This window comes from Chelonus insularis, unplaced genomic scaffold, assembly GCF_013357705.1.
Source record: "Chelonus insularis isolate UGA/USDA-ARS -01 unplaced genomic scaffold, ASM1335770v1 contig_208_pilon, whole genome shotgun sequence".
NCBI lineage: Eukaryota > Metazoa > Arthropoda > Insecta > Hymenoptera > Braconidae > Chelonus > Chelonus insularis.
In genome coordinates this window covers 1-139,023 of record NW_023276428.1, presented here as the reverse complement: position 1 = coordinate 139,023, position 139,023 = coordinate 1, and the positions used below count along the sequence as shown (strand labels likewise).

Sequence of the window (139,023 nt, the reverse complement as noted above, 5' to 3'; positions counted from 1 at the left end):
ATTTTAATTACAACTTGACTAAGCTTTTACAATACTAAAATAAATTATATTTGACTATATATCCCTTGATTATTCATTTTCTAATTACTTCAATTATCGGTTATGAATTACAATCAATTGAATTATTAATAATATTCAAACCCTATCCTCTATTAATTGAACTTTCTTTTCAATGAAAAAAAAAAATAGCAATTTAAAATAATGCAAAAAATAATTTTAATTATTGACATACACAGTGCCTTTATTTTAGAGAGAACATTGAAGAAATAACTTGATAGAAAATAAAAAAGAAATCTTGTTTCTAACATCTCCGGGGAAATCGAGCGGTCAAATTAGGCTGGCAGCCTCTTGGCAAAGGTGAATTAGATGGTTAAAGAGAAAATTAAAAAAAAAACCCTTTGTAAAAATGCATGCACATTGGTTTGTTCTTACGCAATAGTTTTTTAATTGAATCTTTTATCGAATATCGGAAATGGTTGTTTCAAAAGAGAGGCCTTTTAAATTATCGATATTTTTATATACTTATTTGGTTAAATAACATTTACTGTCATTATTTGTTTTATTGAGCTTGTCGTACATTGAAATTAATAGCATGTCTGATGCGACAAACGATTCTTGTAAAACGAAGACACATTGGCGATGACCTTCATGTACATTGTGTCATGATAGTCAAGTACCAAACTTGTCAAGTCGAATGTTTTAAATATTTATATCAAGTATCTGTGAATCACAAAGCCATTTATTTTTTTGAAAATAAATAGACATTTTAGCTTGAATCTTATTGATAATATCACAATCAATTATCACAATGTTATAATTTAAATAATGAATTGGATGTCAACATGTGATGATGATATTAATTTTAGGCCATTTCATATTTCTTACTTTGAAGAACGAGAGCAAGAAATTTTGCCATTCCACTTAGTTACGTAAAGCTGAACTAAAAATAATCTAGCGAATGAGTGACAGGTTTCACCTTAACTGACAAGAGACACATAATGCCAAGTAAGTTATAGGAGTTCCATTCGTCAAAAGGTACCGAGGTATTTATTGGGAAAAATTTCTCGTCTCGATACAACGTATGTACATAAGCTATTTCCTACACAGGAGTAATATTTATAGTAATTTTTAATTTCTGAGTGAAATAAATGCTTGAGAAAATTGAATTGAATAGTCGATTACTAATATTAATTTATAGACTTCAATACATAACTTGGTCTATAATATTACCAATTCACAATACTACGGCAATTTATGCTTCATAATAGCCTTCATATAGTACAAAAGAAGCCTTAAGAAAAAAATATTTCAACCATTACTAAAATATGAGGACGAATCTAGACAACTTGAGCATTAAGGCGTGATTTTGCGTTGAGATTTCTTGACCGGAAATTTAAGACTGTAGAAGGGAGGAATTTCTTGGAGCATGGGAGAGAAGTTTACATGCTAGTTGTCTTGGTACAGATTTTCATCGTTGAAAGTCATTGCACTTTATGCTGAATGGGCAACGAGTCAACAACCTGAATCGTCTTATGTGTATTCGAACCTGCGTGTGTTAGCTTCTTCCTTTCGAGTATATATTCCTTATAGCGTTTTATATACAGAAAACCAAGTGCAACGAGACAGGAATAAACTAGAGAAAGATGAGGGAGTGAAAAAAATGACTTTATGCACTGCTGAACACGAGCCACGAAGAAATAATGCGATCACAGGACTTATCCTTTTATATTTTACCTACGTAACCCCAGTTTAATTGTGTAAAATAATTTTCCATTTTTTTTTTTACAAATGTCTTGTTTTCTAGATAATATATGTTATGTATGTGAATACCAATAATATCGAACAAAGTAATTTTTTTAGACCGTGAACAATTATTCGTAAACATTCATTATATAAATATGTATAATTCATTTTTTTCTATCTTTCATTCATCAACAAAACTTATTAAAAAGTAACAAATGTAAATAATTATTCAACATCTATTAAAAATGGTCTATGTTATACAAATAAAAATTTCATAAAGAAAAGCTTTAATACTGGTTTAATTTCATTAATATTGAACTTGTCCCTAATTATATTTTCCAAATTTATAATGTATTAGGTGAAAATGAAGTTGTCCGAAGTAATGCTTTTACACACAGTTTCGTAGCTGGTCTTTTGAATTAACAATAACTTAATCATCATCCTTCACCATGCATTAATAACTGAGTTGACTTTAAGACCGTTGATAGCCAAACTGAATTCAAAATTTTCATTCGACATAGAATTTAGGATAAATACATAACTTATAATTCAATCAATTCAATAATTAAAATTGAAAACGTAAAGTTTTTGAATTTTAGTGTAATCGTTTACAGTACATTGTGCATTTTTAGCTCGGATTTATTTTACGTCGAACATTGAAAGTGGGTAGCAGACTGTCAGTAAATGATTTATGTACATCTGCCAACGGTCAGACATGTTAAAACTATCGCATCGTTAGTGTTTAAAACCGTCCAATATATAACGAGAGTTCAAACATATGATTCACAGAATAAAAATATTGAGAAAGTATTAAATTTAACTTTATGAGTATTTTGTAGGTTTTTTTTTCATTGCTAAAGAATAAAGTGTTCATTATTTCAAAAACAAATTCTTGACTTACTTGAACATCAAAATGAGTTGTTGTATCTTGTGGTTGAGGAGGACCCTGTTGTTGTTGCTGTTGAGTAGGGGGAGGACCCTGTGGTGGTAACGGTCCTTGTGCTCCAAATAATTGAGCTGCATGTGAATGTGGATGTTGCAAATGATGAGTTGGTGGATGATGCTGAAGGTGATGTGGTGCTGGAGCAAATGCTGCCATAAAATGCTCTTCGTTTCCAACAACATCAACTCCTGGTTTCAATAATACTACTCCACCGCCAGTACTAACTGCCAAAGTAGCAGCAGCATTTTTTTGAAATTCTTCTTCTCCAGGAGAAGGTTGTCTACTTCCAGGAGTGCGACTAAAGAAATTGAAATGTCATTATTATTAAAAACAAACGAAATTATTTAATAGAAAATTGTATTTATCCGTTGATGTTAGTTGATAGATTTCAAAACCCACAGCGACATCTTGTGTTCGATCGTCGATAAATAAAGGGAACTATCTTATAGACTTGAGAAAATATGTTTACCCCACTAATGTTATCTACTATAGAGTTTCATTTTTGAGTTATTGAATTTGTATTTTTATAATAACTTAATATAACTGAATAAACTATTATTTATTGACATTTTATGCAAAGCAGTAGTCCAATATTGATAACTTACTTAAATCCTTTATCATCATCAAGACCATTTTGGGAAACCAGACCGTTGCCTTGAGGGCCAGTATCATCCTTCGAATTATCAAAAGGGCTTGTTGACCCTTTATCCTTTTCTTTTTTATCACTGTCTGCATTCTAAAATATGAAAATTTTTATTAACATTACGTTTGAAAAAACAGTTTCTTTAAATAAAAAGAAAAAAAAAAAGAAAAAAAAAACATTTCCTTACCAATCTGAGAGCACTCATACGAGGTTCCAGATCTTTTGGAGTGGTTGGACTGGAACCAAGTACATATTCAACCATTTTGACACCAAGGCCACCAGTTTCACTGTAATAGAATAATCGTTTATTCATAGCTGTATAATAAATCATCTTTTTGGGTATAAAATTTTTTTTTTTTCATCAATTATAACCTGCTACGAGGACTTAGTACTGCTCCAACTTCAGAAGTCTGATGGTAACCGGTTCCAACACTAACTCTTCTCCCGGTGGCCATTGAAATTGGTTGTGATACTGCATGATCTAGAAATAATTAAATAAAATTAAAAATTACTTTATATTAATTAAAAATAAATTAATAATTTAAGGGAATTCATTTATTAATGGGTGTTTTAATAGGTGATATTTAATTTTCATTTGTCGTGTTTTCTTTTTCATTTTATGCTAAAATGACTCTCAAAGAATTTTTTGCTTTACATGCATAATTATGGAGTAATTAAAGGAGGTAGTTCAAAATGAGTACACCCAAGGGTTGATGAGTAGATACGATCCTGGACATTGGGACGTTGCTCCCACCAGTCCACCGATGCCAGGCGTCTGTCGCCATAGCAACAGCCGCTTTGCACCCATCATATTATACATATAAAAATTATTTCAATGTCTGTGTATGACGTTTATTTATTTATTTCTCTCTATTGCTATTTTATTTTTTTAGCTAATTATTTAAGACAAATATTTCTTTATTTGTCATTATAAAACGTATATTTTTGTTGGTAATTATAATTAATTTGCATTTGCCCCTCAAGGTGTGTGAAAGTACACACGTATTGTTCTGAACTAAGATTAATTTCGAATAATTTTATACCTGGAGTACTCCAAGTGGAATCGCGCCACATTTGATGATCACCAAGGTGAAGTATCCCACCACCTTTAACACCACCATCATCCTTGGAGCCACCTTCGTCAACGCCCCAAAGCTTTTTTGCCGAGGGTGCGATCTGTAACAAGAATTACATGAATTTTTTAATACATCAAAAAATATGCTTAAGTGATTTAAAAATTGATCAGTAAAATCTATTTTAATTAATCCTGGATATTGATTGAAATATAAACTGCGCACAGGTATCAAATAACATCCAATTATAAGGGAATTCTATTAATCAACATTTGTCAGTAAAAATAATAGTATAATGAAATAATACTACTTTTAAAAAACCTGATAAATATCTTTATTTATATATTTTATCCAATTTATATAATTAATTAAACGACTTATCAAATAATTAATTATTTGATTATATTTATTTATATAAATAGTATTTCAATTCAGAATTCTTCGATTTAAAATGAAATATTTACGAAGAAGTTTATTTCAATTTTTGTCTAAACATAAAATAAATAGATCCTTTCAAAAAGTATATGACATGAATTAAGGATCGTCAATAGACAGAGAGAGTTAATGAATTTTGTTGATAATGGCATTGTATTTTTGAATGTACATTGACATCGCAAAGATCTTGTCTTTTAGAAACCTCGAACTTTCAACCCTCCAACCTATTGCTACCACCATCTACCCTACTGTCGTTATTTCCTTCACTAGTTCAACGAACTTTTAATCTACGTCTGCGCGTACTTCACCAATAGCTACAATTTATTTTCTGTTTATCAAACTACATTTGTTGATAAACAAATTTTTTATCTCCAAAATAAAAAAGATGTTAACAAAACATTATATCTATACCAAAAAATATAATAGGTTTAATTTCAAGACTCGCGATTTTAACTTTCATGTTTTGTATTGAAAAAAGTCAATCTTAGAAGATGAAAAATATGTTCCACGTGATCTAAGGTCATCAAGAAGAGAAGGGAGTTGATTCTGTTAGTAAGGTATAGGATCGTTACAACGAGAAGAAGGTTAAATAAGAAGGGGAAAAAGGAAAATTCGAGAAAATTCGGATACGATTATTGGATCTTCGTGAAAGACACCTTCAATAATTTGAAGAAGTTATTGCATAACAACAAAAAATCAAAATGAAGTATATCAACATATTGATCTCATGAAAAAATTTAAAATACAAATAAATCTATTGATTAATTATTCTAGATTGAATAATTCAATATCGTATAAGTCAATATATTAATATTTTATGAACTATATTATTATGAATACTGAAAGTATGGCATCGTATTGTTATCATAATGACTATTATAAGTTAAAAATAAGTATATATAAAATATTAAAGGTAGATTTAGGATAGTGGACACACTTATCGACCGTGTCAAAAGCATTTATAAGCATTGGTGTGCCACTTAGTCTCAGATAACGATGGTAGTGTATGAGAGTAAGACAAAATGAGAGAAATGAGAGTACTATACACATTTGAAAGTGTTGTATGAAGTCACCGTGCTGCGGTAGCTATTACCCCACACGGAGTTATAGGGAGAGCCGAGAGGATACGATTCTCCTACCATTCACTTACGAACATTACCGAACAACTATTATCTATCTCTCTTTATTTTTTTTCCTCTGCTCTTTCTCACCGGCCGTTCTATTCGCGAAACTGTCGCTCTTGCTACATGGGGCCACCGACCCCTTCTCCTCGACGAGCCCCACGTACAGGTCACGGCCACTGTCCTCACAACTTGTGATTCCCAATCATTTTTGAGACCGGAACAAAGTTAGATGGCAATATGATGGTGAAAAGACATTAAAATTGGAAACGATAAAAATATCGATTAATTTCGCACGGAAATGCAAATCATTTGTTTTCCTTCTTCTCCTCCGAACCTTTATTGTGTTATTGACTCATTTCTTTCAAATGTACATACAATATATCGATTTTCTATTAAATACTCATTGTTATTTTTCTTTAAAAGAAATAATGGAATTTTTCGATTAACAATTGTGCAATGAATCTTGGAAGATTGACATTAATGTGAATAAAATAATCAATAATTATTTCATAGAAAAAATAATAAAAAATCAACTGAAGGAGAATTATTTCACGCACAATTTTCATCACATGCGCATTAGAATTAGAAATAATTCAATTATAACCTGATAGATGTGACAAGAGACCATAGTAGAAAATAAATAAAAAAAGAGGTGAAAAAAAGAACAATCAAATTTAGTGAATTTTGTTTAACAAAGTTTTCGGTTGTCTTGACAACGTAAATACGTTATCAATAAAATCTAAATGTAATGGATAAAATACAACAATTGCGTACATATTTACTAATAAATATGGTATAATAATCAATTGCATTAAATCTACAAGTTTTAAAGCTTGAAAATTGGGATTTGTTTTTATCTAAAATTGATCATTTTTTTAATAAATATAAACTATAATTAATCTTCTGTTATAATTATCAATTCTGGATAAAATACTTTTCCATGTAGCTATGATTATTGTCCAATGCATTATGATAATAAATTATGTGACTTGTTGCACGTACGTAACCAATGATAATAATTTTTTGTACGACTACAATGTAAACTATCTATATACATATATAATAAAAAAAGAAATAAGCACTCATTCTTTTATTATGTATTTCATAACATTTGAAAGTGCCTTAATTAGATGTTCATTAGTTTTAGAAACAATAATATCATGAATATTCTTTTAAAATACTTTTAACGATTGTAATTAGTAAACGTAATATCAATTAATTAATTTTTTTAAAAGAAATTTTACCAAATAAAACGAAAATAAAAATTAATTTTTATTCAATGTGGTAGATGATTGTAGCCAAGAACCTCTTCAAAGTTCTAACAAACTCGTTTACAAGTGCAAGATTATACCCACCAGGTGAACGCACCCCTTCAAGGCAACATTATAAATATTTTACTAATATTTTATCCTTTTAATTATATAATGATATTATTAATCATTAAAATGTACTGTACTCTTTGAATTTTATTTTATTAAATAATAATTCCATCACATTTCATGGATGAGAAAAAAAAATATCAACCATTAGAATCATTCGTTAAATAAAAATTGATATCGACTGAATAAACTTGGGTTTTTTTTATGTATTAAATGTATTCAATTTATTCTAAAAAGCTATAATTATTACTATCTGTACAACATTAGATCCTTTTGCGATTATCTAGTGAAAGAATGCTTTCTTCGTTGTTTATTTTTGAACCCCAGTAAGGGTTTTATTACACTCATAGCAAAGGAAATGTTGGGAAAGACAAACATCGTCATAAAAGATCAACTATTCATCAAGAATTATATTAACTTTTATTACTGAAAAATCACTTGAGTAAAGCCATTTTTTTTAAATCAAGGGTAGAAACATGATAAAATAAGTCAAACCAGATGGTAAATAATAGATTTTTAGTGCATATACATATGGAAGTTTTTTTTTCATATGTTGTTTTGAATGTAGAAACTTGAATCTTTCAATCTGTATGAATGGATCATGTTAAAATTTCCCAAGATTTAAAGAGCTTAAAAGCCCCATTTTTTTTTGTAAAATCTTCTGCAAAACGTTCGTTTGGATTTTAGTTTTTAACTTCATTTTGGTATTACGTTTTAGATTTCAACTAAAAAAAATTTTTTCATATTGCAAACAAGCAAAGTTTACTGACATATCAAATAACTTTTATATTTTTTTATCATAATACTATTTGTCTAAGAAGTTTTCTTTCTAAATGAAAGAATTTTAGTGTATCAGTAATCTCTTTTATCATAATAAATTTTTATAAATATAAATATAATAAATTATATTCATAAAAGTTATTAGATAAACATTGATTATAAATGGTTGTACGCAGAAGAAAACGGCAGTAGGGTAAATAAATAACTTATCCAACAAATAAGAACTCAATAATTTAACATAGTAAATCGATATTCGACATAATCAATAGAGATATTTCTGAACTTGAGTGGAATTTATCATTTATGGATGCACACGCACGTTAGCTCACTGGCAAGGAAAAATGAAATCACATCAGATTATGTAATTAGATAAAGTAGAAAATAAATAAATAAAATAAAATGATTTGACAATTATAGTTTAAAAGGGCATACCAGTAATGTAATGGCTTTTATTTTGTTTCAATATGTCTAAGAATAAGACGAATAAATTCATGGTCATTTACTACCGAGTAAGGTCAGTCCTCTACTCATAGGGAGAGATGTCGAATGAGTCATTTTGATCGATATTTTCGTCCCACATCATTTACTGTCATGTGAATCATACATGTTGATAACATGTATCTCACCTGTTTCTATTTGATATAAAATCCTAGATTACATCAGGATATTCATTAGCAAATTTTACATTCAAATATAAAAGCTAACAATCTTGATAATTTCTACTATATTTAAATGAATGAAAATTGTCAGATGCTTCTCAAACATTAATTTGTATCATAAAATAATGAAGAAATTAAATGTTTATGTATGACTATAAATAAAACAAAAATTTTAATTTTCTTTTAGTAGAATGATGAAATGTTTTAAAGTTATATGAAGAGTAGGATGATACAAATGTATATAGCCTTGCCGAAATCCTTCTAATCGTTATTAGAAAGTTATAGAAGAATGAAGAGTACATATAAAATCGCAATATGTCTCTAGCTAAATACTATAAATTTTTCTATCCCTGAGGATCAATAACGATGTGAAGAGATAATAAATAAATAGTTAGAAATAAATAAAAATTTACATATGTTGATACATATAAATATATATGTAGATAAATGTGCACAATTGTAAATGGAGAATGTTTTAATACACAAGAAGAAGTGAATATAAGCAAGCATATAACGAAAACGAATCCGAACGTGCGTTGGATGGTTGCGGCATCAAAATGATATTCCTTTTCCCCACCAAAATATTTTTTGTGACGTTACAAAAAAAAGACTGACAAATACTGAAATTCTCTAGAAATTCAATCAACCAAGTTCGAAGTAAAATTCGGATATAAATAAACGCATAGAATAGAAAATTTTAATAAACTACCATATCAGCACCCAGGTCCTTCATGTCGCAATAAAGAAACAAATCCCCCGGTGGTTTCATCCAGTCGTCAATATTGTCACTTTGGTTATATCCAACACTAAAACTCTCCACCGTCTCCAAATTTAACGTCACTTTGATATCACAAACACGCTCAACTAAGAAATTTTCAAGCAATGAGTGTCAATAGTTTAAATATATTAAAATGAAAGAATTGTGAAGGGCGCACGGATATCGGTATTTCGGCCCTGGACTCCCGCTACTGCTGGAATAAACGAGTCGTAACTTCTGATTATTCTTTATTCCTCTTTTTCACGTCCGATATTCTTATCTTTACACTTTTGACAGAAACTTTGATGGGGTTTATTCGTACTTGCTGTCAAAATAATAGTTAAGTATACTAACTACTCGGTCAACGTCACGCCTTATAAGTATATGTACACCAATATCTACACACATAAACACCAAAACGTATTTCTTAGTTACCCTATTGTTTCTAATAAATAACCTTTTCTTTTAATATGCTTGTGTTCTTTTACACTATTTGACACAAAATATCTCACTGATTCAACCTTAACTTTTCTTTCTTTGTCTAATCGACTGTTTCACCCACACACCTATTACCGTTCCAAGCTATTTACAACTATGTATCAGATCACGTTCAAACACGTTCACGTTTAAGTAAATTCACCGGTCGTTTAGTCATCGCGACGCGGTGTTTATCGTTCCTCTGACGCTCACAAGAACGTCCTGAACACTTAGTGAAAACAATTTCACCTAAACCGGCCTGTTGGTTGGAGACTACCCGTCAAACGAAACAAAGAACGACGCGGTGATACTAGCGACGCTTTACGGACGCCATATAAACTATTTATCCCCACCTTCCTGATCTCCCTTTGGTCTTCGTCAATGCCAACCTTTTTTTTTTAGTGACATGCACTATATATACACATAAATATACATACGTATATATAAACAAACTGATAGTTTGATTAAATTATATTTTTTTTCATCTATTTCGGAGGATATTTTTGTTAAAGTGCTTTTTTTTTTGGTTTTAAAAACGATTCAATTTCTCTGAGTATATGTATATCTCTATATATCTATAACTATCAAAATGAAGTCGTTTACAAACTATATGAAAAGATGCTGAATCTATTGTGTATCAAATTATCCATACTTTGGTATATAATTAAATAATTTAAATATACAGCTGAAGGGTTTCATCGTAATAATAACTAATATGAAAATAAATTTTCAATTGACGTATTATACGATGATCCAAAATGAAACATTTTTTGATAGATAAAAAGTTTTGCAAATACCTAAATACTTTTTGTTTTATAAAAATTATAGAAATTGCTCTTTCAATTACCTGGCCATTTCTAAACTGCTGCTGTTGTTGTTGTTGCTGCTGCTGTTGCTGTTGTTGTTGTTGATGATGAAACAACGCAACTTGTTGTTGGGTTGTCATTTGATTATTTAAATAGATCAAATGTTCAGTTCCAGGTGCTGCGCTCTATAATAATAAATAATAAAAATGAATCGTTGAATAAATGATCAGTTACCGTAATAATAATTCATCAACACATACTTTAAGTTGCATAGGATGCAATTCATAAGGTAGATGAACATTATTTATAGCCTGGAGACCTAGCTGTTGTGGTTGACTTTGTTGTACATTTAATTTTGTCATTGGGTATTTCCATTTTTCATGATTCTATAATGTAAATTTTCTTATAAATTTTTCTGGCATGGTTTGATGAATATACTTATCTTTGATAAGTAACAATTCATCAAAGTTAATAGTAACAACTTGTTATAAATGTACAATGTACATACGTTGTCAATAATGGCATCGTCAGCAAGGGCCCATGCTCGAGGAGGCTGTTTAGTTTGAAAAGTTGAAGCTTGAGCATTGAATTCAACTTCATTCGGTCTTTGGAATACATAACCGACCATAGCATCATCTTGAGTGCGACTTACACCAATTTGATTAGTCTGTCCAGCTTGGAGTCTCATCGCATCTCCACTTGCCATCACTTGTGTACACTGTTCCATATCCTATAATATTGGTTATTAATTAAATGTTTGTCTTATTTAGAGAAATACAATATTTACATAAAAATTAATAAATAATATCTATATTTAACAATGAATCCGGTTATGGCAATAAATAATGCTACTAGAAAATAAAGAACTGATAAAAGTTGAATTTTGAATATAAGAAAAGTAAATAGAAGTGTAATATAGATGATAAATAATGTAAGTAAAGATTCATTACGTACGGCAGATATGTGTCCATTTGCAGAAGGATGGTGTAACTGCATGGAGGGTGCCGGTTCACTACCACCACCACTTCCAGCACTAAGCCACTTCATTTTGTCAAGCACTAAATAATTTTTCGTTGATAGATGCAAGTATACAAGTCAAAGTCACAAAAAGAAGAACAAAAGAGTGAAGAAGAAAGAGAGTAGACGGAAAAAAGAAAAAAAACAAGTGAAAAATGTATATGTGAAAGAATTCTCTTAGTGAAGGTTATCTTGAAGGATTTCCAACCGGCGACTGTTGTCGGTAAAAGTTACTACGTCCAACTCATATTCGATCCCCAAAAGATAGATATTTTTTAATGCCTTAATTTACTGTTATTTCCAATTCACAAACTATTTTATCAATATAAATTATACCAGGAAATTCAGCAATAATGGCAGCTACATACCAGAGCGCACACTGTCGGATTTTTGACAACACATATACACATGAACTTGGAGCAACACAAAGGGCTTATTATTTCACCGGTTTCTGATGATTTATCCAGTCAAAAGTGACTTTTCACGTTAAAAAAGCTCTTTCGATGTTACGATACCAATAATTACATATAATTCTTTGTTAAAGATTGCAGGTGTAAATAATACCCTTAGATCTCAGTATATATGCAAAAAAAGGTTGTAATTTTTTTAGTTGATAGGTCGTTGCGGTTTTGCGATTTCCGCACACCTTTAGCTTGAAAATTTGGTAAAAGAGGGAGTCAGCAGTAAGTCTATTACTAACTAATCCAAAATAGTTAGATTCAGAAAATTAATTGTAACATCAATAAAAATTGCTTCTCTCAGTATATATTTTTGTAATCAGCTTGGTATACGTATTGGCTGGTCGTCTCACTGTACTTGCTACAGCTAAAGATGTTTGATTTGCAACGCCACCACAAATGTCTCCGTGTTCACCGCGTTTTATTAACACTATTTATTAAATATACTATTCACAAATATTTACAAACGGACACGGATATGTAATACGCGTCCACTGGCATTCGCGAGGTTCGCGTGCTAGGATGCACCGCGATTTCGGTGACTCTCAGATGCCTCACACTCTTTCTTCTCTAGAGACAGCGGCTACCAATTGACGACATCTTTTCTAATCACGACGCATGCGCAGAACTATAGCAAATTCGCCCTTCTACTAATGTTAAAGACCTATAGGAAGGATTTGTTTTGGCACAATTTTCGCGCTTTCAATAACCGCGAATATTTGAAAAACTATAAAAAAAACATCAAGGGTTTGACATGAAATCACGTAGTAATAAACGAATGTTAGGTATATAACTAAAGAAAACTTTATTTTTATTACACAAAGTTTATATTTTTATTATTATCTTTTTGTCAGTAAGGATTGATTGAAATTTTCTGAATCATTTGGTAAAAATCGTATATATTTCACCTGGACTTAATCCTGTAAAGTTGTTTTTAGTTTTATAATAATAATTTTTACACTTTCATTTTACATTTTTTCATTCTTTCTGCATATTCTTTTTTTCAACATTGCACAATGAATTTCAACAGTCTCTTAAATAATTTTTATTCTAAAATAATTTCTGATCTTTGTGTTTACATTTAAGAAACTTCTTATTTAATAATAATAATAATAATTTATATAATTTTTATTTTAAAAAAATATAGAAAATTTTGCATAGTAGTAAAATGAATATAATATTTATACATTCGACTGTTGAAATACGATTTGTGGCCTAATATTTAAGAAAAAAATTATCTATAAAAGATATTCATGCAAACATCGTTTCTTCATAATATTATACTCACGATTTATATTTTACGATTAAGTAAAAAATATTTTACAAGATTTTTTATAAGGATTATTAATTGCGAATTAATGAAAACGTATGTAACATATTTTTTTTAATTTAACGATATTACTAATAAAAAATTTAACACGGTTAATTGTGTAAAAGACAAATAACATAATGAAATTTTAAATAATAGGTATTCCTATCTAACAATTTCAATAAAAAAAGATGTGAATTCATCGCTCATTCAAAATGCTGGAGTTTCCTCAGTAAAGAATATTATTTACGAATAATGTATCTTTCTGTACAAATGCAAAACAATTTGTCAACTTTTGCATTCATTGCATGACTCGAAATATAAGTGCAAACATATATATATTTATATACATGTATATATAGAACTATATAAACTAACAGTTTTCCAATAATGGAAATCAATAATAGTTAATTAAAAAAATTATATATACATATATAATTATATATAGATTAATAATATACAATTATATTTATATATATAATACGATGGCCATAAACCAAGTCAGCATCGTCTTTTTTATATTCGTTTTGACATTGTATGCTTTTTTTTTACGTATTAATTTATATTTAATATTTACAAGTGCAAAAAGTGTCTTTATAATAGTGTAGGCACTATGGCTTTGACGTACACGAAGATTGTAGAGATATTAAAGTTAATTTCGAAAGGATTTCTGAAGACAAGAAAATTGTTTTACCAACTAAAATATCAATTAAAAACTCTTACAATTTTTGGCCTCCTATCAAAATAATTACTTCAGAAACCTTGTATTCAATCAGGTCAAAAATTTATTTTTAAATCCTGATTTTATATTTGTTAGACAATTATTAGGATTCTTTTTGAATATTATAATCATGTTATTTGTGATAACAGATTTTCAGTTACCTGTTTTCTACTTTAGTTCTTGTTCACGTCTATAAATTTTATTTGTACGACTGTCGAGTTCGTTCCCATTTGTGATATATGTTTCTAAGGCAGAGTGTTAGAAAATAAAATTGCACACTTAAATAAAATTAATAAATATACAATGCGTTTAGTGTAGTAATTACTACTCGCTTTCGTACTTCAAATGCAATCGTAACACTCAAACGATAATTCTTTTCAAATAAGTGAACAATTATGAAATTAAGTGAACAATATAAAAATTGAATGAACTAAAATTTACGGCAGAATCTCATAAATTTTTTTTTTTCCAATCAAAAATCAATTATTTAAATATATAACATAATACATTAAGCGTACATTTTTAATGATGAAAATAATTTACAATGAATCATAATTATGTAATATAAATATACAATCAAAGGGTGCTTTTTTTTAACATTAATTAATTTTCTCATTACATACTTATATTTCTTCATTATTATGTTACATACTTTGATACATTGCACGGAAAAGTTTAATAACTTTACCACATTATAAATAGAAAATTTTTTAAGTGCATCAATTCACATATATGTGATATGTTTTTCTGTGCATTCTCATTTTCATTGCCTAATTTGTAAAAATTATAATAAACTTAACAAATAATTTAAATTCATTATTGAATAATCATCATACAACTGATGACATTTTGAAAGTCGAAAGCGAGATCGACCGTTTCGATTGTTAGCATCCACTGGTTTTTAATTTTCTTTTTAAATTTTCATCTCGACTATGTTTTTATTTCCTACAGCTGAATTCATATCAGTCATTTGTTAATGAAGTAGGGAAACGAACTCAGATTTACGATAAAAAGATACACGATTGATTTTCTCAAGATTCTATGATCTTTTTGAGGAAATCATTCAGAAAGGAAAATCGAAGAGATCTGAGAGACCTTCACCTGAGGCCAAAGAAAACGAATAGTCACTCTCTGAGAGCGGTGGTTCCAAAGACAGTAAGGATTCACCAAAGTCGAGAATATTCATATCTAAAACAGATTGTAAAGAAATAGGTTATTGATTATCGTTATTAATAATTGTTTAAGATATCGATTTCTTTCTTCAAGGCGTTGGCTAAAGACAGTTACCTAACTAGAACTCTGCCTGTGATGTGATTTTGTTTTTACACACAAGTCACAGCCAGAGCTCCAACAGGGAACGGTCATACAATCACACATTCCTAATATTTAGAGAGAAGATTAAAAACCAATTGATATTTAGTTAGGAATAGATTAAAAGATCGTTTACCTGTTGTATTTTGATCTTCAGTCTGCAGTTGGAACCTGCCACCTCCCATTGGTTCAAAATCATCAGATTCACTTAAAAGTGCATCTCTTAATCCTGGTAAGGTTGTCAATGACTTTGTATTGGAAACATTTGTACCACTTTTTGCAGAGAAATACTCGGACTTGGCGTTAGTTGATGTAAGATTTGTTTGCTCGTGATTCACTAGTAGTTCTGAAGGTAATCGAGGTAAATCGTTACATTTTATAGGTGATATCGAATGATGCGAAGGTATTAATGAAGGACTTGAAGTTTTTGCCGTAGAATCATCAGGACATAGAAATACTTCAATTTCACCATGTGTTGATCGCATATGGATTTGTAGCTGTCAATTAGAAATTATCGACATGATAAATTTTGTTCTTTAAACGAAAAACTAAGTTTAAAAATAATTCGTTTTTATTAATACCTTAGGTTGTCCACAGTAATTTACAGGTTGTGGTACATGAAGAGTGGCTTCTGGAGGTGCTTTAACTGCCATAATGGCTTGGTCTCGATACGCTGCAACTGAACGTAAGTCGTGGTAAGTAACATAAGCGTATCGTCTATCATCGGAGCACAATTCTCTCAAGCTTTCTTCTGCATCAAGGATTAAACTATCTAAAGCATTTTCTTTTGCTTCCAAATCAGCTAATTCTCGTCTTAATTCTAAAATATTATTTCTCTCGCCTGGTAGTTCACCACCTCTGTAATTGCAAATGAATTTCAATATAAGCAAATGAACTACTGCTTAACTAATATACAATATTAAACGACAACTTACTTCCATTGTATATTATTTTTACTTTTTTTCTCTAGTATGCCTATTCCTTCTAAGACATTTGTGATATCATATATCCTTCGTTTTTGTACTCCTAGTTTTTCAGAAGCAACATTTAAATCTACTACACCATCTTTACTGCTTTCTACTAAATTTATAAATTTTTTTGTTAATAAACTTAATGAAGTATCATATCTCGTTCTTTCTAAATTTTTACCTGCAATAAAAAGAAATAAAATATTACAAATATTATAAATAATAATTACAAAAATGAAAGAAAAAAAAATTATTACTTTTTGTAGGAGTATGATTAGAAAATGAATTAGAGCCTGATCTTCGTCGTTTAACTCTTGGTGCTTTAAAAGCCGATTGATTATTTGCAGTTGATGCTACTTCCAAATTAAGTCTTCTTTTTACAGCCTGAACTGATATTTGCTGGAAAAAGTTTTGCAAGTGACAAGGTTTCGTTAATGACAAGTTATGATATATAATGTATAGGCAAAGCATTTAGCATTACTTAACAACTTACTTCTGGTCTAGGTAATGGTTGGGCAGGTTTTCTTGTTACTTGATAGCAAGGTGTTTGCCCATATTGATGATCTTGTAAATGAGGACTAGGAGTTTCCTCAGCAACTTTCTGTGTTTCAAGTTCATCCAATGAATTTCCATCAAGGAATTCTGATTTTACTTGAGTAAAAGTAATTGATTAGATTCAGTTGATTTTGAACTTTCATGGCGAAGAGAGTCAACTTACTTAATTTTGTTTGTGTCATATCAGGTGTGACTGGCCTGGAAGGATCTTCCAGGATTACTTGTCTTCTTACACGTGGCATCTTGAATCGAGACCTGTTCAAGACATAAAAGAAAAGCAATTGACAATTTCATTTCTTAAATTCTGAATAGGGTCATCAATTTTCACCATTTTAAAATAGTTAACAAATCGTATCAGCTGGAAAAGAGCTACCATATTATAATGATTACTGATTATTGAAATAGAAGATGGAGAGTGAATTTTTGCAGATGGACACATGGAATGTCGGCGCGACGATCGCGTGGCGCCTCGATCTCGTCCAAAGAACAACCGGAAACTGGCCCAACAAAAGTTTAGAAAAGTCATTGAAGGGTAGATATGAAGAAAAAAACATATACTCTTCTATGACTGCTCTAAGATATTCTATAGAAATCTGTTATAGATTATACTTCCAAGTCTCACATTGGCGAATAATTATTTATAATCATTTATTGTAAGTTCATCGAATAAAGATAAAACTATGTTACATATTCATTAATGACACTGATTTTTTTTTAATAGGTCTAATCACTAAATCATAATAAATCAAATATTATCCTAGAATTTAAACTATGAAGAATTTTTCAAGTACCAAGTTACCTGCTTATATGAATGACATTAGAAAGAATAATTTTTGTAATCGTCAAAGTAAAAATTGTCAAAAGAAAAAATATTCATACTCTACATGTTTTAATGTAGCGTCCATGCTTCATGATGCCGGGACGCCACCATACAGAATATACACACAATTATATATATCTTAAAAAGAAGGAACTTCTTATTCGTAGGTATTGAAAGTACAGTCTTTTATTTTAAGACAATATTTAGTATGATTTTAAATCGATATATTTATATAGAAATACGAGAGGCCTTGAAATATTCGTCTTATCGGATTACTTCATCAGCTGTTTAACTATTTCAAGTGTTATCGACCGTACCTAATGAAACAATGCTAATTTTTATCCCTGGACAAGTCTTGTATACCTGTATTAATATATACCAAATGTCATACGATTCAGCTACTTACTTCTCAAACTCTCAATTATCAAATCTCAATTAAACAAAACATGTGACGAGCAGAGTTGAGTACACTTATACTTGATAATTGTTTTTCTGAGATATAAATAAAAAAAGATAAGTAAATGAACAAATTATACGACCATTTAATTGTGGGTTTAGAATAAATTTGTGGTAATTTAAATAAGTAATTTAACTTGAAAAATCAAGTAAACATGAACGATCCTAGAATTTGATAATCGACAACGATAACAATTTGAAGTAACATAATGTGTAAATTCATTAATGTGCAAATACATACTTTACGTTCCCGTGGGTCAGAAGGAATTTAGAGTAATGACGACGTACGTGATGCGATAGTCGTTGGTTACGTTCGAAAAGCGAGAATGCCACTCGTCTCGGAGAGCGCCTCATTCGCAAGGAGAGAACCGAACGCACGCGTTAGCTGTATCTTTAGGCTTAGAAAATTCACCGACTTATTCTCTGCACTAATCATTTTTTCTTTGATGATGTTAGGAAAATCGTTGTTATTATTCCTAATGAAGAAAAACAATGATATAAATAAATAAGTAAATGATGTTAAAATGTAAATACATCCACAACTTGATGAACGAGGCGGGGTCATAAGTTAACCAAGTATTGGTTACATTTGAAAAATAATAAAAGAAAAATAAAAGTATCTGTATATTATTATTTAAGCTTACTTGGTTTAGAGAATGTGTTATATTTTGAGATGTTAGTCCACACTCTTCCGGGGGTATGTCGCCTGGTACGACAGCGTGTTATACTTTCGTAATGTGAGCCATTGCCATCCAAGGAAACTGTTCAAGATTTAACACACTAATATAACGTATGCCATAGTTACGGGTTAAGTTGTAAAGACACAATAAACAAGTATTTTTACGCTTAACGCCATAGCCTTTCTTTTAAGATCCAAGTTTTTTTTACTCACCGTCTCCCTCTTACAGAAAGCAACTCCTATCGTGCTCCAATGGTGTCCATTTTCTGTGTCGACGGAAACACACAACTACCTCCTCTTTTCGTCGTATAACGCCGACAACGCACCATCCACAATAACGATTTTATCAATTTAAAGCCCCACTGGCAATTTCTATATCGTTAAAATTTGTTGCGGATGGTCATTGTGACAAACACGAACTCGTGTCCATTATTTTCGTGGAAATAGTCAGATTTTGTTGAGATCAGTGGACACGAGGCCGGCTCGTGTGATTGATTGGTGTAGATGGTAATAGTGGACAGCTAGCGCGCTAGCACTGTTTCAAGCACACAGACCAGATAGCTACTACTTCGTATTTATGCATCAGTATTAGTACGATATGTGACAATGTTAGTTCATGGATGTATACATATACCGGTAGTTGCCATCTGCCGGCTATTAAGTAACTAGAAAACGCGCGCCAAAATGTCTGCTTATATTTCCCGCAATGTTAGTTACCAACGTAATTCTTTACAAAGTCACTATTTTGTCAAGTACAACCCTTTACAGTCTATATTTTTCATATTGTATCCAGTTTACTAATTAATTATTTTATTTCACATTAACTATATTTTGTGCTTTATTTATGAATTTTTCAGGACAAACAAATCATGGACAAATTTTCATTTACTGACGCCACGTACAAGATCAACTAATCGCGTTGAAAGTTATTTTCACTGATTTAGAAATCTTTATCACTTTAAATTGAAATGTGCTTGAAGTACGAATAATTTTGATTCGTTATATTATTGTTAGATCCGCATAATTATACTAATATGATGACGAATGGATAGCTGACGCTCCAACCATCACCTCTTTCCATTTACTTGGCAGACACTACGGTCGAAACTGCCAGTGAACGATTGCAGTTCATTTCTTCAGGGAAGTAGGGATGTTGACGATTCAGGAGCGTATTTATTATGAGGTGTCAATTTACAACTTTTTACATTTGATTAGAGAAAGAATTGTCTCAAATTACATATTGATAAATTTTTAATAATTTATGTAATTAGTTGACACGAACTATTTTTCTATCTGATTATTGAATGCATTTTATCAGTAACTAAAAAAATTATCTCTTAAATAACATGTTGAAAAATAAATTAAAGAAATAAAATTGCATTTAAAGTTGATGTAAAATTTATTAAGGTGAAAATAATGATATTAGACTAGGATGTAGTTGTTAAAAAATTTATTATAAAATATATACAATATAAATTATAATTATGATTTTGTTGTATTGTCATTACATAGATAGTCAGTGGAGATTAAAGATATTTTATCAGTGTTGAATAGATGAAAAAAATTAAATTTCCAATAGTCGGGTTCCAATCTTGATAATGACGAGGTTGATGTGGGTCAGTAAGATGGAGGGAAAAAGGGGCCCGGTGTTCTTTTTATAACGTATTTATTCAAAACTCCATACGACTACAAAAGGGACGAAGACTACAGAGACGTAAGGCCTATATTATTCTTGTTCCATTCGCCATGAAATTCTTTCCCCTCTTGGGCATTTAAAGTGTGCCCTTCCCAGTTGCTTAAAACCCAAGGGTGATCCAAAAAGATTGTAGAGTAAAAAAATATGTCTTATATTGCAAAAATTTCTCAAAATTATTATATATCAATAATGACAAACAGTTCAGGGCGTTCAACTTCTGGTCTATCTAGTATTTGCATCGCCGAATAAGTTATCGCTTTTACTTCTGTACCTTGAGGATGCTTACCAAGTGTGAATTCTTCACCGTAAGCTTTTGCTTTTATTTTAAATTCATCACGATTAAATTCTGTTATTTCAACTTTCTAAAAGAGAAATAAAATAAAATGTTTTGCCAATAATAATTAATTGTTAAGCAATGAGTTAATGAAGGTATACCTTAGCAATCAGAAATGGTTCTGCATTGAATAAAAATAATAATTCATCAAGAAAGTGAAATAATAGGCTTTGTAGATCATGTCCGTTGGCTTCTATTTCGTGCACCTGCTTTATCTCGACTGTCTCAAGCTCTGTCATATAACCAAACATGGCCATTGCACACTGTTCAAATGCTTCTTCCATTGTTTCACCCCATGCATGTAATCTATAATTATTATGAGTAATTGTTATGATTCATTAGTAAGTAGACTTAGTCATTTTTTTCATATAAAAATGAGCACGTGTTGATTTTAGAGGTTAAGATGCATATTATATACAAAAAAAAAATCTTTTTTACCTCAAGCATCATATACTTACTGAACATCAGCTGTATGATCTAAATCTGCAATGGAAAGTTATAAATAATTGATTGTTATCTTTTTATATAAACATTTAAACGTGATTATTATACATTTACATGAGTTAAATAAATTTCCCGCCACATATCTGATAGATTTACATGTGTAATGTTGATCATTATTATAAGGGGACTTTAAATTTAAAAAACAATAAAATTTTACTTACACTCATATTTACGCGGTGGAATTTTCAAGGTCTCATCTGTCAATTCGTTCATGATGATGATAATCAGCTGATTACTCCTACACGAAATAAACCGAACAGCTGATTCACTGACATTCACTTCAATGAACAGGAATTTACCACGTGGTCATTGTTTACTGTACAGATGGCAGCAGTATACAAGCCTTCTACTCTCGGTCGGTAAATTTATTCTACCCCCGCGCATATCTTAAATATTCATTGAGCCGTTCATTATTGTATGTCCTTTTACAGCAACTACAACATTAAAAAAACTGAAAGGCATGAAATCATTCGTTGCATTAACTAAATCATTTAGTCACAATCTTAGTTAGATTTGAATGATTATAAATAATGATATCATATATGTATTTAACTAGAATAATAGTAATTATGTGTATGAAGAAAATTTGGATTTATTATTTATTATATTAAAAAAAAAGATACTGTTTCAAATGAATAAATTAAAATTTGTATGTTTATGTTTTAGGTCAACATCGGTTTGGGTTTAATGACAATTTAACATTGTTATTATTGTCATCATGATGACGTTTGTAGAAGAAACTTGTTTTCTGTTGTATAGGGCGTCCAAGGGCATCCACTTTGGCAAGCAATGTACTCATTACATAAAGTTAAACATCTTGATGAAGAACGACTACTTAATCGTGACTGATTTTATATCATACATTTTAAGGGTGCGACTATTATAATTATTTCTTCTGAGTTCTTTTGTTTACTTACATAATCATATTTCTTATTATGTTTATTATAAATATGTTAATTGAATACAAGAAAATACATTTTAACTGTGTTCTTTTTTCAGATGTAAATTATTGACTAAGTAATTTAGTTATTTTAATAAATTAATAATAACTATTTTATAAAAAATATTAGAAGCAGAAAGTAAATATTTTATTCAAAATCTAAAAATACTATATAATTATCTCTCAAGACATTTGGAGAATTTATAATGAGTAGAATGAAAAAAAAACATCACAAAGAAGAAAAACAAGTGTAAATCAATATCGTAAATCATCTTCTTTTGGAATAATTTTAATAAGACCTTCAATTCAATAGTAATTATTATTACCGTAGTTAGGTGACAATGAGTATTGATCGAGAATCTCCTAGGACAATGGTAAATAGTTATTTAGACCACCTTGGATTTTATTTTCACCTCTCTCTCTTTCTAAGTTTTATTGCTATCCGTATTCGACTTTTCATTCCCTCTTAACATCATTCTCTTGCGCGTATTCCTGACTAATGACATGCAATTTTGCAACGCAGCGACGTCGAGTCCTTGACTGCACTAACTATATAAAGTGAAACCGTCGACTAGTAAGACTTGATACTCATTCATTTTTGTTAGAGTCAAGATGATGCTCAAACTTTTTATCTTCATCGCACTATGCGTGTCACTTACTATAACTCAAGATATTAGTTTACGTAAGTATCATTTTTTTATCATTTTTACCCAATCATTGCCAGTGAAGTTGAAATTTATTAATTTACTAATTAAATTAATTATAGCTACCTCAGTGAAAACGTGTAAACGAAATTCAGATGACTATTCGTCGTGTCTTAGGCTGGCAATTCAAGAGTCATGGCCACTCTTTGTGCAAGGTATGTCTTTGTTTACAAAAAAAATATATCAATAATATAGAAATATATGATATTATATGATGACTAGGTATTCCTGCTTTAAATATGCCTCCATTGGATCCTCTTTCAACGGATTTCATGATGAACGATTTCAATTTTGATGGAGTATCTGGAAAGTTTGTAGTGCGCAATGCTAAATCTTACGGATTAGCAAGGACCCGTTTCTTGTCAGTACGACCAGCACATGCTGGTGCTCGTTTTAAGCTTGAAATTGACATGGAAATTCCTACAATTTTCGTGGAAGGAGGTTTCAAGTCTGATGGAAAAGTTGGATCCTTCAATGTTGTTGCAACCAAAGGTACAATTAATGCCAAATTTTACTTCATTTTTATCCTGCTATCAACGAAGATCATTGTTTTTAATTATTTTATTAATACTTTAGGACATTTCAACATCAGTATGGAAGATCTCCGTGCTACTTTGAAGTTGGAAGGTCCAGTAGTGAATGATAGATGGGAAGTTCAAACATTCTCATTTATGCCAGAGGTTGGCAAGATGAAAATTTGGGCTAGTGATTTGTTCAATGGCAATGAAGAACTTAGTAAGTATTATTATACATTGTTGTACAATTTGCTTCTCAGAAATGCATTCTAATTTTTTATATTATTTTTTACTTTAGATAAAGCCGCACTTACCTTCATAAATGAATTCTGGAAAGTCCTGTATGAAGGAATGTTACCTACTGTTTCAAAAACTTGGAACAATTACTGGAGAGATTTTGTTAACGAATATATTTTCTCAAAAATTTCATTTTCGAAAACTTTTCCTTGAACAAATGTTATTTTTTTGATTTTATATACATTTAATTTGTAAAAAATAAATATACTGTTATTATATTATGACCCAGTTGGAGAATTTTTATTTTTAGTTAATGATTATTTACCGAATGTAAATTCATAGATTGTTGTAAATATTTCTATATGTACTATATTTTTAAAAAAAAATAAAGTTTTTAATAAAAACTATTTATTACGACATAAAAATGTTTTTTTTTTTCGTTAATTAAATGTTTAAAATTCCATCTATCTTTGAATCAGAATATTTATTCATAAATCTAGAAATGAACAATAAAAATTTCAATTAGTTTTCCTTTTCATATGACTTAATTATTCAATATTGAAGTTGGCCAAGTTTGCCACCAACATCTTGTAGCTTATCAGTTTTAGAAAGTTAGAATTAATAATATTTATAGTATTCCAGGTATATAGTTGTGATAAAAACTGATTTATTTTCTCATTTTATGAAATAAAAATTGAAAACATAAATAAATAAACTGTTTTGATTGACATTCAACATATACTTTTTTTTTATAGAATTCAATTTTTTTGTTTGAATGGAACGTTGATTATTAATGTATAAATTTATTTCTAACACATAAATAGAACAAGAAGAAACATGACGATTTTGAAGGTAAACTTGTTCTTCTTAAGCATGGAAACATTGATATATGGAATCATTAAAATAAAATTGCTAAAATACAAAGACGATAACAATACATAATTATCAAACAAAACTAATAACAACAACAAATAATGATTACTATAATATCGACAACATTACTATTAGATTAAATTATGGTAATAAAAATGTTTCAACCGGTACATGAAGTAATAATTGATTGACAATTCCGGCAAAAAGAGTCGAGAGTTTTTTCTTGAGCTGTGGCTCCATAGCTTTTAACACTTCCTGCCCATTATCACGAAGGAATAAATTTGTAGCTTCATCTATACATTTTGAAAATGACATGTCATTACTATGAAGGATAATCATAATTTTTTTACAACTTACTTATTATGCGATTGAAGCTTGTACTTTTGCGTACTCGCATTGAAACCTTTTTCACGCCAAGTTGAACATCCAGGGTATCAACATGGAGATAAGTCTTTTCATCTCTGATAGAGGTCGACACAGATCCTCGTACATTAGCTTCAGCATCTTCAAATTTAGCAAAAAAAGTACCATTGCTGCTAGCAGGTAAAATGAACAGAACACCTGCACTGAAGAAATATTTCATATTTGTCAATTCATCTTATTGGAATTGTTTGAAAAGAAGCTTCTAACAAACTAGACATAAAATGCAATGTACAAATACCTTGAGTACTGAGCATTCAGGAACAAAACAGGCATTTTGATAACAGCTCGAAATGATGAACCAAGTTGGATATCTTCAACCGTATAATTACTTGCACCCCTCACAAATAGCTCGGTCAGACGTACTCTATATCCGTTCGTGCCACCTGTTAGAGAGAGCATAAGTTCGTCCATCTGTTGACAGAAATATAATAAGTTTTTTCCCTAAAACTAACAACATAATTGTTATGAGGATAATTTTTAAACATACTCGAAAAGGCTCTACAGCAGGTAGTTTTATTTCTGGTATGCCATTTTTAAGGTAGGGTCGAAGGTGATGCAAAGCATTAATAAGACATGCTTTTAAGTGAGGATCACTCCTTGAACATTGTTTCACATATTCAGCTACAATATTATTTATAGATTATTACAAAAGTATTGTACACATTTTCAATATATCTGTGTGTGTGTCATTTCCAATAACAAGAACAAATTGGCTGTGTCAATTTTGATGTTTAAAAGATTAGCAATAAAAAAAGACTTACATAAAATGTTGTGTTTGAACTTTGAAACTAAATAATTTAATTTATTTATACTTATAAATATTGGATTTTTTTCTACATAATGTATCTACAAGTGCATTGATAACTTAAGTAAAAAAAAAATTAATAAATTCAATGAACGATTAATGAATTATAATAGATCACTTCTTTAAAAAAACGAAATTTAATGATTTTTATTAATGTATTTTTCAAGATATCCACGAGAATAGTAGACTTGTCATCGCTAAACTTTGAGACGTTGTCTTTTTTATTGTACTCACGAGGAGATTGTGATAAAACTGCTAAAATGTTGATGAGTAATCCTAATAAAATGATTAACATGGTTCTGTTAACTGAGTGATTAAAATTTTATGAAAAAAAAAATAATCAATCACTAAAATAATGACTGAAGTGCAGCGTGTATTAAATGCAGTTTGAAACTGATAGTAAATATACATATTTTCTTCTACTGAAGATACTTTCACTAGAACGCCAACGAACTTTAACGAGACTTTATGAACAATTATAGTATTTTTTTTCTTTTCTTGTAATTATTATTCACTTTCAAGTTTACTGAATGATTCTAATAATTAAAATTTACAAGCAAAAAATGTTTTTGTTATGATAATAAAAATATAATGATAGTCTTAAGAAATTTATATTTGATTATGATGGAAAAATAATTGCAAAGTATATTTTATTTTTCATCATCATAGAAATTATAATTTATTAATAAATTCCATTCTACTATCAGTCATCTGAATATTCTAAGAGATTTTTTGTTCTGATTAAATAGAAATAAAGATTGTTGCAGAAACGGACTTCCGATCAATTGCAGCAACAAAGTATTTTTTTTTTTTCTTCTGTGTACTTATGTTGAATTGACATAATATAACTACCCATATCTCTGAGACATCTTACGTTATTTTATTTTCAATTACACGTATGTTACGTGAAAATCATTTAATTCTTATGTTATGTTATGTATTGCATCCCATTAAATAATATATTACATCGTAATTGCGTTGATAAAAATATATATCAAATAGTGATTGCAATTTCATGTTCACAGCAATGGTAATGAAATGTAATGCAAAAATTTAGCCATGTAGAAGTTACATCTTAATCCAATCAATGGAAATTCTGGGCAATCTTTCGGTGATAATTTCCACCATCTTTTTACCTTATTTTAAACAATAAATAATGTAATAAATTATGTATAATTTTAATCTAACAACATTATTTATAATAATGGAATATTACCACCAAAACTATCGTCATACCATTTACTTTATAATTTATTTCAAAATCAAAGCATAAATTTTATTTTAATTAAGCAGATACAACCACGTATTGGTGATTAGGCAAAAAAAAAAAAACTAGAAAGTAATTATTTTAAAAATTTAAATAATTAGACATGTATACAATAAGTCTAACAATTGATCATAAATTATTCACACACTCAAAGTAAAAAAAAAAAAAAAACATAATTCAAGGATTATTGAATATTTAAATGTTATTACTGTAGACGATCTAACATTCATTATAAATCATGTAATTGATAAATCTCGTTGATTTTTACCCGATTACTTTTTCTTTTCATTTGAAAGAATGTAGGTAAAGGTGGGATTCGAAGGATTATATAAGACGAATTCGAAAATTCAGAAGATTAAGTCTGAGTAGTTTCAGATGCATTGCAAAGAGTGAAAGCGCGAGCAACAGGATTCGTATGTATTTGTTGTATATACCAAACTTGGATCACGCAGTGTGTACTATCTTGGCTCATTGACCGCAAGGCCAGGAAGGCAGAACAACATTTCAAGAGAACACGTAAGGACCAAAAATTAGTGAAACCTAAAAATGTTTAAGTTTTCAGTGATTTTTTTTTGTTTATTCAGCTTATCATTCTGCGAATTTGGTACGTATTATTACAATAAATTGCATCGAAAGATTAATTAATATTAAATATAGGTCATGTTATATTTTTTATGCTTCTTTGTCAACAATTTTCATGATAATAATTGTTATCCTCTTTAATTAATAGTTGATCGCATACAATGATTAATTATTAATTCATATAGATACGATATGAATTTTTTTTGAAAAAAGATTAAATTGTAGAGTAATTTGTCTTAATCGGTGAAAGTGAAATCAAGCAAAGAACTTGCGTAATTTTTTATAATACTCAAAATTTTCCATTAATAATTTCAGTATAATTGTTAATTATTAACATGATTATTGACTTTGCAACACTGAGTAGAATTCAACTTAGGGGAAAAAAATAGTTGACAATTCAATAATTAGATATTTTAAAAAGTGTTTAAGTGAATTTTCAAAAGTTACTATCTATTATTACAATTATTATTAAATTAGAAAGTTAATCTTTCATTATAAACCATGTTATCTTACCCGATCTACAGAAGATGCTTTTAAAAATTGTCATCCCGATGTCAGTGGATTTGATGCTTGCATTAGAGAGGGATTAAATTCCATCAGACCATATTTTAAAACAGGTGTGCCAAAATATAATATTAAACCATTCGATCCATTTTTTGCGGATGAAATAGTAGTGAAACGAGGTCTCGCCAATCTTGGTTTTGTTTTGACACTGAGAAATGTAACAGAAAGTGGTTGGACAACTAGCAAAGTGACTAAATTTGTCAGTGACCTATCTAACTATAAGGTAAATTTATTATTCAATATCAATTAAATAATTACTTTTTTAAATAACATTCGTTAATTTATCTATTTTCACAGGTTGTTTATACACAAAGCTTTCCAGCGAAATTTTTATCAGGATATTACGAGTTCGAAGGTACTTTACTCGGTCCTAAAGTCGTTAATAAAGGAAAGTTTACATTAGATTTATGTATGTATTATTTATATTTTTCAAACTATTATTTTTAAGGCATTGTTTTATTGGTAATAAAAATGATTTTTATTAACAGATGACTTGGTTCAAACTACAACAATCACCAAGAATCCACTCGAGAAATTGAAAGTGCAAGTTGAAGTTCAAACTATTCGTGATCTGAAATTACACATTTCTAATCTGTTACGTGGAAGAAATATATTGGAAAATTTTCTTGATCGAATAATAAATGGTGCTTGGCAACCAGGTTTTGTTGTTACGCGTGGAATCATCAATGAAATTGTGTCTACTGCGTTTACTGAAATATTTGGTCAAGCATTTCAAAACTTTCCATTTGATAAAGTAATCAAGAAAAAAGCCAAATAATTTTTAAAAAGTGACAGTTTAATTTTTTTTTTAGTTAAAAGTAGACGTTGAATGATAAAATATTGACTAAAATCAATAGTTTATCATTCAGAACAATTCTTCGTGTGCCTTTCATATGATTTTTTGTAATTAATTTATCACTTGAGTAGATTTGTACATTTGTTAAGTAATGTGTATTGTAAAAAGAAGTGATCTCATTAAGTGATCAAATAATGTACATACATAAATTGATATTTTTGTGTAAATAAACATTTAAGATATTTGTTACATTTTTGAATAAACATTTATTTTAAATTCTGAAAGCCCCAACTGAATTAGTAATTATACTTTAAAGAATCACCATATTTGTCGGTTGATCTCAGTCGTTTACCTTGAAAACCTAAGACTATCAAAGGTCTTTGACCCTACATTTTTACTATCGATAACCAGTTACACTTCACTGAATACAAAAGTAGACCACGTATTTATGAAAAATTATTACAAGAAGAAAATAAAGACCTGACTCTGATTTTATTTTAACAATAACAACTTTTAATTACTAAATATAATTAGTATTAAAACAAAGACTAATTTTATCTAAAATCAATATTTAAAAAAATCACACTTGATATTATTATAATTTCAATTTTTTTTTAACATTAAATTTTCAATCTTTGTTTATTATATAAATATAATTAAATTCTGCATTGATTTAAATTGTAATAGCAATAATGATTTTATGCTAATTGTCGCTTTTATTTTTCATTAAAAATACATAAAGAAAGTACTTAGCTATCCATCTAATTTTTGGGTCATTGATCTCTGCGAAAGTTTAAATAAGTAATATAACTCTTCAATGGTAGAAATGAAATGCTGCTAATATTCATGTTTCAATTACTGTACAGCTTGATTGTATATAAAGAACACTATAAAATATACATGTACGTGAGTTTAAAGAAAGTTTGAAGAAGCTGACGGTCTAAACCCCACTCTTTCTCTTTTATGGTACCAGACCTTATTCTCCAGCGAGGGGCAATGTCAAGGTAGGTACTATAAGTCTCATCGCATCAACCACTGTCCGATCACTCGGGACGTAGAACTTCTGTCCGTTCGTTGAATCCGTTATTTATTTTCAATATTTATTCCTAAGATGAAGGTTAGAGGATTGTTGTGTTACAGTTTAGTAGTTTTTATTTCAATTAATTATCAAGTACAAGCACTAGGAAAATACAGAGGACTTGAATTTTTGGAGCCTTGTTCAAGACGTGATCCACAACTTGAAGCATGCCTTGCAAGATCTGCTAATGTATTAACGGAACATTTCCGACACGGTAAAATACATTTGAAACAACTTTTATTTCTTAAATCTCTTTATAATTAATTTATTTAAATTTTCTAGCTGACTTCATGATATTTTTAATATATTTTTTCAATTTCTACAAGACGCTTTGGCAAAATAATCAATAGTAATTTTAATTTTTGTTGTCATCAAATATATTTTTAAATTAAATAGTAATAATGTATGTGAAAATTAGGTTATAACGGTAATTTAAATATGAAATTTAAAGTCTCATATTATAAAGTACCTTTTGCTTTTCTTTTATAGAAAGAATACATCCTCTTCAAAGTTCTACTTTTTTACAGGTCTTCCTATATTGGATTATCCAGAAGTAGAGCCAATAGTATTAGACGAAGTCCACATTACTTTGGGTGGTGGAGCTGATGGTTACAAGGCACAATTCCGTGATGTCACTGCAAGGGGAGTGTCGTCATTGAGAATTACAGGTCTTAGAACACGAATCAGTGATGATGAAGTACAGTTACAATTGGCCCTTACTATTCCAAAAATTCGAGCTGTAGCCAAATACCAATCAAGTGGTACACTTATTCTTGTTCAAGCTAGTGGAGCTGGAGATTATTGGGGTGTTTATGGTAAGCTGTGATACTTTTTATGATGAGTTCGTTATTATATTTTAATTCTTTACTTTACTGTTTTCCAGATGGAGTTAAAGCGAAAGTATTTCTACGAGCTAAACCTTATATGAATGAAGGTCGTAAATTCCTGCAATTACAACAATTGAAAATGGACTTTAGCGTTCAAAGTATTAAAATGGGAGTTGAAAATGTTCATGATGGCAACACAATACTACGTATGTATTAATGATGATTAGTATATTTTACTGCTTATCAGAATAAATTCAATTCCCACTAATAATTAATTTTGTTTTCAAATATTTTAGAAGCTGCATTGAATCTTTTCATCAACACCAATAGTCAAGAGTTGTTGAAAGAAATGAAACCTGATTTAAGACGAAAACTTGTACAAGTTATGACTGTTTTTGTTGAAAAATTATTCGCCCAAGTTCCTTATGATGCTTGGATCACTGATTAATTATTTATTATAATATATTTTAGGCTGATTATTTTTTTATTGTTATTCACGACTGAATATAAAATATAGGAATGTAAATTTTAAAAATTATTTTTCATAATATTGACATTTATATGATTTTTATTCCAATGTATGATAGAAACAAATTTTACATACAGTTTGTTATTATAAAATCATTGAATATTTTATATATGTGATTTATAGTAGTCATTATTGACACAGCATTGAAATTCAATAAAAGATAATCAGCAAATGGATTAATAATGACAAAGGTGAAAATGAAGAATGATAAATGACGTTTGATACTACAAATTATAATAGAGAATTTTTTTAATTGATTAAAGTTTAGTGTAATGATATAATTTTATTTATATTTATTAAATAAGACTGTAATTTTAGTAAAAAAAAAAGAATGAAAATAATCTAATTTACGACCATTATTTTAGTACTGAGTTATATAGTTTTAACTCACATTTACAAATGTATGAAAGATAATTGGTTTTTTTAACATATGTAAAGTTGAGTTGTATATTAGAAGCATTAAGTTCAAAGTAAAAAATATAAAAAATACTATTAATCATCTTGTAGAGATCATGAAATGGAGTTAGATCCTTGGTAGACAACTTGTGAGCATGAAAAAAAATAGAGAATTATAAATTAGATGAAAATATTTTTTGAGAAATTTTTTAATAAAATTGACGATTGTTGATTATAACTATTTCATAAAAAGAATTGGTTCGATTTTAAAAACAATTACAATAAAACTAAAAATTGAACAAGAAAAATTTTAATGAAAATTGTATGAATAGAAGTAATAATTATTTTGACTTAGAATTTGATTTTTTTTGAAAAGTCATGACAATTTGTGGAATCGATTTAATAAAAAGCATTTTTTTAACCTTTAATAAATAGGATAACTATCAAAATGCATCTCTTTAAATGACTCATATACTTACACATTACATTGTACAATTCACGTGTCGAAATGCTGATTGTGGTAAGTTTTAACAATAAATCTACATTGTATCTATGAAGGAAAGTTATGTAATGAATTATGTCAAGCGAAATAACTCCTCTAATTTGTTTTTGTGACTGCAGTGCAATTCGTAATTGTATTAATTGTTATTGGAAAATAATTATTTACATTTTTTTGTAAATCTCTGATGATTCAACCGTAAACGATTTTATTGTTGAATGTTACCACCAAATCAAGAATTAATCAATGATTTATTGTCAATGAAACATTAAAAAAGAAATTTGATGAAATGATTTGTAACTGTTCAAGAAAAATTGCGTCAACAGGTTACTATGAATCAGACGAAAAAAGTCGATTATCATATCAAGAATGAAAATGAAGTTGTAATTATTTATACTCTGACATATCATAACAGTCAATTGTTTCACGTGATCTGTCATGTACATGAACGTCGAAAATACCAGATAAATCAAGACGAAACAATTACGTAGTGGAGGATTAGGGGGAAAATAACAATAAGTTTGACTACGTGAGCATCTCAGATACTTATTGTTGGAGGAGGTGGAAAAGAAGTGGGAGCACTTCCTCGTTGACGACTTTGAAACTGGCAATTTCCATTTGATACAAATCCCACTTAAGCTTTTTCGAATCCAATATATTGAAGCACAGATTGATGTTACTTTGTAGATCGAATTTAATTCCTCTTTCAAATACTTGTCTTCCTCCAAAACCTTTAGTACAATGTCGAAATTTGTTCTATCAATTATCGTTATATCATTTGTAGCAACAGTGCAATCAGTAGATCTGCGTAAATATTTATTTTTACAATTAGTTCCTTTTCCTTTATTATTATTTTAAATAAATAATTTATTAAAATTATTTTTTCATCAGCTGAATTTCTTCATGTTTGCAAACGAAATGATCCTGATATTGACAATTGTATCAAAAGTAGCGTTGAACATTTAAGGCCATATTTAGTCAAAGGTGTACCTGAATATAATCTTCCATCCCTGGAGCCTCTTTTATTGAAAGAAATAGTTATAGCTGAGGGCCAAGGAGGCATCAGAATAGCAGGAAAAAATATCAATGCTTTTGGTGCAAGTGATTTCACTGTTGCTAGTATGAAGTAAGTAGTTTATTTTTATTTTTCTCATACTGACTCATTTTTAAAACTTGATAAACAGTCAAACTCATTCCTCTATTTATTTGCAAATAAATTGCCATAAATAACAGTGTTATTTATTTGCCTTTTACGTATTTTACTTTTTTTCATTCTTTCATAGACATGTACATTTTAGTATTCACTAGATGTATTAGATACCCATGGTCAGCCCATAAAATATTTATGAAAAGCTACTGAGTAGAATTATACGGGTTTAATATTATTTTCTATTGTAAAATGATTTTTAAAAATATATTAATGTTTTATTTTTGTTTTTGTAAATGATTAAAGAGCAGATATGACCAACCTCATTTATAAACTGGACATCGTTTTACCTCATCTTTATGTAGACGGTGAATATGACGTTGATGGACGGATATTATTGCTTCCAGTGACTGGATCCGGTCGTATGACCGGTAACTTTACTGATTGTACAGGAGCAGTCAAGTTTACAGGAGAAATTTATAAAAATGATGCAGGTGTTGAATACTTACGTGTTAAAGATGATTTCAACCTAAAAATAACTGTTCATAAAGGATCTTTGAAACTTGATAATCTCTTTGGCGGTCAAAAAGCAATCGGTGAAGTTATTAATTCAGCAATAAATTCCAATTTTGATGCTATTCTACGTGAGTTAAAACCTTTGATAGAAAAGGCTTTAGCTGATGTTTTCTTAGAAGTTGGTAATAGTATAGTTAGTATTTTTACTTACGAACAATTATTCCCATTATAGTAAATCATGCGAAATTATCTAACTAAATATGCTATTGTTATTTGAGTGATGGTTAATTTGTATATACATGTTTTTATAATCTTTTTCTTTTTCAAATAATTCAGTCTGTACAAAAAATAAAAAAAATTTGTCGAACAAGATGATGTCGAAAATAACTTGTTATCATTATTAAATTATATTGTCAGCAAATAAATGGAAGCGTGTACAAATTTTTGAATAAATGTTGTATTTATTAATGATTATATTTTAATATTTAATTATGGCTTTAAATTAATAAAAGTACCTCATAGCATAATTTTTTCTTTGTTTTCTTCAATATGTAATTACATAATTAATTTTAAATTAAAAAAATATTTTATAGAATAATTAAAATTTACAAAAAATTCAATTTCACTATAATTGACAAGAAATAAATGATCTTATTAAATATTCCTCGGACATTGAACATTATAAATCAGTAAGTCAAGCGTTTATTTGATAATTTATTGTTTTCTGTAACAAAAAGAAGTTTCCGTAAATAATCTGATAATAAGCAAGCCGGGAAATGAAACTCATTTATATATAGTGCAGATGTTAATCATGATGAAATTGATAATATGTACTTATTGAAAGACAGTACAAAATTACGGAAGTTATTTAAGACTTGCTAGGACAATCAGTTGCCATGAATCACGCAAGAATAACGGATAGTAATAGTGAAGGTCATGTATTTATGTAAATAAGAAGTTTTTTCTTTTCTTTTGTGTTTTTTTCCACTCTTTTGCAACAATAGAAAAAAATTTTTTTTTTCATTACCGAATACGTTTATCAATTTGACATTTTGTATACTGGTTAAATGATTCCATCGAATTCCTTTTTCCTTTAAATCTAAAATTGATTATATCACAATCGAAATAAATTTAGTAATTAGTTGCTTTGGAATAAAAAAAAAGAGGAAAATAAATTAATGCTTGGACAGATATTTTTTAAAAAAAAAAGGACAATGAAATTTATCAAATAACAATATTTATTATAATTTCAAATTTTTTGTCAATTTATAAATTTGACTGATTGTCCTAGAACATGTTTTATTATATAAACTTATTTTTTCAAGGTAACATTAATATGATTTGAGTGTATTTGAGTATATCATTCATGATCTGGAAACAGTTCGTCGTAAGTAAAGTTTTTGCAAATTTTATTAGAAATTTCAAGTACTCTTGTTGAAATAGCTTTTTCAAGAATGGGAATAAAAGTTTCCAACACTTCTTGACGGTTAGAGTTGATGACAGTATTGATTGCATCAGCAAGAGTTGTACTTGATTTATCATATGGTGTAAAGTTACATTTATAATCAGCAATTTTCATTTTACAGGTCATTCCTGTAAAATACAATTGTTGTCCTTTCTTGGTACTTATTAATTTATATTGAAGCACAACATCTGCATTAATATCATCTATAATGATAGAAAAAACTTATTAATGAAATAGTTTTACTTAAAAAGAACAAAAAGTTGATAAAAACTTACATGAATCAATAGTAATATAACCATCTCCATGGATTGGAACTAGAATTTTGGCATCAACAACATAATCACCTTCTGTTTTTACTTGATCAAAATGTACCTTGAAGGTTATGGTTTTTTTATCAAGATCTGCATGAAAATTACTTGGTTCAAATGCTGAAAGATTTGATAGTTTAACATTTTTAGTAGACGCTGAAAAATCCTTGAGGTTGTAAAATGAAAGCCCTTCAGGTAGAAAAAGAGGTTCTATTGGAGGCACTTTCAGCTCTGGTATTCCTCGTACTAATAGTGGAGTTACTGTTTTGACACTATTTAAAATACATTCATCCAATTTTGGATTTCTTCTACCACAAACTGGTAAGTATGATGCTATAATCAATATTATTCAATTGTAAGAAAAATAATTTAATAAAAATTCGAATTTATAATAATCAAATTTTGAAGATATGTAGCTATTACTTACGAACTTCAGTGAAAACCGAAGGCAGTAAAAAAATAAAATTAAACCAAAACACAAATGATTTGATCATTTTCAGCAGCACAACGTATCACTTGTTCTATTAAATATCAACTAAGATTAATCAAAAGAAAAGATTAATTTATACCTTCGATAAACTTATAAATAGTATATTAGCTGATTCACTCCATAATTAATTCAGGGCCACGGTCAGAATCTATCAACAATAATCCCATCTCGTCTAAGAAATAAATGAAGTTTCCATCTAATGACTAGTTCTTTATAAGTGATGTTTTTCAAAATAATTAATATTGATAGTTAGAAATATGAATGCTATACCAGCAGTTTTTTCTTGTATTAACAATGTGTGTTGGTATGTGATGGTAAATTATTGACTTGTATTAGTATTCAATACAATATTAACTTGTTTTTCTTGTTGTATAAGGGGTCGAAATAATTTTGTCTTCTCCATCTCATACTTGACATCCAGATAAATTTACTGGTCTATCAGATTCGGTGATAAAATGATAAAGATAAATCACTGCATAGTTATACAATAAACTTGTTTTATTAGCAATGATCTGCCATATAAATACAAAAAATAGAATTTATTGTAACAAGATTTCGGTCGATCATTTAAATTAAAATTTTTAAAAGTCACAATTTTCTCGTCTTACTACTTTTTCATTGGATCTGAATTATTTTGAATAAAATTATCTAGAGTATTGATTTATCACATTTTTTTAATCAGATCTAATGTATTGCTCATTTTCAGATAAAGTCTATTCTAATATGGGGAAAAAAAAATTATCCATTAAGTTTAACAATTTCCCTAATAACCAGCCTTGACGTCAAAATTTTCGTCAGACTTATGCATGTTTGTTTATATTCTGTATCACACTGCCATTCATTGTCTGACGTTAAATTTTCTGACGACAATCTCAGGTCTATCTGCTTAAAAAAGATGAAAAATACATACGTAAGTCGAAACATCTAAATCTGCTGTCAGTCTTACGTTGATTTGATTGTTTGGGTCATTAAGTTAATCACTATTCATTAAGACCCATGATGTCTATAAAAATGAGGATTTTCTTAAATAATCAATCAAATATTTATATTTACACTCATCGTGGTATTGAACCAAGTGACAAGATAAATTTTTAAACCAAAATATAATTAAATTAAATAAAAAATTTTATCATGAATATTCAAAAATGTTTTTACTCAATTGAAAAACATTATTTCGACATAATTTCTACAAAATCTATTTTTATAATTTAGACAGACAATCAGAGTTTTTTAATAGATATGACTTTAACACAAGGTGGACGGTCAGGGATTTTGAATAGATAATCATCTTTTCTTCAATAAAGTTAGCTAATAAAAATAAATAAATACTAATTAGTGTAAGATACAACAAATTTTTTTTATTAACAATCAATATTTCAACATTTTTTGTATAAATTAAAAAAAATTCAACATTGAATTAACAATTAGATTTTCAACATTCAATAGAAGTTCTGATACCCTAGGAAAAAAAAATAAAAAAAAAAAGATGCAATTATCTTGAATTTATACTAGGGTAGATACAAAACAATTTATTCACGATCTGGAAACAGTTCATCGTAAGTAAAGTTTTTACAAATACTATTAGCAATTTCTAATACTTTTCTTGAGATTGCTTTCTCAAGTACCGGAATAATAGATTCTAAAATTTCTTGACGATTCGAATTGATGACAGAGTTGATGGCATCTGAAAGAGTTGCACTTGGTGTATCAACAGCTCTAAATTCACATTTGTAGTCACCGATTTTTATTTTGCAAGACATGGTTGTGAAATACAATTGTTGTCCTTTTTTAGTATTTATTAGTTTATATCCAAGAAAAATATCTGCATTGATATCAGCTAGAGGAATAAAATAACAATTAATTTGTGTGTACCTATAAAAATTATAATTACGACAGTAAAATTATGTGAAAGTAATTAAAAACTTACATGTATCAATGTCAATGAATCCAACTCCATGAATTGGGATAAGAACTTTGGCATCAATTTCATAATCACCTTCTACCTTCAATGAATCGAAATGAAGTTTATAAGAAAATTGTTTCTTTTCAAGATCTGCATGAAAATCTGATGCCGAAAACGTTGTTGCATTCCAAAGTTTAACATTTTTAGCTGAAGCTTTGAGATCTACAGCATTGGCAAGAGGTAGTCCTTCAGGTAATAAAAGAGGTTCTAAGGGAGGTACATCAAGTTCTGGTATTCCTTCAAGTAACTTAGCACGTACAGCATCAACACTCTTCAAGATACAATTGTCCAAGTCTGGATCTCTTCGACCACATACATGCAAGTATGATGCTGTTCAACAAAAATCATTTTGTCTTAATTCATTACATAAACTTGATACATTTTAAGTATTTTCAAATTTCTTTTCATTATCACAAATAATAATTTCATTCAGTTACTCACGAACTTCAGCCAAGACAAAAGATGTCAGGAAAATAATATTTATCAATAATCCCAAAGACTTGATCATCTTGAATAACAGAGCGTCTCAACTGTTGTACAAGAATATGACTGTGATTAATCAACAGAGAAGACTCATTTATACCTTCGTTAGATGCATAAAGACTACGTTAGCTGATTCATTCAATAATTAATTCAGGGCCATGGCCAGAATTTATCCTTTACAACATTGTCTCCTTCCCTCCAAAGTACACAAGTTTTCCTTCTATAATAACTGACTTACCGCAGAAAATTTTTCTAATTATTATCAGTAAGCACCAATATATTACACCTTTTTTCTAAACTCACTCACACATGTGCTGTTTGTGTATCTAAATTATTGATATTAGCTTTTTTTTTACACTTTAAGTCTTTTGTATTGACTTTATCATTTTATGTCGTACTGTATAATTGTGACTTTTGAGTTATAATTTGCAGTTATGAAATAATTGAACAATCTTTGAAAAACAGGCATAAAAATGAAATAGTCATTAAATATTTTATGAAATAACTCTTTTCATTTATTGAAAAAATTTCACTTAAAATAACGATTATAAATAACAATTAAAGTAAACATAAAAAACTTAGAATACACTTGAACTCTACTAACAACAAATTCTACAATGACATTAATTATTGATTATAATAAGATCACATTTGATTCTTAAAAAATTGATTAAATAAAATATCATAGTTTATTCTAAACTCTTTGAATATGTTAAATATTTTATTCATGATCAGGGAAAAGTTCATCATACGTGAAGTGTTTACATATTTTGTTAGCAAGTTCAAGAACTTTGTTTGATACTGATTTTTCAAGACTAGGAATAATTCCATCAATGATTTCTTGTTGACTGCTGTTCAGAACAGAATTAATAGCTTCTGAAAAAGTTGCATCCGGTCCTTCACGTGCGATGAAATTCGAATGATATGTTTCAATGGATAATTTGCAAGTCATTGAGGTAAAGAATAGCTGTTTTCCCTTTTTTGTGTTGATAAGACGATAGCGAAGAGTCGTTTTGACATTTACGTTTTCTAGGAAAATAAAAAGTCATTTTTAGTATCTAATGTTTTCTTAAATTCCAAGTAATTCTAATAAAATAACATCTTCCATTCTTACCCACATCAATTTCAATTGGTCCTTTGCCTGATACTGGAACTATAATCCTTGCTGTGACATCATAGTCACCATTTAATTTCAAATGTTTCAAAAAGAGATCTAATTCAATTGACTTTGATTCTAAATTAATATGGAGTTGATTTATTTGAAACAGAGTTAAATTGTGGAGCTTGACATCCTTGGCATGAGCTTTTAGCTCTTTAGTGTCAGCTAATGGTAATCCTTCATCCAATTCTAGGTAATCAAGAGAAGGTACTTGAAGTTCAGGAATTCCAGTACGAAGTACTTGACGTAGTGATTCAACACTATTTTTGATGCACGTGTCTAACTCAGGATTCCTTCGTCCACACACTTTTATGTATGAAGCTACATACAATTTAAAATTAACTTATAATAAATATAATCATTCTAAAAAAGAAAGATGCAATTGCATCTTCATCACACTATCTGATTTTTGAATAAAGCTGTAAAAAATACTCACGGACTTTAGCATAGCTAATAGTGTTGAAAAGACAAAAGAAACAAATTAGTAGTAACTTCATAATGGATAATTATTTGATGGAATAAAATAAAAATTAAAAAGTTCCAATCAGACAAAGGTGTGTGTTTTCAATGAAGATCTAACCAAAAACTGACTACATTTGGGCGATGGGCCAAATATATACCTGCGGTTGAGTTGGCAATGACCACAGAATCGTCCGAGTTGAATTATTTATTAATGTAAGTTAATTTCAGGGCCATGGTTGAGTTAACTAGTAGTGTAGCGTATGTAAAGCATCAAAGTCTCCATTCACTTTATTCATTTCTTCGTTTTTCATATATTCATATTTGTATATACGGATGTTTTTTCCGGTCTTCCTATCTCCTTGTTTTGTGAGTCCAGCAGCAAAATTATAAAACCTTGTATCGTAATTATATAATATTTTTTTTTTTTTTTCTAAAAAATAGAATATAATAAAAGACTAGTTTTTTAATAGCAGAAACAGGAATAATTATAAATATGGAAAAAATTTTAACGAAATGCTTATGGCCAAGAGATGATAATCAAATGTTCCCTTATTCGTAGAGGTCAGAACATCTGGTCAAGTATTCACTTGATTTCTTTCACTTATTATTACTTACGCTAATGACGCGTGATTGTGCAGCAGTGGCATATTTTGTTACGGATCGTAGGATTGGGGTTCTGCAGTTGCATTATTACTTTCGTTGCTTAAGAGATTGTTAATGTGATTAAAAGTTCAATATTTATTACTCCAATGGCAATTTTTTAAATATGTTCACTAAAATAGTAAAAATAATTCATCAAATATTTTTCATAGGTTAGAATTCTTAAATTAATACCATGGAGTATAAACAGAGTATACTATAATGTATACAATAAGAAATGAAAATTTTCATCATCCACAAGATATAGACAAGAATAGAGATAATGACTATAGTTGATTTACTACTCTCTTTTACTTTGGACATTAACCGAACGAAAGCGAGAGTCCGCAAAAGAGTTACTAAGGAAAAGAAAATATCTAACCGCCGGGTTGTCCTAACCATTAACCACACTTGTACATTCTCTATGTTATCTATGTTGCATTTAACGTGTTGTATTACCCCATTGCTGGTAGTGTCGGGGGCTACAACCAATGGCCGTCAAGTGGCACGAGGTAATCAACCTGGCCGAATGCAATAGTGCAATAAATTTCAGGTTTCAACTGGGTAACTTTTGCGAATTCCATCTCATCACTGTTACCTTTGCGAATACGGCGACATTTTATTCCAATCGTGTTTGTCTAATAGCAACGAACGGATCATGATCGTTCTCCCTTACCGCGTGTGGTACGATACTATTTTTTCTTTGCATATAACATTTTAAGTAATTTATAAATATAAATTTTTGTTTAAAAAAAATAATACATTCATTTAAATTGATAATCAAATGACACATGGACACTCGACCTTAAAATAATCTTGATTGTCCTCGGTTAACTGCGACTGCTTATTAATATTCTAAAGGTGATGGGACTGTTGTGACAAGAATCCATTTATTTGTTGTATGGTCATAACGGTAAAATTTTATAAATTAATCATCATTTATCAAAAATCCATTTTCCCTTTGTTTTTATTACCTGCAGTTGAATATAATATTATGATTTATTTGTTTATAACAACAAAGTTCTCTTTCATTCTTACTCATACATCAATTATATAGTCATTTGCCGTACTATTTTTTATTGGTATTGTTATTAGCAATAATCTTTATATAAATAATTTAATAATACAGACTCTAATGTTGAAGCGTATTAATTTGACACTATTTCATTGTGTTTCATGATGTAAATTAACTCAGTAATGTACACAATTAAATATTTCACAATGTTTATCATCTTTATTACTCCTTCTATTAATTTTTCAGCCTTCTAGCAACATTAGTAAATTCTGCATTAGCACTACTACGTAAGTACCGTGTGTTAATATTCATGTTATACCACTGAGGTAAAAAAAAAATCCTAGAAAGAAGATCTTTCTTTAAAAGTGTTTACTTTTCTTAGAGTAAAAAATGAATCTATTAATATTAATCAAATGAATTTTGTGTGTAGCATCTTACATAAAACCATGTAAAAAGTCAGACCCAAATATCAATCAATGTATCACAAATACTATTGAGGGGTTGAGGCATAGATTATCTACAGGGATACCTGAACTTGAAGCACCTGCTATTGAACCACTGGTGTTAGAACGCATACGGTTACTACGAGGACCAGAAGGTGCCAGATTAGATGTTAACCTTACTGACATTCAGGTGCATTCTATTTTTATCATTTATCATTAATCATTCTTTATGACTTTTTATTCAGTTAGTTGGAAACTCTGCAATTAAAGTTTATTCATCTACGTCAATTTAGTTTTAAAACCAAGAAAAAAAATTTTCTTGAATTATAATGACATTTATATGATACAAAAGTCAAATTTTATTATGTATTTACATAAGTAAATTAATTCCACTCAGAGGTCAATTAAAATTTATCACTAGATAAACAAATGAAAAAGAAAATAAAAATTTCATTCATCTTATTCAATATATTTGATGAAAAATTAAATAATTATATCTAGGTGAGAGGTCCATCGTCTTTCAAAATTCGAGACCTTAAAGCCAATCCAGATGATGTCGTCTTCAAGTTTAAAGTCTATTTTGGACAGTTACATTTCCAGGGTAAATACCAAATGGATGCAAGACTTTTATTATTAAGACTCAGTGGAACTGGTGACGTATCTGGAAATTTAAGTAAGTATCATATTTATTAATCTAGAAAAGAAGTTATTGATGTAATTGATGTAAACTTTTACTAAATTTTTAAATAATTATATGTATTTAAAAAATATTGACAACATTATTGCAGAGTAATAAGATAATGGCATATATAAACATACAGACATTAATATAAGAGTGTTGTAATGCAGTTACGTTAGATTTATTAAGTGCATTTTTTTTGTTACAGCCGGTTATGAATCTGATGTAATCTTAAAAGCAGAAAAAATCTTCAGAGGTAACGATATTTACCTGAACTTTGAGAAAATGAAACTAAGTATTAAAATTGGAAAGGCAACTGTGCACCTAAGTAATCTTTTCGGTGGTGATCCTATTCTTGGTAAGTACATTCATCAATAATTATTGCAAACACTTACTTCATGACATATGAGTCATATTATTATGGGTTATTAAATAGTAAATACTAATTGCACGTATTACCTGTTTTTTAATATAAATATTACTTCTACTGGTTATTTCACAGACTAATAATTATTTCATTATTGTAACGTAGCTTCTTATGAAAACTTCATTAATAAAAAAAACTTTTCTACATTCCTGCTGATCTATTTTTTACTTTAATGATGCATAATTGAACATTGGCGCCGAGGATTTTAGTCATAATCTAAAGGTCTGATTGTAGATTTTTTGAATAATTTAAATTTGCTTAAAGAAAAAATTATGTAAAAAAAGAAATATTTTTTTTTTTTTTTGAGAAGCTAATTAAGAATATTTTTATGACTTAATTATTTTATTTACTGACATCCATTATTTTTGATATTGAAAATTATTTTTAGATTTTTTAATTCAATTTCATTGATATTCATGAATACCAACTGGTCTGAATTGATTTAATTACATATTACCTTTGTAATAACGTTATTTTTTTGAATTATGTCCTTTATACATACAGATCAGATTGTTGTGAAATCATACATCGATTTTTTGCTTAATATGAACTATTTTCTTCTCCATTATCATAACTGATCATCATTATATATTAATTTAATATCTTTAATGAAACCCTAATAAAATTAGGTACAATATTTTTTCTTATTTTTATAAAATTAAAAAGTTGAAAAAATGAATAAATAAAACAGTAAGCAAATCTGTTGACTCATACTTCTCGGAAATGGCTCAGGATATATATGTTCAGTATATCTGAACATTTACAGGTTACAAGGTTATATATTTATTTCCTTTTATTAACTTTGTTCATTTATTTACTTTCAAGTTCATCAGGATTTGTCTCCTCATTTTAAGTTGAAACAAAACTAAATAAAAAAAATTTCTTATTTTTACTTATTTTTTTTCTTTAAATCATTTTTATTTTTTCACAAAAAAATTAATTATAAATGATAATGTTTATCAACACTCTCAGGTATTTAAACTATGGGCACTTATGTCAATTACATACGTTTTTACAAACATTAACAATAATAAATCATTACATAAAGAAAACATTCAATATAGACCAGTAATCACAAGAATATTACTTGTGTAATGTAACATAAAAACAGATATAAGTGAGAGAGAAGTAATTTGATGAGCCAATTCAACAAATTTATCATCTTAATATTTCACAAAAAGCATATATTAATTGTCAATGTGTATATATTACATACATGTGAATTAATTAAAGAAAAAAATGAAATTATACATAACACTACTGGTAATTTACAATTCTATTTTACAGGACCTGCCAGCAATCAAATACTTAATGCAAATAGTGATTTGCTGTTGGACGAAGTCCGACCTGTTCTGGAGAGTGCTCTAGCAGATTTATTCACGGAAGTTGCTAATAAAGTTACGAGATCTTTCACATACAAAGAATTATTCCCGGATGATTAAAAAATATTTCAAGTTATTGAGAAATGAAAAATATTGGAGCTCTTTGATGTTGAAACGACTTAGGCATTAATGGTCATTAGTTACCACGAATATGATCAAATGTTGAATTTTATCATGGTAAAATTTCGTCTTTGGTAAGTGCTCCAAGAGCTCTTGCTGCTAATGCTTTGCCAATTGTAGCTGCTGTATCTTCTACGATGGGATTCACAATATCCAATCCTAGTCTTGGATTCGAGTTGAAAAAGGCAACTGCCAATTCCGCTGTCAATCGAAATAGACAAAATCATATATCAACTGAATAATAATTGTAGATGATGTTCTTTTATATTCATAGATTTCTAAATAAATTCGAATAATATTTTCATAGTAATGAAAATTTTAGAATCTGTAAATATAATTGACATCTTAATGTATTACGTAATGTATTAAATAGTTATTTCACCTGTAGCACGAGCTCCTTGAAATCGTGATGTTTTAAATTTGATATTCCCATCACCAACACGAATTTTAGTCACTAATTTATCAAGTTCGACACGTCGAATATTGTTTTTATCGATAATTTCTTTTCCTTCTGCACTCACTCGAACTTGTGTATTTGCTAAATAAAAAAAAAACAAACCGTGTTGTCAAATATTCTCTTTTAGTATGATATCACTGTCTACATATACTAATATACTTACTGAAGTTACCCTTAAATGCTCCATTTTCATTGAAAGGTAGTAGCAAATAATTTCCTTTTATGTCACAGTTTCCCTTAATATGAATGTAAGGGAAATGAAGCACCATAAATACCGCGAGTGCTTTGGGATTTGCTTTTAGCTCTTCTATGCTGTAGTGACTAGCACCATATACTCTAATATTAGTGAAATTGGCTTTAATTTTAATGTCATTGAGATTTCGGTCAATAACAAGCCCAGATAAATTTAATGGATCAAGTTGTGGTAATTTTAATAAAGGTATTCCTTTGGCTAATTGTGGTGTTAATATTTTAAGTTGTTGAAGTACACATTGATTATAATCTTCTGTAGAACTTTCAGATGAACATGGTGTTATTTCTGGTGCTTTATAAATCAAAAATGATTAAAGTTAACTTTTTGAGAAAGATTGAGAAAAAAATTTTAATTTTCAAAAGAGACTTCTTAAGTATCTCTTAATGAATACTCAAAACATTTAATGTGATGGAAATATTTAAATATTCATAAGATATGTAGAAAATTTTAATAACCCTTCTGTAAACTTGTTGAAATATTTTTTATAATGTTAATAGAATCGAAATTTTTTGTTACGTAAATAAAAATACATAGGATTAAACTGTAGATTTTTTAAAGTATATATCATGTGTAATGGTGTCGTTGATTATGTAAAATTGGCATGTATGCTAATTCAAGTTATCGCATAAAAAGTTTATATCATATTCATATGATTTTTCATGTCAATATTTATTACGCAAAAGTTCAGATCGATACCTATTTACATAGGTACAATTGTAATTAATTATGACGAAAATTTATAATTCGTTTGAACGTCTCTATAATTAGTTCATTTTTATTTGTTTTAATGATAAATTTTCATATTATTTGTATTTATAAGTATTAAAAAAAATGTAAATGAAGTTAGTGATATATTTTTGTTACATGTAAATAAAAAACTTAAAAATGGATGAAAATTGATTAAAAATTTTCTAATATAAACTATTAAAAAGTGTTTGATTCAAACGAAAAGTGTATTATTTAGGATAAAATTAATAGTTAAATTTTCGTAAACGTTGTAAAAATTTTTTGTATATGTTATTATTAATTTTTAATTAAAATTAGTTTAAAGTTACTGTAAAATAATTGATTTACTTTAAGAAAATTAAATAAATAGATTTTTTATGTAACCTAAGGGATTAAAAATTACTTACGCAATTCTGAAAATACTGTTTTAGTCCAAGTGAATAATAAAATAAAAGAAACTATTTTGAATGACATTTTAAATATTCAGTAAAGTCAAAAATTTGGAAGAAAATTCGACGATTCAGATGAAATACTGAAACGATGATCGACGTGTCGGACGAGAAAGATTTTAATTATCGAGAGTGTTATTGAAAATGCGTCGATGTCTACAATGAGCGACTATATATAAAGTAAGTGAACTTTCTCCAGTATGTTATCCCTTCCTTTTTTGCAATAGCAAATTTATTACGGTAGAATGCACGCTTTTAACGCAGTCAGGGCCGTATAAAGCTTTATCCTTTTTTAATCATCATTTCTTCCGTCAATTATAATACCCTATGATAAGTTTTCTCATATTCAAGTGTGTCCTATTTTTTCGTATTTTACCTTCATCTTCTCCATCAATCGTATAATACTTTATTTTTAGTTTTTCTTCAATAGGTCAACAAATGATTATCTTAATCTCTTTGGATCTACGACCTTCCAGAGCTCATGATGCAGATCGTTATGTAATGATAGTCTTACGATTCATTTATTAACTTTTCTAAGCATATATTGAAATTAAAATAATACCAGTTTGAGAAATCATTTTATTAGTATATCAGTTATCTATAAAATTAAATACACCATTGATCAAAGAAAAAAATAAATGAATTCAATTATTTGGTAAGTCTTTATACATTTTAAAAATAATGGCATCATTAGTTGTCTCGTTAAGGACTTTTGTCGTCAGGTCATCGACCAACATCGCAGCCACTGCTTCTGCAGCCATTAAGCCTGAAATTGAAAGTTTGTTTTTAATCACAGAAAGACACATCTGAATAATTTTCGATGTCGTTTTTCACTATTTACATATTCTCGACATGCAAGTTAGCCCGAACATCATTGATCGACTACAGATTATAAATTTTTCATTTTAAAAGACGTTTAATTACAGTTTAAAATATCATTAATTACAATGTTTTTTTAAATTTATACTACTTACCGAAACCGGAAATAGACACACTGCAATATGTGTATTACAAATTACGTAAATAATAAATAAGTTTTAATGATATAATATAGTTGAACGATAAACTAAATATTTTATTTGTTTTGAGGATATAATTACTAATTGATGTTTGCAACTTAATTATATTGAAACAAATTATTGCTATAATTTTTGGACGTGGAATTCAAATTTTTAACGATTGAATATTAAAATAAAAATAGTAAGATGCTTCGCGGGTTGATTGTTAATCAAATATCTTAAGATGTCAATACTAGAATGTTATACAAAGGAGCTGACCGGTGACTTTCATTGAAAGAATTTCACTGGTCTCGATGTTGTATGTGCGACGACTTCTGCATCGACATATCAGTAAAACTAATATATATATATATATATACCTTGAGTTAAAATTTCTTTTACTGGTCCATTCTCGTTCATTCCCTGGAGATTGACATTCTTGCTCTCGGCAACGAGTTTTGCCCTAGTTGCCCGTACCATCAATGAAGAATCTCCAATTTTCCTCAATTCAACGGTAAAGTAGCCAATTAATTCCGCTAATTATTTGGATTTAACGAAATAAAATAAATATAAATCCAATTAATATTTATCAAAGGTATTAAAAAAAATTATCAATATAAATTCTTACTAAATTCTCCATTGAATTGACCATTGCCACGCAGAATTGTTTTTTCTACGGTTCCCATAAGATTGTAATCTGCTTTTACTTTCAATAAAGGAACACGAATCTTTGCCACTACATGAACAATGTCATCCTTATGGAAACGAAAAAGTATATTTTTTTAATTAATTGAATAATAATTTTTTTTTTTTTAATTATCATAATCAATAAAATTGTACCTCATTATCACGTTCGACATGTGCACGTTTTGTTCTTTTCACATCTAACATTTTCGAATTATTTTCATTACCATAATGATACTTAAGCTCCATCCCTTCTTCAAAATACCCATGCTTCTCTTGAAACTCTCGTGCATACCTAATTAAATCATGAATCCTTTTACTTTCTAATGCTGTACGCATTTGATCGTTTTTCTTCAGTAATAATTCTTCTTCAGTGAAATTATGAATTATAAATCTTTTATGATTATCTAAATCCTATTAAAAAATCAATAATTGTTTTGAAAATATATTTTTATTTAAAAAATGAATGAATAAATTCAAAATAAAACATACCCTCAAAACATCTTCAATACTATAAACAGTTTCATTTCCTTTTTTTTCAACAGTCAGCTTGCCAAAATGAGGTTCTTCTTGGTATTGTCTTCTGGTATAAACAATGTCTACAAATCCAGGTTGATTTTCCAGTCGTGATGACTGGTGATCATGATGTGAACATGATTCAGTACTACTTTCAGATGAATGTCTCATTGAATTTCCTCTATTATTATAACTTCGATAATTTTGATTATTTATAGAAACATCAATAGTTCCTTTTGGATTTTGTTGATTTGTAGATTGTTCACCATGAGATCTTGATCTATCCCGACTATTAATATTCATTTGTTGATGAGCATACACCAAGTGAACAGGACGATCTTCGTTCTCTCGATTATGAACATTTGGACGTGGGGTAGTAGAGTGGTAATTAGTGTATTTAGTAGTTTGATATTGATGATTATGATAATTGTGTTGTTGGTGCTGGTAGTCATGTGAATTAGAACGATCATTACTTTGTTCATTATATTGTCTATTATTACCAAATTGATTCCGTATCTCATCATCTTCTCGATTGCGATAACGTTCACTTCGATACTGTTGATATTGTTGATAACGAACTGGTTGTCTATTCTGATAATTATTCTTCTGCTCTTCATTTCGGTTAGAATGAGCTCTGAGTGATAATCCATCATCTTGATTTCTGCTACGACTACCATCTCCGAATTTTTCAATAGACTCGACTCCTAATTTTTCTGAAGTCTGATCAGGTTTATTTGATTCTTGATCTGCTGTGTGAAATCTGTATCTAATAGAATCAATGATATTCTGATCTGTGTAAGTAACATATCCAGCTTCTTTTTCACTAGAATTTGATTTAACACTTCCTCGTCCAATATGAATACTCTCTAATGTTGATGAATTGAGTCCAAAAATTTGAACGTTACTTAACATCAAACGATAACTTGTATGGCCATGGGATTGGTCGACTTTCACTTGAGGGATACGTAATGGATCTAATGATCCAATATTTGATAAGCCACCATTGAGAAACTTGGACCAAAGCGTCCGAGACATTTCCAAGAGATTAGCATTGCTGAGGCTTAATGTAATAAGGAAAAAACACAGAGTATACGACACCATTGTAAGGTGATTAATTTAATTATGATTAATTATAGTCTCTCCGGTATTCCAAGTTATAGTTGGCTGATATATAATTAAAAGAACTACTGCAAGAATGATGAGTACGGTTAATATGAATGAAATTAAAATACACATATACAAGTTCTAATGAAATTAATCATACTTTGACTTTTTTTAGTTGAATAAAATTCGTGTTGTTGCGTTGATAATGAAGTTTATCACTGTACGATAATAATGGACCATATGTAAGTTTTATAGAGATTTTATAGAGAAATGGACATATAGTAGGGTGTCAATCTGGGCCATGGACTATAATTAGCGTATGTTGTTGTGGTTTGAATCTCGATCATTTTTCCCCTCTTTTGTAGTGATATTTAACTTCTGAAGTAATAGAGGACAAGGTTTTCTGACAAACTCACCTCTACAATCACATTGATAGATGAACATCAAATAAATAGAAAATAAAATGTATCTCTTCTTCAATTTTTAATTGACTACATAGAAATCGAGCAATTCATCTATGCAATGATTACTGTTTAATTACATTAATTTTAATATAAAATAATGTTAACCAAAAACATTTTGAAAAATGTATCGAATTTTATCCTTCAATTTAATAGTGTGATATTAAATGGATTTATGAGTCAGAGTCCTCGAGCAAAAATCTAGGTAACTTGTATCTATTTTAAATCAACCTAAATGATGACATGTTTAAAATCGTAATCATGTGATTCAAAATCAAGTGATAACTTTTCTTCATTTGTATGAATTTTTTAAGACAATGTCATTGATTTTATGCTATTCAAATATTAAATATATTAGTTTTTTTATATTGATGCCACCTGTGCATTTAATTTTATATCAAAATGGAAAAAGTAGAATAAAATTACCAATAGTTGTATGACAATACATCATAGATTCTACTTTATCGATAATTTAAAAGTAAATTTAAATAGTGATTTTGTTTATTTTATTCTCCGTTTAATTCATAAATTAAAAAACTTTAATCAATCAATTAATTTATCGATGACATTATTGGTTGTTTTATTTTCGAAATTTTATTCAAAAATGACATTTGATATCACGGTGATTGTAGCGTCATCTGGACAAGAATTACCAACTTACCCGTATCAAAATTATTGGGTACAGTGTTGTGTTCGCTCATGGACCTTTAGAAACTTCCATACATTCGTATCCAGGCTTTATTTTGGAGTAATTTATTATATAATTAATCTAATCAACCTTGAGCTCAATTAATTTTTTTTATATGTATAGATGATCGCTTTAACAGTTGTTTTTATATTTTCAAAATAATAAATAATTGTTGTTATTTAATTATTTTTTAATGTGTTCGAGCCTTTGTAATCTTAATTGATTCATTAGTGATAATATCATTTAAATACCCTAATAATTAAAGAATCATGATTATTTATATGATGAGAAAATAGATATATTTGTGTATGAGTGATTGAATAATAAGCACCAATATATATATATACAATAAGCAATAAAATGTCTGGATTATTCAAGATATTGTTAAACAGTGCAACGTTATGGATATATCTGGAAGCAATTTGGTATTTTTTTATCAATATAGTGTACTATTTTTCAATTCCACGAATTATATGGGGTTCCCTTATTATTGTTGTTTTAATGTGGTTTATTAAGAATCCACCTCCTAATCCAAAAATTGTTAATCAAGTACTGGGTGTGGACCCTTTTACTTTACAAAAGGATGAACTAACCAGTGAAAGTTTCAGTAATGGTGAATCATTTTGCATGAAAGTAATTGCCCACCGAGGTGGGGGATACGATTATCCAGAAAACAGCCTTTCAGCCTTCGACAATGTAAAGTCTTATCTAGTATCTTCTTACAGTTCATTAATGTACAAGAAAAGTAGTCATTAGTTTAATAAATAATCATTTAATACTCAGTAAAATGATAATAGCTTTGTAAAGTTACACATAATTTGATTAAAACTTTTTTTTTTGATTTACAAAATTGTTTATTTACTCTATTTGTTTATAAATTATTGAATGTCATAATCTAAATAATAGTAGTAACTACTTTACATTATTAATTTTTTTTTTTTTTGTTAATAAAATGGATAATTAAGTATGCTACTAACATATTGGTAGTAAAGGAATATTTTTTAAAATAAAAGTAATTGTCTACAATATAAATCAAAAGTTGTTTTTATTATTTACAGAGTAAGAGAAGAGGTTGCAATACAGTGGAGTTTGATCTTTCACTTACAAAAGACAAAGTTCCCATTGTTTTTCATGATTCAACAATTGATCGACTTACTGGAAAGAGTGGAGTTGTTAAAGATATGACATGGGATGAATTAAAACAATTAGACATCAGCTATAATCATCCTTTAAAGTAAGCGTAACTAATTACTATTTAATTGTTTAAATAGTAACACTTCATAAAAGAATGTATTTTCTTTTTATAAAGCTCTAATATTACTATTTTTATTTCTAGGGAAAAATTCGAAAAGACTGAAACAATTTTACATTTTAATGAAGCAATTGAACAATGTTTAAATTTAAATCTTCATTTATTTATTGATATAAAAGATCCAAGTCTGGAAATAGCAAACATAATAATTGATGCTTATAAAAAAAATCCGAAACTATACGAAAAAGCTATTGTTACTAGCTTTCATCCATTTATAGTATATTTAGTAAGGATTAATTTTAATATTCGTTTCCTTATTTCGATCATATTTTATAATTACCTGGTGAATTACAGATCAGAAGGCGAGAGCCAAAAATTATAGCAAGTTTATCGTACAAACCAAACTGTTTTTCAACTTTTTTATATGAAACATTTGATAATATGTATGGGCCCATTATATCTAAAGTTCCATTTAAATACTCATTAGTAAAATTGTTTGATGTTTTTTATGAGTGGGCTTTATCTCGATTTACATATTTTATACTTGGAATTTCAGTTATTTTGCTACACAAAGATAATATTAGCACGTAAGTATATACAATAATATTTTAATAAACAATAACTTCATGAAATTTGATAAAATAAATAAATTTATTGTTACAGGAAAGTAGTAGAGAAATGGCACTCTCGAGGAGTTCGAGTAATTGCTTGGAGTGTTAACTTACCATCAGAAAAATTATATTTTTCAAAAACTTTAAAAGTCACATATCTTACAGACACTTTATTGAGTGAAAAAATTACATAATTATTTTTGACAGTAATTTTCTTATATTTTTGATTCATAAGCTTGAAACAATTGCTAACAAAATGACACAATTTCTTATTTCAGTATTAATAAGTACCTTAGTATGTATGCATGAAAAATTAATTTTATATTCATAATTTTATATTATATCTAGTCCAAACCAATTTTAATATAAAAAAATATCAAATAAATGAGCAAAATATTTATTCAATTATATTTTTCAACTAAGTTTATTTCATATTTTCATATTAATTGCATGATTTATTTATATATTTTTTGAAAAAAATAAAATGTGTATAATTTATAAAAGATGAATTACAATAAAAATAGTTAAATGATTCATAAATTGTTTTATAAATGAATTATTCACGCGTTGGTGGATTACTTAAATTCATGCACTACCCACGAGAATACATTATATTAAGAAAATATGTAGTCTACAAATGATGAAAACCATAACTTGTGACGTGTGGATTAGCTCTGCTTAGTACATAGCAGTGTCTTCAGCAGTCTTTAGTGTCTTACCGTCTCTCAAGAGGTTACGTTCACTTAGTCGCAAATGTACCAGTGTATTTTGATGTTTGATATTTCACCTAATACTATCAATTGGACTTTCTTAAAAATATTAAAGCAATATCTTTTGAAGGTTATGTTTTAAATCTTGAAGTATTTTTTGCATTTTTTGGTATTAAAACGTTATTTATTTATAATTAATGTTTTAAAACATTTTGTTAAGTGTTCGATTAAGTATAGCTATGTGTGATAAATATCTAAAATATGGACAAATAACCAATCATATGTAAAAACTGAGATTATGAGTATTTTTCATTTTTGGAGTAACTTTTTTTTGGAGTAAACATACATATATATGATCCATTTGTGTATGTGTAATATAATTGCGAGGATTGAAGGCCAAAGGTAAAAATGATTCCATTGTAATTTAGTACGTCTTAACAAATAGACACTTCTTATATATGTATATATAAATATCTATATTTTTGTATATTGTATAATATTAGGGCGCGGTTCTTGCTTTTTTTTTAATTTGACACAAATTTTCAATTATTCTATTTTTAACTCAAGCATCTATTTTTACAGGTAGAAATATACAAGAGGAATAAGTTTACGTTTGATATCAATAAGTCAATGGAACAGTGGAAATGCAATAGTAAAATCCAAGTACTGAACGATTCAGAATCTTCATTACGAAATTCAAAATTAAATTCCTTAACATTAGAAAGGAAAAAAGAGAAAAAATGGACGTTTGGGGGATTACTTAAACGTATCTCGAAAAATGAAGCCACTGAAAATTCTATTATTAGAGAGTCTGGTGAAAATCATCAGCAACAAGCAGTCTCAGATGTCATTAAACGAGAAAAGAATAATTATCAAGACAGAATTTATACCAAAAACAAAAAAAATAATTATCACAATTCTATACCATATTATGATATTAATATTAATTTAAATAATAAAAAAAATGTTTTGAATAGTTTTCAAAAAAATAAAAAAAATCGTATCAAAACTCGACTCAAAGCAAAGCGTGATCAGTATTGTGGGAGTAGCAGTTCTGATGAACAAACTGAATCGAGTAATAAAAAAAATAGTACATTGCTACGAGTCCAAAGTGAAGACAGTATTAATTTAAATAATTTTAAAAATGAAAATAACAAAAAAACACGAGCAGCCAGAACTGAAAGGTATATGAAACGTCTGTATCGAGAAGATATAAACGAAGGTAATAATCATGATTCAATTAAAAGTAGAATAACAACAGATATTCAGTTATGTAAAAATGGAAAAAAATCTTTATCTGATACTTTGCCATCAAGTTTATGGGCAAAAAATGATACTTTAAATCAACAGTCGTGTGTAAAATTACCAGCACGTTATTGTCCATCATATTACAGTGATCAAAATCTTGAAAATGTTTTTCCTAGAAAAGATACTGATGCTCCAATTGATTTACGTAATAATGAACTATTTTATAATGATAAATATACATGGCCTCAAAACAGAAAAAATAAGATTACTTCAATTAAACAATATAAATTCTTTCAATTGGATGATACGGGCAATCATGGAACGAATAAAGATCAACCTCCTACTCCTCCACCAAGATCTTCGAAATCACGGATTTTATTTTCTCCAACAAGATTTTCTCTACAGCAGTCAGATATAGAAAATAACGAAGAACAAAATAATCGATATCTTCAATCGTTTATTAGCAGTAATAGTAGTAATTATTGTAATTCTCTTGATAGAGTACCAAAAAGAAAGCACGCAAATTCTTATCGTAAAATAGAGAAATTAGAGATACCACCAAAAAATCAGGATATTAAAAAAAATCATATAGTTGAAGAAGATCCAATTATTCCGAAGATTAAACCTCGATTACATTCGAATATGAGTGGTACAGAAAAAACATCTTTGGGTAATAGAAAATTAGAACATAGAAGACATTCAAAAAATTTAGAGGAGGCATTACTTGAATTAGAAACAATATACAACAGTTTACGTTTAAGTGACGAGAATTTACTTGATCGTGCTGAACAACGAAGCATGGAAGAATATAGAAACCGAGTAACAACAACAGCTATAGAAGGATCGATAAAAAGTTTATCGGATACGTCGTCGTCATATGAGTTGAGTTGCCGTCATGCGAATTTCGATCGGTGTCACGACTGCGACACGAGATTAAAAGATGACATGGCTTACAGGCGAATGCATCAAAATGATAGACCACCTTCAATAGATCCCAGCCAGAGTTCATTATCGAAAGTCAGTTATTTGACTGCATCACCTAATTTAGGCCATAGGAACGTGGATTATTTGATTGATAGACCAAAGAGCCGTCGAGGAACACCAGATTTAATTTATGATGATGTAGTTTTTCGCAATATAACTCACGCAAATAATACACTAAAAGTAGTGGATCCGCAACCACCGTTTGGAATTCCACTTGGACCAGTTACTGCTGCCTCTGAAAGTGATTATTTACATGTTGAACCATCACATGAACGAGAATCTCAGTCACGATCTTTATTTATTCCAAAATCGGAGCCAGATATTATAACTGATGACTTGGCATTTCGAAGTCTTCGTGCAGATAGAAAAAATATTTTTAAAGACAAAACAACTTGCACAAATTTTTTATCAACAAGTGAATTTACTACAACTCCTAAAAAGAAACGTGCCGTTAGATCATTATCTGCTGATTTATATGGGATTATTGAAAAAAATAGTGATAATCATACTTGGTATAAAAAATACATTAAATTAAATAAACCTTCAAAATTTGTTAGAGATTCTAAAAAATCAAGTGATGACGACGACGAAGATGAACATACTAATACTTGGATTCATAAAAAGTTTTATGATATTGATATCAATGGAAATCGTCCGAAAAGTATGTGTCAAGGAAGAATTCAAGTTTGTATACCTCAAGAAGCGGAGGAGGAAGAAGAGGAAGAACCAAAAGAACATAATAATTCAGAAGTAGATCAACTGGAAATTGAAAATAATAAACACGAAACATCGTCATCTTCATGTATTGAAAAGAATACTACAAATTATGAAAGTATTCCAGCGTTTAGTGATCAAGAACTCTCAGAATATCAACAACTTTGTAGAGATCTCGAATGTTTAATCAAAAAGACATCAGAGAAAGTGAAATATATGGAAACAAAAAACAATAGTGATTCAAGAAAAAATTCTCTTTCTGAATTCATCGAGTGGGAAAAACTTTTGAGCCAAAACGACTCATGTTTAGAGGATAAAAGAGTCTATGAACCATTGAAATTAAGAAGTACAGACGAAACAAATACAGAAGAGAAAAACAGCAGTAAAGTTTGTAAATCTTTACAATCAAATAGTGAAACATCGGATTCTCAGGAAATTTTTTTGCCAACCGTAGAAGTAGAAAATGAACATCAAAATAATTATGTTAATGAAGAACATGATAATAATGGTAATAATAATCTAGATGATAATTATGAATCTTGTAATAATAATAAAGATTCTAATAGCAATAACAATAACAATGATAATTTATTGTTTATAAATACAAATGTATTTGATCAGACTTTAAATACTTTTGATGAAATCAATCAAGATACTAACACTGTTAATAATTCAGACGAAATATCGTCGGATGAAAAAAAAAATTTCAATGATCTTGAACAGATAAATAACAGCAAAACAAAAAGTGCATTTGCTAAATCGCATAGAGCTTCAACATCTCCACCACTAGAGGATCATAAAGCCCTTAATAACATAATAAATTCTACAAAGAATAGTGAAGGTGAGGAAAATAGACACGAATGTCTTCCTGTAATGTACAACGCATTAGCGAAATCAATGAATGTTTGCTTTATTACTAACTGCTTGTCAGTGTATTCTGTTGTCTTATGGCCTTTGTGTCTAACACTATTGCTAATAGCAATAATAGTTGCATTGTGAATTGTAAGATAAGTGCTATAAGATGGTTGGATTGATAATTTACATGCAAGTACAAATAAAACTATAAAATAAAAATAGTTGATTGACGTGATATGCATTTTGTAATATAATTGAATTGTTATACTTATCTATTCATGTATATAATGTCGCAGGTCGAGAAACTACTCAATGATGCGTTGGTGCGTTGTTGAACAATGTACTTGTATGCCACAGGGTGTATTTCATAAAATATTTAAAAATTAACAAATGGACCGTTGGAAAACTACATAGCTGTTAAGTTTAAACGAACAATAAAGTTGTAATAATTTTTTTGAATAAAATTATATTATTCTTACCTTTAGCTATTATTTTTTTATTGGAGCTTCATATCATTTAAGAAAGGAAAAAATATTATATAACAAGTTAAAAATAATAAATAGTTTTTTTTTTAATTTCAATACGGATATCGTTTGATATAATTAAAAATTTTCATCTCCATATCAATGATTTCCATATGTATTCTCAGATTTCTATTATAAATTCTGTTGGAAATCGATAAACAGACAGTACATAATATACTTGATTTTGTTATAAGAGACAATAATTATTATGATAGATGTGGAGATCAAACTTTCTCAATAGGATTGAAATGGTAGGGTTTAAAGAAAGTGAAAAAATAATAGAATAGTTTTTAAAACATCTTAAAGTTAACATTTCTAATAATAATCTACGAAAACAATTAGTTGAATTTTTAATAATAATAATAATTTGATGAAATTTATTTATCGCGATTCTTAAAAGTGAATCATTCACTTTACATTCTGTCCATAGTAAAATTTAAGCCGTCGAAAGAGACTAATTAAATGTACGATGGCCACAAATCGACGCGACGTCAATTTTAATTTCGCTCATGCTCCAAGTATTAATGTCACACAATTATCGATAGATGACAATATTTTAAAAGAGATTTTAGCATCATGCAAATCATCCATTTATACAATGATTTTGAATTTATTTATTTAAATACATATTATTTTTATAAACTGAATTTAACATAAAAAAATTTGCAAACGATAATGAAATAGTTTACACACAAAAAAGAGGGTTTATTGATTTTTTTTTTTCAAATGTGGACTGTAAATCATTTTACGGTTTAAAAACCCTCTATTTTTTGTTATTTTATATACAACAATATACTATTTAGATCTACATGTATGTACATTTACATATATAATAATAATCGATGTCAACAATGATTTTTTTTTTGTTTTAAACAATAAAAGTAATTTTTTGTAACTCTTACTCCAATAAGATTTAAACATTTCTTTTATATATTGACATCGATTGTAAGTTTATTATATAGAGTTTATGATATTAATATCACATTGAGAAAAAAATTTATTTTCGTGCAGAAAATATATTTTATTCATAAAAATTGTCTTAAGTTTGATTATTATAGCATTAATATGAAAAATTATGCCAATAAAAAACAAATTTATTTTCAATCATCTATTCTTAAAATCATTCATAACTATACTAATATTTGCGACAATTATTTTTTACTACCATTATTAATTGCATTTGAAAAATTTTTTAGTTAAAATTTTAATATGAAATAAGGTATTTATAAATATTGGAATAATTTAATCGTAGAATATTTTTGATAGATCATTAAAATAAAAATCATGTGATAAAAAAATATTTTTCATTGGTATACACACATTATTGTTTACGTACAAAAGTAAATTTTCTTTTCAATGTTGATAAACAAATGATAGAGACGAAAAATGAAAGACTAATAAAATAATAGAAGAAATTTTTGTTAAATTTACCCCAGTCATTTTACATACAAATATCACTTGTCTATACCTTTTCGATTGAATTATATTTACTTTATAGCTGTTGTTTATTTATTTCTCTTTTATCATCTAAAATATTATTATTATTATTACATAATATTATTCTATATATGATTTAATTACAATAATATTCACGATTTTTATTTCTTATTTATATCTACATACAATTTTATTTGCAATTAAATTTTTTTGATTCAATATTTAGTAATTATAATATAATAATTAATCAGAGAATGATGATGTTATGTATAATGGAGATTCGATGAATCGTATATTTATTACGCTTATTAATATTGCCATAGTCATGGACAAATGAACGACAATAATTGTCATTTTCTTATTATTTTATTTATTTCATTTTTATTAATATTGACAAGATACTTCAATGAATGGTATAAAAAATTTACGTATTCATTATTCCAATTATAAACATATAGTATTTTTTTGTTAATATTTTATTTATATTATATTATTAATATATTAAGATCTCCAGTATATTATTTATTATAATAATAAATAATTCTGTCAGTGGAATTAAAACCTTTCAATAATCACTATTTCTTATATGAATAATAAATCTATAGAATTATTCATAGTTTATATAAGTATACCGTATAATCCAGTTTATGGGAAGTAAAAGTGGATTTATGAAAAAATAATAAATTGTATGTAATAACATCTGCTATTTTGAGGTTGCGCTTGGAAGGACATTGTTTATTGTTTATTGTACGTTCATATACTGTTTGTTCGGTGTAAAAATATAAAACATTTCAATTACAGACTTTTTTTTGTATATATGTATGCTGTCGCTGTTTTGCGTTACTATATATGGATATTACGGTATTCTTCGATCACTTTTATTTTTTAAATTTAATTTTTTTTAATTTTATTATTATCATTATCATCATTACTATTATTAATTTATATTATTCATTTTTCATTTATTTATATTTATTCATTATACTTTTCATCACGCTAATGCATATTATTCCTCTCAATCAATTATAAATAAATCAAAATTTAAAAATATTCATACGTTAATTTTTATTGTTTTTCAATATGTGAAAATTTGATTTTATGAAAGATGACTTTTTCAAGTGGACGATTCGTAATTTGTTTTGTTGTATTATATCAACTATTTTATCAACTGGTATCCATTAATTATATTGTGAACACCTTTCATTCTAATCACTCAAAAATAAAACCATGTTTTAATTTAAAATGACTCCTGATGGATATTGTAAATTATATGTTAAACTTGTCATTTGTTGTAACAATAAAATGTTTTAAAACAATTTGTTTTTAAATATATTGTCTTGATATATGTATATACAAATTAGAATGCATATGCATATATATATATATATGTGTCGGTGTGTATTTATATGTATAAATAAACTGTATTTAAATCTTGTCTTAGATCAAGACACCGCTATATAGGTATAGGTAAATGCCAGACGAGAGTCTAGACGGTATCGAATTTGGATATCAAGGTCGTTTAGTTGATGATTCATCCATTTGAATTCTACAACGTGATTCTTGCCCATACGTCATACTAACATTCACTTACTAATGTAAAAATTTTTTACGTGCTCAATCTCTTATTTAAGTGTATTGATTTTTCTATCTCTTTTATTCCTTGAAAAAATAATAATAATCGTTTTAGATATAATAGCCATAATTATTTGATTATTTTGAATGAAATGAAATATTTTTTGCGAACAAATAAATCAACTATCATTGGACCAAGTAAATAATGAAGATAAGTTCTTTTTAATTGAATGACTAAAAAATGGTATGTTTTTCTTCTGTTTCTCTTCTTACACGATTTTCGGTCTTTTGCCAACTTGAATCAAGCTAAGACGTAATTCCCTCCCGTGAACGGACCAAAAGCATGGGACGCAAAAACGGTCAGACTCCGATTCGAAGGTCACCGGGCAACATTGGCGTAGATCTCTCTGTACATGGGTCTCTTTTGTGATGCACACTAAAATCATTGGAATTTTCGCAAAAAAATCATACTCAATATGACGATTTTAAATTCGACAATATATGAATTGTTGAATACGAGAATAGTAAAGAAATATATATATATATACATCTATAGAGGATGATTTTAGTCAATAAATAAGTATATTAAAGTTGTCTGGAGCAAGATTGGAGCAGACACGATCAGCCGGCCGAGACAAGTCTGACAACAAACGACCCTCTATAACTGGACGAGGATGAGAGATACAGAAAGAAAAACAAAGTTCCAAGCAGGAAGTACCTGGCCACCTAAAAAGAAAAGCCCTCCGTCACCCGCCTTGAACCTGGAGTGGAGTAGTAGGCCAAGTGGAAGGAACTTCCGCGGAATCTTTTATTTCGTTCAAGCTTTGCGACCAAACTCTCTCTTTCTGTCTTTCTTTCTTTACTTCTCTCCTCTGTTGAGCGTTTTACGGGGTCAAATAAAATGTAAAAGAGAATCTGTTGCGGTTGCGACGTCGGTGTAACACGGGTTCGGAGGATTTTGCCTTAACCCTCTTCCTTACTCTCTCATTCTCTTTTATTTTATCCTTCTTTTAGTTTTTTATTCTTTTATTCAATCTTGCCTTTGAACCGCATGACGCTCCTGATCGTCGCGACTTTTGGTTCTCAACTACTGTATCTACTAAAATTACCATCACTTTCTCGTATCAATTTGTAAATGACATTATAAAAACATTTTTAACTTTTAATTATATTTTCTACATACAGGTGAAAAAATTCCCGAGTCAATTGGTCGTGAATTATTGATTGAAATATTTCAGTGCATTTTATGCCAACTAAAAGACAAGTCAGGTAAGAAATGTTTAAGATGAATGAGAAACACTGATGAGGACCGAGACATGCTGGCTCAAGGCCACATGACGGACCCACTCCCCCGCCGACCGCGAGTCCGAATCAAGGGCGTTCTCCCTACCCACGTACTTCATCAACGAGTCCTGTCTCGATACCCCTACTTTCTGGGCCTGCTTCGGGACTTATATTGCAAAAGATTGACTTTAAACTCTTTTCTCCACAGACAATGTCACGAATACGTTGCATTCTTTCACTAATACATTTTATACTGAAGTCAATCTATTTTTATTTTCATACTTTCTCCTAATTTTATTATTACTTTATATGAAATTATAAGTTTATTTAATTTTTTTTAGTGATTGGTTTACTCTAAAAATGCATGTCAGCATGTAAATCATATTCTGCGCCACTGTTTAAATATAATAACTATTTTTTATCTGTACTTTTTTACATAATTTATATATTATCTCAATTTTTACTTTCAAGTAGTATTTATAGATATTGTTAAAAAATTATTATCACATATTAAATATAATATTGGCGAAAGAATAAATAATTCAATCGTGTCTGCTCATTAACATCTGTAACTACTTACAGTAGAAAAGGTACGAGTATATAAACAAAAATAAATACTCAGAATAGAAACGATTTGTATTAATGGTATTTAGTGTGATTCCCCGTGGGTTTAAGATGTTTTTAACCAGGTGTGTGTTATTCAGTCAGACTTGGCAAAATATATATTGAGAAACCGAAAGTGCGATCACGCGAAAATCTAACGTCCCGCCGGTTTAACCGGTCTGACCGGATTCAGGACGCGAGTAAGCAGCAATTGCGAGACGACTGACTATAAGACGCCCAAATTCTCAATCTGAACTTCTTTTATTCGTTTGACATATCAACTTATCCCCCACTAAAAATAATCAAATCATTAACAACGCATAATACATAATAATAATAATAAAATTAAGTATGAAATAATAATAAAATAAAATAAAACAACACATGAATTAAAAACCCGAAAAAATATTGCGTCTTTTTTTTTTATTGTTGTATATGTTTTTATTTCGTATAAAAAGAGTGAAAATAAGAAAAAAAAAAACAGAACACGCTCGGTGTCAATGCAAGCTCTAATCACAACTGACATCCATGTATCGTTAATAATAGATAATTTAATATTGTAACTTGAGAAAGTATATAACGATATTCATTTTTTTTAATGATCTTTGGGAAAAGTGTTTTTAAATTGTAGATTAAAGCTTGCTCACTCGAGACACTCGTCAGTCACAAAATAACATATTTATATAAAACGTAAATTAATATAAATCCTTCCTTTTATTCCACATTTCGTTCAGAGTATGTACTTAGTACTGAAGAAATCTTATTCCTTTGCACGACTTGTATCTGACATCACAAAAGCACCGAATTATTGCGTGACTCAATAAAATCTATAATCATAGGTTTAAATTACATTAAACATTTTTTTGCGTTTTTTTGTTTTTAAATTATAATTACTTAGTAGAATAGATAATATTTATGGCAAAATCACGCATTCATTCGTTACTTAAATTTCATTTAATAAATTATTAATTTCATCTCAATTGCATACTAACATAGCTACTTGGCACCGTGGTCACTTTAAATTCAACGACAGTGGAACGGTCACAAGATGCAATGTATTTTAACTGTCGTCCAATAATAGATAATTTATTGCACCTATGTATCGCGCAATATTTCAAATATCTAAATTTTTTTTAATTAATTTGTTTATTGATCGTTTTAATTTTGCTTTAATTTTTGTTATTTTGTTTTATGACTTTATCAAACTTTGTCTTTGCTAATTTTTAATTAAAGCTCAATTTTGAAGCGTCCATGCGCATCGCCGAAAAAAAATATAATGCTATAAGTACAATTGAAAAACATTTCTCGTCTTTTAATGATATAAAATATGAAAAATAATTAACACAAATGATTTACATTCACAACAGTGTCAATTTTAAAAAAAGATTTAAAAGAATTATTTGAAAATTTTTCTTTAAAATTAAAATAAAACTGTTGGACGCATCATCCCATTGCTTAGTCAAAGGCTTTTAAGGCCCAGACTATGAGTCTTATAAAGAGAAAAAAATAATTTACATATTTGATATATGTATATAAACTTAACCTAATATATCTTGAGCATTTAATAGCTGAGGGGGATGTTACGCCCAATAGATATTCATTATTTCAAACAGATTATGTTTTTATTACATTCATTCATTAACTCTCTTAAACACACTTATTACTGCACTCATTCATTAATAATTTTAAAATGTATATATAGATATATATATATTTATATGTGTATGTATGTATATATGTATATATACACAATTTTTTTTTTTACAGGTATAGGAACAAAAAACTAAAAACTATGTTTTTAAAGCACAATAGCTATAAACGAGAGCAACAGTTAATTTCGAGTTTGATATATATATAAAAAAATACAAAAGCACCTTCCGGAGCATCGAGAAGGCTTGATCATAGCCATAATAGATAAACATACCACATTAGCTTATTTGTTTAAAAAAAAATGATTTAATTTTGTCACATCGCTCGAATATCACATGACGTAATTTTTCATTCTCTCTTTTTGTGACTGCGAGATTAAATTGTTGGTATACATAAAATAATATTTATACTATTAATAATAACTAAAAGACATCTACAATTTTTAATACAAAATAATAATAATAATAATAATAATAATAATAATAATAATAATAATCAGCGTAATTTTCGATAATAATAAAAATGTAGCAATATAATAATAATGAAGGTAAAAACTCTAGTATAAAAATTAATTATTGCAAGATTTGCAAAATTTTTCTAAAACTTAACGTAATTAATAATAATTATAATTATAATAATGATAATAGTAATATTTATAATAATAATAAAAACGTGAATAATAAGATAAAATTAAAATATTATTAGAAATATTAATAATAAAGTCCGCAGTAACAATCGATTACTTAAGATGAAAAAAAAAAAAATTGTAAAATTGATCCTAAGTATTTTTTTTTATGATGTAGGCCACATTCTTCAAAAAATTTTTAAGTCTACCAAACTGACTTATTGGCAAGAGTCACTATCAACGTTCTATGATGACATTCAAGTTATCACTGATATTTTTTTTCGTTATTTTTGAATTTTTAATTCCGAAACAACTGTAAAAATGCAGAAAGTTTAGTAAATAATAATAAGTACGTATTTGGTGTAAAATGTTGTCATATTTAAGCAACTAATAACTTGGGTATCATTTTTAAACGCAAAAATTTCAAAATAATACAGTTTATGCTCGTGACTCATTTTTCAAGAACAGAGAGCGTGCGTTAATGAAATGTACTGTAAAAGACTTTGTGCGTGAAATCTTGTTTTTTGTTTTCCTATGACAAAACAAAAAAAAAAAAATAGTTCAAATATGTCACGTAAATTATTGAGTTGATTATTAGTAGAGTTTTTTTTATGATCTTAATTGTTATATGACGCGTGATCTGAAGATAAAAATGACTTGACAGTTATATTGATGTGTACATTTTGTTATTTATATAATAAAGTATGAAAATTCATTATCAACGATCAATATGAAATCAATTCTTTAAAAATTATGTCAACAAATAAATGGCATATAATGGCAACATGTATAGTTTCTTAAATGGAAGGAGCTATTGTTTTCATTTTAACGGGTAATGGTTTAATCAAGTAATCTTTATTTTATAAAAAAAAAAAAAAAGATATTTCATATTTAAAATGTAATAGAAAAAAAGTTGATAACTGTAACCATACAGTAAGGTTGAATAATTCAGTAATTTAAGAACAGAAAAATCTGTAATCATTTATTACATAATTATTATATGGTTGATGATAAATTTCATTTATAATTCAACTTTTTTTGTCAATTTATATATCATAATATCATATGCTGAAATAGTCCGAATGACTTATTTTAATTTCAAATAATGGATAAAGTAATACTATACTTAAAAAAAAGGTAAATAAAAAAAATAAAAATAATAAAAGATATATAAAAATAAAATAAAAATGATAAAACGATCACATCGTCAAAGTATTGCATTTTGACGGTTATCTAAATAACAAATTGATAGTTAATAATTTAATAATTGATTAACGTGACAATTCAATGACACGGTATTTTAGTACTTGTACAAGAGTACCAATAATGATTGCAATATTTTGTTTTAAATATAATATACCACTCTTAAAATATAATCAAATCGCTGCCACGAGCAGCAATTCCGAGGCACTACGAACAGACCACAGTTAATATGGTCATACAATTATCATCTCCAATCTCAATTCTAAATTATAGGACTATATAAAATACGTAAAACATAATTTCAATTAATATAACGTTACTTATTCTTGCTTATAAATTTAGAATAATCTTAATATAATAATAATAATAAAAATAATAATTATTATTATAATGTACAATGATAAGAGAGATCACACGTCTTAATATAGTAATTTAAAAGACTATTTTTAGTACATAAAAACTTTTTTTAAATTTAAAAAATTTTTAAGTATTGCCACGAAATGTACGAGTGATGATGATAATAATATAATCTGATGAACAAACAGCAAAATGGTTTTCGAGTTGAGCCACGCCGTTTTACTGTATCTATTTATATATGTAATATATATATATATATATGAATATATACAATTTCGTATATATGTAAATATATATATATTAAAACTTATACACGATTTAATCCCTATAACATCTCAGACTTCATTCCCTCTTCTTTCTCTTCTTTTTTTTGCTTACCTAATTATCAGCACCAATCTCATTTAAAACCAATCAAAATATCATATCACCCTATAGATATAGAATTATACCTGATGGATGTAAATATACATTCAAATATGTAATAGTATACAAAAGTCATACCTTTCTTCGTACATTGTATCACCGTCAATCTGTTGTGACGTGTAATCTTCGTATTCCGTAGCATACAGTGTGGGTATCCGTCCGCCTATACGTTTGTTTGTTTATTTTTTTATGTTTTTCATATATCTACGTCTTTCACGTGCGTTTTTTTCTATCTCACACTCTCTACTTTTGTTCGCACATTCTTTCGCAACTGCTTTCATGACCACTCCCTTCACTTGCTTTCATCTCTTTCGCTTCTTGCATCCGTTTTCTCGCACTCGCGGCCATCTTCCATCTTCACCGACGCTCTCACGTTCTCGCTTTCGCTACCACTCTCTCATTCTCACCCCAATTTTTTCTTATTCTCCTCCACCTTTCACCATTAATTATTCACGTTTTACATATTTACAGACGTCCTTCTTGGCATCTTTCTTCTTTTGCAAGATTCACATACTCAACTTGACTTCTCAATTCTTTAAAACATAGGCAAGTTAAATATTGTATCACAATCGTTTCAGTCTGGTCGAAATCGAACATTTTCAACATTATTTTTTTCCATAACTGTATTAACTATACATATAGAGCGGAAGTAACAGGAACCCAATTGTGGGTTTTAAAAAATTAATCCTGTTTTTTTTAATTTTCTTTTAAAAATGTTATTCATCCCTTTAAACTATACCGATGGTTGCAAGTGATGCGTTACTTGGTAACATTTCATCAAAAACACGCATTTGATATTCACAACGCGGTTGCTATTATTAAAAAATTTCTTCTTAATAACGTCTAACAATCCAAAAGGAAAAAATATATAATAGTTAATATTAAAGATAAAGTGAAAAAACAAACCAGAAAACTTATCAACGACGAAATGCTAGTAAATGCACGATAATTGTCACGGGTAATGTTGTTGTAGTGGCTGGCACAGATGCGACGATGTATTAGAAGCTCCAGTTCCAATGGTTGGTGTAAAACAACGCTGAAATTTCAGCGGAATTCCTGCTTGCTAATAAGCTGCAGGATGGACGGTTAGTCACTGCGGTGGTAGAGCCGACGGCGGCTTAAATTCTCCAGTTACGGCAACTCCGTTGGTTTGACCAGGGAATTGAGATGATGACACTGGTGGTTGATGATTAAACGCAGGTGCGTAACACTGAGGGAAATATAACTCGGGCTTAACAACCGTTGGCGTGAGCCCACGAGGTACTGGTACTGGACCAAGTGCTGTTGGTGTTCCAGGTGTTTTTGCATCACCAGTTGAATTTCTACGTACTTTACTTGCATGTGGATTCATATGGTTGTCGATATGTTTCTTCACTTCTGGTTCAGTAGCAAAACGTCTACGACAGTTCGGCATGGGACAACAAAACGGCCGATCACCTTGATGTGTACGTGTATGTTGATCTAAGATTGCTTTTTGTCTAAAATCTTTGCCACATTGCTGGCACTTGTATGGTTTTTCCCCTGTGTGAATACGCAAGTGTTGATTAAGTATAGTTCTTTGTCGAAAATTTCGACCACAATAAACACAACCGTAAGGTTTTTCATTGGTGTGAATACGCAAGTGTTGCGTCAAATGTGATTGTTGTCTAAATCTTTTACCACATTCTGGACAAGGATATGGTCTTGATTCTATGTGTATACAGCCGTGTTGTAAAAGTGTACTTTTTTGTTTAAATTCTTTCTGACATATCGGACATCTTACATAAAGAGGCATGCCTGCTGATCTTCCGTGCTGTATTACATCGGGTAAACAACCTTTACCAGTATTTCCAGCACCATTAGCACCCTGTTGTTTTATGTACTGAAGAGCTCCAAAACTACCAGGACCACCAGCTCCAAAGACAGCGTGATTATTGCCCTTTGGATCTTTGAAATAAGCCGGATACTGGATAGAATTGCCGTCTGGTGATGGACTGAATGCACCTGATTGAGTATCAGTATCGCCAAACGTCGAAGCAACCTCTTCTTTGCCCTCTTCTGGAGGAAATGGTACGTCTTGTGGCCAAAGGGTTGGTGTCATACCATTTTTGAAGATCAAATGTGGACTCACATCTGAAATAAACAATAATCTATTTAAAATTGAAAGAATAATTAATTTATCAATGTAGGATAATGTTTTTAATATTTTTTTTTTCATTCGTGAAATTAGTTGCGAAGGTAAATATTTTTATCATTGAACGCAATTCAATTGGATAAGTATTTACAAGCAAAATGTATATGTATACATATGTAAGAATATTTTTGAATATAAAATGTATAGATAAGTGTGTATAAAAATTCTTAATATATATGTATACATATACAATAAAATCAGCGCGTTTTGGCCAGCAAAATCGATAATAATACTTGGGCAATTAAAAAACGTTCCTACCCATAACGATCGTCAGGAACCAAGTGCGAAAAAAGAAGTGAGAGATAAGCCGTTCCGCAATAAATACTACTACCCTCTTGTTCTTCGCGGAAACGGAAAACGTTCGACCTTGGGGCCGACCTCCGAGAAGGGAGACGACGATAGTGAAACAGAGGAATACGGGTCGAAAGGTAGTTGGCACATTATAGAGAGTGAAGGGATGATGCGTTCCCGGTGGTACTGCGAGTGAAATAGCAATGGTAATATGTAGCATAGTAATAGTAGTAATAGCGACCAGCAGCGATAGTAATAAGCGGTGGATGGGTCAGTGTGGTTGTGGCGGACGCCCTCTGGGAGTCTGGGGAGGCAGAGAGAAATGCTCGCCTTGGTGTGTGCGGACGTGCTGATTCAGGATCGCCTTCTGACGGAAGTGTTTTCCGCACTCCGGACATTGGTATGGCTTCTCACCCGAGTGGATGCGCAGATGCTGGTTGAGGATGGCGCGCTGCCGGAACGTGCGCTCGCAGTAAACGCAAGCGTATGGCTTCTCGTTCGCGTGAATTCGCAGGTGTTGCGTCAGATGCGACTGTTGCCTGAACCGCTTTCCGCACTCTGGACATCCGTACGGCCGACTGTCCGTATGGATCCTCTCGTGTTGAAGCAAAGTCGATTTTTGTTTAAAATCTTTTCCGCACGTTAAGCACTTGAACAATCTAAGATCACTGTTGGCACCCTTTGAGGACTTGCCATTCTGCTGGACAATGTCAGGTAAACCAGTTGCCATATTCGGTGCCCCGGGGCTCGCGTATTGATGTGCCTCTAGACTTGCACCACCATCACCTTGTCCCAAAGACGTCAGCATCACACCCGGTTGTTTCAGGTAGTGTAGCGCTGAAAATCCGCCTGGTGTAAGCATATGAGGAGGCACCGAAGGCGATGGGTGCGGTCGAGTTTCCTTGAAATAATGTTGCGGATATTGCTGAAGTTCACCTGCACCCGGAAAACAGTCATTTCGCTCTACTTCATGAGGTGTCAACTGTTGTTGTGGTGAATGCTCTTGTTGTGCTTGTTGTGGTTGCTGTTGCGGTTGTTGTTGCTGTTGTTGTTGTTGCTGTTGCTGCTGCTGTTGTTGTTGTTGCTGCTGCTGCTGTTGTTGCTGTTGCTGTTGTTGCTGCTGTACTTGTTGTTGAACTTGTTGCTGTTGCTGTTGTTGCTGTGCCGTCGATTGACCTGGTTGTATATCATCTTCAGGTGGTGTTAGTGCTTGAGGTTCAGGTGGTGCTGATGGATATGGCGACGGAACGGGAGATGCTAGTGAAGGCGGTGGTCCCGTTTCACCACCTTCAACTGGTGGACCGCAAGGCTGTTGTGGACTACCTGAAGATGATGATGTCTGTTGTTGTTGTTGCTGTTGTGCATATATTCCACCATCTTGGAGAGAACCGGGCCCCGGAGCCCATTGGCCCTGGGGTCTCTCCATGTTGTCCTTGTACAACACGTATGGCGCGCCAGTATCTGCAATTATTTTGAAGCAAAACACAAAAATTAAATTGACAATTATTATTACATAAATATTATAATGACAATGATGATAATGATGATGATTATTATTATTATTATATTAATAATAGTAATAAGCGAGTAATTAGTAAAAAATTATTTGTACAAAAAATAAAAGTTAATGAAATAATAAATAAATAATTTTAAATGAATCAACAGAGAAAATATCATAAATAAATAGTAAAAAATTAAATAGTAAAACGGAAGAAGGAAAATGCAAAGCAGGACAGGATTGTTAAAATTTCAGTGTATAAAAAATTATTCATAAATCGCGGACGGACTTTGTAAAACACCAAACTCAAGTAGACTACACTACATGAATTCATAAAGACGAACAAAAAGACACATATACATGTATTCTTCTATTTCTTTACTCATAACGTTGTTGTCACTCATCAACCTTGTAAAATAAATTTTTGAAAAATAAAAATTTAGGAAAAATAAATAGTGAAAAAAAAAAAATGAGTAAAATTGAGTAAGGTATTCGTCTAAAGTTTAATGTTTAAGTCGATGTTAAGTTTTTTCTTCCGTTTACAGATGTTTATTAATAAAATGTTTTTATTATTGCAAACGCGAAATTGACGTAGATAAGAAAGAGAAATGTAACCGGCGGGTATTCCCTCACGATACTTGAAGTAATGACGTTTGAACCGGTTCTTCATTAGTAAGTACCTGATATTCTACCAAATACATCGTGGCTGCTATTTCTAGGTATGTCTTCCATTTATCCCGATGAGTCGATGAACCACAGAGGATTATAATACATTGTTTCCTGCAATCACAACTCATCCACTATATTATAACACGAATGTCTTGTTTGCCGTATAAGTATCACATGTGGTAATATAAAATATAAAGGTAACCTTCTCGTGGCCTTTATGACCAACTGTACTCTAATCATAAGTACTTTCCGAGGCAGACGGACATAACACACAGTGTAGTTAAGCTACTCTCCAGACCGTAACACAACCGTTCCTTTCTCCAACCTCCCATTGACGCGTTTGAATGAAATGACAATCGATTGTTATTTTCATAGATCAATCTCAGTGGAAAAGGTATTTACAAGCTCAGCCTATTTAACTACTTTATTCGTGTATATGAACGAATTTATGCACAAAACATTGTACTAGCGACAAAGTTCAACGCACGTAATCTAACATCTTCTCTTTTTATCTACTGCTTTCATTCCTCTCTCCTTCTTTCTCTTTCTCTCTGTCTCTCATTTCTTGTATCTAAATATATAACTTAGAACGATGTATATTTTCGAATGCCACATGGCGAATTACTAAGAGCACTACTACTACAACGAAATACTGTGCCTCCGCACAAAGTTTTCTTTGTTGCACGAATGTACCACTCGTCTCATGTATAATCATTATTTAAATATGTATATAATGCGTTGATATTCTTTTTATTTAATTTTATTTTTATTTAATTAATTAATTAATTATATTTAATATTAATTTTTTACAGGTTATTATTTTAATTATATAATTTTATATATTAATACATATAAATGTGTATATATGTATATCAAAAAATTTGTATATGATGATTGCATGAATTTACATTGATTATAAATAAACACGCGTGTGATTTTGGTTGACCGATGACCCACTATCGTCACGAAAATTTCTCAAGACATAGGTCCGACAATGGTAAGTAATCAGTTAAATAGTTGAGCTTATAATAAAATCATTTAAATTTTCACAATTGTTCACAAACACTATCATGAAATATTATCACGTTAACAGTTAATGATCATGATGGCATGTGCACGACCACGTGGTCCTCCCGTCGACGGTAAAAAAAGCGCGGTTGTCTATTGACGAAACGGATTGCTACAAATAAAATTTATTAAAGGCACGCGGCGATACATATAACGTTCCATCAGTGCGGCAATATAGGCGCCTTATCGTCGCTACGATCTACGAGAATCGGCGACGGTGGCGTTAGTGTAAGACATTATAAGGGAAATGGTAATGGCGGGACAGTTCGAAACAACGCGTAATCAAATGACAGACAAACTTAATCGAAAATAACTAGTAAAGAAGAAGATATAAAAAGGAAAAAGGAAGAGGAAGAATGAAACTTTTCAATTGAGTAATGTATTGATGGGTGTAGGAAGTAATGTACAATTAGTGATTGAAAGAAGTGTTAATAATCAGTGATAATGTCAACAAAAAAGAGAAATAAAAAAAAATAGGAGTGCAAAAAAGACCGGATGTACCTGGTCACGAAAAATTGCATCACACCCACATATAGACACGCATACACAGTCACACGCGACAATGAATACTATCTTGTGATATACTCACCGGAATTGTAATATTCCTTAAAATAACGTGTCGCCGCGCGCTGGACGATCGAGTAATAGAGGTTGACATACGACGTTGACTGATTCTGTGCAGAGAGCGCCATTTACACCGTGTTTGATTCGCAACTGGTATCACGAGCCGAAAAAAATGTCTGGACGACGTTGCGTGCGACGTCTCACGCACGCGGGGTTGGATGGCAAATTGGGAGGAAGAGGCGGGAGGGTAAAAGGAGTCAAGGCGGGAGAGAGACGACGGTAACACGACGCGACGTCGACGACGATCACGACGACGACCACGACGGTCTCTCTTTCTTAAGTTCACGCAACGCGTCGCCTCGGCATGCCGTTTCAAAACTCACGACTTATCTCCGCTCTTTTGGTACCCGTGCCGGTAGACAAACTCGGTAGACTCGGCTGGCCCCCTGAGTACTTGCCAAGACCGAGACGCTCGTCGCGGCGTTGCCGCACTTCCGTCGCCGGCATTCAGTTAGAGTGGGGATATTTCTGGACTGGATTGGGTTTGGTACGTTGGACATGGGATGGAAGCACCGCGCCGCTGCTGCCACCGCCAACGGCTACGCTGCCACGCGAGCGTGAGTGAGATGACGACTAAGAATTTAAGAGAGAAAGAAACAGTTAGAGACGACTGTAGGATGAGGCTATAGCAGGAGGAAAAGAGGAGATGTAGGAGAAAGAAAGACGATGGAGAGGAGGAGCAGCAGGAGTGAGAGGAGAAAAATGGGCGAATGGATAGGGAGACGAAAAGTGATATGAGAGGGCAAAAGAAGGAGAAGCAAGTCGAACGAGTTGTGTTCGTCGGACCAGAGCAGAGTGGAAGGGATTCACACACCAAGTGATTGTATATAGGTATAAATGTATAAGGGTAAGAGAGGGACAATAGGAGAGGAATATTCGAATAGGAGGGAGGCATAGCGTCGCAGAAGGACCTGCAGCGGGGGACAGATGATGGTGTGGATGCTAGTGAGACACTTTACGGGGGATGAAGCGGTAGTCGAAGTGGTTTTAAGCGGGGAATACTGTGAGCTTACGACTCTGCGCGCTAGCAACATACGGTGGGGGATTTTGCGACGGTCGGGAGGGATTTCCCAGTCGCGATGTGCCCCCTCGATGCGCGCTGCGCTGATGCACCGCGACTCTACCCGATTCTACCTACGGAGTCACATGGTACGCTCGTGCCACGAGTACGAAGCCTCTCCCAAATCAATATCACTCGTTTAAAAAAAAAGAAGAGAACAGAAGAAGAAAAAAAATTGCTAGAAAGAACGTACCTGTAATTGTTGGAACCTACGACATGTCCAGAAAAATTTATAATGCATCTAATATGAGCCAAAAAACATTTTTTTTTTTACTGAATTACATTATTAACGTCAATTCACATTAATTATTATTTATTTATTGTATTATAGCATTTTCATCTTTCTTTTTACCAATCTTCTTTTTATATCTACTTTTATTTGATAGTATGTAAATTGTTGGTCCACGTATTTCCCGCCACTTTCTCAGACTAACTTCTATCCCCATCACTGTGTAGGATAAGAGAACGCACGCGGCTTACAGAGTAGCAGTCGTACTGAATATAATACACATGAACGAATCATTCTCATCATCACGCGTTCACATATAGTAGTATACGCACAAGCCGCCGGCTCTCGTCAACCAGGCCACCCCACATGCAATGCAAACTCTCTCTTTCTCTTTTTTTTACATAAATACATTGGCTATCTCACTTGTTTACACAAGTGATTTCATTTTTCTTCTCTCTCAACGAATTACTCTAAATGTGTGCGTGTATGTGTATAGACAAGTATACACGTTGCGTGAATGGTGCTGTTTGTTGCGACCTTGCGGCAAGGTGGAATATACTTTTTTCCATCACTCTAGTGCCCACAGATGCATCGAGATATTCTTCCATCTATGCAGACCACAGGCAAAATTCATTTTGAGACCTCTTTCATAAAATAAAAAATAAAAAAAATATTACATACATTTTTTTCGAGATTTATATGAATTTTATCTAGTGCATTGATAACCTTTCTATCATATTTTATTTATTTTTCTTTATTTATCATTAATATTTTTTTAATATTAAGATTGACGAATATCAAAAAGGAATATAATGGTTTCCAATTATCTCTTAATATGACCTAAATGATTTTAAAATAATACAATTGAGTATCAGAGATTGTTGCAGTTATAAACTGCTGTAACTACTGGTAAAACTAAAATGATATTCATTGTCTCATCATGATTTTGGAAAATGAATATTATATAAAGAACAATTATCAATGGAATATGAAAGATCTGCGAAACATTTTCAAAGTTGCGAAACTATTTTTGGATCGATTGTACGGAGATAATTATGTGTTATATCATTTGGAAAAAGAAATTTACAGCAAGTTAACCACCAGATTGGCAGTAAAGATATAGGAGACAATATGTAACCTTGACGAGTTTATTGGTGAGTGAACTTGGAGTCGAGTGTCGCCTAGACCTCTCAAGTAGTCGAGAGTAAACCGAAGCAGGAGTAGAAGAGCCGGAGGGTAGGAGGAGTCGATGCGCGATGAGTCGCAACGACCACTGCCCTAAATTCAAAACTTGACTTCTCTCAATCGTCGACTGAATCTTCTTGACTTATTTCAAAGTCTCTTTCAATATACAATAGTATCCAGCACCATCGCGATTACATTTCTCTATCTCATTCTTCCTATTATTCTCTCCTTTCTTCGCCAAGTTACTCTCACTCCCTCTCTCAAGGTCGACAGCCCAATGTAAACAAACATAAACAGTTTTATGCCTTTGAAAGTAGACTCATACAACAGAGAATTTTTTTGCCCAATATATAAGATATCGTACATCGAAGAGATGAGTTTAGAGCGCAGCTGCAAGTGCCGGGCACTGATAGGATGGACGCCTGCAACCGGGGTGTAATGGCCTAAACCTAAAATCGATACACTAGCGAAGAAAAACGTCGGCGGATGCCCCGGGAGATAAATGGCCGCTCATTGGAAACCCTTCTACCTCTTCCCCGTCGGATTCGAGCGCGAGACTCGCACCACGCCTCCCTCCCGCCAACCTATCCGGATCTGCCTGGACTAACGCTCTCACCCAAGTCCCGTCCGCGGCTTTACATAATTTTTTTGCTCTCTTTTCTCTACCAGTCCTGCCTTTTTTCGTTCAATTCGTTGGTCCAGGCAAACGTTCAGAGTAACGACGAGAGACTCGTTTATAGATAAAACTCAAAGTGTCAGAGGGAGAGCGAGAAAGAGAGAAAGAGCTCGGAGTTTAAGAGTGTTCAGTTTAAGTTAGAGACTTTTGGTCGTTTTATACATGAGATGTACACGACGACTGATCTATATTTATCTCGACAAATGCAATATTTGGCTACGTACATTCGTCCCATCACCGAGTTGAGCGACTCTCAGCTAAACCCCCATGAACGAAGGAAAGAGGTTGTTCTAAAGCAGGACAGTTGATGCCATGCAAAGAGTACGTGTATATGTATATATACTACTCTTAGTAAGCGCATTACAGGCGTGGTTCCTTGCCCTCTGTCGCGACGTATTTATATCTAACGAGCAGCAACGCGAACGAATGTGCATCGCACGGACTCGTTTGCCGGATCGACTGGACCGCGAAGTCAGAAGAAAAGGAAAGGAGGACAAGAGAGCAAAAGAGTAACAAAGATGAAAAGTTAAAAGGAAAGAGTAAGAGATGTTCCCGCTTTGCTTGTGAGTCTCGCGATCTTCGCCAGCATGCCGGACGCACCCTCGTGTGCTCTCGCTTCGCTCCGTTGAGCGTCTCCTTTTGCACTTTTTTACTTCACGTTTCCTCTTTGCCGCCGATAATTCATGAGCAATGACGCGCGATTCTTGGACTTTCTTTCATCCAAACTATCGCCATTATTTAACCATCATCTATCGCAAAAAAAAAATTACTTTATTACAACAATCACTTTTTCATTAACTTTATTTTTATTTATCGCTTTATTTACTCGATAAAACTTTGACCCAATTTTCAATTATCTGCGCTCGAATAAATAGAAAAATTACCATTGATATGTTGAATAAATAATGCTAACAATATTGTATGTATACGTTAAATTGTTAAACGTATAACATTTATCATCAATTTCTGTCACGAGATTGATTTAATTAAAATAGTTTGCCAAAATACCCCTGTTAAATGATACGATATTTTTGATCACACTTTCCCTTTTTTACTATCAGCGATCCAATGAATTAAGGGTGTAAATGACGGTGGCACACGTTGTGCTCTTTCGTGTGCTTTTCAATGTATTGCCAAATATCAAAAATGACACTTGTTGCGCCGTGTTAAAGTGGACCGAGTGATGATGGTGAACCAAGTGGTTCATGAAAATTGAATTTTCAACTGAATTCATGAGCTTTATATACACATACGTGTGTGTATATCAATTTTATATAACCCTTGCATATCTACCGAGTATCGCGATGACGATGATAAATTGAGTGGAATAAAATTGTGAAGCTTTAAAAAGAATGAAGTAAGAAAGAACAAAAAAAAAATTGAGGGATAAAAAAAAATGGAAAAAAGAAAGAAAAAAAAAGGATGAAGAAAAATAAAAAAAATAAAATAAAATGAGAAATAGGTATAGACGGAAGGAAAAAAAAGTCGAGTAATTCGGTCGATGCGCGGCGTTTTCGCGCGGGCTAAGTTCGTCGCCCTACGATTCATCCCACTCCGTCAGCGGGGAATGTACCCCGCTTCCCTCTGGCCACGAGGGAGCACTCACCCCCGCCTCCGTCGCTACCGTCGTCGTCGCAGCCGTCGCAACCGCCGTCTATGTTCTCCCTCTTTTCTCTTTTCTCTCTTCCTCGTTCATTCGGTCTCTCTACTTCGTCGTATTCTTGGCGTTTTGCGCGATGCAAGGTCAACAAACTTTATTCCGATAAAAAAAAATTGAATAAAAATAAATATAACAGGAATAGAATAAAAAAAAAGTTAAATAAAAGAAATGAAAACTTAGGATTGTGTTTGGAATTGTAACAGTGGTAAAGAAAAGAAAAGATTACATTTTAAAGGGGCACGATTACTCATTTATCTATTTTTTTCCATTTACTTTACAACAAACATCATCATTTATAAGTTTGAAAGACAAATTTACAAGTATTGAAAAATACTCATAATTTTTATTAAATTACAATTAAATCATCTTTATGTTTTAATACTTGACAAGTATTGGTAAGATATTTTTGCATTAAAATTAAAACTTTCTTTAACGTATATTTATACTGCTACTAGTGTATGTAAAAGAAACGTTGACATGTGCACTTTGAAGACTTTTGTGGGTCATTCTAAGTCTCAAGAATGGGTAGGCTAAAATTAATATAAGAGCTACGTCTGTTTCTGATGTTAAAAGTAAATGTTCACGAATTTAGTTGGTCAAAGGTTCTTCCCTTTTTTTCAACTTGTTTATATGTTGAAGCTATCACAGTATTTGTGTATAAATGATATATTAACCACTATCAGTCTAACTAATTTCCTTTTTTTTTTTCCTTCTTGTATGGTATAAAGTCGTTACTCCGATGTTTAATAATTATATTAAATGACTACGTATACATACATGTGTATTCGTACATGTGACATCTCGTCAACATATTTTTTCATTTTTTCAATAACTACACTTGAATTCTAAATTTTCTCTCAACGATGACGTATATCTTGAATCATTATCTCTTTCCTTTTTTCCTTATTCTACCACTTATAACGTCGTTCACAGGAGAAAAGAAAAAATGGTTGAGCACTGATCGGTAGCAGAAAAGATTAAAGCTGTATAGTTGCACGCAATATATTTAGTTGAATGTTATTAGAGTAGTAACGACTGCATTTGACGCCTTTAATCGTGGTTGAAAGAACGCAACTCGTTTGTCTGGACGGCCTTGACCACGGACACTGAAGAAAGAAGATGTGAATAATAGTGAAGAAAAAAATGTATGTTAGTGTTGTCATTATTTGAATTGAAATTATTAAATTTGTCCTATAAAATGATATCTGCTATCAGTCATATATTTTTTCCTTAATTTAAGAAAAAATTTAAAAGCATCATTTTGAATGACATTAAATTACGATGATATTTAAATCTGACTGACACAATAAAATAGAGTAAAGTTGATGGAAATAATAGTCAGAATATTCGTAGCTACTGATAGATGTAAATATAATTGTGGAACAGTATGTATGGTATTATTTTACCTGAAGCAAATGCAGAAAACTCAAGAGCGGAAATGAATGTTAGTAATTATGGAAAGCGTTGATTTGTTCACGTGTCTTGTAATGACGTCAAAATAACTACTTGTAGGCCTGATATTTGTAGGTGTGATTTTCTTCCAACTGGTTTACAGGACGTCTGTTCAAAGCCATGTTCTTATGAGAAGCGTTACGCGATCCAGGAACTCAATCGTCTTGATGTTCACGCCCTCTTCCGATCATTTGATTTTTATGTGCAAGTACAAAGTCATTAATCGCATAGGATCGCAAGTTGAGCTTATATACTATATATACTTGTAGCCAAGTGTTTGTGCGGCCATGCGTGAGCTCTAGGGCGCGAAAAAAATGGACTTATGATTTTTGAAGAGAATACAAACCGGTTCGTTCAACATATCACCGAGTCAACTCAAGGGATCCCTGCTGCTGCTGATGCTATTGCTGCTGAAACTCCTCCCGAGTAAGTTAACGGAAGCCGCAAAAGCAGTCAGGATTTTTACATTTTTTTTATTAGTTACTTTGGTTTTTTATCCATGCAAAGTTGATCATCCAAGCGCCGTTGCTGCATCAACCACATCTCGATGGATAAAATCCGATAAAAATGACAAAGCCGTTAGGTTAGGCGCGCCGCGCGAAACTCAGAAGCCTCTTTTATATTATAATATTCCCTTCTCTTTCTATCTTGTTTTTTCGTCTCACACTGATGATATTCAGTGCAAGAAATGGCTCCAGGTGCGTTCCTGATATAACTCTATCAATAGAACGATCAAATGATCGAGTTGAACATTTCGAGATTTACCATCAAGTATCTTGTTAGTCGTCTTTATTTTTTTTCTCTCATTTATACATCCTCATTCATTTTATTCTTTGATTCTCTATTAATTGCTGATTGACTGCAATTAATTGTTTATTAAAATATATACATACATATAGACTCTGTGAAAGCGTGCGTATGATTGTGGAAAGTTGGATAAACGATATCTTACACATCTTATGTCGTTATGATAAGTAGCAATCTAGCCTCACCAGCTTATGAACTAAATCTCTCGAGAAAGGCAAGAGCAACATTTCCTAACACTTGTTATAATTTAAAGCATACAAGGAAGTCAACTATTTTCAATATTAATAGCATACTTTTCATTGGATCGAGAATTAATGAAACCTATGAAGATTCTATCAAGTGCACCTGATTCAAGAACGGTTACACGAGAATGCGGTACATATAATATAATTATGCTCTAAAACTAGTCTCACTACATTTTTCAACTATTCATCCATTATATTTACACTTGTAAAATTCATCAAATAAATAATTTAAAATGGTCAAGATTCTCAAAAACTTTAACCAAGTGTATGCAAGAAAAGATATTCTTAGGAAAGTCATCATAGGGTGAGATGCAACAACTGTCTCCATTCGTCATGTACACGTCGACCTGCACCACAACTAAACTTATAGCGTCATGCGTGACAAGAAATTCACAAAAAAACCACATACATTATTGCTATGTGAGTTCATTTTAGCTTCTTTTTGTTGATTTATTCACACCCGAGATAAATTGAATAAAATCATTTCATTAAATTACTTTTAATTGATGTTATTTCTTTTGACAAAATGATTATTTAGTTAATTTCAAGTTTTGACAAATACAATGTATTCATTTAATTTCAATTAAATCATTATAAATAAAAAATAAATATTTATTGACTTTTAAAAGAGGAAAAAAAAATATTTCAGTGCATTGTAACTTTTAGTTTTAACAATTTGTCTATCTTCTGGGTGATGTCCATCTATTGTTCTAGTCACCCTATCACCTAAAAAGTCAATATTATTTCATCAATTGTTCAATTTAATTTTTTTAGTTACTTTTTAAAATTAACTTCTGAATTATTTACATTTTTTCAACGGTGATATTTACTTTTAGTTAATTTGTCATTAGATACATTATAAAATTTTCTTTTACACACGATACTACTTAACTTATAAGTAATAAGATGAGTATGAGCGAGACATTTAAAACCGTACCTAACGACGTGCTCATTTATTATAAAAAGATAAAGCATGATAAGAAATTAAAAATGAAATGCTTAAAGATGCGAAAAAAAAAATTCATTAAATTTTTAAAACTTAATTATTTTTGTATATAAAAAAAAATAAATACTCTATTTTATGCAATATTCATTTCATGATATTTATTTTTTTATCAAGATTTTATTTAGATACATGATTTATAATATAACGAGAAAATTTTTTAAAAAATGTCAAAGCGATAGATTTCATTTATCTTATTTTACAGATACTCAGATTATATTAATAATTATGCCAATTTGCAAATGCATTAGCATACTAAATTAAATTATGCTAAAGAGATATAAAGATTTATTTTTATCATTTATTTATTTTTTATAATGAATCAAAGATGACCTATAAAAAAAAAATGAAATAAAGCAACAAGAGGTGGATTTTAATAAAGAGTATGCTAATGTCAATCAGTTAAATAAAATAAATATCAAGTGTGAGTACAAATATCTAAACATTCTCACAAAAGGAAATGGAAATAAAATATATCATATTTAAATGATAAGAATAAAAATGCACCAGTGTAGGTCTAATTCGTCTTCAATAAATCGAAGGTGGAGTTCAACAGACGACATTACGACGCCTGTTGATCTAAAGAAATAAGTGGTGTAGTCACTCGTAAACTGTCAATTTTTTTTATTTCATGTTCTTTACTATTTTTCCTTTTTAGTTACTTTTTATTACACTCTCCGTACCTTGAAGAGGAACTTGAGAGATGGTACTTGAAGTCTAAAGGAGATCGTAATATCTTTCTCTTTGTCTGAATACTTGTGAGCGGATCATTTTACTGATATATATATATATATATGTGCTATTGATGTGTATATCACGATAAACTCGTAACTGCCATTGAATTACTTAAATAGTATTGCAAGTTGAATAAGCACATTCTCTGTATATTATTTTCAATGATTACTGTTGTGATAAAATATTTCAAATTACTATTATGTTAAAAAAAAATTATGCTACAATTATCGACAAAGTAGGATATTTCAATCTAGATACCATGAATGTTTTTACTGTGAATCAAACAACTGCATGGATGACCTATCAAATGTTGTACAACATGATATTGGTTTGATTCCACTTTACAATAATATTAAATATTCCTAAACTCTCGAATGATATTATTATCGATCATACTTTAGTATATTTTTGGAGTAAAAATTTACTTAAAAATATCAACATAATGTAAATTACACATATTTATGATTTACTTATATAGATAAATAGTAAAAAAAAATAAATAAAAAATAAATGAAAGAAAACTCATTAGAAGTCGGGTAAAGTTGCAGTAAAATAGAAGGAGCACATAGTCCAGTGCATTCGATTAGCACGTGATTTTACCGAAGTGAAAAAACGGGAGGCGAATCCGGAGAGCGGAAAGAGAAAGAGGGAGAGAAAGAGGAGCCTTGCCTCGGGTAGGTATTAGCATCGGGCGGGCGCAGCTGCCTGGGTACTCGCGATCGCGAATAGAAAAATCTATGCAGGTGTGGTAGCTTCGAAGGCGGAAGAGGGAAAGAGGGAGAATTGCTCGGTGCACGGGAGAGAAACTAGAGAGGGGCAGCACAAGTTGCGTAAAAAAGACGAGCGTCGGGGGGTGAGGGAGAAAGAGAGTCTAGTGGCAGTGAACGAAGGGGAGGAGACGAGGAAGGGCGTCGGCCGGCCTCGCCAAGCGCCACTCGGTCAAGCTCACTGCCATCATCCATCGCTTAGTGATGTTGACTTCTCTTTTTCCCTCTAACTCTTTCCTCTCTCACTCTTTCTCTCTTTATAGGAATATTCTATAGGCCGCACCTCACTGCCTAGCTTATAATACCAACGGAATAACAGCAGCTCATATGCCTGCAAATAATTTGCTCCGAATTGCTATTTCGCTATTTCTCATTCTCCGCTTGATTCATTACAAATTTTTCATTTTTCCTTTTTTTACAGCTCCCTTTTTTTTCATGAGAAAATCACAGCTAATCATTCGCGCACAAAATCGTGCTACTTTCTCATTCTCCTTCAGAATTCATTATCTACTATATTCCATTTTTTTCCCTTCATCTTATTGTATCTATTTAACTAATAAGAAGATTTACATTTAAATGTATTTATATTCAAATAAATGCAATCGTACAAATAATTGACAAGTAATTATCTGCAGTGTAGCGTAAATGTACCGTTTGTGGTCACAGCCGAATAAACTTTGGTATTTAAAATTCAATCAAATTTTTATCTTTAATTCTATTCAAATATTTTCATCAATTTACATCCTTTTTTTTTTTTTTATTCGTTTATATAATTATTTTATTCTATACGTGATTTTTAATACAAGTTTTGTTGGAAAATCAATGTGTTTTTATATATTTTTAATTGGATCTTTTTTGAATAACTTTTACAAAATACATTCAAATAAAAATTTCTATCACTTTAATAAATGCTATATACATCAATGAATGGTTTAAAATAAAATAAGATTCAATTATTTTATAATGAATCTTTGTTAATTTGATTAAGCTAAATGTTTAATTGTACATAGAGAAGTAAAATCTGGCGATTTGGATAAAGGCACTCGTCATCAGGCTAAAATAGAAATTGAAACAAATGATAACACGATGGCATTAAGCCAAACTATTTTTATTCACGTTGAGTTTTAATTATCCGATAGTGTGTCTTTGTTGCAGTTTGTTCTCTTGAAGAAGCGGAAATAAGTGCATACCATGATCGGATGATTTGGCGCGCTTTTCTCCGAGTAGTAGAATACTGAATCAAACTGGGGTATTTTACTAAAGTACTAGGGTCGACATAAAATTAGCAAACAAATAGCTTAATTCACACGTTCTCTTTGGATATGTAAATTTAATAACACCAATTTAGTGCGGGTGCTTGGCTTTTAGTGGTGATGATGTTGGCAGAGCCATCTACGCGTTCAATGGATGCAATGCATCGAGTAAAACACGCGTGTGTAACATTATTATCCATACGCAAGTATATCGTGTACACCTGTTGCCCCAAATCACAGTTGTACAACTTCCTCGTTCTTTCTTTTTTTTTCTCTCTCTCTCTCCCTCTCTCTAATGCATTTTTTAAATACTTTATAACGCCATTTACAATAATTGTTTTATTGGCTATTATTTGATGTGATTTTAATCAATTTTACTTTTATAAGATTTGAAAACAATACGTGAAGTTGAGGATTGAATAGAGTGTGTGTATATCTAGCATAGTATTATATACGAAACAGAGTTTGCCTTTACGACTACGGGACGCGGGGGTAGAGAGCTGTTAGTATCGAAAGTTTTGCAGTTTCGCGCGGGTAAACGCGTCATCCAAGGGACGGGTCAGGTAGTGAATCAGTACTAAAATGAATGAAGCGCAACAGGTCGACGCAATAGTTGCATGGAGTCAGCTTATGGCACATGGTTTGAGAGGGGGTTAAAAAGAGAAAGGGAGTGAGTGAGAAAAGTGATACAAGACTTTGAGAGAGTGAGCAAAGGGAAGAGAGTTTTGGGTCATAGCTTGGCAAACAGAATAGGTAAAACAAGAGGCGTAAACCAATTTCAAAGTTATACATACTAGCTATCGTGCTGTTAGCCTTCGCATGGAGAAACTATATATGTATATACTATGTCCCGTGTGAATTCTCAAGCCGTTTAGTATGTGATGTAGATACTACTTTTGGTTAACCTCTCATTTCCGTGTCATACAATACTTTTTAGCAATCTTTATTACATTTTAACTACTTTCTTATCATATAATATCAATATATTGATTTATAAAATATTTAATAAAACATTTAATTACCTGATTATTATAATTGTCTTGCATTGGGACTCCTCGTTACGCCTGATTAGTTATAACAAACTACACATTTTGTCTGCTCGCAGCTTCAGCCATACTGCTTTTTTATTTTCTCACTCGATGGTCAATCTCACGAATATCGCGAGATGGCTCTAGCAATCTTGATTCTTTTGATCCATTCGCTGGTTGTTCATCCATCTGTACAGCAAATTGTATGACTTTAATTATCTAAATAAAAAAATTATTTCCTTTTTTCTAATGATACAGTAGTACAAGTCAACGGAATTAGTAGTAACGGACGATAAGATCAGACATCAATAATGTCGAGTGGTTCAATGAAATCCATATTAAGGTATTTATACGGAACATTAGTAGGCTAAGGAAATGAGTGAATAATTGTTGACATAAAAAGAGAGAAAGAGGATGAGGACTGAACAGCAGTACCACAACCATCGAGAAGCAAACGAGGAGTAAAGTTTAGATGATTCTCGCGTGTTTTTCTCTTACTTGCTGTTGACTCTCACAGCATTCGCAGGAGCATGAAAGAGGGGAAAAAATGATGGTGAATTGGTTGGGAGTTGGCGAAAGGGGTGATGGAGGAAACACGACAAACGAGGGGAGTCACGAATAGAAGGTGCATGGATGAAACGCAACTTGGTTGCTTGGTGAAAGATAGTAGTGGGGGAGGAGGGGATGTTGCCTAGTCTCATGAGGGGACAAGAGAATTCCTATGCACCTCTTTCACCCTCTTCTTTCCCCTGCATTCGTTCGTTTTGCCCCAGAGTCGTTTCGATGCTTGTCGTTTCGTGGGCCTTCGAATCGACAGAGAGAAAGAGAAAGAAAAAGAGGGAGGTCACTGAGGTTGGAAGAGGTAAAAGAAAATAGAAAGAAAAATCCAGTAGCCAATGGGAGGTGAAGTCGATGAGGAGCGGGAAGATCCGACAACGCTGCACCCGAGTTTTTGTTTACCGCCCGCTCGAGAGCAAGAGAGGAGAGTACAAGAGAAGAGATCGGAGAAAAGTCAACGTGTATCTGTTCTTGCTGAGTGCAACTGCAGACTTCGATGACGCCAAGTCCTTTCCTCTAGTTGTACATATCTATATACACATGTATCACTGTATATACTATATATATATATTTTATGTACTTTTGTAGCATCTTCTTTACTTACTTCAGAATATCAAACACATATAACATATATTCCACTGGACTCGTCAAGTTTCTTCTTCAAGATCAATTCTTCTGTACTTCAACTTCTCCAAAGTTTCTTCAATCCGGGCAAATTGTATCTATCAAATATTTGCATTTCATATAATTACTCTTATTACATCAAAATAAGTGATAATTAATTAAGCATCAATATTTTTATTTTTAAAAATAACAAAAAATAAATTTAAAATGCATCTATGAAACCTGATGATTTTTTTTCATAAATTTCATGTTAAATAAAGAGCATTACAAAATAATTAAAAAAAAGGTGACAAGCTTTTATGGCGAATTAAATGAAGTATACTCTATGGAAAAATTACTTAATAGAGAAATTTATCATTCAGTTGAAAATATAAATAACACATTACAGTATACTAGTTTAAGAAATAATATCATCAATCAATAGAGTGTAAATGAATTACATAAAGGATAGATTAAAGTATAAATAGATAATTAATATATTGTAATAGACAGAACGAAAAAAAAAAGCAGAATCAATGAGCCATATGTTTATATAATGTATATAGAGACGATACAACCTAATAAATGGTCTTGGGGGATCGTTATTATTATGAGTTCTCGCTTCAACACATGATTGTGTGTCAAACTGGAAAACTTTCGGCCAGGTGGAATAATTTGAGATACAGATGAGTGGCTGGAAAAAGCTATAAGTTCCTTTGTTGTTACTATTGTATGTCACAATGATTATTTGAAAATAATATGTGTTGTATAATCGATGAATACTTTGTATTAACTTGAAGATTACATGTATGATGATAGCTTCATTTATCATCTAATAATATTCCAATAACTCAATTGATCTGTAGAAAGAAAAAAAACCGAATTATCTTACATGAAATGATTGTTTTTATGATAGAGTGGTTAGTAAAGATCAAAATAATCCAACAGAAAGTAAAATATGCAGCAGAAAGAAAAAAGAACAAGATAATAAGTGGAAAAAATAAGACACAATTGTAACACTGACATAAGGAAGTGTCAAGACAAGTTGAGGAGGTGTTGGAGGAGAACAAGTGAACGAGCTATGGAGGGCAAAAGAAAAAGGAGTGAAGGTGGAAAGAAAATAAGATGAGGAAGAAGAGTAGAGTAGGGCACTAGTGGGGTAAGCGACTACCGTTGGGTCCATTCAGACCAGTTGGCCGCTGTACGATGCGATTCTTACTTGGACGAAAGAAGCAAAAACAAGTTGAAGCGCCCCTGAATTCCATAACCGCACCCCGTTTTTATTCCTTTTTCTTCTCTAAGCATTTTCTTTCTTTTATCACACTTTCTTGCATTGTTCCAACAGAGTTCCTTCACTCTTTGGATATAACAACAAACTTGTCCTCTGCTATGCCCCTGACCCCATCTCTCAGGTTGCTTATAAAACCCATCTCACTTTCATTCCATCTTTTTGCCTATTGTCTTTCAGAAAAAGAACATTTCATAACAGAATTATTTTTCAATACAGATTTCATATTGTATGATTCATGGATTAAAAATTGTTTTTAATTGAATGATAATGATTGACATATATGTAGAGATTATAAGAATGAGGACGAGTGATTGAAGGATGTTAGAGAGTATCCTTGTGAAGAGTTAGACTTTGAGATGGTGCATTAGGACAAACGGGACAGGGTACCAGGCTGTATAACTGCTGAGGCGGGTGGTACAAGAGAGAAGGCGAATCAAGAGCACAGAGGGTGTGTGAAGGTAAAAAGCAGCAAAGAGAAAGAAGTGAAAAGAGGAAAGAGGAATAGGAGGTAGACGAATGCAGGAGGAGGGTGCATGGGGGGCAGTTGCCCCAGTAAAAATCGATCCACCCCACTCTTTTCATACTTTTACCCCAGAAGCGGTAAGCGGGGACAAGGGAAGAGACCTGCAGGGTTCGCAGCAACGTCGGGACGCCTTGTTCGACGTCTGGTGTACGTACATTTGTGCAAGTAAAAACTTACACAGACACGGCCACTGAGGGAGCATATAGTGGACGGGATTTCGTATAGGCGCGGATAAGACGAAAGTACGGGGGTTGAATATAGGGGACGAGAGGTAGAGGTTTGGTTTGTGGCAATGCCACCCCTACCGTAATGGCGCTTCTGTCGTTCGTTGCAACGATGAAAAATTACCCAGAAGCACTAGTGAGTGGTTTTTTCTCACCGGCCCAACGTCGTCTAGCGTGGAGTCCGCGTGCCTGACAGACAGCTGCACCCGAGCCCTGATATATCGACCGGCCGGACCTCCTAACCAACCTCCCCGCGAACTCTTTTTCTTCCTCTATTTTTTCTCTTCTCTCTATTATACACCTGCACCTATTTGGACTCCAACACGGGGGTGGTGAGCATGCCTCAGGCAACAGCCACCCTATTACACCACCGTCAACACACACATATACACATAGACACGTATTTTTCTTTTCTACCCAAAAAAATACTAACGCTCCAACAACTTGGCAGTGCAAAAAAAAAAATTAACAAAAATTAAAACAAAAATATATATATATATAAAATAATAATGGAAAATACGCAATAATAATAACAATAGTAATCACGATAATAATAATAATAATAATAATAATGGTTTAAGAATATATAGTTAAATGAGAGTATGATATTACTGGCAAGTATACCAGGAATGGAAGGGTGTTATTATTCCGTTGTTCAGTTTGCCTCTCAATATTCAAGGGATTATAAAAAAAAAAAAACTTTTTATATCCATATTTTTCAGAATTTTTTAATTAAGCAACGAAGCTGAGAACAATAATAGAGAATACTATAGAAAACCAGTAGAGATTTTTTTTTGATAAGTTTGTATTATACAAATCATTGAATTTTCGTAACCCCCGTGAAAATATTTTTAATTAGATCATAATAAACTTCGCTATATTGTAATCAAAGATATCTCCATTATTATTATTCTTATTATTTTTCTATTTTTAATACTAGTAATAGTTTATTTGTTATTATTCTTATATAATTATTGTTATCTTTTAAATATATATAATCACTGTTAAAGATCACTGTCTAATCTTCATAAAATGATAGAATTTTTAGTTTATAAAACTAGTTTCAATTTTCATTTAATAGTATTTAATAATAAATTAGAATTTACAACCTCTTTGGCATGTATTTATGGAATTAAGGATAAATATTATGAAGATAATGTACAAAGTATAATATAAAGAATTTGCAGAATGTGAATTTTTAGCGTTAGCATAATAGATATAGAATGATGAAGAATATCAATGTGTTGGAATTAATTTAAAATGAAAATAAAAGCATTACAATCAATTGTATTTGGATAAAGTATAAGTAAATATATCTTGAAAAGTATTCACAGGTCATATAATTTACAGTTTCAATAATTATATTTTATTATTTAACTAAGACATAAGAGTCTCTTTTCCAGACAATATTATCATTGTAGTTAATATAAATGAATTTTCAAATTCAATTTTCTATTGCATGTGTGTCATGTGTATAATGCATTTGCTCGAAATGGAGCTTGCGCATAAAAACAAGACATTAACAATACCTTTACCCTATAAACTTAATTTTGTAAATTGTATATACGAACGTTTCTTAACAGCAAACTTTAGATTGAATAAATCTGGTCCATTTATCATATAATTTATCGTTTATCGTTTACTAAATTTGCTGTTTTTATATTTTACATATAAATAATTACAATAATTATTCAATTTATTATTATTATTCTTTTTTTTTTTTTTCTATTAAGATCACTGTGGTAACTTCACTTTTTATACGTTATTTCGTTTTAATCATTGTACTTAATGGTAAGTTGATTGATTTTTCTCGTTAAAAGTGTGCTTTATAAACACTTAATATATCACATGCTCTTTTTACATGTCAAAAAAAAAAAAAAATGCATTAGTAATAAATCTTATTTATTATTATTTTGAAGTACCCCAATCCCGTATCTTCAAATGTCAGCTTCAAAGGTGCTATATATACATAGGAAATAATTATTTTAAACTATAAAACTCGATGAAAAAAACAGCAAAATATTGACGAATACAATCTATCAATATTACATTGACTAAAATAAATGGCTATTTTTTGTTGTACTAAAGAACAACATTTTTTTTCGTTTAAAATAACGTTTAAAGAAATGCACTTTTTGAATCAGTGAAATTGAATAGATTACTTTATATATTAAATTAATATTAAATTTTTTCTCTCTGATTTAATAATCATTCTCGAAAGAAATTCTATACACAAAATTTAAAGATTAAAGTCATTTAATCAATGATACCAAATAAAAAATTAAAAAATTAAAAAAAAAAATATATATTTATAACAAAGAAGAACACCAAAGAATATAATACGGGCTTATGGCAAGTCGAACTTCACCTTGAGATAAATATGAAAATATATACATATATGCATGTATATATAGTTTCTATAAGAATATTTGTAAATAATATTTTCCTCACTCAATTTTTTGACTAAATAAAAATTCTGATTGCATTGATATAATTAGTTTGTATCAAATATAATGATACACAACTTTTAAAACTCGATTATTAAATTTATTTTTATAATTCTATCCTATGAAAAGTTTTTTACGTAGAGGCATCTTCATGATTACCACCGTCTTGATCAAGTCGAGAAGAGCCGCATACACGACATTTACAACAAACAATGCATGGAGCGGCTAATAACAATAGCGGAGACGCTACAAGAAGTAGAAGGCCGAATCCCGCAAATATACCAATAACTTGAGTTCGATGCCAAATCACAGAGGCTCGTGAATGTCCTAATTTATTTTTACATGGTCCTTTATCATAATGTCTCAATAAAAAATCATCCTACAATTTATATACTTATTGAGTCAATGCATTAATTACTTCATATTTATTTCATATGATTGATCATCATATATATTCTTACTAAACTGTTCTAAAAGTCTTTGCAATATTTAAACTATATTTTTTATTTTATTGAATAATATAATGAATCGAAGAAATTAATAATTATCTATTAAAATTCAATTGTTTACGTTTAAATACAACATAGAATATCAACGTATCTAGATTATAATATGCAAAAGACTTTTTCAATAGTTTAATGTAGATAAAGAATTATCATAAATATGTACTTACGTCCAGTGATGCTAAGCAATACCAACAAAAAACATGTTTACATCTTTTACACATCATCTGTGCGCATCCCTCATCTTTTTCAATTGGGACGGAACACATTGGACAACATTTAATGTGATCATTGTCAAATGGAATACCAAGTGGAAGATTTGGGCATGGTCCATTGTGCCAAGATTCTCTGCATATTGAACAAAAATCTGTAGAACAATTAGGGCAGTGTACAGGACCTGGAGATATTCCACCACTGCCACTATTATTTACAGAACAAATAGTTTCACACCCAGCACGTGGACACCATGCGCGATCTTTATCCATTGATACATCTGAAAATGTAAAACATATATATTCATCAGAATAAAATTTTTCAAGAAATAAATTATCAATTCGTTTCATTTTCTAGCAAATATTATTATTATGAGCGTATACTTGGAAAAGTGAAAAAAAAAATTATAAATTTTAAAGAAAATCATAATGTTACAGGGTCAAGAAGACCTTGAAATGTCATAATGACGTGAACTATTCAAGGACACTTCAATAACTTCAAAACCTTTTAGAGATATTTATGAATCTTTAAGGTTTATTATAAAAACAAGAGAGAATTACAATATTTAATAATATGATGTATTTTTAACAAATTATTCAATAATTTGAGTAACAATGAATTTTTCTTTCGAAATGACAAATACAAACCTCTATTGAGACGGAATTTATGATGTTTTTCCATCAACTCTGGAGAAACAAGTGTAGAAATCTCCTTTAAAGTAAGAATAGAATCACAATCACACTGTGCATCGGGACAACTAATTTCATAAGCTCCCTCTTCAATTTCAAATTCAACATAATCTTTCATACACTGAAAAAAAAAAAACAAGATAATAGTATGACAAAAAAATAGGTAATTCATTATACGATTAAATATAAAAAAAAAGTATTGCAGTAAATGTTTAATAAACAATTAGATGACGAGCTGCAATCGACTTACATCTTTACAATAAAAACATCCACAACCTTCAATCCTGAATATCTTAGATAGTGAAACATCAACAAGGCAAAGCTTACAGAAAAACTGATTGGCTGTTTGCTGAGAAGTTGCAGCAGGGACAAAGTTGCCAGCAGCAAGACTATATCGTGAGCTTGATGCCAGGGAAAGTAAACTAGAACATCTGGAGCAAACACGGCTCTTGTTGATAGGTCTGTTTTCCAAGTAAAGAGTACTAAGTCCTACAGCAGTTTCGCATTTTCTTAAATTAGTTCCTGGAGCTAGATTAGCCCAACTGTTACCCTTGGCTTCTAAACTTGCACTACTTTCAGGGCGACCTAAAAGAGGAGTATCAACACCCTTTCCAGGAAGTGTTCTCTCAGTTACAGACAAATTATTAACACTAGATTCTTTTTTAACCAATGGTGGTAGTTTAATAGAAGTCAGTTTATTGTTTTTGTCCATTTTCTTATGAATTGTACCATTTTTAACAGCTGGATTAACAGACGTGACTGAACTTGTGGCAGTACCCATATCCATGAGAGGAGCTCGTCGTACGACGAGCGAATGTAGGCTAGGCATCCCCTGATGAGCGTTTTTATTTATTTTACTCGTTGTTTTTCAAATTTTATTGTTATTATTATTGTTGCTGTTTTTATTTTCAATTTTGTTCACACACTAATAAATGAAGCATTTTGACATTCTAAATAAGTATCACAAGCTTTTACAGCTTTTTGTAAACTAAATGACACTGATGCTAAAAATTTGGTACAACGATAAGAACATAGCAGCTGCTTTTTACACACGACACTCGCGGTTTCTCTTAGAGATAACAACAGTATGCTGAGATGTGATTAAAATTGCTAGATCTTTCTATGTAGCATTCACTGATTCTTATTAATGTTATTTTTATGCTTTCAGCATGAACCTTGACTATCAAAATTATAATTATTTATATTATTCGATGTTTTCACAGTCTTTAGTATAATCCATTAAAACTCAAATGATGTGAGTCGATAAAAAAGTGATGATAATTGTTTAGAATTTAATGCCAAAAGTGACGAAGCTACGTTTCTAGTGAGAAAAGGTTTACTAACTTTCTGCGACAGTCGCGCACACACTGGTAGAATTGAATGAAATTCGCTTTTCTCCATTACTCTAACTATTGCTTGACATAGTTGATTTGGTGCACTCATAACTGCAACAACAGTAGCAGTTACTGGTAAGTCACTATTACTTTCACTGTCAACTTGCCCACAAAACTAACTCGTCATACTGGGCCCTAATGGCAGTTGAATTATTTATCAATACCAATCTTCATTGCCGTATCAATTCATCATTCTCACTAAATATTTCACTTTAATCATTATAACCTACTCCACAATTATAAATCCATTATTATTAACTGATTAAAAATGGTGTTATAACATTGAAATACTTTATTTTTACATTTGACTTTTGTTTAGACTTGGTATTACGTTTGTATGACTCATTTTCTTCGCATTATACTTATATACAAAGAAACAAAGTTACTGCTGTTACATTAGTGGGAGGAGAACACCATGCGTTTTGTAGTGACCTTTGCAGCAAATTTCAAGACTCACCCACAATCACAGTTACTCCATTCACAGCTTATAAAAATCCCGTTGTCGCGAAAAAATTCAACTCCAATCACTGCATTGGCTGATTATACCACTCTGAAGTTGTATGATATTCAACATCAGTGCTGACATCTTCAAATTACTAGGATTTTTCTTTAATCTAATTTTTTTCTTTTTTATAATTATACTTAATAATTTATTGTAGGCTTAAAATAATGATTTTATTTATGTATTCTTGATAGTAATTAAATACGACATAAAACTGTTTATTAATAATGTTAGTTGTAAGTATTTACTAGGGATTTTTTCTGTCATATAAAAGGATTCTATTTTTTTTTCTTCTTCAATTTTTAACTATACATTTTACAAAGAATGAAAGTATGTCTTTATACTATTAAATAATTGAATAAATAAGATATTAAAAAATTATAATTTTTTTATATTACAAAACAAGTTTTTTTTAAAATCTTATCTGAAATTAAAAAAATAAATAATTTGATGTATGGCGAAAGTAGAAATTTTTTCACATGATTTTTAAAAGGACAATCTTTCAGCATCAATATTTTATCATTCATAATAATAACGAAACATACACTCATCTATTTACATATGTGTCAAGTATTAAAACCTATTTAGAACACAGTTCATGTATGTAGATCGTTTATAATATCATTAGCGTCTAAGTTATTGATGACAATAAACTTAAAAAAATATTGTATTTCATCCTATAAATGTAACATATCAATTATAAAAACAATGTATTCGAGATAATTAAATTAATTATTTATTAATATTACAAAAAAATGCTTCCGGGTCGGCTGTAACTTCCAACCCTGGAATGTGTATCAACAGCTCTGACCGCAAAGTAATAAGTATTTCCTTCTGTAAACTTCAAGAGAGATCATCATTAATCCTTTTGTTTACTACTGTTCATGTATAATAATTATTTTAGAATATATTTACTTGAGTTAATGTGCAAGCCATTGGCAGTGCTAAAGCTCGAACATCACCTACTTTTCTCCACAATGTTGAGCGAGGTACCATTCCTGTAACTTCTTGATAGGCATATAATTGATAACTAGCTATCTCTGCATATTTATCAGATAAAGCCATATTCCAAGATAAAACAATTCCTAGAGAATAAATAAATTATTTATTAATTATATTTGATGATAATACTCAAATAATAATACTTTCGATTTACTATGTATTTATATGTACTCTCTAAAAATAAAACAATGGAAATAATGAAATAGGCTGCTGAATCAGTGAATATAATAAAACTGATTCAATCAGTGGTTCAATTTACACTGCAAAATCAATAAATATTCACTGATTTTGCAGTCTATTTCATTATTTTCACTGTTTCCTTTTTAGAGAGTATATGATTTGTTGTTAATATGTATATTTACCATTTGGAGCTTTAGATATCTTCAACGAAGGAGCAGGAGGTGGCAGCTTTAAACTAGGTATCATGGGATATTTTTGTGGTGCTGGAAGAGCTGCAGGATGCTGAAATTTATTTATAGTCGATTGTCATTATTTTTAAATCTTACCATTAACGTAATAATTATTTTCTATAAATATAACTAAACAATTACCTTGAGCTTTTGTGCGGCTGTTACATTTGACGCTGGAACAACACGTACCTGTGTTGTTCCATTTGATATTGTTTGACCCGAAACAACACCTAGAATATTATTAAAAAAAAATTATTAGATATTAATATTATTGATCATAATTCAATTTTTTTTTTCTTAATAAAAACAACTCAAACCTGAATAAGTAATTCCAGAAAATGGTGGTCTTGGGGCTGTGCTTACTACTGGTCGAATCTAAAAGTTTAAAAAGAAAAAAAAATTATTCATTGTAATTTATTTCACTACAAATCCAAGTGTTCAGAAACAAAACAGTTGAAGTGTTTACAATGTTAAACGTCATAAATAAACTATAGCGATATATTGTAAAATTCAATGATGTAAAATTTATAATTATTAAACACTTTAAGCGTTTTATTACTAAACACTGTAATTTTTCCGAAATTTGCAGTATTCAAATCATGATTATACAAATAAAGTAAATTTACTTGATTCGTATTAGCTATAAATAATTGAGGCTGTCCAGTTCCTCCTTTCATTACTAAGGTTAATCGAGGAGATGCAGACATATTGTTCTAAAAAATAAAAAATAAACTGATGTGAACTGATTCCAATCATCATTTAAATATCTTGCAGCTATTAAATATTTAATAACTTACTACTAAAGCCGTTGGAGTAGGTTTATCCGTGGGTTGAATAACTTTGATGGCAGATTGTGAGAGAGTTACATTAGCAGGAGCTGGTTGGACTATCCTTGGATAGCGTGGTGTAGCGTTTGACACTGTTGGATGATCTTTTGCTTGTACCGAGATAGTAGACAACGGCGGTGGATCTGTAGGAACTATAATTTATTTGACTTAGAGAAAGTCATACATACATACATATACACACACACTCCTATAAACCAAATCAAAAACATCAAATGTAATAAATGTTCCATTTTAAACAAAACTTACCTTTATTTTTCTCTTCTTCTTCTGTAAGGTCAATGAGATTTGCACTATTGTTATTGGTAGTACTAGTATTAATATTACTATTAACACCACTATTGTTGATAGAAGTGCTAATATTACTGTTACTATTACTAGTATTATCACTGCTACTACTGTTGTTATCGTTACTATGAACATTGAGTACTTTTGTTTGATGATTTGGGTTATTTCGGTGAATTGAAACTCCATGAACATTCAACGTAAGTGCTTGCTGGAATAATTTTTCCAAATCATTATAAAATTCATGTATAAATGATAATCACTACTTTTTATAAAATTTCATTTTCGGTTATAAAACTTACATTTGGTAGTTGTTGATTAACTACTGAAGGTGCTATGGTAGTGAGTACGGGTTGGCGAGGATCGACAGCTTTCGTAATAACCAATCCTCGAGACGATAATGACCCAGCTGATAGAGACGAATTTACTGTAACTGAAGCAGGAACTGTTGAAATAGATGTGACTGGAGTTGATACTGGAATTTCCGGTCTTCTTGGTGATCGAACTTTAATTCCTTTTCTTGTTGCTAATTCATCATTTGGTTTAACAAGTGTATTTACTCCATTTGGTAATGAATTAGATTTCATGTTATTTAATTGTCTTAAATTTTGGATTCCATTTTCCTATAACATAAGTTTTATGAATATTTGTAAACAAAAAAAATGATAAAATATATGTAAATAATGTCATAAGATTTAATAAATTATTTACCGTAACAAAGCTCACTTGAAGTCCTACTGATCTATTTATTTTAATAGGTGTAGCCGTTTTTTCATTTGAACGACGATCGGCAGCAAAACGAGTTAATACCATTTCAAAGTCTTTTATTTGTTTCGCCAATTGTTGACATTTGAGTCTTGTTGCTTCTTGATTTCTTTCAGATATTCTAGCTTGTTCTCGCAATCTTCCTATTTCATCACGCATTGTTATTGTTTCAATTACTTTTTGAATTAAGATCTCTTCAAGTTGCTGAAAATAAAATAATTACATACATTAAGCTATTTGTTATTGTTATTCGTAATAATAATATATATAAAGCATAAAAATTGAAATTTTTTACCTCTTGAGTTAGTTTTGCTAATTTTTGTTTAGCGTCTCTTAAAAAGAATTTCCGTACATGTTCTAAAGTTTGTTTGTTTTCACTTGCTACAGCTTCAATGGTATCGGCATATTTGGCCCCAACATTATTTTTCGGTTTTTTAGATGTCCCATCGAAACCTTCCTCATTTTCAAAAAGATTTCTTTTCAATGTCGGTGAAGATAATGATTGTGAATGAGAATTTCGGCTTTTATAAGATATCTTACTTGTTCTTTCGTCACTATCTGAATCACTATCGTTATTAAGTTTTCTAATCATTTCTTGAGCTTTTTGAGCAGTTTCACGTTTCTGACGAACATTTTCTTTCTCTGAAACAATGTAAATTATTTAATGTTAATAATGATACAACTTCTACAATATCCTTTAAATTAAAATTTATAATAATATGTTTAAAGAATGATTAACAATAATACAAACAATCACCTTGTATTTGAAGGTGTATCGGAAATTGATTGATCATATTAGGTGAAATAGTTTTTCTTCTTTTTCTCCGTCGTTTACCTTTAATAGATTCCCCATGCGATTTATCAATTTCACCTTCTTTTTCCACGTGTTCGTCATTCTTATCATTTTCATCTTCTACAGAAGTTTTTAAGGAAAAAGTGGTATTTTCCATGTCTATACTGCATGAATCATTATTAAGAAAATTATTTTTAAGACTATTTTCATCAGATATGCTTTTTCCTTCTGATTCCATTATTTTTTCAAGTTCAGAAACTCCATCTGGTCCTTGACAAATTTTTACTGTTACATTTTCTTGCATGGTCAGAGGTTTTGGTGAATTTTCTGCAAATTCCTGACATAAAACTTTATTATGCATCCTAACTTCATCACCATCAGATTCACTTAAACGCCGTTTATTATTTGTTTTTTCAATCGAATCTAATTTTGGGCTTGGAATCTCTTGTTTTATTGGAATATTATCGATAATGTTACTGTCAGATGTTTTTTTAACAACACTGTCTTCTTTTTGTTTTTCATCGTCTTTGTTTTTACTTTTTTGGTTATCATCTTCCAAACTAGTGGTAGAAGTTGGTACGGGCGGATCATTTTCAATTTCAGTGTTTTGAGGTAATTTCATTCGATCATCATCATTCAAAATACTTGTATCTTCTTTAATATTTGATTCATTAGAGTCATTACTCACATCATCAGCAACTTTTTGGACAGGCGTAAGATGTTCTTCTAATTTTTCTGAATCATTTTCTTGAAGATTTAAACTGTCATTACTTGTAATACTAATTGGTATTTTAGATGTATTTTCATCCGAGTCATTAGGATTTTGTAAAACATTTTCAGTATTATTATCTGTAATAGTCTTAATTGGATCCTGAACTTTGGATTCACATGAATTTTCAATAATCGTTTTTGGCTCTTGATTTGAAGAATCAGATTCGGTATTAACATCAGATAATTTGAAATTAATTTCGGTAAAATTAATGTTATTAGAATTTGATTCACTTTTCTCATTTTTTGTTTCATTTGAATTTTCGCCAGTTTTTGATGTACACCAATCAGCTGAAATATTTTCTTTAATTACTAATTAATATTACTAATTTTCAACTAATCCGAAAATGTGTACTTCATATTGGCAATTCATTAAAATTATCATTTTACATATTATAACTCTGATTTTTTGTATGCTTCTGTTTCTCAAAATTTCGGTGATTACTATAATCTATATGATAATGAGTAAATTTGAATAAATTATTAGACTAAACCAAATCATTTTTCACATTTCATTTGTCTTCAAACTATTGATTAGTAGGGGAAGGTGGGGTAAAGTAGAACACCAAGAAAAAATTTAAATCAACAGATTAAACATTATATTAACAAATGTTGATAATTTTTAATGCATTGATAAATTGAAACACTGACAACGAAAAGTCCAATAGTCGTTTTTAAACTTATTTTAAAAAATTAGTACATTTTTCCGTGTGTTTCACTTTGCCTCGCATTCTACTTTACCCTCCCTTTCCCTACTTTTGATTCTAATTATACTCAACTGCTCTATTTATTTATATTTTAATGAAAAAGTTGCAACAATATGAACTATACTGTAAATCGAAGTAAGTATAGTAAACACATGAACGTTTTCAATGTTCAATACCATAAGTAATCTACAGATTTCACTCCCTGAAGTATGTATGAAACGATTATATAACTCTTAAAATGTGTTGCTGATATTCAACACTGAACTTGTTCACTTCACTTCACGTGTTCACCATACACACTGACAGACGAATTGAATAAAAATTACACTGCAAATTGAAATTTGTTAAAGATGGGCTTTACTTCGGTTTCCCCCTAAAAAATCCCAAGGAGTCGGAAAATAACTAATTTATCAGCCAATTTGCAATTATATTCATTGATTTTAGCATCAACATAAAGTTTATTTCATGTAGAATACCGCTGGTAAACATTTTATTTTGTTAATTTATATTTTAATAAAATTTAATTAGAAAGGAAATTGTCATCGAATTATTGCTAGATTTTTCATGCTTCATGGCCGTCAAGAGAAAATAATGAATTATTTTTTTTTTACAAATTTTTCGCTGGAAAAAGTTATCTGCCGACATCCTTGCCACCTTCTATATTATAAATAAAATCATTTTACATTAAAAAACGCAGTAATTAGGATGTATTTCGTCATATCATTTTTCAGGTGCTTTCTGCTACAGCTAATAAGGCAAAAATTTTGAGTAAAGCCTAGCCTTAAAATAACACACTAAATGTGTTTAATGCTAATTGTTACACACAAACTATAGAGCCTTGTAATTATTTTATACACACTTCAAAGTGTGTTAAAATCTATAGTTTGTTTACGGAACCTTATATCGTAATATAACCTCGTCAGAGAAAAGAAATAATATAGAAGAACCACCGCATGGGGATCTGTTGGACGAATTCTTGGGGATACATAACGCATTTTAGCATTAGTTTTGTATCCTCAGCCATATAACAGCAGGTAAAAATTACCGTCCAACAGCTCTCATTAGGATGGTTCTTCTATATATTATCTCTTTTCTCTGCATTCGTCCCGTTTTGAACGGGACGGTCTCTTTTTGACATTTTCCTACACGGAGCGGAAATTTTAAGGAGAAGTAACGTTTCTATAAAAAATTATTATGCATCGATAAAATTTTTCCTAATTTGTTTTTGAAAAATTTCATTATTCGTCCCTTGTATAGTACAGGACATAAATGCTGTTCGATTTTTTAAAGGTTATACATGCGATTTCCCTACACCGTCCTATAGAAAATCATATAGCATTTGTGTCCGGTACTGTACTCTGTGACGAGTGTGAGAATTCCAATAATTTTCTCTCCGTATATATATAAGAATATGTAGTTATATACGTATATCTGTTCACACTTTTTTTTTCATTTTGGCACATACTATCACATTAGATTAACTCTGTAAATTAATAAAATTAATTTTTTATGATGGTAAAATTTGTTTTTTTACTTCATTCAAATTCGTCGTTTGCAGGATAAATTTTATTCTGTCAATGTAGTATATCACGGTTACCCTAAATTGTGAGGTAATCTAACATCAATCTTTCTCACTGAGTAGTGTATTCGGAGCTTTAACCTCGGATCTAGTATCAATAAGAAATTAGCGCGCACAAAGTGCACGTCGTGGATGCACAATGCAAATTACTAATTTTTTAAATTTCCCGCACAAATAAAATAACCAATAAGGAAAAAGTCATTCATTTTTTCGATATATTTCGATTATTAGCTAACTTCATATGTCCATGTACCGAATTCAGAATTAGTGATGGAAAATTATCAAGATTATTAATTAATATTAAGTAATTCTGGATTCAAATAAAGCTACACTTAGTTGCGTTATATTGTTTGTCTAGCATATCAAATGGTAACCCTAAGAATAATATCACTCACCTTGAGGTTCAGTCTTTACTGATTTAAGTTGATCATTCATAGGGCAGGAAATGGCAGTATTATTATCATCTCCATCAATTTCATCATCAGATAGCCTCAAACGCAAGCTATCATCAGATAAAGCATCTTCCTCATCTGCATCATCCTCAACACCATATAAAAGCTCATCTTCTAACTTTTTTGCTATCTCATCATTTTCACTTGTAGTACAGGACAATGAAGAGCAAATAGTTTTCGATTCTGATATATGCATCATGGGAGTTGTTATTGGTTCCATCATTTCTCACTCAAGTTTTAAATGTTATAATTTTCTGTATTAACATAGAAACGAATAAATGTTATTAGAAGACTTGGATATAAGGTCAACAAACAAATAGATAGATAGATAATTAGGACTAAAAAAATAAGTATGCAATCATCTTTTTTATTTTTTTTTGTAATTTTAACTATTTGTCTATCTATTTGTCCTTTCCTAATGGATATATTTAATATTAAAGAAATTCCGCGTCTTTATTAACAGAATTAATTGTAATAAATTCCAAGTTGATATTTGTTTCGTTGAATTTTTTATTTTTATTAAAAAAAATTATTGTTAAATTCGGCATCAAAATTATGAGTGTCTTGATCAAATATTGGGCAAGCGAATGTATCTGAATTGGCCAAGACTAGAAAGAAATAATTTTTAAAAATAGAATCGTCCAAAACTGTAGGTAATCCTGAGCTTCTTTTTTTTAGTACGAAAACAGGTGCTATTGCAAAATGAGAGTGAGTTTTTAGGCGAATGATTTCCGAAATATTGATTTTTTTATTTTTCGCGCCCTTACGGATGTCATTTGTGCCGTTCCTGAGTTCGGAACAGCTGAAAGTAAAAACCTCTGTACAGATGGTTGTGTAGCGTCCTACCAAACGGCGCAAGTATTCTATTAAGTATATCTATGTATGATACACGTATATGTATATGTGTACACATATATTTATATACACGCTTGTGCATATATGAAAAGTACACAAACACATAGCAGTATTAAATACCATGATGATTGATAATTTAGAGTAATCAAACATAAGAAACAATCGTTACCTTTAAATTCTCCATTGATATTTAAAGCCAAGTAATCACTTGATATCAAATGGTTTAACTAAACGTTGTCTCAACCAATGTTAGCACGGCACATTTATCGACAGCATTGCACGTTGAACGTAGAACACTGAACCTAGGCCCCGGGGTACTGCTACGAAGTTTACCGAACAATCACGAAGTAAAAAACATGGCGACAGAATGTGCTCTAAAAGGATCCATTTCGATCGTAGCTGTTATATTTATTTTTGCTTTGATATTCGAGTATTTAATCATTTGATTGCCAGCAACATTTATAATATCCCTATTTCAATAAATGATTGTTATTTAATTGTTAAATGAATAAATGATCTTGGCAATTGAGGCACGAATACGTGGGATCTCTTGCTGCCCTCATTTGTTTTATTTTGATCAGCAATACATTCAATATTTGATATAACGCCATGATAAATTTTTTTTTAGTTATTTTTATATCATTGTTGAATTTTGAAAAAAATGCTTTAATCATTATAAAATATAAGTTAATCATCATAAAAAACTTTTTTTTTTGTTTTTTAGATTGAAAATTAATAATTTTTATTGATAAAAACAATAAAAAAAAGAAAATTATTGTTAAATGATTATAAATTTGTATTGTTGCATTAGTTGTTAATTTAGTACAGCAGAGTAAGTTAGGAGGCGCTTACGCTGATCGATTAATTGATGGTTCGTTCATAAATATTTAGGAATGTAATTATTTCTGCATTACTGTAAATTTATTTATTCTAAATACTAATAATGCAAAAATATTGTGAACTTGGATGAGTTTGATTAAATATGAATATTTTCTCTGAGACTGCAAGCAGTGAATGCCCTTAGTAACTAATCGATTCTGCGCATTCAGGAAATGCGTGTGTATTACGTAATATTAAATTTTTTATCGTCACTATGGCAATTTGGAGGAAAAATATAAAAATAATATTGGTTCAATCGAAATAATTAATAAGGCAATCAAGATTCTTTTTTTTTGACGATTAGAAATTAATACTGTCGAAAAACCACGTGATCAGGAAGCTTGAACCAGGCCCACACAAAGCTAAAACGTAGTTAGTTTGAGGAGATCGATAAACTTTTAGGAATTACGTCAATTAAAAAAATAAAATGAAGTACCGTATTATAACATTGAACCAATTGTTACGAATTACTTTGATTAATTAGTATTATATTATTTTTGATTAAATCAAAACCGGTCCAGTAACTTTAAAGTTATATGAACCAGAATACGAATATTACAAACTACCATATGTAGAATATAACAGTAGTATTTGATTGAGTTTCCTCAGATATCTGTAAAAATGCTAAAATAAATTTCTTACAATAGACATTCAGATGGTAGGCGTAGAATTATAAGAATTTTATGCTTGAGCACGAATAATAAAACTATATTTTTTATCAATATCAATAATATTGATAACCATCTGCAGAATTTAGCAACAATGGACTTTCAACAATTTAGAGATGTTGAGACAGGTTTTTGTCTAAATTACAAATATTTAATAAGACGATGACGTTATACATGTATAACTTCGTATTTGAATTCATTCCTAACCTTCAATATAAAGACGGGTTTTGTTATAGAAATATTGTTATTAAAGGTTGAGGATCAATTAAATTCAGATAATCCTAATAAGTATTCTAACTGAAGATTCTATTGAAAGTATAAGTTAAATCTTAATTTCGGCGATTTAATTATAAACAATGGATATTTTGTCGAAGTGCAAGACAAAATACAACTTCAATGGTTAAGCCGTATGACCTTTCAAATAATGAAACTGACGACGGCTCATCATCCTTATTCTATGTATTATAATTGATCTGTATATGTATACAAAACACTTACCTGTTACGATAAAGTAGTAGAGTGAAGATATTTAATGCACATGCTTTAGAAACGATTAAAATGAAGAAAAATTGAAGCCACACTGCAAAGCTTCTGTTAACTTTTACGCTCGTATACCGAACGGCTACCACTCAGCAATCCAAAACAAGCTAATACAATGTTGCCACGTCTACCAGTGTTGCAGACCCGTTACGTGAATAGCTTTTTTTAATTTTACTAAGGAAATTGGTGGTAAAATATTCTCACAATATTATTTAATTTGTTGCTGGAGTCCTTAGAAGTTCATTGTTATTGTTATTGTTAACAAAATTATTTTTTTTTTATATTAGAAAAATCATTATGATCGTTATTGGTAAGCGTCTAGCACACGATCTTCTATGCACATGCGCAGTAAAAATTTACCAATACTCAATTTTATACCATTCTTCAGTCATTGGTTGCTAATTTGGAAAAATTTTTCAAAATAATCTTTCACTATTTATTGCAATTTTTTATCGTATTTTATTGAACTCGATTTTAATGAAATATTATTAATTATAATTTCATAAAAAATTCCGTGATCTATTTAATTATATCCTTGCATTTATCATTATTGATTGAGCAAGTAAACGCAGGTACGTTAGTAAGAAAAAAGTCAATGCTCATTTGAAAAAGATAATTCATAGAATTTAATGTGGTGGCGCTATGAAGTTGCGTTTATGGTACCGCGCATGCGCAAAAGCTAATACCTAACGATGTTTCCCATGATTTTATGCAATAGATGTTGATCGGTACTTCATTTATTTTGTTTCTTAATATCAGGAATTTTAGGACTGTTTACATTCCCATTAAATTATAACGTTAAATCGATTTATCTGTAATACTATAATAATTTTCTTTCCTACTGTTTCAGTACACACCGGAATCTATATCCCCACTTTCTATTGAGGATGTTAGTGATTCTAACAACAATAGCCAAATATTGATGAAATTTTAATACGATTTGAATAAATGCCAGAAAATTTTTAACATAGACATTTATTGCTATTACGTGATCTAAAAAAACTGCAATGCCTTCTCAAAAATGATGATAAAACAAGTATAAATTTTTGTATTTTTGATATCATCGGTCAGAAAAAACTTTCTTGTATAAAAGTCAGACACTTTAATGTTTATTAGATGAGACTCATTATTGCGAAAAAATTATGCAATACTATTAATATTCTATCAATTTTATAAATAATATAATTGGGCACAAAAGTGGATTTTTATCAATTGTCAATGACATGACAAAATTTAAGAATCTGAATTGTTTTCAAATATCATATATTTATTCAGTGTAAAACTTCATGGGAGTCTATTGTCATATCTACGATACATTATAATAACAGACATGCGCATAGTTTTTCATGGTATTTTTGTTATAAAAAAAAAGCTTTTGTTTGTAGGGCAATCTATCTTTTTCTATGAAAAATAAGGCTCAAGTGATCATACATGTTATCATGAGAGGGAAACACTTAATTGTACTACTCGAGTCATCTGACGATCATCAATAAAACTGTATATATGCTATAAAGTAACTTTCCGTTCGACGTTTTTTTTATAATTCTACAGGATCTACTAAAGGGCGTACTCTGATTCCATTACTTTGCAAATATATACGAGGTATTTATTATAGAATATTTTAAAAAACATTATTTAAGTCAGTTTTTGCAAAAAAATTTATCAATTCAGTACTATTTCTTGATGCTCAATCAAATAATTAGTAAAATTATTTTACCGGCTAATATAATTCTTTTTCTAAGGTATATCAAACAATTATCGAATTATTTATATTAATTTCTATACGAAAATGAAAATGATATGTTTAATTTATTCATAGTTATTTTAATTAGAGTTTAATGTCTTGTTTTTCTATTTATGATTTCTTGTTATAAATTTTTTTTAATAATATTACATTAGTGTAGGTCACTCAATAGTATGTACATACAGTAGTATTTCATACTGATTCCTTTATGTGTTTCAATGACAGAGAAAGGGACATTTTCTTTTCATAATATTCTAATATGATTTTTACTATACGATGTTGAAGAATTAAAATGGTAAACAACATATCAATAAAATTATTATTGAGATATTATGTTATCATATTTTTTTCAATCTCAAAAATAAAGAAATAAAAAAGTATTTACAATTGATAATTTATCTGTTAAATATATACACGTATGTATAGGTATAATCGATTAACTATTTGCTAACTATTTGAATGATGTGTTGCAGGAAAAAATGGTTAAATACAAGCTGACTTATTTTCCAGTTAAAGCATTGGCTGAGCCAATAAGATTTCTTTTTAGCTATGGAGGAGTGGAGTTTGAAGATGATCGATTCAATCGCGAAGACTGGCCAAAGATCAAACCAGGTAAGTTTGTTTGTAATTATCTAAATCTAATCAGGATAATTTTCTATATTGGAAATTTATTAGAAATGCCATTTGGACAAGTTCCTGTTCTGGAAGTTGATGGAAAAAAGGTACATCAATCTACAGCAATTTGTCGTTATCTAGCTAAACAGTTTGGACTTGCCGGTAAAGATGACTGGCAAAATCTCTTAATTGATGCCACCGTTGATACCATTCATGATATGCGTCAAAGTAAGTATATCATGATACTATCTATAGAACCGATAAGATTTTTAATCTCTCACTATCAATATTTAATTTTACAAGAACTTGGAGCTTTTCACTATGAATCACATGCTGAAGCCAAGGAAGCTAAACGTAAAGTTGCATTGAATGAAACTCTTCCATATTATTTAGAACGTTTGGATGAACAAGTGAAAAACAATAACGGATATTTTGTTGGTGGTTCTCTTACATGGGCTGACTTTGTCTTTGTGGCTTTACTGGATTATCTCAATTTTATGGCTGGGTTTGATATTATTGAAAAATACAGCAATTTAAAGGCTTTAAAAGAGAAAGTTTTGGCCATACCACAAATTAAAGCTTGGGTTGAAAAACGCCCTCCATCTGATGCATAAAAATTCTGTGTCTCGAATAAAAATTTTGACAATCCAAAAATACATTCGTATTAGGCCAGATTGAGGCTATAGTTTTCTATTTTCTTATTATTAAAATAAACACTTATTGATAAAGTATCAAAAAACAATTGTTAAACATATTGTATCAATCTTAAAACATTACATTTACATTGCATAAAAATTTATAAGCTATTTTTCTTTAACAATGTTTCCTATTTAGTATATGACAAGTGTTTTTTTAATTATCTCGAGTGTAAACTTACTGATTAACTCGTTCATTATATATTTAAATTATTATTTAAAAATCCGAAATATTAAATGGTCGTGGATTCAGATATTAAATAGAAATATATTAAACAATTTAATAGATTACGTAAAATTATGAAACATATTCTGATTAAAAGAATTATTTAAAACCATAAAGCATGAAATATAATATATCTTGCGGTCAGCCTTATTGGTTTTATGATAAATACTGATTGCATAATATGATTATCTTATATAATTAGATATCGATAAAAATACTTAAAAAATAATTTTTTTATAATTCATATTAAAAATAGTTATTTTAAGCCGAAAACATGATATTTATTGATGATCACACGTGTATATTTTCTATATAGATCAATGCAATGATTGAAGATTTCAATTACTATTTTTACATTTTGAACAATAAAAGTTTTGTTTCGCATTGAATGACAATATTTAATAAGCAGCAATTATTAAATATACTGTACAATGAACAATGACTCAGCATTGTGGAGAATAATTAGTAGAAGATAATATAAAGCTATGATGCAACTGGTAGGGCGGGTCTTACCACGAGCTATATTATCTAAATAGTAGCTAGATAAATTTTTGCATCAGTTGCTACGTGAACATTCTTGCATCAAGACGTATATCTCTTTGCTCTCAATTTAGAATAAAATACTTTGTTTTCACCACTTTGATTTGAAAGTGTTATTGAATTCTTAATATATAATTTACTACTATTTAATTTTTTGATTAAAAAAAGAAATTTACAACCATGTCCAACTATAAATTAAGTTACTTTGATATTACCGGTTTGGGCGAGCCAATACGTTATATGCTACATTATGGAGGAATTAAATTTGAAGATAATCGTTTATCTTTTGAAGAATGGCCTAAAATTAAACCTTGTAAGGAATTGAACATTTATTCCAATATTTAACTAATTAGATTGATCGTAATGTATGTGTATTTTATTGGTATTGATCTTTAATATAGCTATGCCACTTGGCCAATTGCCAGTATTGGAGATCGATGGGAAAAAGTATAATCAGTCAAAGTCTATAATGCGTTTTCTAGCTAAAAAGTTCAAGTTGTATGGATCTAACGATGTTGAAGCGTTGGAAATTGATGCTGCTGCTGATAGTATGGATGATTTGAGAATACGTAAGATCGATTGTTTATATATTAAATATGTATTTTACATATTAAATAAAATGTATAGAGTGAACTTATATTTAACAATATATTTTAAAAAAAAGCTTTATCAACTTACTTCTGGGAAAAAGATCCAAATCAAAAAAATAAGTTGAAAGAAATTGCAATGGAAAAAAAAGATTTCCTCCTCGGTAAATTCGAAGAACAGGTCAAGAAAAATGGAGGTTACTTTGTCAATGGAAAGGTAAACTGAATAATTTTTTTATAAAGAATGTAATCACACTGTAAATCTAAAATACTTTGAAAATAACACACCTTCAGCGTATGCAGTTCCACATAAATTACTATACACAAACTATAGAACATTGTTGTCGTTTCATACACAGTTCGGAGTGCGTTACATAAATTCTATAGTTTGTTTACGAGATTTTACATTGAATACATTTATATGCAGTTACTATTACACACTTTGATTTACAGTGGAATTAAATTTGTTTATTATTCAATATGTAATTAATACTCTTTTATGTTTATTAGTTATCCTTCGCGGATGTGTTGTATACTGCTTATTCCGATTATTTGTCTAATGGTTTGGGACATCCTTTGAACAAGGATCATCCAGAACTTACCAAACTTGTGGAAAAAGTTCGAGCTATTCCCAACATCAAGGCTTATTTGGACAAACGCCCAAAAACCCAAATTTAAATGCCTTTTAATGAACCATTACATATAATATTTTTTGTTATTTGTTACAACATTGAATTCAATTCTATTATTAATAAAATTTATATTTTGAATATAATAAAAAATATTGCATAATAAGGATCAGTAATAACTTATAATTCATTATTTACAGTATATGTACAAATTAATGCTTCTCTTAGTATCTACTAATATTAGAACTGTTTAAAATAATTAGAATGGTAAAAATTATTATTTTTTTATCAAGTTTTTATTATATTATTGATTTAATCACAGGTTGTTTGGACATCTAAATTTATGTTTCCAGCTTAATATTCTCTACTAAAAATTTGATATAAAAAAAATTTTAATGATAAATTAATATTTATAAATCCTATGACAAGCGATTCTATTGGAGACAATCAATATACTGAACAATTCTTCCAAGAATAATACTGTTCAGCTACTAGAAACAATGTTTCAAGTCTAAAATTAATTAATTTAGTTAATTAAGTAACTCTTTCTTTCTTAGGATATTTATCTGATATTTGATTTGCGATAATTCCTCTCTATATATTTAAAAAATTTATTATTCAATTAATTTCAATAATCTCAAATTGCAAATGCTTAAATACAATTAAATCTATCAAAATGATTGCTATTAAAGAAAATTATAGAATACTACTCTTTAATCCAACAAATTCAGTCTTATTTAAATCTTGAGGATTCGTTGAGTGAATAGTATGATTACTATCAATACTATTATGTCTTATTACATTTGAATGACTATGTGCTAATTTATTTCCAAACGGAAATTTAGTCAATGATGGAGATCTGTGCTGTGTAAAGAATTTTTGTGAACAATCAGTAAGAATACCTAAAATTAAAATTAATCCATTAGTTTTGTAAACTAATAGTTTAAATAATTAAGAATATTATTTATTCTGATGATTAATGTTATTATACAATGGTAAAAATTACCTATTGTTGTAGGTTCTATAGAAGATTGATCATTTTTATTGAAGCATCGATGAAATGCTTGGGAAAATCTTCGACTGGAATTGCAAGAGTCGTTATAACATTCTGGTAATGATGTTACCAAAGTAATTTCTCGTGTCTTTGATAAACTTATTAATCTAGGGTTGTCAGGTTTTGATCTCCAATTCATAACGTTATCTAAATATTTCGGTGTATTACTATTAGTCGTTGTCATTGATTGTTGATGATCATCATGATGTTGGCAATGTGTAAATGACGCTAATTGTCGAATGTCGTCACTTGCAGAAGAAGATGATTGTGGATCTGGTTGTTTATTTGTCGATTTTGCATTGCGAGAAAGACCACTATACGTCTGTCTCAGTGGATTATCTTTTTGTGATGATCTTTTCGTGCTACAGTGTTGTGCCAACATACTCTGGTAATAATAATAAAAAATTATAAATATATCACACGCATATGACATTTATATTTGCCACTGTATAATAACAAAATAAATTACACCATTCCTAGAATTTTATATATGAATCCACAAATATTCATCGAAATAAAATTAATATGATATACATTTAAAATAGTTATTTATTCAGTCAATCTCGCAATTTCATGAAATCAATGACGAATGCGTTTACATAAATTAGTTTACAAGAATGAAAAAAATATGTCAATGTAATTTACCTTAAAAGCTTCACGAAATTTATTAGACATAATGTTGTAGAGGAGAGGGTTAACAGTAGTTGAGAGATAATAAAATATTCCTGAAATATATGTGAGGACTGTATATATTGTGACTAGTGCAGCCCGAGGTTCATTTGCCGTATTTTGAGCATATACTGCCAATAATCTTTGTGCATGAAATGGAGCCCAGCAAATAAAAAAAGCAACCACCACTGCAACTGAAATGACATTGGAAAGAATTAATCATATGACAATTATATGTAAGGTTCTTACTATACAATGTTAGTAAAAATTTTTTGATAACATTGATTTGGAGACAGTAAAACGAAGTTAAATGTGAATCAAAATGAAAAATATTCTTGATAAAATACTTTGTATAAATGATCTCATTATTTAAATAAAAAGATGAGGGTTAAAATCAAGTAGTCTCAGGAGAATTTAAGAAGCGTGGGAAAAATCCCGGAGGGTTCAAAATATTTGTATAGCATCCATGTATCAATAGTGTTGATGAGATGGTTTTCATCTTGATAATAGAAGCTATTAATTTTTAATTTGAATTATATATTTTTTGATAACATAAAAATTATTCTTATTTACTTTTTTTTTTTTTTTTTTTAACTTTATTTTTAAATATATTCATTATGTTACTTAACATGCTATCTTATCTTTTTATGCACTAAGTATAATATTTTACTTATTTAGTATTCATAAAGAAGACTAAAAAATATAAAATTGTCGCTCACATATTTAAGACTTTAATTCTTAAAAGTACTAAGCTTGACATAGTGGGCTATTAGATTTTTTCATTGTTCCTTCTGTTGAAAATTAGGGCGTAAGAATGTTATTTCCTTCAGAATAGTGCAATTTTAAAGGATTGTGAAAGAGTAGTCAGTAATAAGGATGAATAAATTTCTCTCTAATAAAATTCTTTCAATCAATAAATTGTCAATCGAGTTTAAGTAATGGACACAATTATAGAACTTAATAAACTTTTGAACTAAATGTTATAATTATTTAACATGTTTATTAGTTGATTTATGTTTCTTTTGATAAACAGTCAACATTGCAGATATCTTTCGCTTCAAATAACTTGACAATTATATTGGAGTAATTTGTAAGGTCAATCGTTTGAAACGACTTTTAATATTTTGTCGTGATATTTATTCTAACAGGTAGAAATAAGATATACTAATTGTTTATGACACCAGTAGAACTTTGCTAATGGATGAATAGAGTGATAATCATTAAATGTACATTATGATGATAAGGAAGTAATTAAGTACAAAAAATATACATGTACACCAGTGATAAAAATAAGGTCAAGGTAGATAGCAAAAGAATGTTGTTCTCATCTCGACCGGATGGTTGATTGCAATTCCGGATAGAACATGTGGCTTCTATTGAATAAACAAACCTCAAACGTCGCATCTCTAGGTCTTCGTGAAAGTACATTTCGCAATATCACGGTTACCAGTGGTAATTAATTATTTATTTTCGATATAGATATGTTAAGGAAGAAATTCCCTATTTTAGAAGTCAAGAAACTTTATGATTAATTTTAAAGCAGTATAATATTTTTATAATATAATACATTACATGAAATAAATAAACTTTAGAAACCTTAGGAACTTGAGGATCTTTGACGAAACCAGTCTGAATGCAAGGTCTTTCAATATAAAAAAGAAAAAGAACCGGTTTTCATGTCGTTCGATTTTTTGGGATACTGATGCAAATGGAAGCTGTTATTCGTGAACTTGATAATATCTTGCAAATGTATCACACGACATGATATATTTTTAACTAACTTTTACAACCATCATTAAAAGGTATCATTAAGTTCTATAATAAAACTTCAATGTTGTTTGTATAATTTTGTGACACTGTAATGTGTCACAGTTAAATGAATCAAATTAGAGACAAAAAAGCTCAATAAATTTATGTTAATCACTGATAAATTAAATTATAAAAGATTTAGAACTGAACAATCACCTTTTGAAATTTATAAAAACATTAAAAAAAACTTACCAAGCATCCGGATGACATTTCGTTGTGCGACTCCTCTAGATTTGCCACTATCTCCATGATTAAGACAACCAGGAAGTGGATTCCTTTTTACATTTGTAAGTAGCCTTGAATGTCTTAGTTTAATGCCAATGAGAATATAAAGAACTGTGATAATAGTCATAGGCCCAACGAACAGTAAAATTGTTGATATTTCAAATGCATGCTCAATTATTACCCATTTAATAGAACACATTGCGGTGTCCGGAATCATACTACCGTTCATCTCATGAGAGTAAACCACCCCAAACTGAATTGCTTGAGGTATAGCCAAACATAGAGCCAGAAGCCAAATAGCCACAATATATTTCACCGCCCGGGAAAGTTTCGACATTGTGTGAGACAAAAAAGGATGACAAATAGCTAAGTATCTGTAAAAAAAACATTTACTAATTAAGTCAAGTAAATATTAATGACTTGAACTAAGTTTACAGATGGGACTGAGGGAAGAAATCCTTAAATACTGGCATCACTTTTAGACAAAGAAAAAGGATCGAGAGATGAATGACGTAGCTTGTTGTCTGTTCTATAAGCTACCTTTTCTACTGATTTCAGCATTTGGATAGAAATGGAGAAAAATATATTTTACCTTTCAATAGTAAAAGCTGTAATGGTAAGTATCGTCGCATTTGCAGATGTTTCAGCAGCAAAACTTTGAATAATGCAAAAAGCTTCTCCAAAGATATATGGAAAATGTGACCAAATATAGTACATTTCTGGAGGTAATCCGGAGACAAGTAGTAGTAGATCAGATAGAGCAAGACTGAATAAATAATAATTAGTTGCTGTGTGCATAGATCGATTCCTTGCAATCACCACACACGTAGACACATTTCCTATTAATCCAGTGAGGAAGATGATTGCATAGATGATGGTGATAGGAATAACAATATATAAAGCATCACGACGTGCTAATGTTATATTAAAATTCGTCTCAACTCCAGCAGTCAGTAATTCTGCCAGAACACTAGAGTAATTATTATTATTATTATTATTAAAGTCTGATAGCCATTCAGATTTATTTAAATTGCTACTTCTGATGTTATTTACAGCACGCGGATAATCAATTAATGAATCCTCTATGTTCACATTCTTGTTCCAAATATTGATTTTATTGTTATCAATCATGTTCGTTGTTTTTGTCATAATGGTTTATTGTGGAGCATATTTTTCTATTTAATCTCTCGACCACTTATACTAATTATATGATGATAATCCGGAAAACAGATGAAAACTCTGAGCAAAAATAATTCTTGCACATGAATAACATTTCACTTTTTATAAATAGTTTTTATGTGTGTTGACGTTCTATATTTATATTATTTATATTCATTCGCGAGTCATTTTCAATTTTTACTAAGCCATTTTTATTTAACTTTACTATTTTCATTTTTATTTGCACTTATTTATATTTCAAAACTAATTATACATTCCATTGTCACTTTTTTCTCACAATTTTATAAAATAAAAGTAATGTTCATTTGCATCGATAAATGTCTTTGATGCCAATAGTCATTTAATTCTTAAATGCATTCAATTATCTTCTTTATTTATTGTTGCTCACTTTCGTTACTTGACTGTTAAATTTTTCATTCATTTGTTTTATTCCATTGACCACTCGAACACTGTCAAGATCAATTTAAAGTTTATAATGAGAGTAGAAGGTTGCATCGAAGTATTGTTGAAAAGAATTCCTTTAACTGGTTTTCTGTGTTCACTCTTTGATGTTGTTGTTTAAAGGAGGACAAGTGTGCAATGAAAAAAGTGCAATTGCCATGCTTTCATTTAATGTTTGTAACGGAAAACTTTTTTACTTTTTTACCGTGATTGAAAAAAAAGAACAAAAATTGATTAATTAATATTTTGTATCAAATATCGACTTGTTTGTAAATTCATATTTTCAATTTTAGTGATAAAAGATAAGTGAAGAAAAAAATTGCAAGTGAAGGGAATATGTAAATTAAAAAAAAATTCAAAATGGTGTATGAAAGCAAGTCGATCGCTTATCAGCCAAAAAATGATTTAATATGAGTCCTTCAGTAAAAGTTGAGAAACTTCATGATTAGTTTGTTGGGTGACCTGTTGCACAAATTGACTAACGACTTCCGACGTGATATCAAGTCGTTTTAAAAAAACAGTTATGATAAAATCTTCAATACATCCTTTGTTAAATGATGTTTAAATATCACTTTTTCAGGAAGTTAATTAAAACCAAACCAGTTAAACCATGGTTTTCAAATGCATCTTACCAGTTATCTAGTACCGATTTTTAATGTAAAAATAAATTAAATAAATAAATGAATGCTTTTATGTTGTTAATTTTCACTGATTATTGATACAATTTTTATGCACAAATGTTTATGCAATTTCGTTGCTACTTTTTTTTGGGTTTCTTTTAAACAAAGATAGTTTTATCAAAATACATGTAAGGGTAAAACAATTTCGCGCGTCGTAACTTGTATCGAGAGTGTAGTCTGACTGGTCGCGTGTCGGAGGAACTCGACTTGGAGGTTGAGGGTGGGAGTTGAAGCTCGCGTCAGCGCTGAATTTCTTCTCCATCACACATCTTTAGTGTCTACTGATTTCTCACTACTGATCATGATATTTATTTTCTTTTTTCAATTTTTATCGACGTTTATTGCAACCCTAATTAACATGACAACTGTCATGAAGTGCAAAATAGATGCTACTGTTGCTCTCAATTAAGTCATTTTAATATCATATATTTTTTATTCCATGGAATAAATGCATTCCAACCTTAAAGTAATTTATTTTAGTCAACATGTATTGACTTTCACATCAATTAAACAGCGTTAGTAAATGGAGTTATTAGTCAATTGTCGGAAGGCGGTATCTCTGAAGATAATACCAATCTCATAATTAACAGAGTTGAAGTAAAATTGATTGAAAAAATTCGATGATTATATTAAAATTATTTTTAAACCTACGACATTTTTTATTACAATAAAAAGCTTTCATATAAATAACATTATTTTATTGATTAAAATTAGCATAATTCAATTTTAAATCAATTGAGAAGATATTGACAACTAATCGTATTCTAAATCCATTTTCAGTTTTTTTTTTGTCATTTATTTTGAACTAAAACTGAAAACGAAGGGGATTAAATTGGAATTTATTTCGTCAACATATAGATATATAATATCAATGAAATGCATGATGAATAACTAGAATAAATATTTTTGAAAATCCCTCTCATTGTTTTTAGATAAAGGTATTTTGATTTCTGATAAAATAATTTATGATCAGACACGTTGTAGTATCAATAATAACAAATAATATAGGTACAATATTTTCAGTTGTAACGAAATGAACATACTGTGTATTAGATACAAAGGTAATAATGTAATACTTTTTATTTCTTATATGTAACAAAATATCCTGCGATCAATATTGATGATCCAATTGTCTGTAAAGGGGAAAAAACAAAGAGAACACGTTGTGAATTTTCTTGTGGAAAGCCACGTGTCTATTGGGAATATGCCAAGGATTTTGTCAAGTCGACAACCTAATCGGCCGTATAAAAGTAGTCTTCAAGAGTTAATGTCAGGATCTGTGGAGGTGTAAAAAAAGTGTCGAGGCCTTTACGAAACTACATTCATCCATTGACTATCATCATAAATAAAATGTGAACATAAATTTATTTATAATTAAAGGATATTTCTTTTGAAAATATCTTTTTGCCAATAAATTTAATAACTATGACCAACAAAAATTTTATAATCTCTTGACATATATATTGATTCTACTTCTTTTTGCTTGTAATTCGGATTCATATGTAAATGAATTGCTATTTCATATATTCCAGACTTATTGGTTACATGTAACTGGGAAAATATAAAAAGATTGATGCACAAATGAATTTTTAGTAGACTTGGAAATTCCAAGATAATGTTGTAGCGAATGCTCTTCAGTCATTTGACGTCAATAAACTGAATTTTATCAGAATGGCAATCAACTTAGATACCAAAGTTTATTTGTGAAACAAGCATTATTTTAAATCAATAAATGATAACTTTATTCACCAACAAAAATTAAATATTATTTATTTATAAAATTTAATTTTAACAACCTTGAAATATAATTGGAGATTAAATTCATCAGTGTATATACTTTATCACAGTACCAATTGGTTGGAAGTAACATCTCTATGTACGGATTGTCTGGAAAAAGTGGGTAAATATGACATGTGCCAATTATATTGTTATATTAATTGTCTCGAAAATAATTAATTTACAGATCAATTGATGGCAATTCTTTATTAAGTAAACTGTGTGAGATCAGACGAACAGCTATAGCACACGAGATTCGTTATTAATCAAAAGAGCAGCACAGAAGTTTAATTATGAGACAGGAACAGGAAATTCAAGTTTTGTGTTTTTAAGAAATGTTAAACGGGACACTTACGGTCATTGAAACTACACGAAATAAGATAATAAAAAAGAACTTCAATTTATTTGTCCACTTTTTACTTTTATCAATTATAAAATAATTACATTTATCTTTAAATAAGACTCAGTAAATAAAGTACAAGTTCTGTTATTAAAACTTGTTTTATAAAAATTTTTATAATGAAATTGATATTCCTAATCTGTACTGAATAGAAAAACTTTTCAATCGATAAGGAAATTCAATGTAATCTTTAGATGAACTTGGATGAATTTTGTAGTAAAGATTTCAAAAATATATGTGAAAAATGTTTTTATAAAAAATTAACACCTATACGGGATTGAAGAGTATCAACTTCCAAAGTTGAGCTTTTTTGGATCTTAATTTTACATACTTTGTAATCCAAGTGAAATAAATTTTATCAAATAATTGAATAGAATTACAGTTGGTGCTCATTAATAGCAAGTCTATTAAAGGTAAACGTTATTCGTTATTAGCTAGCAGTTTTTTTTTTCATCATACATAACTTCTTATTAAACATAGATAGGCTTTCCAAACTAGCTTTTAATGGTGATGGGCTTGCTGATTGATTTACTATTGATGAGCGTTGACTGTATCTAAACCTAAAAAAATGAGCGGTAAGTAAGTTCTGGAACCCACCCCCCCTTCGGGGATGGAATTTTTTTAATTAAGTTCTAAATAATTTTTCTCTTCGTGTATATTATAAAAATATTGACTAGTAGAAATTATATTTGCGATAGAATTTAACTTTTGGGCAGTTTTGATGAGTTGAAAATTTTTCACACTGTCAGTAATATTAAACTAATTTGTGTTAAATGTATCAGCTAATTTATACAAAATTTACCCTTAGTTGGGAGTAATTAGTATAATACATATATTGCATTGCTCATTTTATATATATATATATATGAAGTTTGTATTTTTTTATACTTATATTTTTTATCATTTGTACTGTTCTTAATTTGATTGCATCAACTACCCTATATCCGAATCAGAATTTTTCTATTATTTTGCTGCTGGACTCCCTAAATATCAAAAAGTTTAATGAATTATTTACATTTAGGGGATATAGCTAGAAGATTATAATTGAAATAAATAAATTTATTTTTTCCGAGCGGTCGATCACCCATCCAACTCCTAGACACAAGAAATATCGCTTGACTTTGAAGACTGCGTGTGCTCCTTTGTATCCACGTGTTGTTTTCAACTTATAATTGCTTTTTTCTTTTAACGTTTCTAAGTGTTCGATAGTCAATATCACAAATATAATACTACTAACAACGATTGAATATTATTAAAACATATCAATTAACAAATAAATAAAATAAATTTGAAAATTGCTGATGGCAATGTAATCTTTTCTCTTACATGGAGATAATTTTTGCACTAACCGTAAGTAAAAAGTGACAAGTACACGTTTCGATGTTCATAAATAAAAATATTTCTGTTTAACATTGAATTTTGGGTTGTCATAAGTTATTGGGTTGTCATTTTACTAAGACACCTTTTAAGTAGTAAGTTTAGTTATAACCCAAAATTCATTATTGAACAGAAATATTTTTATTTATAAATTTCGAAACGTCGACTTGTCACTTTTTGCACTTACATTTAGTAAAAAAAATTTTTTCCCGTGTACACCGATTATTATTAACAATAATTAAGTACTGTTAAAATTATTTTTTGTAAGCTTTTATGAAATAATAACTACACGACTGTATTGACTACATTTATGAATCGACAGAAAAATTGAACCTTCAATTCACTCAGTAATGTTTAATTTCTAGTGTCAAGTTTATTAGATTCAATTGACCTTTCGAAAATATTTGCATAATATCGACATCGGTTTTGCCAAAGAAATTTTTATTACGATATGATTTTCGCTGAAGGCTAGTTATTTTCGAACAGAAATAAATATGATTCGTAGAAAAAACGAATTTTCTGAAAGTCAATTTCTACCCTTTTTCGTCGACACAGCAAGCAATCACGTAACTTGACGAGCAAAATATCAAATGTAATTTAAATTAGTAATTTTTACTTGTCGTTATATATGCAAATGAATGTAACAGACATAAAAATCAATGCAAATATTTTTAAAATATAGTGAGAAATTTTTGATGAAAATCGTTATTGGTGTTTGAATACTGATGTCTAAATACATGTCAAATGTAAAAATACAATACTACGATGTTTAATCTAGAGGAAACTTTTCAATATTGTCGATAACAATAAAATATTGTTATCAAAAGCTAAAATAATTTCTGTCAAAGGATGTTGCAGCAAAATAAGAGAAAAATGATAACTCGGGTACCATTTTATTTATCACTTTTTTTATATTTTTGTTACTCGGATGTTATACTCTTTATTCTCTCGTGGCCCTGTAATTGGTTTCTGCTATTGGTCCTTTCATGTTGATAAATAAATAAACTATTTTTTTTCGTGTGAAAAAAAATAAATTTCGTGTCACTCATCAGAAGGTGGACACTCTTTACTTTCAAAAATTGAGGCACAAACTTTTTCTACCATTTTATTTAGTTTTTTCATCAGAGCATCAATTTCCATTGATTCAGCATAAAATCCTGTTTTTTCCGCCTTATTTGGAGCAGAATAATGTAGAAAAGCCACAGCCGGATCCACAATCATCTCTTGAAATCCTTGTAACAACGAAAAAACAATGAAAAAATATCTTAGCATTTTATAAGCATTGCAAAAATGACCATTGTTTTTACTTTTGTTGAATGAGTGATGGACAAAATTTCGATTCATCTGTAATCCTGATAGCTGATGAGGTAGTTTCGTTATGTCGTGAGCTCGTACAATGTACTGTTTCCAATCGATATAGCTTTTCTCAGAAAACCTTTGCGGAATGATTCGAGATTGTAAATTAAATGCTGAAAAAGATACATATATTTTAATGTTGTATAAGAATTTTCAGAAAAGTTTTCCAAAGTAAAAGCATAAACGGTTTTATCATAGAAATGTGAATTAAGTGATGAGAACTTTCCACATAAAATAATAGGAAATGATATTGTAACTATAAAAAGTATATAAGATTTTAAAAAAAAATGACAACAAAAATTGGATTCAGCTTGTAGAGTGTGAGGAAGAAAATTGATCGTTTCAAGGATAAATTTTTTAAAGTTTATTAAAGATTCCCAGGTATCAATTAAAATCTGTCCCTAAAGTCTCCACCATGGCCCACTTGATTTTTTGAGATATCTCGGCTGATAAATTACTAATAGGGAAGTGAATTTGGACAGAAAAAAAATCAGACTGGAGCCATTTGGTAATTATTTGTCTAATAGGTAGTACGAAATGTGTTAACACGTAACGATCGTCTAGATGTGTTTTCAATACACTTTGATATGTGATATACGACCGTCTAGATGTATCTTCCATACACTTCTAGACGCGATAAACGGCCGTACAGATGTGCCTACCTCACATTTTGTGCACAGAATGGAAAGAGGATGGATACAGAATTCAACGTAGAATCAATGCTTTTTTATGGCAGAATTGCGTAGAATGTAAAAATTTATAAAGAAGAATCTAATGAGGTAAAAAACCTTTAATTTCGTAAGTACCCACATGGAAGATGGGTATATATTTTACCAAGTATATCGATTATGTATACATCGATGTACATACTTAGGAAAATTGATAGTCACGCTAACTAAAAACGTCACCTACTTCAGCAGTGTTGAGGTGTTTTAATAGGGCGAAATAATGTGAGAGTAAACACGATTATTTCGATTTTTCTCCGGGTATAATCATACATGAGTCATAATATAATAGAATGTATTACAAAAGTAAAAAACATGTACCCTGAATATTTTTTTGAATACACTGTAAATCTCAGTTTTCCAAAATGCATTATTTTAATGCGGATAAGTGTGTTAAATATGACGTCACCCATTTGATTAACATTGTAGTCACTTTTTACACACTTAGATATGCATTAAAATAATGCATTTTGGAAAACTGAGATTTACAGTGTAGATATTGTAAAAATATTCTAAAAATAATGGAATCTTGATTACTTACTGGGTTTTTGAAACTTTTAATCTTTAGAGTAATTACTTTTAACTCATTGAATTTATGGATAGGACATTGGTAAATGATATTTTTAGCTTTAATTTAAAGTATGGAAAGCATGAGCCTGATAAAAAAGTATTCGAAGTGGTCTTTTATGCTATTGTACAGAGTAAAAAAATGTGATCAGGGCCATGTATGTCTATGTTCCATTGTTACCTAGGTCGTTTGTAATTATTCGCATTCTTATTTGTTCAATCAAAAATTACCTTTATTCGAAATATTTCCAGTGTCACTTGGATGAATATTTGTAAATGAAAAAGATGTATATTGTGAGTAATCTTGTTTTAATGCAGAAGGATCAAGGTATTGTAATAGTCCTTCAACACTTTTGTGGTGTTTGAGTATTAAAAACTCATCAATATCAAAAACTCCAATGTATTCATAGTCATTGTAAAACGAGGTTCTGTAGTGACAATCATTTAAAGCTGCTGATAATCCTTGAAATTGTGAAATTTTGTTGTCGTCAATGTGGATAAATGAAATAACTGATACAATATTCATGCTTTCATAGAATTTCAAAACGGAATTTATTTTTTGTGCAATTGAAGTTTTATAGAATGTAAATTGCTCAATTCCTATGAGTCGATAATATTCGATAAACTTTATAAGTGCCAGTGTATTGTTAAAATTTTTCTGAATAACTGAAAATACAAAAACAGTTAATAAAAGTGTTGGACACATTACATTAAAATGAAAATTTGGATTATTACTTTTTGGAATACAAAGTGCAATTGATTTTTTATTATTCCATCTTTGATGTTGATTGAATCCATTTTTCGGATAATGTATATCAATGAATTGAGTAATAGATGAGTCTTTCCATAATTTTTTAATAATTCCAATTGACTCGGGCAATTCTTTGTCAAGTGATTCATCTTGAGAATGATTTATATGAAATAAATCACACAAAATAAAACTTGCAACATATTTTAAATTCACGTAATGCTCAAACGTTTGAACTCTTGCAGATTGTCTTTGATAAATTGAATGCTTCTTTGTAGTTAATTTGTAAACACAATCAATTTGTGGATTGTTTATTAATTCTGGAGGCAAAATTGCTATAATTCTAACTTGTGCCCATGGTAAGTCGTCTTTTAATAAATCATTTGTAACAATAACTTCTGGACGTAAATCAAGATATGCAGAAAATATATATCCATAAATATTATGAACAAAAATCCATTCATTATTGACAGGAGGATTTATTTGTGCCATATAACGTATTTTTTGATTCAGTAATTTACTCATAATAATTTGTAATTCGTAAATTTTTTTTACTTTTTTTTCTATCTGAGTTAGAATTTGTAATGTGACATTATGATTATCTAATTTAAGAAATTTCATTTTATGCATTGTATTTACTTACCGATTTGTTGAAAAATAAAAAGGATGTATAAATAACAATAATACTACTAATGACAATGATTTTAAATAAGTTGATACATTTCCAACGAACCATTTTCTCTTTCTTTTTTTAATAATATTTTGTCTACCACATTCCCTGATAACCAAATCAACTCAGAAAAGAAGTAGACGTACGTAGGACTGATGGTAGTACTTACGTCAGGGCTGGTCACCAAGGCTATAACGCTATTAATTATTAATAAAATATTTCTTTATCAAAATACTGTATTCCTCACATAGTTGTATTAAACTTGTCACTTCAACAGAAACTTGAAAAGCAATAGTGAATACATTGATGCGAGCCACCTAGTTCGCCACTTATCAGTTTATTTAATCATAACATAGGTTCTGGTGTAGGATCGAGTCATGCAATTCTCACATTAAGTTATTATAAAAAAAAATTTAATCAGATAAATATACGAAACCTTTCGGAATAAAAGGTTTGCATTTTCATTATTGAAAAAATAAAATAATGTTGTGACGAATATATAGTCGTTTCAAGTTTTAAATAATGTTCATAGAAAGAAAATTTTATGAAAATTAATTACATTTCATATTTTACATTCATTTATAATAGATATTTACATTTGTATAAACATATAAATTTCTGAGTAAATGATAAAATAATTATTACATTGTACTATTACAAAAAATTAAGCATCATGTAAGTGACAATTCATCAAGTATTAATCTCCAGATAATTATTAATTACTTCAACTTAAATTTAATAAACTTTAATATATAACAATCATTTGTGAAAAAGAATTTGCATTATTTATAATAATTAATGAAATATTTGAATTCTTTGAATAAGATCAGTTAAATGCAAATAGAATAAATAATTACATTTTTCAATATTATTATTTCGAATGAGAGTTTAACCAACCTTCTAATTTAGCACTATTAGTTTTGACCCATTTAATATTGTTTGCAACTGTTTCAAGAGCTCGTACTCTGTATGCTTTTCCAGCACCTGCTTCCGGGTACTTTTCAAAGAAAGCTTTCATTTCTTCAAGTTTTGACTCTGTAGCAAATGATTGACATATTGCAGGCACTAGTTGGCCTAAGTAACGATCATTTAATGTATATCGTTTAACTAAAAACTCCCAATTTTCACGAACCCAATCCCAAACTAATCCCGTTCCAATTGGATTTCTTGCAATTGCTATTAAACACCCAAAAGTATCTTGAGATCTTACATAATTTAAATCAACAGCAATTCCAATAAACTTATTGAGCAAATAACTTGATCGTACGGCTGCTAATCCTCTCATTAACTTAAGCTTCTCATTGGCATTTGTTTCATTAATAAATCGTTGAAAAACAACATTCCATTCAGCTTCTTTACCAACATGACTCATTCCATACTTGTAAACTAAACTTCTAATATCTGGATGAGGTCTTTCATCATGAAAATCATCTACCCAACGCTTAAAAATAATTCCAACCTCATCAAGGCACTCAGTGTGACCGACAGCACATGCTAAATTTAAAATTGACGTTCTTAAACTTAAAGTATCATGATCTTCAAAATTATCAACTTGCCACGTTACATCATGATAAGGAATTTCTACAATACTTCTTACATATTCACGGAATTTCGGTGAAATACTGGTAGAAGCGAGTAGAGAATCAATAGCTAATAATTTTGCTTCTGCTACTCGCCAAGGAACTGCACTACGCTCTTGCCCTAAGTAAGAAGTAATATTCATAGCAATTGTATAATCAAGTTGAGAAGCTTCTGCTAAACTGAATGCATCTTCGATCAAACTTGTTCTGTCAGAAATGGTAAGTCGTTTGTGATGCCATTTTAATACGTCTAGAAGATTTTCCCATTCCTGTTGACTATAATTTACTCTATAATAGCCTACTTGATTGTGGTTAAACTTGATCCACTCAACAGGTTCATTTAATTTTATTTCAAGACTAGTCATATCTTTATCAAACCAAACTAAAGTGGGTGTTAAACTTTTATCGGTTATGTAAGTGATAGGAATAGTCCATTTGTATCCATAATCAGATTCTGTTGGATTAAATTTAGCTTCTGGATCGATCAAAAATCTTTTTTGTTTTAAAATATAAGTCATTTCATTTTTTTCAACACTAACAACTGGTAGTCCCATTTGCCGAGTCCATGTATCCATTATAGCTGTAATGTTAATATTACTCTTGATACTTTGCTGAAGAATATTGAAAAGATCTGATGTTTCTGCATTTTGATATGCAAATTGATTTAAATATTTTGTCACTCCAGCAATAAAAATTTCCGGGGTTATGAAATTTTCAAGCATTCGAAGTACTGAAGCTCCCTATGGAAAAGTAAAACATATTTACATTTTGCGCAAAAAATACAAATAATATAAAACTTTTAATAAATACCTTGCTATATGTAATGACATCAAAAATAGCTGTAATTTCATCTGGATTATTTACAGTTTGAACTATTGGGTGAGAACTTAATTTAGCATCCGTTATGAACACTGGATGGAGAGTTTTTATTAAAAATTGATCCATCTGTAACAACAAAATTATTTTAAAATTGTTTTTGATGCTAGTATATACTAAAAAGACAAGTATCAACTAATTATTTACCAATCCCCATTCAGGAAGAATATTATCAGCACTCTTGTATTGCATATAACTAGCAAAACCTTCGTTCAACCAAAGATCATTCCACCAAGCCATGGTAACTAGAAAAAAATTGTCATTTGTTTTTGTTTCTCCAAGAATAATTGTATTATTATTTATTACCTAGATTTCCGAACCACATATGAGCGAATTCATGTGCAATAACTTGAACAACACCTTCTTGATCTGACGTTGAACTGGTTTTTTGATCATAGAGAACCCTAGCTTCTCTGTATGTAATCAACCCCCAATTCTCCATGGCTCCAGATACAAAATCTGGTATAGCAGCCATGTCTGGAAATATTTTATTCAATTTACTTGAATAACCGTCGATAAAATAAATATTTAAACGGTATGAATATATTAATATAAAATAAATTACCAAGTTTAGGAAGAGGATAATCTATTTTAAATAGTTGTGTATAATATTCAATTATTTTTACTCCAATGTCTAAGGCAAATGATCCTTTCTCTTTTTGTGCTCGTGTAGTGTAAACACTAATTGGTAAGCTCGGACTACCATCCAACTTTTTAGCTGGAGCAGTAACAGAAACAAAATCACTGACAATAAAACATATTAAATATGTAGACATTGGCACACTTTTGGCAAAAGTTACTGTTGTTAATCCTGGTGATGGTTTATCTACAATTGTACTCTGGAAATATATTTAGATAAGATAGGCAATAACGAACTGAATAATAATGTCACAGATAAATTTGGATTTTTTTATAATCTATTACCTCAACATTCATACTGGATAGAGCACTATAACAGTCTCCAGTTGGGTGAACTAGTTGTACTGAAAATGCAGCTTTAAAGGCAGGTTCATCGAAACAAGGAAATGCTCTTCTAGCATAAGTAGGCTCGAATTTTGATGTTGCTATTATTCTAAGGACATAAAGATAAATAAATTATTTTCAATTTTAAGGAAGACAGGTTCAATAATTTTATATACCTTGTTCTATTTTCTGGATCTTTATATTTGCTAGCATAAAATCCAACAATTTTATCTGGCTGCAGAGCACCATTAAATTCAAATGATAAATTATAACGGCCTGGAGTAAGATCACTATCCAAATTAACCACGAGTTCTTCTAATTTGTCTATCGTAAATGTTTCTTTAATTGCCAGTTCATAATTATCTATAAGATCAGTTGTCTTTAATGTTGTTTTGGTTATTGTAAGATCTTTCTGATGAAGAGCAATGTAATTTCTTCTATCTAATACATCAATTAAAATTGTTACAGTTCCAGAGAAAGTTCCACTCTCCAAATCTGGATAAAGATAAAGATCATAATGACGAGGTTTGACTTCTTTTGGCAATCTAAACGTCATATCTGTTTTCTTAAAAGCCTCTTTGCTTGCCATTTGTGAAGTTTTACTGTGGAACGAATCTGTAAAATATTTATTTGCTTATACTACATAAAAATTGATTACTTGACAAGTTAATTCAACTATGTAATGAAATATGTTGTGAAATTATAAAAAATATACTTCTTAAAAATAATGATAAATATCTCGTACCTACCAATATTGTGATAAACTTTATAAGAACGTATGTATGTTGATAATATTTTCGCTTGTTTTAACGTTGATGATTGGAATATAAATGTTTTAAATAAGATACGAGTTATCATTATATTTCTGCTAATAAAATATTTTTCTTATTTTAAATAATAAATTTTTATACATAGAAAAAATTGTAGCTCATTATTTATAACGTGTTATGAAAACATTATATTGTTAAGCTTTACTAATAAATAAAAAAATGAGCTAAATAAATTCATTTTGATAAAATGAATATAATCTTACCGTTTTGTAGCAGCACGTTTGGATGAATATTTTTATAAAGAACAATAATAAATGCAACTAAACAACAGCATATGATCAAAAGAAAAACACTAAAACCAAATAAACAACTGGTAAAATTTTTCTTTAGTTGCTTATGGTTTTGCAAATATCCAACATTTAACCTCCCGTTGGTGTCACACTGAGGTTCATTGTTCTCTGTTACAGAGAAAATTTTATCATCACTCATTCTTGGATGCGCAGGCGCTTATGACGTCAGGATGGCGCAAATTTTTTAAATTTTCACCTTTTTTAATGTCTCTTAACTAATTATCATATGACTAAAATCAATTTATTTCGATAATCATTATTTTAGACTTTCATATCTAGCTTTTTATATTGATAAAAATGAAATATCTTGAAAAATATTTCTATTTAAATCACATGAATACAAAATTTCATTCACTATCTACTTAATATTTTAAAATCAATATTATCTAACATACTATTTACACTACAAATCAAAGATTTTCTCGTTTACAATTAAAAAAAAATCTTCTAAGCTATTGTTGTTCCTGTTATTATATAGATTGCAATCAAATGTTGATACGATTTATCATATGGATGTTTATCAGATAGTTGCAATAAAAATATAGAAAAACAAGATATTAGAATATGATATCACGAGTTTCAAAGATTAAACAACATACGGAAAACTCTTTTATTCAAATATGCAATCACCAAACTGTTTATTTAGGTAATAAAAAAATATTTAAATACACACTACAACTACGAAAATTTTAAAAATGATGTACTATTATTTAGTTAACACTTTCTGTTGATTATTGACTTTTTTAATATTTATATTCACTCGAAAATTAGTACTTTACTTTAATCCAGCGATGAAAAGAACTGACACTATCGATACTTGGTCTCGAACACATCGGTCAATCGAATTCAATTTTACTTTCGAATAAAGAAAGTAGAGGTTTGATCAGAGCGTGTTTTATTCCAAGCACAACCGGTAGAATATACGACGAAATTATAACTAGTTATCAAGTACCCTTCTCCCTCTTCTAATCCATCTCATGACTTGTAGCATGACAACAGAGCTTTCCAATTACTTGAAGTAATTGGAGTATATTGAATAATGGTAAAGGTGTTGGAAAGATTTGATTTAATTTTATCAAGCATTATTCCATTCATACATAAATATGATAATCAATATGTTTACTTTTACTTGCTAAGATGCATTTTGTTTTTTTCTTTTCATCATCTTCACCTATAATCATTACGGTAATTAGGGTTAATTGTTTAAGTAGAGAATAACTAGGTGAATACATGATTACCATATAAGAATGATATCATTATGATAGATTCATTTATAAATGAGGTAATTGAATACACTTATTGAATAAAATGAGTTATCGTACTCAAAGTAGACAGATGGAAAAAAAGTTGATTCTATTTTCACAGAAATAATTTATTTATAAATACAGTGTAAAATATTACAATATTTTAGTAACGTTAAAAATAAGATGAGGGCAAAATCGAATTTTATACACTAAATCTATTGAATCTACTATTGAACTGTTGCCCTCTCAATTGATGCAAATATTATTATATTAATTTACATTTATTTGCCTATGGTATACGATTTTATCAAACAAATAATGTTCAAGTAAAAAAATGCTTTATTTCCGATTAAAATTTATGACACGTTTATTGACATCAGTGGTGTCGTCCAAGGATTACTGTCCTTAGTTTTATTTATTCTATCAACAGTTTATAATCATTTTTTATGTTCTCTTTGGGATCACATCTATCCCTTATATATAAGTATATTTATATATATATGGAATTTTTATAAATACTTATATTAGTGCTAAATAGTATAAATATACTATATTGGAAGACAAACGAAGAATTGAATGTTTTTAAACTGACACATTGCTTTTTCTCTAATCATACAAAAACACTTCTAATAAATCATCATTCTCTTACATGTGATAGCGTGTTTCAATTTTGATTACTATTGTTATATTTATATTTCTTTTAGTTGTAGTCTTATCATATTCTTGTGATTCTTACCCTGATGCTAAATTGATTTTCATGTTATATATTAACATAGTATATAACTTTTCTTTAATATTTCTGCTATTGACCATTTTTTTTTTGTACAATATTGCGCATTAAACACAATCTTAAAATCTTTTAATCACTTTTTTTATTGATCTGGACTTGATCTATTTCATCCTTGGACATATCTGTATCACCCCAGCCCCAAATAGCACCTTCATGTGAATGTTCAGCATTCTTTTTCGCCACTCTTGAACCATCACCTGTTCTAGCTGCTCGTTTTTCAATGATTTCAACTGGTACAGTTTTTAAATCATAAGCTTGTCCAAGGTAGGCGAAAAAGTCGATAAAAGCAGTAGTGAAGTTTCCACTATAATTTCCAAGTTCAGCTGCTTTGTAATCCCATGGAAACACATGATGATAATTATGCCAACCTTCTCCAAAAGCACCCAAAGCTATTTTCAAATTATCTGTGGGGCTGATTGATCTAAAATGAATGTAAAAAATTGGAATCAATATGTGTTTTTAAATAATTCCACATTGAAATATAAATATGTTAGTTAATTACTCGTCATAAGGTTTCATTCCCCAAATGTGTGCTGCTGAATTGACCAGCCAAGTGATATTAAGTGATAGAGTGTATCTGAATACCGTTGCATACCAAGCATATAATGGTTTCTCGTTCCAAAAATAGATGGGTATCCAAGTTGGTATTAAGAAGCAAAAAATTGGCATCAAAATTAAATACAGCCTGGAAAAATTTTTTTTTAGAAATCATTTATATAAATTGCATAATATTTGACAGTAATGTCAGATTAATTATTTGATTATTTACCTCCTTTGCCAAACAACAACGAAATCCTGTTCAAGATCACTCATATCCACAGTTTTGCCTTTCTTTATAACATCTGGATGTTTACGAACAAGGAGCCAACCGATATGAGAAAAGAAAAAGCCTCTTTTAGCATTGTGAGGATCAGCATCTGTGTCTGTGAATTTATGATGAACTCGATGATCTCTCACCCATTCATAGATATGATTCTGTTAAAATTTTATAGAATGAATGTATATATGTTGTTGACTTTGAAGCAATTGAGTTCATTGACTTGCAAAAAATTCAAAAATTACCTGAAACGCAACAGTTTGAAGAATCATAAGTAAAAACCTCATGGGCCATTTAGCTTTGTATGATCGATGAGCCCATAGTCTATGTGCTCCAGCTGTGATTCCAACTCCAGCAAAAAATCCTAGTGCAAGAACTGTCAAAGAAAAATGTTTAGTTAATTGTTGTATCTACATAAAAATAGTAAATAAAAAAACTTACTCCATAAGGTAGTTAATATTTTAGCTCCTGTTAATAATAAATATAAAGCATAGACAGATCCAACGTGAAGATAAATAAAGGCAATCACATTTCTCCACACAATATTCCACTTATATTTATTTTTATTTATTACTCCTTCACTAGCAACATTTTGGACTGTGCTCTTAACTTCCTCACTAGGTTTTTCCTGAGCTACATTTTGCGAAGCTTCCAAGAAAAGAGTCGCCGAATTACCAAAAAGATTCGGCGCCATAATTAATCTGAAATTAAATAAATTAATTTATTATTATACTCATTATTTTAAATATATTCATAATAAATGTTAATAAAATTATATTATATTATGAAGGATAAATAATGATGTAACAATGATGAATTGTTTTCCAAACTAATATTACCATACACTACGTCACAACAAAAGTTGACATTTTGACAACAAATTTACTATTCTAATTTAGAATTTCAATAATTATAAACTCGCAGTAGTCTGTCTTGACTAAAAGTGACTTGAATTAAAATAAGGGGTCAATATAATCATCAATTAATTGGTTATTTAAATAAACACTTGGAATCGATCTGATAGAATATAACTAAGTATTTTAGAATATTTTTATCATACTAGGAGGAAAAAAGTGGTATAAGTGAATAATTATTGCAAGAGAAATGAATGCGAATGAATTGTTCAGGTAAAAATTGATAAAAAAATAAAGAAACATCAATGGCATAAACGGGACTTGCCGTTATCGAGAACGAGATGAGTGGAGTGGGAAGTGAAATGAGGAAGAGAAGAAAAGAGACGTAAACGGGTTCTCTCAGTGAAGATCGAGGTCAATGGCGTTTTTCAGGTCAATCTTCATATAATTTCTATCAAATCTTATACGTAAGATTACTCAGACATGCATTTTTAACTTTTCCAAACTTTCTTCTTCATTTTCTTATCGTTGAAAAAATAGTCATGACATTGAAATAATTAAAGATAAATAATTTTTGCATTCATTTTTCAATTACACAAATAATTATCTAATTTTTATTTTTGCCGTATATGGAGATATCATTTTACTGGTACGTCAATTTTCTGCGATAACAATTGCAAGTTATATTACTTCAACACTTAGCTCGCCATAAAAATACGTCGTAGATATTCGTTAGAATATTATTCGTATACATCGTCGTCAAAATAATTGAAAAAAAACCGGTTCTTTGTATTAATGGTCAACTTCGAATTTTTGAATATATAATTATTGAAATGTAACATGACACTAAGCAAATACTTTTTTTTTAATAGGTTTCCTTTTCTTTTTTATTTAAATAATTTTCATTAAATTATTTTATGTCATTGATTTTACATATTTGTGTTAATGAAAAAAAATGATCTCAAAAGTAAATAATTCATGCAAATGACTAGAACGAGTTTAAAAAAAGTAAAAAATATTTTCTACGTAAAGCTGAGTAATTACAAATTTCTGATATGTGTGAAAAAGTATGTCGAATGAAAAAGTAATACACTAAGAATGAATTCATGGATTTTTCACGTTACAATGAAGTTATACAAACACAAGAAAAATAATATTCAATATTATTATTTTATTCTTTTGTTAAAGTAATGTTAAATGTAATTGACAGTATATTGAATTGTGATTTTGAGTACTATATTATTTGATAACAATTAGCATTGTAGTATGTAAGTATGGAAAATAATTTTAAAAATATCAGTTTAAAAATAAAAATAATATTAACTTACGAAAAATTCGTTCGCTTTGAAGGAAGCGACGAAAAAAATCCTCAAAATAGTAATTGATTTATCAGATGATTAAATGAATCAATATATTTATAAGAACACTGAATACCGAGTGAACGATGATGATCTAGCTTGATCGCGAGTTTCGAACGAAATACAGGGATGTAAGAGCGTATGTCCCACTTATGGAAGTCACACTGTCCCCCGTAAAACAGCATTAACAAAACTATTGCCCCCACCAACTTTTATACACCTTCATATTACTTATGTTCGAAAAAGAATATTTTTTTTCCAGAGGTAGATATAACCACATTCCTTAGATGATTCTCACAAATTTCGAGCTTAAAACATTTTCAACTTATTACTTATTCATTATATGATAGTTCATTTGGGCAACTAACTCTACTAGATTTTTTAATTAGTATACATTTTCAATTAAATTATTATAATTCTATCAACTATTTTTATCTTTATCATACTTACAAAAAAAAATTTTTTTTCCATTTTATAAATTTTAAAAACAAATCGCAATTATTATTAATATTGAAAAAAAATTTTTATAAATTTTGAAATTATTTATCTATTCAGAATTCAAAATTGGTTTTTTTTTTTTTTATTTGCTACTCTTTACTAATGTATTTTATACATTTGTTCATATTTGCATGATTTCACGTATGCGTATTGCTTAAATACAAATTAGTTAAAAAATCCTTTACTATTCATAATTTTTGTAAATGAGTTATGTTCTTCAATTCCTAGACTGATTATTTATACGCAATTACAAGAGTTAGCATACTTTTTTTGCATACAAATTATTAAAAATTATTGAAAAAAAACAAATTCAATAGATTAAAATGAAAAAATAGTAAACGTATTTTAAATTGAATTTAAAGTATTTTTGTTTTTTTTTTTTTGTAAATTTGTGCTGACTCAAATTAATCTGAATAACATAAAATAAATGTAGTCGAAAATCTATATTCTGAGACTTGAAGAGTTAAAAGGAAAAAGTGAGAACATTGGTTGTGCGTCAACACCTTGACCTTGTGATTCTCAAACCCTCAAAGGATGTTTCTAATTGATTCGAGTACTAATAGACAAATAGCTATGTTACCATCTCGAGGGCCAAACCTGTCATGACGACACCGGTATTCGCCAATGTTAACTGCTTATGTCGTAACCATATTCTTATTTCACCCAGGCACTCTTAAAAATTATGTGGAAATCTTAAGGCTCATAATTATTCGATTGATATTAAATATTATTAGACAACTAATAATAATAATAATAAATTTCACGAGCTACATTTGAATATTTAGTATGTCTGTATTCATGGTACTATTTGCGAAATATTCTCAAGAGTATTATACAAAATTAAATCAAAAATGGAAACCTTTAACAGTTTTTCTTAAAAATTCCCTATACAATCGTTAGTTCTACATAAATGACCTCTTGAGCAATTAATTAATAAATATTCACTGCAATCACATAAATGTATTTTGATTATCAATTTGTGTTAATGATCATTGCTGAAATATATCCGTTAATCGCCAAGTAACAGCTATTGTCTTAAGCTTGAAATATTTTACAATAACGGAAGTTCCCATTTACGAAATTGAAACATTCGTCCAAAGTTCTCGTTTTGTTTCCCATTTAATTAAAAACAATTGTGAATCATCAATAAATAATTAAATATTTAATGAATTTTGTTTTGAGTTGTAAATACAATAGGTTGACACTACTTTTAATTTATATATATTATATTTTGTTATCACCTTATTTTATATACAAATTATTTATCGTATAACGAGTGGATAATTTACGGACTTCAACGTTACGTAAAGTAAACAGCTACTACTCTTTTTCCTACTGTGTAAAAACATAAGATATTGTCTTTTTTTTATTAACTTTTTGACGTTTCCTTATGTATAAATTTACACCTAATCAACTAAATACAATGGCGTACATGATAACCGATGAGTAAGAATTTATTTTATTTTTAAATCCTCCTCTATCAATGAATAACAACTTAAAGGTATATTTAATTTCAATTTTTAAAAAAAATTGCCAACACATTTTAATATTAAATAATTACTAATTAAATTACAGCTAATTCATAATTTTGTACAAAATGAACAATAAGTCTCAGACAATTGAAAAAAATTTATTGTTAAATATAATAGAGTATGTACCAATTAGTCCACATGGTCACACTGTAATATAATTTAGATTACAACTGTATGTAATTCTCTCGGGTATTTAAAATTTATTTTAAATCACAAACGTGAGATAATAATGAAAAATGTGTAAACTAATTTATAAAAAAAATTTATGAAATATTTGTGGCCTTTGTAGCATTTGCTTTTTTGAAAAAAAAAAAAAGAAAGATAAAGTGGTGATCGTGACTAAATGCACGTCTACAAGTGACAAGATAACTCTATATACTCCAGCATCTAGAAAGAAAGTAAAAAAACATCTAGAAAGAAATACTAAGTGTTACTTAAAGCTGTATACCTGAATGATCTCTAGAAAAGAATTACATCTACATACATTCTCCAATATTTATTAATACTTTGAAACAGTGAATCTTCAAGGTTTTCCGTCTATTTCCGATCAACTTTCTCCTCATTTGTTTATTTATATATCTATGAATGATATCAAACTATTCATCAATATTAAATAAATTTTTTTTAGCTGATGGTTATTAAAAGTTAGATTCTAGCTGGAGAATGATTGGAGCTACAAGATGTGTCCAAGTGTGTTTAACCTTGACAAAGGTGTGTAGTAGGGGGTTGCCATGGTCGAGGACATTTAAATTATAAACTCGATTAAAAATCATCATCAAAATGATTAAAAGAAAATCAAAATGATATAAGTTGGGTTCATTGTGCGAATTAATAAGAATCGACAAAGAAAAAAAAAAGGAGTAAGAATAAACGTTACACGTGCGTAGAGTCTTTAATTTTGTATATTATATAAGCTTTACTCGAATGAATTGAAAGGTCGTTTGAAAATTTAAATAACCCTGTTATTTATTTAATCGGTGCATTTTTGATGACTTCAAAAAAAAAATTGACTTATTACATATTTCTGTTTAGCAGACAATTGAATGATAATTGAATGAAAAACAGGTTTCACATAAAAATGAAAAAGAGAAGAGGTTCTAACTAGGAGAAATCGAAGGTGAACTGAATTTGGAACATCTTTTCTGTCGGGAGTGAATGTTGGCAGAGTAAAGGAGGCTGAAAAACGGTACTTGGTACATTGAAAAACCGGCGATTGCGCATTCTACACGTTGATGAGAAGAATGATAGTCGGTCAGCGAAGGACTTTAGCTATTAAATTTACGAGTGCTAAACTATATGTATTCAATATGTATTGTATATTTGAAAGTATAGAGAAATACAAAAAGAAGTGTTTGTTATTAGTGTTACTACTAGTTAAATACTGCAAGATCAATTTATTTATAGTTAACTCTCCTATTTTTTTTTGCTCTTGAAATAACTCACAAACTAAATTCCATTCCATCACTATCATCAATCATTTTCTAATAATTATTTGATACTTAAGATCAGCTTATCTTTTTGTTATTTAGAAATAAATAGTTTCTAGTTTTTTGTTCAATTATGTGAAATAATAAACATCTATAAAAATAAAAATAAATCTAATTTTTACAATAATTCTACTCTACAATATTTAATGAAATATAAAAATTGAACTTATTTTCTACGATACAATGACTAAATATTATTTCAGTAATATCGAACCAGAAAACCACCCTCAATTAGTCAATATCGTTGGACTTGGGGAAACAATGTTGGGAATGATTTCCAAGTGTATTTACAGAATATGATAATAAAATTTCACGTTTTTCGTTGGAGAAAGAAAAGTTTCTAAATGTCACAAATGATTGAGTAGTTATTAAAGTTTTGAAAGTATTTTTTAAATAATATGTTAATGTAATGAATTTTATCAAGTAGTATAGACACACAGTCCGCACCTGATCAGCCGTCCAGTCAGTAGTTCAACAGCGCTACTACAGCGTTCAAATAGTCAACTTCAATCCAATACGCTGTTGATAAACTAGTTGTTATTTTTATAAATATCGATTTTATATTTATAATTAAAATTAATTCGTAATTTTTATAGCACAATTATATCTTCCTTATCAACATTAATGGGTTAGAAAAAATTAATAATAAAAAAAGAAAAAAAGAATAAAAATATCTTTGAATTTGTAAATGTGTTATATCATTAATTTACTTTAGTTCATTTTTTTGTCTAGCTTTCAATATTTGCAATACTTGAAATACTATATTTTCTACTAAAAGTTAAACATTGACAATGGTCGAATACATTGTTGATTTTACACGCTGTTGAAGTATTGATTTTTAAATACCAAATATTCCTTGAAATCATTTTGGCTTACCAAACGATATCTGTTGGGCAATCGCCTAAGGCAGATTATTCATCAAAAAAAATTGATCAAAAATAGAAGGCTTTACAGTTTGATGATAAAAATAAAAAATAAAATCGGAAGATTTGAGTTCTAAAAAAAATATCACTCGGTTATGAGGTGATGAAATCAAAAAATGTTCATGAAAGGAAATTTAATTTACATGTAAAATATGTTAATGTCGATTATTACTGTTATTTTTGAAGTTTAATTTACCATTCTCTCGTCATATTTTTATTTATCATACAATTAAAAAGATAATATTTGCTGGCCTAATCTCAGAATTGCTATGTCTTATGAAGAAGTTTAAATATGAAGAGGGAAAAGTATACAAAGAGGAAAAAATTGAAACTGTATAAATTTTCTCTTTATTATCCTATCGTTGAATATAGATTTATAAATTCCTCAATATTTATTCTTTAGGAGAAGATTCTAAAATTTTACCACAAATAAAAAAAGAGATTCATTATTGATACAAATAATTATAATAATTTCTTGAAGAATTTAAGGTTTGGTTATTTAAATTTGAGTGAAAATACGAAAATAAGCATTGACATTTTGAATCCAATTTAAAAATTTTAAATGCGTATATTCTTTGATAGT

At 29.6% G+C, this 139,023-nt stretch overlaps 24 protein-coding genes across 47 annotated transcripts in view; 8 read left to right on the top strand and 16 right to left on the bottom strand.

The window, feature by feature from the left end:
* The window catches only part of pum (pumilio), a 34,599-nt gene extending 21,715 nt beyond the window's left edge, over positions 1-12,884 (bottom strand). For 2 of the 3 annotated variants that reach the window (XM_035079036.1, XM_035079037.1), the window contains exons 1-9: positions 11,774-12,884; positions 11,328-11,549; positions 11,080-11,205; positions 10,861-11,004; positions 4,373-4,505; positions 3,702-3,810; positions 3,517-3,616; positions 3,292-3,422; positions 2,645-2,984 (exon numbers count right to left, since the gene is read on the bottom strand). In XM_035079036.1, coding sequence (XP_034934927.1) covers positions 2,645-2,984; positions 3,292-3,422; positions 3,517-3,616; positions 3,702-3,810; positions 4,373-4,505; positions 10,861-11,004; positions 11,080-11,205; positions 11,328-11,549; positions 11,774-11,866 — 1,398 coding nt within the window. In that variant the 5' untranslated portion in view covers positions 11,867-12,884. Of the gene's footprint in view, positions 1-2,644; positions 2,985-3,291; positions 3,423-3,516; positions 3,617-3,701; positions 3,811-4,372; positions 4,506-9,488; positions 10,307-10,860; positions 11,005-11,079; positions 11,206-11,327; positions 11,550-11,773 lie in introns of those variants that run through there. The other variant, XM_035079038.1, reaches the window with a different exon arrangement.
* A 1,961-nt stretch (positions 12,885-14,845) lies between these two features.
* On the bottom strand, positions 14,846-20,218 carry E2f1 (E2F transcription factor 1). Its single transcript, XM_035079104.1, has 9 exons — positions 19,327-20,218; positions 19,079-19,195; positions 17,322-17,413; positions 17,097-17,254; positions 16,861-17,002; positions 16,571-16,784; positions 16,217-16,493; positions 15,772-16,132; positions 14,846-15,512 (listed from the first exon to the last, which is right to left on the bottom strand). Exons 3-9 carry the CDS (start codon positions 17,398-17,400, stop codon positions 15,388-15,390), a joined length of 1,356 nt encoding a protein of 451 aa, XP_034934995.1. The 5' UTR covers positions 17,401-17,413; positions 19,079-19,195; positions 19,327-20,218; the 3' UTR covers positions 14,846-15,387.
* A 553-nt stretch (positions 20,219-20,771) lies between these two features.
* On the bottom strand, positions 20,772-21,930 carry Archease (protein archease). Its single transcript, XM_035079088.1, has 4 exons — positions 21,809-21,930; positions 21,602-21,626; positions 21,245-21,449; positions 20,772-21,171 (listed from the first exon to the last, which is right to left on the bottom strand). Exons 1-4 carry the CDS (start codon positions 21,858-21,860, stop codon positions 20,986-20,988), a joined length of 468 nt encoding a protein of 155 aa, XP_034934979.1. The 5' UTR covers positions 21,861-21,930; the 3' UTR covers positions 20,772-20,985.
* Positions 21,931-23,114: 1,184 nt separating this feature from the next.
* LOC118064449 (uncharacterized) lies at positions 23,115-24,331 on the top strand. The gene is made up of 5 exons (XM_035079051.1): positions 23,115-23,269; positions 23,354-23,446; positions 23,514-23,783; positions 23,868-24,026; positions 24,105-24,331. Exons 1-5 carry the CDS (start codon positions 23,200-23,202, stop codon positions 24,254-24,256), a joined length of 744 nt encoding a protein of 247 aa, XP_034934942.1. The 5' UTR covers positions 23,115-23,199; the 3' UTR covers positions 24,257-24,331.
* Positions 24,332-24,839: 508 nt separating this feature from the next.
* On the bottom strand, positions 24,840-26,550 carry Jhbp1 (Juvenile hormone binding protein 1). Its single transcript, XM_035079100.1, has 5 exons — positions 26,379-26,550; positions 25,827-25,960; positions 25,578-25,750; positions 25,274-25,482; positions 24,840-25,209 (listed from the first exon to the last, which is right to left on the bottom strand). The coding sequence occupies exons 1-5, from the start codon at positions 26,437-26,439 to the stop codon at positions 25,058-25,060; spliced, it is 729 nt and encodes a 242-aa protein (XP_034934991.1). The 5' UTR covers positions 26,440-26,550; the 3' UTR covers positions 24,840-25,057.
* A 1,205-nt stretch (positions 26,551-27,755) lies between these two features.
* Positions 27,756-29,560, top strand: Jhbp16 (Juvenile hormone binding protein 16). Its single transcript, XM_035079089.1, has 4 exons — positions 27,756-28,015; positions 28,518-28,780; positions 28,855-28,966; positions 29,046-29,560. Exons 1-4 carry the CDS (start codon positions 27,958-27,960, stop codon positions 29,333-29,335), a joined length of 723 nt encoding a protein of 240 aa, XP_034934980.1. The 5' UTR covers positions 27,756-27,957; the 3' UTR covers positions 29,336-29,560.
* Positions 29,561-30,397: 837 nt separating this feature from the next.
* Positions 30,398-32,901, top strand: LOC118064470 (Juvenile hormone binding protein 2). Its single transcript, XM_035079090.1, has 4 exons — positions 30,398-30,645; positions 30,959-31,246; positions 31,315-31,464; positions 31,555-32,901. Exons 1-4 carry the CDS (start codon positions 30,465-30,467, stop codon positions 31,704-31,706), a joined length of 771 nt encoding a protein of 256 aa, XP_034934981.1. The 5' UTR covers positions 30,398-30,464; the 3' UTR covers positions 31,707-32,901.
* Positions 32,902-33,359: 458 nt separating this feature from the next.
* Positions 33,360-34,796, top strand: Jhbp3 (Juvenile hormone binding protein 3). Its single transcript, XM_035079052.1, has 3 exons — positions 33,360-33,490; positions 33,574-33,808; positions 34,136-34,796. Exons 1-3 carry the CDS (start codon positions 33,424-33,426, stop codon positions 34,575-34,577), a joined length of 744 nt encoding a protein of 247 aa, XP_034934943.1. The 5' UTR covers positions 33,360-33,423; the 3' UTR covers positions 34,578-34,796.
* A 769-nt stretch (positions 34,797-35,565) lies between these two features.
* On the bottom strand, positions 35,566-36,769 carry LOC118064467 (uncharacterized). The gene is made up of 3 exons (XM_035079087.1): positions 36,546-36,769; positions 36,086-36,451; positions 35,566-36,013 (listed from the first exon to the last, which is right to left on the bottom strand). Exons 1-3 carry the CDS (start codon positions 36,610-36,612, stop codon positions 35,706-35,708), a joined length of 741 nt encoding a protein of 246 aa, XP_034934978.1. The 5' UTR covers positions 36,613-36,769; the 3' UTR covers positions 35,566-35,705.
* A 1,177-nt stretch (positions 36,770-37,946) lies between these two features.
* Positions 37,947-39,161, bottom strand: LOC118064471 (uncharacterized). Its single transcript, XM_035079091.1, has 3 exons — positions 39,013-39,161; positions 38,536-38,901; positions 37,947-38,445 (listed from the first exon to the last, which is right to left on the bottom strand). The coding sequence occupies exons 1-3, from the start codon at positions 39,077-39,079 to the stop codon at positions 38,138-38,140; spliced, it is 741 nt and encodes a 246-aa protein (XP_034934982.1). The 5' UTR covers positions 39,080-39,161; the 3' UTR covers positions 37,947-38,137.
* A 383-nt stretch (positions 39,162-39,544) lies between these two features.
* On the bottom strand, positions 39,545-41,674 carry LOC118064475 (uncharacterized). Of its 3 annotated transcripts, XM_035079098.1 has the most exons (5): positions 41,510-41,672; positions 41,291-41,448; positions 40,650-41,105; positions 40,169-40,534; positions 39,545-40,083 (listed from the first exon to the last, which is right to left on the bottom strand). In XM_035079098.1, the coding sequence occupies exons 3-5, from the start codon at positions 40,708-40,710 to the stop codon at positions 39,776-39,778; spliced, it is 735 nt and encodes a 244-aa protein (XP_034934989.1). In that variant the 5' UTR covers positions 40,711-41,105; positions 41,291-41,448; positions 41,510-41,672; the 3' UTR covers positions 39,545-39,775. The 3 variants fall into 3 exon arrangements, with proteins under 3 accessions (XP_034934989.1, XP_034934988.1, XP_034934990.1); XM_035079097.1 differs by having other exon boundaries at positions 41,291-41,674; XM_035079099.1 differs by lacking the exons at positions 41,291-41,448; positions 41,510-41,672 and having other exon boundaries at positions 40,650-41,112.
* Positions 41,675-41,877: 203 nt separating this feature from the next.
* LOC118064474 (uncharacterized) lies at positions 41,878-45,951 on the top strand. The gene is made up of 6 exons (XM_035079096.1): positions 41,878-41,998; positions 42,576-42,616; positions 42,760-42,962; positions 43,274-43,445; positions 43,660-43,809; positions 45,166-45,951. The coding sequence occupies exons 1-6, from the start codon at positions 41,973-41,975 to the stop codon at positions 45,318-45,320; spliced, it is 747 nt and encodes a 248-aa protein (XP_034934987.1). The 5' UTR covers positions 41,878-41,972; the 3' UTR covers positions 45,321-45,951.
* LOC118064473 (uncharacterized) lies at positions 45,137-47,417 on the bottom strand. The gene is made up of 4 exons (XM_035079095.1): positions 47,224-47,417; positions 46,001-46,381; positions 45,763-45,918; positions 45,137-45,581 (listed from the first exon to the last, which is right to left on the bottom strand). The coding sequence occupies exons 1-4, from the start codon at positions 47,288-47,290 to the stop codon at positions 45,433-45,435; spliced, it is 753 nt and encodes a 250-aa protein (XP_034934986.1). The 5' UTR covers positions 47,291-47,417; the 3' UTR covers positions 45,137-45,432.
* A 492-nt stretch (positions 47,418-47,909) lies between these two features.
* On the bottom strand, positions 47,910-50,564 carry LOC118064480 (putative uncharacterized protein DDB_G0282499). Its single transcript, XM_035079106.1, has 5 exons — positions 49,440-50,564; positions 49,104-49,361; positions 48,892-49,018; positions 48,644-48,799; positions 47,910-48,031 (listed from the first exon to the last, which is right to left on the bottom strand). Exons 1-5 carry the CDS (start codon positions 50,562-50,564, stop codon positions 47,910-47,912), a joined length of 1,788 nt encoding a protein of 595 aa, XP_034934997.1.
* A 1,143-nt stretch (positions 50,565-51,707) lies between these two features.
* Positions 51,708-53,962, top strand: LOC118064472 (glycerophosphodiester phosphodiesterase 1). Of its 2 annotated transcripts, none has more exons than XM_035079094.1 (5): positions 51,708-52,141; positions 52,775-52,950; positions 53,053-53,254; positions 53,323-53,555; positions 53,632-53,962. In XM_035079094.1, the coding sequence occupies exons 1-5, from the start codon at positions 52,118-52,120 to the stop codon at positions 53,771-53,773; spliced, it is 777 nt and encodes a 258-aa protein (XP_034934985.1). In that variant the 5' UTR covers positions 51,708-52,117; the 3' UTR covers positions 53,774-53,962. The 2 variants fall into 2 exon arrangements, with proteins under 2 accessions (XP_034934985.1, XP_034934983.1); XM_035079092.1 differs by having other exon boundaries at positions 51,708-52,412.
* Positions 53,963-54,207: 245 nt separating this feature from the next.
* Positions 54,208-58,574, top strand: LOC118064477 (homeobox protein 2-like). Of its 2 annotated transcripts, XM_035079103.1 has the most exons (3): positions 54,209-54,691; positions 54,872-58,076; positions 58,387-58,574. In XM_035079103.1, the coding sequence occupies exons 2-3, from the start codon at positions 54,920-54,922 to the stop codon at positions 58,404-58,406; spliced, it is 3,177 nt and encodes a 1,058-aa protein (XP_034934994.1). In that variant the 5' UTR covers positions 54,209-54,691; positions 54,872-54,919; the 3' UTR covers positions 58,407-58,574. The 2 variants fall into 2 exon arrangements, with proteins under 2 accessions (XP_034934993.1, XP_034934994.1); XM_035079102.1 differs by having other exon boundaries at positions 54,208-54,691; positions 54,872-58,574.
* Positions 58,575-68,202: 9,628 nt separating this feature from the next.
* LOC118064447 (myeloid zinc finger 1-like) lies at positions 68,203-87,463 on the bottom strand. 8 transcript variants are annotated; one of them, XM_035079046.1, is made up of 4 exons: positions 87,354-87,463; positions 86,186-86,380; positions 70,563-71,693; positions 68,203-69,880 (listed from the first exon to the last, which is right to left on the bottom strand). In XM_035079046.1, exons 3-4 carry the CDS (start codon positions 71,656-71,658, stop codon positions 68,859-68,861), a joined length of 2,118 nt encoding a protein of 705 aa, XP_034934937.1. In that variant the 5' UTR covers positions 71,659-71,693; positions 86,186-86,380; positions 87,354-87,463; the 3' UTR covers positions 68,203-68,858. The 8 variants fall into 8 exon arrangements, with proteins under 8 accessions (XP_034934937.1, XP_034934938.1, XP_034934935.1 ...); XM_035079047.1 differs by lacking the exon at positions 87,354-87,463 and adding an exon at positions 86,919-86,954; XM_035079044.1 differs by lacking the exons at positions 86,186-86,380; positions 87,354-87,463 and adding exons at positions 72,411-72,510; positions 74,057-74,857.
* Positions 87,464-91,258: 3,795 nt separating this feature from the next.
* Positions 91,259-94,339, bottom strand: LOC118064466 (probable E3 ubiquitin-protein ligase RNF144A). Its single transcript, XM_035079086.1, has 4 exons — positions 93,493-94,339; positions 93,201-93,363; positions 92,511-92,833; positions 91,259-92,216 (listed from the first exon to the last, which is right to left on the bottom strand). Exons 1-4 carry the CDS (start codon positions 94,069-94,071, stop codon positions 91,971-91,973), a joined length of 1,311 nt encoding a protein of 436 aa, XP_034934977.1. The 5' UTR covers positions 94,072-94,339; the 3' UTR covers positions 91,259-91,970.
* Positions 94,340-95,851: 1,512 nt separating this feature from the next.
* On the bottom strand, positions 95,852-105,819 carry LOC118064462 (activating transcription factor 7-interacting protein 1-like). Of its 5 annotated transcripts, XM_035079075.1 has the most exons (15): positions 105,645-105,819; positions 102,688-102,998; positions 99,203-100,297; positions 98,986-99,087; positions 98,741-98,898; positions 98,392-98,649; positions 97,983-98,303; positions 97,645-97,891; positions 97,348-97,529; positions 97,177-97,263; positions 96,868-96,925; positions 96,692-96,780; positions 96,503-96,602; positions 96,054-96,223; positions 95,852-95,979 (listed from the first exon to the last, which is right to left on the bottom strand). In XM_035079075.1, exons 2-15 carry the CDS (start codon positions 102,965-102,967, stop codon positions 95,884-95,886), a joined length of 3,243 nt encoding a protein of 1,080 aa, XP_034934966.1. In that variant the 5' UTR covers positions 102,968-102,998; positions 105,645-105,819; the 3' UTR covers positions 95,852-95,883. The 5 variants fall into 5 exon arrangements, with proteins under 5 accessions (XP_034934966.1, XP_034934965.1, XP_034934963.1 ...); XM_035079074.1 differs by having other exon boundaries at positions 97,348-97,520; positions 98,741-99,087; XM_035079072.1 differs by having other exon boundaries at positions 98,741-99,087; positions 105,645-105,818.
* A 1,316-nt stretch (positions 105,820-107,135) lies between these two features.
* LOC118064479 (glutathione S-transferase-like) lies at positions 107,136-110,889 on the top strand. Its single transcript, XM_035079105.1, has 8 exons — positions 107,136-107,288; positions 107,904-108,042; positions 108,106-108,273; positions 108,349-108,656; positions 109,672-109,819; positions 109,908-110,075; positions 110,171-110,310; positions 110,604-110,889. The coding sequence occupies exons 2-8, from the start codon at positions 107,910-107,912 to the stop codon at positions 110,769-110,771; spliced, it is 1,233 nt and encodes a 410-aa protein (XP_034934996.1). The 5' UTR covers positions 107,136-107,288; positions 107,904-107,909; the 3' UTR covers positions 110,772-110,889.
* A 47-nt stretch (positions 110,890-110,936) lies between these two features.
* LOC118064465 (pyrokinin-1 receptor-like) lies at positions 110,937-116,386 on the bottom strand. Its single transcript, XM_035079084.1, has 5 exons — positions 115,072-116,386; positions 114,447-114,853; positions 112,422-112,639; positions 111,729-112,161; positions 110,937-111,624 (listed from the first exon to the last, which is right to left on the bottom strand). The coding sequence occupies exons 1-5, from the start codon at positions 115,626-115,628 to the stop codon at positions 111,419-111,421; spliced, it is 1,821 nt and encodes a 606-aa protein (XP_034934975.1). The 5' UTR covers positions 115,629-116,386; the 3' UTR covers positions 110,937-111,418.
* A 4,776-nt stretch (positions 116,387-121,162) lies between these two features.
* LOC118064448 (uncharacterized) lies at positions 121,163-124,358 on the bottom strand. The gene is made up of 4 exons (XM_035079049.1): positions 123,716-124,358; positions 123,212-123,646; positions 121,640-121,801; positions 121,163-121,564 (listed from the first exon to the last, which is right to left on the bottom strand). Exons 1-4 carry the CDS (start codon positions 124,356-124,358, stop codon positions 121,374-121,376), a joined length of 1,431 nt encoding a protein of 476 aa, XP_034934940.1. The 3' UTR covers positions 121,163-121,373.
* Positions 124,359-125,031: 673 nt separating this feature from the next.
* Positions 125,032-129,858, bottom strand: LOC118064463 (glutamyl aminopeptidase). 7 transcript variants are annotated; one of them, XM_035079082.1, is made up of 9 exons: positions 128,851-128,972; positions 128,567-128,682; positions 127,994-128,432; positions 127,779-127,926; positions 127,420-127,693; positions 127,161-127,331; positions 127,002-127,099; positions 126,789-126,923; positions 125,032-126,718 (listed from the first exon to the last, which is right to left on the bottom strand). In XM_035079082.1, exons 2-9 carry the CDS (start codon positions 128,673-128,675, stop codon positions 125,270-125,272), a joined length of 2,823 nt encoding a protein of 940 aa, XP_034934973.1. In that variant the 5' UTR covers positions 128,676-128,682; positions 128,851-128,972; the 3' UTR covers positions 125,032-125,269. The 7 variants fall into 7 exon arrangements, with proteins under 7 accessions (XP_034934973.1, XP_034934968.1, XP_034934970.1 ...); XM_035079077.1 differs by lacking the exon at positions 128,567-128,682 and adding an exon at positions 129,611-129,858 and having other exon boundaries at positions 125,033-126,718; positions 128,851-129,167; XM_035079079.1 differs by lacking the exon at positions 128,567-128,682 and adding an exon at positions 129,642-129,858 and having other exon boundaries at positions 125,033-126,718; positions 128,851-129,167.
* Positions 129,859-130,291: 433 nt separating this feature from the next.
* LOC118064446 (acyl-CoA Delta(11) desaturase-like) lies at positions 130,292-134,165 on the bottom strand. The gene is made up of 6 exons (XM_035079039.1): positions 133,971-134,165; positions 132,230-132,489; positions 132,034-132,164; positions 131,741-131,946; positions 131,474-131,656; positions 130,292-131,392 (listed from the first exon to the last, which is right to left on the bottom strand). The coding sequence occupies exons 2-6, from the start codon at positions 132,480-132,482 to the stop codon at positions 131,041-131,043; spliced, it is 1,125 nt and encodes a 374-aa protein (XP_034934930.1). The 5' UTR covers positions 132,483-132,489; positions 133,971-134,165; the 3' UTR covers positions 130,292-131,040.
* Between the last annotated feature and the right edge of the window lie 4,858 nt (positions 134,166-139,023).

Bases quoted from the DNA above. Each gene is read 5' to 3' on its own strand.
- E2f1 (XM_035079104.1), bottom strand. From the start codon at position 17,400: ATGCCACGTGTAAGAAGACAAGTAATCCTGGAAGATCCTTCCAGGCCA. The intron at 16,785-16,860 runs GTAATAATTTTT...TTTTTATTGCAG, and splicing joins TAATCATACTCCTACAAAAA to GTAAAAATTTAGAAAGAACG. The intron at 16,133-16,216 runs GTATTAATAAAA...TCTAATTGACAG, and splicing joins ATTACTGTGGACAACCTAAG to CTACAAATCCATATGCGATC.
- Archease (XM_035079088.1), bottom strand. From the start codon at position 21,860: ATGAACGAATTGACAGATGAGACCTTGAAAATTCCACCGCGTAAATAT. The intron at 21,450-21,601 runs GTAAGTATATGA...TAATAATTATAG, and splicing joins GATCATACAGCTGATGTTCA to ATTACATGCATGGGGTGAAA. The intron at 21,172-21,244 runs GTATACCTTCAT...TTTCTCTTTTAG, and splicing joins AACCATTTCTGATTGCTAAG to AAAGTTGAAATAACAGAATT.
- LOC118064449 (XM_035079051.1), top strand. From the start codon at position 23,200: ATGATGCTCAAACTTTTTATCTTCATCGCACTATGCGTGTCACTTACT. The intron at 23,447-23,513 runs GTATGTCTTTGT...TATGATGACTAG, and splicing joins ATGGCCACTCTTTGTGCAAG to GTATTCCTGCTTTAAATATG. The intron at 23,784-23,867 runs GTACAATTAATG...TTAATACTTTAG, and splicing joins CAATGTTGTTGCAACCAAAG to GACATTTCAACATCAGTATG.
- Jhbp1 (XM_035079100.1), bottom strand. From the start codon at position 26,439: ATGTTAATCATTTTATTAGGATTACTCATCAACATTTTAGCAGTTTTA. The intron at 25,961-26,378 runs GTGAGTACAATA...ATAATATTGTAG, and splicing joins AGTTTTATCACAATCTCCTC to CTGAATATGTGAAACAATGT. The intron at 25,751-25,826 runs GTATGTTTAAAA...TTCTGTCAACAG, and splicing joins CTGCTGTAGAGCCTTTTCGA to ATGGACGAACTTATGCTCTC.
- Jhbp16 (XM_035079089.1), top strand. From the start codon at position 27,958: ATGTTTAAGTTTTCAGTGATTTTTTTTTGTTTATTCAGCTTATCATTC. The intron at 28,016-28,517 runs GTACGTATTATT...CCCGATCTACAG, and splicing joins CTTATCATTCTGCGAATTTG to AAGATGCTTTTAAAAATTGT. The intron at 28,967-29,045 runs GTATGTATTATT...TTTTATTAACAG, and splicing joins AAAGTTTACATTAGATTTAT to ATGACTTGGTTCAAACTACA.
- LOC118064470 (XM_035079090.1), top strand. From the start codon at position 30,465: ATGAAGGTTAGAGGATTGTTGTGTTACAGTTTAGTAGTTTTTATTTCA. The intron at 30,646-30,958 runs GTAAAATACATT...ACTTTTTTACAG, and splicing joins AACGGAACATTTCCGACACG to GTCTTCCTATATTGGATTAT. The intron at 31,465-31,554 runs GTATGTATTAAT...CAAATATTTTAG, and splicing joins TGATGGCAACACAATACTAC to AAGCTGCATTGAATCTTTTC.
- Jhbp3 (XM_035079052.1), top strand. From the start codon at position 33,424: ATGTCGAAATTTGTTCTATCAATTATCGTTATATCATTTGTAGCAACA. The intron at 33,491-33,573 runs GTAAATATTTAT...TTTTTTCATCAG, and splicing joins AGTGCAATCAGTAGATCTGC to CTGAATTTCTTCATGTTTGC. The intron at 33,809-34,135 runs GTAAGTAGTTTA...AAATGATTAAAG, and splicing joins TTCACTGTTGCTAGTATGAA to AGCAGATATGACCAACCTCA.
- LOC118064467 (XM_035079087.1), bottom strand. From the start codon at position 36,612: ATGATCAAATCATTTGTGTTTTGGTTTAATTTTATTTTTTTACTGCCT. The intron at 36,452-36,545 runs GTAAGTAATAGC...TATTGATTATAG, and splicing joins TTCGGTTTTCACTGAAGTTC to CATCATACTTACCAGTTTGT. The intron at 36,014-36,085 runs GTAAGTTTTTAT...CTATCATTATAG, and splicing joins TTATATTACTATTGATTCAT to ATGATATTAATGCAGATGTT.
- LOC118064471 (XM_035079091.1), bottom strand. From the start codon at position 39,079: ATGATCAAGTCTTTGGGATTATTGATAAATATTATTTTCCTGACATCT. The intron at 38,902-39,012 runs GTGAGTAACTGA...TTTGTTGAACAG, and splicing joins TTTTGTCTTGGCTGAAGTTC to CATCATACTTGCATGTATGT. The intron at 38,446-38,535 runs GTAAGTTTTTAA...TTATTCCTCTAG, and splicing joins ATTCATTGACATTGATACAT to CTGATATCAATGCAGATATT.
- LOC118064475 (XM_035079097.1), bottom strand. From the start codon at position 40,710: ATGAAGTTACTACTAATTTGTTTCTTTTGTCTTTTCAACACTATTAGC. The intron at 40,535-40,649 runs GTGAGTATTTTT...AATTGTATGTAG, and splicing joins TATTAGCTATGCTAAAGTCC to CTTCATACATAAAAGTGTGT. The intron at 40,084-40,168 runs GTAAGAATGGAA...TTATTTTCCTAG, and splicing joins ACCAATTGAAATTGATGTGG to AAAACGTAAATGTCAAAACG.
- LOC118064474 (XM_035079096.1), top strand. From the start codon at position 41,973: ATGATCGTTCTCCCTTACCGCGTGTG. The intron at 42,963-43,273 runs GTGCATTCTATT...AATTATATCTAG, and splicing joins TTAACCTTACTGACATTCAG to GTGAGAGGTCCATCGTCTTT. The intron at 43,446-43,659 runs GTAAGTATCATA...TTTTTGTTACAG, and splicing joins TGACGTATCTGGAAATTTAA to CCGGTTATGAATCTGATGTA.
- LOC118064473 (XM_035079095.1), bottom strand. From the start codon at position 47,290: ATGTCATTCAAAATAGTTTCTTTTATTTTATTATTCACTTGGACTAAA. The intron at 46,382-47,223 runs GTAAGTAATTTT...TGATTTATAAAG, and splicing joins AACAGTATTTTCAGAATTGC to CACCAGAAATAACACCATGT. The intron at 45,919-46,000 runs GTAAGTATATTA...TTTTTTATTTAG, and splicing joins AGCATTTAAGGGTAACTTCA to CAAATACACAAGTTCGAGTG.
- LOC118064480 (XM_035079106.1), bottom strand. From the start codon at position 50,564: ATGGTGTCGTATACTCTGTGTTTTTTCCTTATTACATTAAGCCTCAGC. The intron at 48,800-48,891 runs GTAAGAATTTAT...CCAAATAATTAG, and splicing joins TCAATTCAATGGAGAATTTA to CGGAATTAATTGGCTACTTT. The intron at 48,032-48,643 runs GTATATATATAT...TTTCAATTTCAG, and splicing joins AAAAGAAATTTTAACTCAAG to GCTTAATGGCTGCAGAAGCA.
- LOC118064472 (XM_035079092.1), top strand. From the start codon at position 52,077: ATGTCTGGATTATTCAAGATATTGTTAAACAGTGCAACGTTATGGATA. The intron at 52,413-52,774 runs GTAAAGTCTTAT...TATTATTTACAG, and splicing joins GCCTTTCAGCCTTCGACAAT to AGTAAGAGAAGAGGTTGCAA. The intron at 52,951-53,052 runs GTAAGCGTAACT...TTTTATTTCTAG, and splicing joins AGCTATAATCATCCTTTAAA to GGAAAAATTCGAAAAGACTG.
- LOC118064477 (XM_035079102.1), top strand. From the start codon at position 54,920: ATGGAACAGTGGAAATGCAATAGTAAAATCCAAGTACTGAACGATTCA.
- LOC118064447 (XM_035079041.1), bottom strand. From the start codon at position 74,159: ATGGCGCTCTCTGCACAGAATCAGTCAACGTCGTATGTCAACCTCTAT. The intron at 71,694-74,056 runs GTGAGTATATCA...AAATAATTGCAG, and splicing joins TAAGGAATATTACAATTCCG to ATACTGGCGCGCCATACGTG. The intron at 69,881-70,562 runs GCGAGCATTTCT...TGTTTATTTCAG, and splicing joins GCACGTCCGCACACACCAAG to ATGTGAGTCCACATTTGATC.
- LOC118064466 (XM_035079086.1), bottom strand. From the start codon at position 94,071: ATGCCTAGCCTACATTCGCTCGTCGTACGACGAGCTCCTCTCATGGAT. The intron at 93,364-93,492 runs GTAAGTCGATTG...TTTTTTTTTCAG, and splicing joins GATGTTTTTATTGTAAAGAT to TGTATGAAAGATTATGTTGA. The intron at 92,217-92,510 runs GTAAGTACATAT...TATAAATTGTAG, and splicing joins ATTGCTTAGCATCACTGGAC to GATGATTTTTTATTGAGACA.
- LOC118064462 (XM_035079072.1), bottom strand. From the start codon at position 102,967: ATGATGGAACCAATAACAACTCCCATGATGCATATATCAGAATCGAAA. The intron at 97,264-97,347 runs GTAAGTTATTAA...TTTATTTTTTAG, and splicing joins CTACTCCAACGGCTTTAGTA to AACAATATGTCTGCATCTCC. The intron at 95,980-96,053 runs GTAAATATATTC...TCTCTCTTGAAG, and splicing joins TGGCTTGCACATTAACTCAA to TTTACAGAAGGAAATACTTA.
- LOC118064479 (XM_035079105.1), top strand. From the start codon at position 107,910: ATGGTTAAATACAAGCTGACTTATTTTCCAGTTAAAGCATTGGCTGAG. The intron at 108,043-108,105 runs GTAAGTTTGTTT...GAAATTTATTAG, and splicing joins CTGGCCAAAGATCAAACCAG to AAATGCCATTTGGACAAGTT. The intron at 110,311-110,603 runs GTAAACTGAATA...TATGTTTATTAG, and splicing joins GTTACTTTGTCAATGGAAAG to TTATCCTTCGCGGATGTGTT.
- LOC118064465 (XM_035079084.1), bottom strand. From the start codon at position 115,628: ATGACAAAAACAACGAACATGATTGATAACAATAAAATCAATATTTGG. The intron at 112,162-112,421 runs GTAAATTACATT...TATTATTACCAG, and splicing joins AATTTCGTGAAGCTTTTAAG to AGTATGTTGGCACAACACTG. The intron at 111,625-111,728 runs GTAATTTTTACC...TTTTAATTTTAG, and splicing joins TATAGAACCTACAACAATAG to GTATTCTTACTGATTGTTCA.
- LOC118064448 (XM_035079049.1), bottom strand. From the start codon at position 124,358: ATGCATAAAATGAAATTTCTTAAATTAGATAATCATAATGTCACATTA. The intron at 121,802-123,211 runs GTAATTTTTGAT...TATCTTTTTCAG, and splicing joins TGGAAATATTTCGAATAAAG to CATTTAATTTACAATCTCGA. The intron at 121,565-121,639 runs GTAAAAACAATG...CGTTGTTACAAG, and splicing joins CCATCACTCATTCAACAAAA to GATTTCAAGAGATGATTGTG.
- LOC118064463 (XM_035079077.1), bottom strand. From the start codon at position 129,076: ATGAGTGATGATAAAATTTTCTCTGTAACAGAGAACAATGAACCTCAG. The intron at 127,927-127,993 runs GTATATAAAATT...TTATGTCCTTAG, and splicing joins GATCCAGAAAATAGAACAAG to AATAATAGCAACATCAAAAT. The intron at 126,924-127,001 runs GTAAATAATTAG...TTGTTGTTACAG, and splicing joins TTCTTCCTGAATGGGGATTG to ATGGATCAATTTTTAATAAA.
- LOC118064446 (XM_035079039.1), bottom strand. From the start codon at position 132,482: ATGGCGCCGAATCTTTTTGGTAATTCGGCGACTCTTTTCTTGGAAGCT. The intron at 131,947-132,033 runs GTAATTTTTGAA...AAATTTTAACAG, and splicing joins TTCAAACTGTTGCGTTTCAG to AATCATATCTATGAATGGGT. The intron at 131,393-131,473 runs GTAATTAACTAA...CATTCATTTTAG, and splicing joins GGAATGAAACCTTATGACGA to ATCAATCAGCCCCACAGATA.